The sequence below is a fragment of the Centropristis striata genome, chromosome 9 (genome assembly GCF_030273125.1).
Source record: "Centropristis striata isolate RG_2023a ecotype Rhode Island chromosome 9, C.striata_1.0, whole genome shotgun sequence".
Lineage (NCBI taxonomy): Eukaryota > Metazoa > Chordata > Actinopteri > Perciformes > Serranidae > Centropristis > Centropristis striata.
In genome coordinates, this window is record NC_081525.1 from 13,658,452 (window position 1) to 13,802,630 (window position 144,179).

The 144,179-nt window shown below is 38.8% G+C and overlaps 6 protein-coding genes across 9 annotated transcripts; 3 read left to right on the forward strand and 3 right to left on the reverse strand.

Moving 5' to 3' along the window:
* The first annotated feature begins 2,392 nt into the window (after positions 1-2,392).
* Positions 2,393-14,015, forward strand: mep1ba (meprin A subunit beta a). The gene is made up of 15 exons (XM_059341346.1): positions 2,393-2,639; positions 2,744-2,780; positions 3,258-3,308; positions 3,411-3,448; positions 4,235-4,313; positions 4,425-4,542; positions 5,382-5,560; positions 6,901-7,119; positions 8,847-8,996; positions 10,073-10,288; positions 11,035-11,291; positions 11,977-12,187; positions 12,470-12,646; positions 13,300-13,541; positions 13,672-14,015. Exons 1-15 carry the CDS (start codon positions 2,484-2,486, stop codon positions 13,711-13,713), a joined length of 2,172 nt encoding a protein of 723 aa, XP_059197329.1. The 5' UTR covers positions 2,393-2,483; the 3' UTR covers positions 13,714-14,015.
* A 771-nt stretch (positions 14,016-14,786) lies between these two features.
* LOC131977134 (meprin A subunit beta-like) lies at positions 14,787-31,498 on the forward strand. 2 transcript variants are annotated; one of them, XM_059340325.1, is made up of 14 exons: positions 14,787-14,938; positions 15,073-15,109; positions 17,761-17,811; positions 17,914-17,954; positions 20,097-20,175; positions 20,281-20,398; positions 22,945-23,123; positions 24,187-24,405; positions 24,948-25,097; positions 28,811-29,026; positions 29,351-29,607; positions 29,806-30,016; positions 30,116-30,292; positions 30,715-31,498. In XM_059340325.1, the coding sequence occupies exons 1-14, from the start codon at positions 14,897-14,899 to the stop codon at positions 30,813-30,815; spliced, it is 1,878 nt and encodes a 625-aa protein (XP_059196308.1). In that variant the 5' UTR covers positions 14,787-14,896; the 3' UTR covers positions 30,816-31,498. The 2 variants fall into 2 exon arrangements, with proteins under 2 accessions (XP_059196308.1, XP_059196309.1); XM_059340326.1 differs by having other exon boundaries at positions 20,281-20,383.
* A 170-nt stretch (positions 31,499-31,668) lies between these two features.
* uhmk1 (U2AF homology motif (UHM) kinase 1) lies at positions 31,669-55,722 on the reverse strand. Of its 2 annotated transcripts, XM_059340328.1 has the most exons (9): positions 54,905-55,719; positions 53,128-53,257; positions 50,502-50,688; positions 50,217-50,414; positions 48,954-49,048; positions 46,750-46,826; positions 46,548-46,646; positions 45,684-45,772; positions 31,669-44,224 (listed from the first exon to the last, which is right to left on the reverse strand). In XM_059340328.1, exons 1-9 carry the CDS (start codon positions 55,209-55,211, stop codon positions 44,078-44,080), a joined length of 1,329 nt encoding a protein of 442 aa, XP_059196311.1. In that variant the 5' UTR covers positions 55,212-55,719; the 3' UTR covers positions 31,669-44,077. The 2 variants fall into 2 exon arrangements, with proteins under 2 accessions (XP_059196311.1, XP_059196310.1); XM_059340327.1 differs by lacking the exon at positions 31,669-44,224 and having other exon boundaries at positions 44,837-45,772; positions 54,905-55,722.
* Positions 55,723-57,539: 1,817 nt separating this feature from the next.
* On the forward strand, positions 57,540-70,703 carry akr1a1b (aldo-keto reductase family 1, member A1b (aldehyde reductase)). Of its 2 annotated transcripts, none has more exons than XM_059341825.1 (9): positions 57,540-57,685; positions 62,752-62,847; positions 63,237-63,356; positions 64,388-64,539; positions 66,087-66,282; positions 66,856-67,055; positions 67,674-67,746; positions 68,538-68,624; positions 70,399-70,703. In XM_059341825.1, the coding sequence occupies exons 2-9, from the start codon at positions 62,767-62,769 to the stop codon at positions 70,462-70,464; spliced, it is 975 nt and encodes a 324-aa protein (XP_059197808.1). In that variant the 5' UTR covers positions 57,540-57,685; positions 62,752-62,766; the 3' UTR covers positions 70,465-70,703. The 2 variants fall into 2 exon arrangements, with proteins under 2 accessions (XP_059197808.1, XP_059197807.1); XM_059341824.1 differs by lacking the exon at positions 57,540-57,685 and adding an exon at positions 57,746-57,836.
* Positions 70,704-73,491: 2,788 nt separating this feature from the next.
* On the reverse strand, positions 73,492-94,255 carry c9h19orf44 (chromosome 9 C19orf44 homolog). The gene is made up of 10 exons (XM_059340450.1): positions 93,817-94,255; positions 86,168-86,380; positions 84,519-84,631; positions 83,640-84,159; positions 82,277-82,616; positions 80,211-80,290; positions 77,575-78,034; positions 77,367-77,450; positions 74,526-74,692; positions 73,492-73,988 (listed from the first exon to the last, which is right to left on the reverse strand). Exons 1-10 carry the CDS (start codon positions 93,931-93,933, stop codon positions 73,893-73,895), a joined length of 2,190 nt encoding a protein of 729 aa, XP_059196433.1. The 5' UTR covers positions 93,934-94,255; the 3' UTR covers positions 73,492-73,892.
* Positions 94,256-104,863: 10,608 nt separating this feature from the next.
* Positions 104,864-131,933, reverse strand: LOC131978103 (protein shisa-like-2A). Its single transcript, XM_059341619.1, has 3 exons — positions 131,603-131,933; positions 107,829-107,965; positions 104,864-106,448 (listed from the first exon to the last, which is right to left on the reverse strand). The coding sequence occupies exons 1-3, from the start codon at positions 131,782-131,784 to the stop codon at positions 106,261-106,263; spliced, it is 507 nt and encodes a 168-aa protein (XP_059197602.1). The 5' UTR covers positions 131,785-131,933; the 3' UTR covers positions 104,864-106,260.
* Between the last annotated feature and the right edge of the window lie 12,246 nt (positions 131,934-144,179).

A 144,179-nucleotide genomic window follows, 5' to 3' on the forward strand; every position in this document is an offset into this window, starting at 1 on the left:
TCAGCTTTGTCATGGCGCTTGGCAACTGTTACCAAGGCACAAGGCACCCTTTAGCATATGTATGAGGCGCACCATGTTTTCTGTTAACTCCAATGAAAACCTATCCGCTGCAATATTAGATGCAAATAGTTACACAATATAAAGATGTGTAGGATTGGTGGGAGGGGTGGAGGATTTGTCAAACAAACCTCGAACATTGAGCTAGGAGACCGGGGTTCATGTGAAACCAAGAATGAAACAAGTGTGTGTAGGACCCAGATGCAGCACACAGCACAGCAGAAACAGTTGGCAATTACCTTTAATATGGTTCGCAGCAAACAACGGAAAGTGAAGGAAGACAGACAGTTCAGTTCTTTCTCTGGAGATCTCCAAAGGTTCAGACTTAACCCGGGGGCTTGTGCTGAGTGAGCAGAACCAAGCAGCAGGTGAGTTCATTATGGTAACAGAGAACACCAGGACACACACAGTTCCGTTCAGTTCTGTTCCACAGTACCGTGTAGGGGCAGGTGATGGTGTCAAGGAGGCAGTGGATCAGAAATGAGGTGAGTACTTGTTCTGGGCAAACACACCGACAGGGAGCAGGCAGAAGGTAAGTCAAGGGGGAAATATAACACCAAACAGCCACGGACATACAGAAACCAGAAACGCTGAGGCAGTTCTCGAGGTCAGGGCTGAGTGATTTACAGGATTCAGACAAGGCAAGTCAGGAACATGCTGGGTCGGCAACAGGCAAATGGTCAGAAGATGAGTGCTAGAAAGTCTTGCATAGGAATGGCAAAGAACAATCTGGCAGTGAGTGTGTGTGAGTCTTTATACTGGCTTGATTGGTGATCAGGGGCAGCTGAGTGCACATCTTGCAGTGAGTGTATGTGAGGCAGGCATCTTTATACTGACTTGATTGCAAGATGTGCACTCAGCTGCCCCTGATCACCGGTGAGTGTGTGTGAGGCAGGCATCATAATACTGACTTGATTGGTGATCAGGGGCAGCTGAGTGCACATCTTGCAGTGCCTGAGCGTGAGGCCGGCATCTTTATACTGATTTGATTGGTGATCAGGGGCAGCTGAAAGCACATGTGAGTAAAGTTGGCTGATCAGGTGGGAGTGGCTGAAGGCTAGGTAAGGAGGAGGCAGAATGAGTGGAAAAGGAAGAGTTGTCATTTCGAGCCAACTTGCTGTATAACATACGGTAGTGAAGTAGTTACATCCAGTAATTAAGTAGTTAATTAAGTAGTAAACCGACACACCCTCCCTGACACATTGGTATCAGGCACTGAAGGCTGTGACACCCAGGTGGAGAAGATTTAACCACTGTTGTGACGTTAGAAAGTAAGTATACTGACTATACTAAGTGCATATAAAAAAGAGAGACCCATTTTCTGCTTCACTCCACTGTAAACTCACTTACCACATATAATCATGTCTTTAATTTCCTCTTCTCATGCTCCAGCAAAAGGCCAAAGGACAGTCTGGTGGCAGCATTTCAGATTAATATTAAAGTATTCTGCATAGGTGCGATTTGGGAAATGGCCTCCTAAAAGGGAAACCAGTGAGGCACATTTTCAACTACTGAGCTTAATCAGGCTGGTGGTTACTCATAGCTTTACACATTTATACCAATGCTGCCTGTGATTAATTTTAAGTTTTCTATCCAAACATGTTTTGTTACATGAATGATTGTATCAATAAACACAATGTGCCTCTTACCTCTTAAAAATAATCTCCAGTCTCTATCTAATGATGGATTTAGTGAAATGTTATCTTCAGGGCAGCTGTATGTTGCAGGCTGTGATCCGAAGCATTCTTCTTCACCTGTTTACCAATTCATGTGCTGCTTACGATGTACACTTTAGAGTTATTACTTGTATCAAATAAATAAATGCTACAAGTTTACAGTACACTAAGTGTCTGTTGGAAGCAATGGTCGGCTCACACATCAAAGCCCCACTCACCACAGTTTTACTCTGTTGTACTATAAGCCATCTGTGACCACACTGGCAGATTTATACATGTGGTTTGTGGTTACCCTGGGTTCATTATGATGCCACGATTCTGTGCAGAAGTATACTCTGTGTGTACTATAGGGAGCCAGTCAAAGCAAATAACCAATTTAACTGATTTAAGCAAATTCAAGAGGCACCATTCGAGGGCAAGGAACATCACTGAGACCATCTGTTGAATAACACTTTTTAAAAAATTTTTACTTAAATATGACAGTAAGTGTTTGGCAACTTTTGCTGCCACATTTTTCAAATGCCATTCATGCCAAATTTAAATTTTAGAGTTCACATGTGACTCCATGTCTGTATGTGTGTGTGTGTGTGTGTGTGTGTGTGTGTGTCCTGTAGGTTTGAATTGGAAAAAAAAACCCACCAGTGTATGTTTATTAGTGCGGTTACAATACTTAGATAAGCTAATCATGACTATTAAATTAATAATTAATTGGACAAAGCTCAACCCGAGTCATAAAATCAGATCATGTGAATGTTTCGTGGACTGCAGTGTGTTTTCTTCTGTACAAAAACAAAGCAACAACACTCAGACACAGCAGCACTGAGGCAAGTTGAACACAGTGAGTGTGTGTGTGCAGCTGGAGCCATGGCACTCAGGTGGATCATTCTGCTCTTTGGCCTGGGACTGGTGAGTGAAACATTAACATCCATATTGATTCTCTAGTGCTTTAATGTTAAGTTAGTACCCAGAATCTATTGATTGAGTCATGCATTTTCTCATGTATTCTCTAGGCAGCAAACATAGACTGTAAGCTAACAGGTGATACAGGTGAGTCATGTGTGATACTTTTTATGGCAACTATGAAAAGGTAGACAAAAACAAAAGAGTGTATTACCTATGTTGAGGTTAGTTTACACTCAAGGCAAAGTGACAATTTATAAGAAGAAAAAGTCAAAATAACAAGGAAGAAGTCTAAGTCAAAAGAAAAAAGTCAAAATGAAAAAAAAAAGTTGAAATCATAAAAAAAGGTCAAATGAGAAGAAAAAAGTCAAAGTCACAAGAAAAAAGTCAAATGAGAAGAAAAAAGCCTGACATTCAGCTCAATAAAGAAAGTTGTAACTCTGAATTCCTATTTCCCAACTGAATTAACAAAAAAATGTCCCATTCAACTCTCAACAGAGAAAAAATGGTATATTCTTAATGCTGGAGGGATTATTATTTTGATGCATAGACAGGGTTCTAGATCCAAAGCCAGGTATAACAGAATGCATGATTTTCTGCATATTATTGATTGTACATCTACAGAAACTGATGTTGATGAGGGCCAGGACTGGGACATCTTTGACACCAATGAAGGTTTGTGGACACATTGTTATTAATATTATTATCATTGCTTTGTTGTATAATCTGTCTGTGTCCCTGAGGATTTTCATCAACCGATATGATTTTCCTTTGCAGCGGCTGGATTGGACCTGCTGGAGGGAGATATCGAAAAGGTTAAGATAAGTCAAAGGCAATATGCCATTTTAACTGTATCCAACCCCTGGGCATGATGATCCCAAATGATTACCTACAATAATTATGTCCCATAAAGCAATCTATAATTCCATATTTGAGCAGTTCTGTGTAAACAGGATTTAAAGCTGTACAATATGACCAGTATTGATGTGTGTTTAAATAAAACTTTAAACTTACAGATGATCTATAAAGTCTATGTAGTATATTTTATGCCACACATGGTAGGGCACACAGGGGCCTCACCCTGACCTTTGGCCAGAACAGAGTCTCCAGTCTCTTTGTGGGTTCTAAGGACAGGTGTATATCAGACAGAAGAGGCGTTGGAATGTGGACATAAATAAGGTTAAAAAGTAGATTTAGTAGTGTGATTTGCCCGGAAGATGTGCCCATTTGTTGCATATGGGGTAGAACATTTGACTTAAATACCCTCACACATAGAGAGAAATTTCATTCAGCAGCCTCGAAATTGACAAAGTTCTCCTCCGCTGTACCTAGGCAGTGTATTTTGATGGTTGATAATAAAGAAAACTAAAAGGAACTTCGACTTGGTCTTTAATCCACTTTTCTCACTCAGAGAGGTAGTAAATGTATACTACATCTATAAATAGGGTAGAATAACCTCATGGTCTTGAAAGAATTGTAATTTTCATGGCAATCAAGGAAAACTAGTAATTCAAAAACACAAAGTTACACCTGTAATACTGAAGTGTGTGCTCTGTTTCTCCTTTGTCCATCTCTAATTGTATCCCTGTCATTCTTAACAGACCTCCAGCAGAAACTCCATTATAGGAGACAGGTACCGCTGGCCCAAAACCATTCCCTACTACCTAGAGGACAATCTGGGTAAGACACATTCATAGTATGACTACCATGTTATCAGGGATATGCACCAAAATAGAATGCTTTTTCATATATATACATATATTTCTTTGTTTTACATGTTATTACATGTAGACATGAATGCAAAGGGAGTGATCCTGAAGGCGTTTGACCAGTACAGACTGAAGACCTGCATTGACTTCACACCATGGAAAGGAGAGGAGAACTACATCTCTGTGTTCAAAGGGAGCGGGTGAGCTGCTGTGTTCACTTCATATTAAACATCTGAAGTCCAAGAGATTTTGGTTCAAATTTGACAACCTCCTATGCATTCATTTCTGTCTCTGTTTAGCATCTTTCAGTCTGTCCTTACGTCACATGCATGGCTCCTTTTTCTCCACACAAACTTGGCTATCAGTCAGATTTTTCATTTTATCTTAATTACAAAGTATAAAGCTGCCAGGAACCCAAAATACAAACAAAAGACACAGGTGTCTATGGAAATGTACCTTGTTTTTAACCATTTAAACACACACAAAAAGCAGAATAATAGAACAATAGTTTTCATTGTAGAAAAATGTTTTTTTAAATGGTCTAGAAACATAAATAGCACACTGTGAAAGCTCCTATGATTACACTTTCAACTGGCTTTCTCAGCTTGTCTACATATCATATATAAATAAAGTTATTACTGTAAATAAAACATGTGTATTTTCAATAAATCGATGGACTCCAGAGGGTTAACTGTCTCTGTGATTATTACATGGCCTCAATGAAGTACAACATGTGTTGATGCAAACACTGCATCTTCAACAAATGTTTGAATTTGTACTCATTCGTACTTTTACATACACAATGGGCGAAATGACTTCATGCAATGTGAGGAGGTAGTTTGTGGTGAAGAGAATTATCACTAAACTCAACAGACAGAATATTTTAGCGTCAAAACAGAAAACATGCTATGTCCTGATTTATATTGTTGTCAAAATATGAAATCAGGATTTGGCAATCAGATCAACCAGTCCTAGTCTTGTTTCTGGAGCGTAAAAGATCATCGAGTGAAAAGTGCATTTTTACCTTCCCTCTTTGTAGATGCTTCTCCTCTGTTGGCAACCAGCGTGAGGGGAAACAGAGGCTGTCCATTGGTAAAAACTGTGATCGCCTAGGAACCGTTGAGCACGAGTTCCTGCACGCTCTGGGCTTCTGGCACGAGCAGTCCAGAGCTGACCGAGATGATTACGTCAACATCATGTGGGATCGTATTGAACCTGGTAACACTGATCAGACACCTTGAATTACAGTTTCTGATAGGGCTGGGATCACAAATACATTACATGCTGAACTGCCAATTCAATTCAATTCAACTTTCATGCACAAGGCAGACTCAATGTGCTTCACAATGGATATACATAATTACAGTTAAAAAACAAACAAAAAAACAAACAAACAAACAATTTAAAAAAAAATCAATTACAAATTAATTGAAGAGTGCAGGTAGACAAGCTATGCCATATTCACCACATACACACATACTTACTCACACATGTGCACCCACTCCCACAACCACACATGCACGCACGCACGCACACAGTTCAACCGAATGCTGTTGAAAAAAGATAGGTTTTTCATCTGTTTATCCGTGAAATATACTGCGCTCGACTTCACCACACCACAGACTGTGTTGTGGGTTGTAGCTGCTGACCCAATCATACGACACATCAAATCAAAGAACACTTAAACGGGCAGTAATGTGCTGCTCGATGTCGTATTTATGCGGGTTGATAAAAATGACAACTCTTATTTTTTAAGGGGGGGGGGGGGGTATTCGTTTCTCTAAATACCCTGCTATGTATAAACGATAATTACATGTGAGGTCTCATAGGTTTAATTGCGTGTTAAAGTGACACATTCGGTGAAGACACAACTTCTTATAAACGATATGTTGACGTTTTGCTAGCTTATGCGAAGGTCCCACAATACAGAGGATCCATCGGAACGCAGTAACTACATACAATAAATTGTAAATAAACTATTATGTCCTGTGTTACGACCCGGCTTGATTTTGAGAGCTGTAACATGTAAAAGGAATATGAGGGAACGCAACACTGGGCAGTTCTGGTTAAAATCAAGTGTTTATTTTAACCAGTAAGAGAGTGCTCTTGTACAACAAAATATAACAAAAGGAGGCTATATGGGGGCTGACAATTACGCAATACACTATACAAAGTTGAATAAATTAATTACCAAGCTCTTGGCTTAAAAGAAAAAATCTAAAGTACGAAAAGAGGTCAGCACCCATAAGCTTTCAAAAACAACAGACAAAACCAACTAAAATTTAAACAAAGGTTGTCCAACTCTTGGTTCTCTTTATCTAACGAATTTACAAACTAACAGAACTTACAAAGATTCCCAAAAACACTGTCTGAACCACTCAGGCAGGCAAGCAATACTGCTGTAACACTCAATAATACAATACAAAGCTTCTAATCAAATAAATTGATGTGCAACCTACAGTAAAGGTGTACTGCTCACTGTCTCACAGCCGTCTCTTTCTCCTTATGTGCAACTGCTGTTTGAATACATTTTCAGTATGTTTTTATGCCTTCCTCAGGCAAAGAGCACAACTTCAAAACATACGACGACACTGTGTCCAGCTCTCTGGGCGTTCCCTATGACTACGGCTCTGTGATGCACTACAGCAAGACGTCCTTCAATATCGCCTCGGATCCCACAATCGTCACCAAGATCCCCCACTTCATGGACGTGATTGGTCAGAGGATGGGGTTCAGTGCCAGTGATCTGACCAAACTCAACCGTCTCTACAACTGCAGTAAGTTGTCTCAAACGGTCATTTTGTCCATCAAACAATAAGTGAGACATAAAACCTGCACTTTAAGTGTTCGAACAATCAACAGCTTAACGCAAAATCCGTGGAATAGCCATGGAATCACTCAAATTTCCGTGAAACTGACACGGATTTCGCTACAATGCAAGTTAATGATAGTCATATCCCGTGATTATGTACATTCACTGAGTGAATATTTAGAAAATAAAACATATATTTCTCGCTAGAAATGTGATCAAAATCCATTTTTATGCAGAAACTGAGTCAAAAAATTCATTTTTTTCACAAAAAATGAATTTTTGTTCTGACCGCCAGGACCTTGAAAGTCACGTGACTTGGACCACAAATAGCCACGGGATATGACTATCATTAACTTGCATTGTAGCGAAATCCGTGTCAGTTTGACGGAAATTTCAGTTATTCCGTGGCTATTCCACGGATTTTGAGTTAAGCGAATCCGTGGCTATTTCACGGATTCCTGTGAGACCAGGTTCAAATTAAGAATGATTTTTGTCCCATAGTAACCAAGGAGATTTCTAAGAAAGGTCAGAGTTTATCTGGCATAAAATGATGCTAATATAATCTATATTTAAAAGTCCAAAGTAATACCCTAAAGATGCCGGAAATCCTTATTTATTTACCATACAACCACAGCCTCATTTATGCAGTGTTTTTAGGCTTTGGATCAGTAAAAACTTTTTTTCTTTGAACTGCTGAAAGTCGCCAGCTGTTTTCTTTTCTCTTTTTTTTTCTGGCCCCAGGTGAACTTATGTTGCGTGATGATGTAACCATATTTGTTTTGTTGTACTTTGCTCTCCACTTGCAATATCAGCCCTCAGTAATCAAGCTGATCAAGCACTGTGTCATATCAACAGCTTGTTCCTTTTATCACTCCTTTCATGGAGGGGAAATTAAAGCTGAATGTGTGATAACATCTCCTGATTCAAAACTCTTACATAAGAAGTTTCCATCAAATAAATTATAAATTATGAGAATGTACGATACAAATCTCATAGTCTGGCACCTACAGATTATGTTAGATAGCTCTGTTTAACTCGACTCCTGGTACCAGGTCCTTTGCTCTATTTCTTTTTCCACCCTGGATATTATCTGCGATATTCTCACTTAAAAGATAGTTGCAAAAGTAATAAAGTATAGTTACTTTGTTTATGTTAAAAAAACCCACCATTGTTTCCTTTGGTTTTGACATAGGACATGAACACCAGTCTCAACAGTCCAATAAGATAAATGTCTCGGCCATTCAAGATACTAGTTGTGTGGGGACTTACAGTAACTGTAGCTTCTGTAAAAACGACCGCAGACTCCTTTTCTTCGTTCAAACTTTTACTGAACAAATGTGCAGTATTACAGAGGAAAAAATTTACGGCATAACACTACTGAAAACACCGGGGGGGGTTTTCTGACTTCTTCTCCAAAACCAACACTTCTTCTTAACCTTTTACTCCAGAGTACAACGCTACTGCCACCTTGTGGTCTGTATGAGTCACTGTACACAGTATTTTAACTTGCGTAAACAGAAATGAAATTAATGACTCCTTGTAAATATTTTATCCCTTCTTAACCTTTTTAACTAAATGTATTCCACATGAATTACTCATTAATGAACTATTAAATGAATAGCTATATCAAAGAAATAAAGATACAACAGGTTGAAGTATCTTGATGAAATTATGACTGTTTCCTCTCCACAGCCAAGTCCTCCAACTTCGTGGAAAGCTGTGACTTTGAGGCGGAGAACATCTGTGGGATGATTCAGGGTCCTGGTAATGCAAAGTGGGAACAACGCAGTTCTGCGAGCGGAGGGCCTCAGACTGACTTCTCCAACATGGGACAATGCAAAGGTGACTCTAAACAATCAGAGCAATTTTGTTATGTTGCTGAACCATCAAAGTCCTGGACTTTGATTTTAAATCCTATATAGATATCTAATTACAATATACTTTTATGCCACAACAATACAAATCCCTGTATTTGTCTAGTAAGCAGTTATTAAAGAAAGCTAATCACTTCTATCACCTTATCTAGACTCCTACATAACTGCCCTTGATGTCTAGAGATATTTCAAAACAAAGTGATTTATAGCATAACCTGGACAAAGTGCAGACTGGCAGTAAAAACACCTTGATTACTGTTTCAAGATAAATACCAATTTATTAGTGAGTTATTAGAAACAATTGAGAGAGTACTACGGTAAATGGACCTGCACTTATATATCGCTTTTCTAGTCGCTTTGCAACCACTCAAAGCGCTTTACACTACAGACTGCACTCATTCACCCATTCACTCACACATTCATACTGGTGGCAGAGGCGACCCTAAATGGTGCCACCTGCCACCATTGGGAATTCATTCTCACACCGATGAACGCAGCTTCGGGAGCAATTTGATGTTCAGTATCTTGCTCAAGGATACTTTGACATGTAGGCTGCCATGGTCAGGGATCGAACCACCAACCCTCCGATCGGTGGGCAATCCGCTCTACCAACTGAGCCACAGTCGGCCATCATTATCATTTGTAGTTATAAAAAAAAAGTGAATCATACGTTTTAGTGCTTACACTAAGCTTAAAAACAGTCCACTAGTGATGGCCAAATGAAGATTTGTGAACAATGTTCTTCATTTTCTGAGTCCAAAGGCTGCCACTCTCTGTTCAACAAGGGTTGAAAGAACACTGAAAGCCATTCCTTGAACAATTTTCTTCAAACAAATAGAGCCATCCAGTGGCAAACACAACTAATGATTTAGGAAGCTTTATTTGGACATAACTTCTATCCACCTCTATTCTTAGATGATCATAGTCATGGCAGTATGACCTGGAAGAGACTTTAATCATGTTGTATTGCCAATGATGAAGTAGGATCATGAATATATAGCACCATTTATTGTATGATTACACATCATCTCCTCGTGCTCTCAGGACAAGGCTACTTCATGCACTTCAGCACAGCCTCTGCTCAACTTGGTGACCGTGCGTTCCTGGAGAGTCGTTGGGTTTACCCCAAACCTGGAGCCCAGTGTCTGCAGTTCTTCCTCCATAACAGCGGGGCAGCTGATGATGTTCTCAATATCTGGGTGCGAGAGTATGATGCGACCAACCCCAGCGGTACACTGAAGCTCTTCAAGAGTATCTCAGGTAACACATGAATTATTCCATTTTGTGTGATATACAGTATGGTTACAATTAACCCATTTAAACCGGGAAAGCATTACCATATTTCTATCATTAAAACCGGGGGCGCTGTTGCGTTATTCTACCATTTAAGCCGGGAAAGCGGATGCATCGTTTTGTAGTATTTGTAGTTTTTTCCACCTATTTTCGGTCTCTTGGCCAATGAAATGCATCAGAATACATGTGGGAGTGTCGCAATGCAACATGGGACTTTTCCAGAACTGAAATCATGGCGGAAGACGACTATAGCGGAGGGAGCTCAGATATAACAGGTATAAGCTCTCAAATACTTTTTGATTTTCATTTCTATCTGCTACAGAGGCTGAAAAATCTATTATTTAGTAGGAAGCGTTGACACTTCTGTTGAATTTCCAGAAAAACTTCAGGTTTTAGGGGATTATTTTTAAATCACCCAGAGGTTTTACAGGCATTTTTTTCAGGCGTTTTAGGCCTAAATGAGTTAAAGCCCCTGTAGTCTCACATGGGCCCCATTCATTCTTATGAAAGTTGCTCAGTCGTACATGATGCCCAGAAAGTTTGACTTCCATGTATATAAAATTACTCTATGGGCCAATAGAGCAAGCGTACCTCCCAGCTGCTCAGTCTCTTTAAATGAACAGATAAAAGAAATTAACTCTGGACTTGGCTATCCCTTGGAATAACTTTTGGGGAATCTTCTCTACTCAATATTTTTTCTATGCGTTTTACAGGAGGGGTCATGGGTTCCTGGGAACTGCATAACATCAATCTGAATGTGGCACAGAAGGCCCGTGTGGTTTTTGAGGGTGTGAGGGGAAAAGGCCCATCAAAGGGAGGTTTCTCTCTGGATGACATTAACCTGTCATCCACAACGTGCCCTCAGCACGTCTGGCGCATCCGCAACATCACCCACCTGATGGCCACCACACCAGTAGGAGTTAAAACCTACAGCCCTCGCTTTCTGTCACCATCTGGTTACTCCTTCCAGGTATATCCCCAAATATTTGACTCTCTCAATGTCAAAGCTTGACACACATGTTGTGTACACATGACACATTTGCAGAATGGCCAGTTTACTTACACTATCATCACATGGTGGAACAGATTCCTGTAATGTAAACATGAATATAATTCTACTACCTAATGTCTGTTTGCTGTACTGTCCTTTTTTCTTTATTTTATTTTAAGTAATCTTTGTATTAATGAAGGGGTCAAAACGGGTAGATGGGAGGGTAAACTGGGGGGAAGGGCGGTTGGAATACTGTAAACTACAAAAATGTCTGTATATCCATAACTGTACATCGTCCATTGTTATGATTATTATGATTATGGCTCAGTTGGTAGAGCGGGTTGCCCCCCAACCGAAGGGTTGGTGGTTCGATCCCTGACCGTCGCAGCCTACATGTCGAAGTATCCTTGAGCAAGATACTGAACCCCAAATTGCTCCCGATGCAGCGTTCATCAGTGTATGAATGAATTCCCAATGGTGGCAGGTGGCACCGTTTAGGGTAGCCTCTGCCACCAGTATGAATGTGTGTGTGAATGATCTCAGTCTGTAGTGTAAAGAGCTTTGAGTGGTCGCAAAGCGACTATGAAAAGCGCTATATAAGTGAAGGTTCATTTACCATTTATAATTTGTCGAAGGATACTTCATATTGTTCTGTGGTTTGTAGGTTGGTATCTACCTTAATGGGAGAAGCGACCGTCCAGGGTACATGGCCACCTACTTCTACCTGACGTCAGGCCCCAACGACCACAACCTCAAGTGGCCATGTGCGTGGCAGCAGGCAACTATGGCGCTGATGGATCAGCAGTCTGACATCAGACAGCAAATGAACATGCACCGTATGATCACCACTGACCCTGACAAGATGTCCTCTGATGGTAAGACAAGAGTGGAGAACTGGAGTGTAGATAGCCACTCTGCTCTTGTTACTGTTCTTTATTCAGCACTGATTTCTAAAATGTTGGGACACTGTAAAATGTAAAAAAAAAAACAACAACCCCAGAATGCATCAAATTGTTATAACATTAAATATGTTTTTGTAAAGTGTTCAATTAAATATGTCAAAAGCAATTGGCAATTGACTGCATTCTGTTTAATGAACATTTTAACCCAACTTGTTTTGTTCATCAAACAGAGATTTAACAGCCTTTTTCTCCCAGGTACTGAGTTCTATTGGGACGATCCCAGGAAGGTGGGCTCTAAAGTGACTGCGTCTGATGGCACCTTTTACTATCGAGGCCCAGGCACCGGAACTAGTGTCTTCATGACCCACAGCAGACTAAAGAGCAGAAAATTCATCAAAGGAGACGATGCCTTCTTCTTCTTCAGTTTGGAAGGTGTGGAGTCAGATGGAACCATAGACCATAGTATAATAATAATAATAATAATAATACATTTTATTTGTAAAGCACTTTTCATAAAGAAATCTGAAACCTGAAATCTGAAAAGTGCTCCAGAAGCCAGAAATAAAATAAAAAAAAGACTAAGAGAAAAATCAGACACGTTAAAATCAGGTATTATGGGGTGTTGCTGTAGAAGAATGGGGGTGATGTGGTCGTATTTGCGGGTTTTCATCAGAGTTCGGGCAGCACAGTTCTGAATGAATTGAATTTTCTGGAGAAGTGGACATAGCCTCCAGGTCTGAAAAGTGAATCCAATGCAGAAGTACATTAAAACTGCATTCTATCTAATGGCCAGCAGGGGGCAACTCATATGATTGCAGAAAGAAGTCAAATTGTAAGAAGTCTATGAGAAAATACTCTCACTTAAATATGTTCACTTCTGGCTCCAAAAAAACAACATGGCGACAGCCATAATGTCAAATTAAGGGCCTTTAAAACAGTCATCCAAAATCCAATGGATGACATCACAGCAGTAACATCCACTTCTTTTATACAGTCTATGGATGGGATGGAAATATCAGACACAACTACATATCTGAGGTCATTCTGTCTCTGAAACAACACGGTTGTTGTCTCCCTGTCTTCAGATATATCTGATCTGCTGGTATCTCAGCCTCTTCCCCGCTCCAGTCGGATGAACGCTGCAGACCAAGGTGCTCCGCAGGGAGGTTCTCATAACTCTACACTGGTCACAGCTGTGGCAGTGTTTGTGGCAGCCACCATGTTGGTGGTTACCACACTGGTCTTAGGGATGAGGATGAGGAGGAGGATGACACAGAAGGAGAGCGACGAGGTGGTGATCATACAGGACATGCCTGGATTCATGGAAGTGAGTGTGATATAAGCAATGCTATTTCCCATCAAAGCAAAATTTACTGGGCCTAAATTGTGTTTATGCATCTAAAGAGGACGGTCATCTTCTTTCTTTGTTTGAAATATGTTTCTCTAAATCATTACAGGAGCACCCAACCAAAGATTTACCATCTTTCACCACGCCATGATGGTCTGATCAAAGGAAATAACCAGAGGAGAGACAACATTACAGAATGATTTCAGTCACCTGACTTCTTTTCATATGTAATTTGAATTTGTCTGTAAGAAATAAAATCTCTGACAGCATGTATGCCGCCCATTGATTAGATGTGAGACTCCAGTTCCTTTCACTGATGTTTATTAACACCACATAAACACCGTAGAACTAAATGTTCAAGTAGACAAAATAAAAGACAACATTAGTTATAGTAAACATTACAGAAATAGCCTTCCTTAGCATTGTAGCTAGTACCGCTAAATAATACTGACCTCTTTAGCCTGCTTCTCAACCAGGCAATCTTCATAGTCAAAAATACAATTCTTCAACTTACAGTTCTCATAATATCACATTCACACAGTTGCTGCAAACACCATGAAGCATGGAGTAATAAAAAAAGAAAAACAAACTGAAGCTAATGGAGCTAACCAGCACTACTTCCTGTTTACTCGTTTCAAAATAAAAGCACGTATTTCAAAATAAATTTAAAAAACTGTCAGTAACTGAGTCAGTAATGATGTGCCAATGAAGTCTCATGAAGAATTTTATAAATTTTCCGAGGCCACTAGATGGTGCTCTCACTTTTAATTGATTCTTTTAAGTTTTCTTCCTCATTCTGATGCTTGCTTTGAACTTCAGCAGCTCGTCTTCACCATGTCTATATGCCTAAATGCATTGAGTTGCTGCCATATGATTTTCTGATTGCATTAATGAGTAGTTGTACATAATAAAATGGCTGGTGAGGCTGCCAGGCTGACAACCTCTGACCCTTGTTTCTGGTGAAACATTCATTTGTCATGATAACCCGCTAAATTTTAGAGTTCACATTCATTTAAATAACATCCGTCAAATGTGAATATAAAAATGTGACTCCATGTCTGTATGTGTGTGTGTCCTTGTGTGTCCCGTAGGTTTGAATTTGCAAACCACCAGTGTTTGTTTATTCTAGTGGTCAATACTTAGATAAGTTACTCATGACTATAAAATTAATAATTAATTTGACAACCCTCAAATGGGGCATAAAAACAGGTCTGGTGAATGTTTCGTGGACTGCAGTGTGTCTTCTTCTGTACAAAAACAAAGCAACAACACTCAGACACAGCAGCACTGAGGCAGGTTGAACACAGTGAGTGTGTGTGTGTGCAGCTGGAGCCATGGCACTCAGGTGGATCATTCTGCTCCTTGGCCTGGGACTGGTGAGTGAAACATTAACATCCATATTGATTCTCTAGTGCTTTAATGTTAAGTTAGTACCCAGAATGTCACTTCATAAATCTTGTCATCAATGTTTATATGAATTTAGTCACCTATTTTCTCATATATTCTCTAGGCAGCAAACATAGACTGCAAGCTAACAGGTGATACAGGTGAGTCAAGTATGATAACTACTGTGAAAAAGTAGGAAAAAAACAGTGTATTATTTATGTTAAGGTGAGTAAATTTCCACCCCACCCTGTATATACAAGTGATGTGCCAATGCGGCAAAGTTTACAATGGTAAAAATGTGGGTCCCTCAAGAAAAAGGTTGGGAACCACTGCTCTCGATGGTGCTATTGGTTTAAAGAAAAAGGCTCAAGCAATAGTAATTAATATTGCTTTTAGTCCTTTGTTGAACATAGAGTACCATCTAATGGGCTCACAAATAAAGAAAATGCTTCATGAGGCTTCATTGGCACATCACCAGTATAAACCATATAGTATATACACTTGTGATGTTTTGGAAGAGAACGCAGGACCCTGATGTCTTTTAACAACATCCCAACTGCAGCCCTACATTCATCTCAATAAAGAAAGTTGTAATTCTGAATTCCTATTTCCAACCTTAATGTATTTTAGTGAACTGAGGTGTCACCACATCGAAAATCGGAAATAAATCTTTGTCACTCAGAACAACTCAGAAGTCCATTTCAAATTTTGACCTTTTTGCCTCAGTTTGAACAACTGCGCTGATGTCCACATCAAAAAACTGCCAGTCGTGTTCTTAATCCACAAATATTTATTAATTTTCAGAATTTTAACCATTTAAATTGCAGTTTGTTTACAAAATGCTACTGTTGTTATAAAAAAACATTTTTGAGTATATTTATACATATACATTATACACATTTATGAACACTAAATTCTAGGGGGATTTCATTTTCTTCTCTTTACAGACTGGGATATGTCAATAATAATTTATTCATTTATTTGAATGTGTTTTTATTTTTTGTGCAAATAACTCTCACCTGTTACCTTCAAGGACAAAACAAAACAAAACCCATTCAACTATCAATAGAGAAGCTGTAATATCCGTGCGATACAAAACTGTGGTTTTATTGGGTTTCAATGGGAATGCTCTAGCCTAATTAGGGCCTCGGGGCAATCGCACCGAGCACTGGTCCCATACAGCAATAGCTGTAGGGACCAGTGCTCGGTGCGATTGCCCCGAGCACTACTGTTATACTCTGGATTTTTTCATATTCCTCTTCCGGACTTACGTTGAGATAAAATGCTCAAAATTTTGCATTGAAATGAATGGGACGGCCGACAAAAAATGAGCGAAAAGGAACAATCATTGGAGATTTTTAAATGTCTACTTCTCCGGCATAATTTCACCTAGAGACTCCATTTAAACTTTAAACAGTAGACACAAGTCTTGTGTATTGGTGTATTAATCCACGTTTCGATAGGTCATATATTTTTTTATCAATCCCTGTTCAATGACCATGATCATTTTTGGAGAAATTCTGAGATTATAATGGGTGTGTATTGCACGGAATGTTCGTGCGTTCGTGTTCGATGTCATCGCTCAGAGTGTAGAGGGAGAGGTAAAACTGTCAAAAAATACATTTGAAAACTGCGCTCCAGGCCGCAAATTCCACTCTACAGAAATAATTTATACATAGAAATGTAGGAAAATTTGTCTTCTCACTCACAATCCTCTGGTAAAGCTGTCAGAGTTATAGTTTGGGCGTACGACGCAAAGATGTGCCACCAAAACCACCAACAGCCTCATTGGGTCCCATATTAAAAACGCAGGGAGATATTTGAAAAAGGGATATGGAACAATTTTTTTAGATCGCTCTAACAAAGCTATTTTTTCATTTTTCTGAAAAAAAAACAACATATGTAGACGTTCAGGAAGAACTCAGGACGCTCAAAGTGAAGTTGAATCAATGATAGGTGTTATGGTTTTGCCAAAAATGCTTTCTGTTCGAGGCCAGAAATTCCAGTCCACCTCTGGCTGCTGTCACTCCTTCGGAACTTTAACAGGTGGTATCAGTTAATTCAGTTGATTGCTTTGATCTGATTGCCTTTGATCTTTGATGTGATTACAGTTACAGATACACACACACACACACATGCGCGTAAGTGCGCACACTCCTCACACATGCATACACCTGCTTCAAACACGCACACACAGGTAACTTTGTGATTTTAATTACACACACAGGTAACTTTATGCGATTTTCGCTACACACACACACACACACAGGTAACTTTATGTGATTTTAATTACACACACACACACACACACACACACAGGTAACTTTATGCGATTTTCGCTACACACACACACACACACACAAATGCGCGCGTATGCGAGCACACTCCTCCACATACACACACACACACACACACACACACACACACTTTGAGGTTAAAGGGCATAGTTTGAAATCTCTGAAGAATCTCATGATAGTGTACACACACCGGCAGTAGCCCCCGTGGCCCTTTCAAAATTTCCCCAGAGGAAATTTTCTAGTTGTCTGTATTACACAGATTAATTATAGTAGTTGAGGACCTTACATCAATGTATGCCATATGCTTGAACACAGCCAAAAATGATTAACAAATCCAAAATAAACAAATGCCCCTATATTGAGACAGAAGGGTTAAAAGAGTCAGATGGCAGAATTTATGAAGAATAAATAAGCTTTAATATGGCATGGCTCAATGCTTTCTGCACTAGTACACAATCATCATTAATCCTGTAATCCCATTGTTGAGCAGAATATTATTGATTGTACATCTACAGAAAGTGATGCTGGTGAGGATAAGGACTGCGACATGTCTGACCCCAATGCAGGTTTGTTGACTCATTGTTATTAATATTATTACCATTGCTTTGTTGTGTAATCTGTCTATTTCCCTGAGGATTTTCATCAACGGATATGATTTTCCATTGCAGCGGCTGAAATGGACGAGGTGCCAAAGGAAGATGACGAAAAGGTTCGTAAGTAAGTAAGTAAGTAAGTAAACTTTATTTATATAGCACCTTTCGCAGACAGAAGTCACAAAGTGCTTCACATTAACAGAGGATAAATAAGTTAAAAAGAATAAAATAAAATAAAATAAAATAACCTGAAAATAAAATAAAAATGTACATACAAGTTTTAAAAGACCAAACCAACAGCAATTAAACAACCATAGCAGTCCCAAAGCAACTAATCAAAAGTCCGAACAAATAAAATTGTCTTCAGTTGGCTTCTAAAAGTGACAGCAGAATCTACTGAGCGCAGTGAGGGAGGGAGACTGTTCCAAAGCATGGGAGCAACAGCCTGGAAAGCTCGATCACCTCTGGTTCGAAAACAGGTGCGCGGAACCATAAGCAGATTCTGATCTGCAGACCTCAGAGCCCGAGTTGGGGTGTAGGGCTGTATCAGGTCACATATGTAGGGTGGAGCCTGGCCATGTAAGGCTCTGAATGTTAAGACCAGAACTTCCAATTCCAAAAGAGACAGGGAGCCAATGTAAAGCTTTAAGTATAGGGGATATGTGAGTCCTCCTATGCGTGCGGGTCAGAATTCTCAATTGCTCTAATTGCAGACGCTCATTTTTGTTTAGTCATGAAAACAAACTATTGCAGTAGTCTAGCCGAGAAGACACAAATGCATGTATAATGAGTTCAAGAAGTCATTATGTGACACCATTTTCCTGAGCTTGGAGATTTTTCTCAGTTGAAAGAAACAATTTCTCGACAAGTGTTTACAATGTTGCACTAAGGACATATCTATGTCAAAGATGATGTCCAGGTTTCTCAGGGTAGATTTAGCTGACTGGCTTAAATCACCCAAGTACTGGTTTATTCCTGGAATTAAGTCCTCCGGGGCAATAACCAGGGTTTCAGTTTTATCTGTATTTAGCTGTAAAGAATTTTCACACAGCCATTGTTTGACTTCCACTAAGCACTGGACTAAGAAGTCAAGCTTCTGGACCTCCGTAGGATTAAAGGAACAGTAAAGCTGTATATCATCGGCAAACAGGTGGAATGAAACATTGCTAAACCTTTGGATGATCTTTCCCAAGGGGATCAAATACAGCAGAAATAACACAGGGCCCAAAACGGAACCTTGGGGGACACCACACAACAGGTCCGCTGAATCAGACCTTATTTGGGTTGCTGAGACACTAAAACTACGACCAGTTAGATAGGAGGAGAACCAATTTAGAACTAGCCGTGACAGTCCTACTAGGTCCCTCAATCTTCTCAGCAGGATGCGGTGATCAACTATGTCAAAGGTTGAGGACAGATCCAGGAGAACTAAAACAGAGCATTTACCAGAGTCAGCAGACATCATAATGTCGCTGGACACTTTCAGTAAAGCTGTTTCCGTGGAGTGGAGTTTGGGGAACCCGGACTGGAATGTCTCATGGATGTTATGATCCAGAAAAGATGACAACTGTTCGGAGACCACCTTCTCTAAGATTTTAGACAAGAACGGGAGCTCGGAAATAGGCCCAAAATTATTTATCTGTCGGATCTAAGTCTACTTTTTTGAGTAGAGACTCCACTATAGCATATTTAAAAGCACTGGGAAACACACTAGTGGAGAGAGAGAGAGATTCACCATTTTCTAGCCTGGCGAAGGTATGCCTTGACTCGGACAAACACACCGGCACATTTTCCACGCCTCCTAGCACGTTTCTTCTTAGGAGTGCATGATGATCTCCAAAGAAAGTCCGGTATAGACGCTAAAATCAATGAGCGAGAGCTGGACCTCTGGCCTCCTAAAGTGCGTTTTAGAAACAGTTCGTGAGACACGTTGATCTCAAGCAGTGACAGGCGATCGTAGATAATTGTCTGGGCTGACAGGTCAATACAATAGTAGCCGACTAGTGAACAGAAAATCACAAATTAGGCAGACAGACGGAGTGCCGAACACAGCGCTGGCGCCATTTTGTCCCTGATGTGCTAACCAAGGTAAGGTAAGTCAAACACAATATGCTATTATAACTGTATCCAAACCCTGTGTTAAGATTTCACAGAAAGACTGGACCCAAATACAGACAGTGGGTAGAAAAAGAAAAATCATTTGTCTCCAAGACAAACAGGAACATCTCTAATTGTATACCTGTCTTCATTCTTAACAGACCTCCACCATAAACTCTGTTAAGGGAGACGAGTACCGCTGGCCGACAACCATTCCCTACTACCTAGAAGACGATCTGGGTAAGAAACATTCACAGTATGCCTGCCATATATTATTAGAGATATGCACCAAAATAGAATGCCTTTTCATATTATAATGTATTTGTTACACGTTATTACATTTAGACATAAATGCAAAGGGAGTGATCCTGAAGGCATTTGACCAGTACAGACTGAAGACCTGCATTGACTTCACACCATGGAAAGGAGAGGAGAACTACATCTCTGTGTACAAAGGGAGCAGGTGAGCTGCTGTGTTCACCTCATATCAACTGTTTCAAATTTAGGATGCCTCTTTTATGAATAAATGACACCTTTGCACGGGCGTGAAATATGTAAAAAGAAGGACATTATCATAAATGCTATCCCTCCCATAAGGATATCAGATATACGGATTAACCTGAGCAACACTTGTGTGGATCTTGCTGTTTGTTAGATGGCTATCAGAATTATTAATAATTATCATAAATAGTTATTAATTATAATCAATGATATGACTTGATTTAATCTAAGGCATCTGGATTGGGGCACCACTCTGTAAAACAGGGGAAAGTATAGCCAATTCACCTAAATCAGTCTCATAAAGTTACTAAACCATCAATTTGGAACACTGATTAATAATTAACTTAATAATTATAATCAAATTACAATATTTATATTTAGTAGTGGTTGAAGGAATTCAGAATTATTTTCATAGAAGAATTTGACATACATGTTCTAGCGCTACAAGGTCCAATTTAAGATTATCTACAGTGTAGGCTAACAAAAGAGAAAAAAGTGTGTGTGTGAGTTGAAAAAGAAATGCTTTTGCATTTTAGTCCAAAAATGTTAAAGTCCAAAAATGAACCCAAGATTCACCTGTGGTACGATCACAACAAAGTGATTATTACATGGCTGCAATGAAGTAATACATATGTTGATGCAAACACGGCATCCCCAACAAATGTTTGAATTTACACTAAATAATACTTTTCTATACACAATGGGTGAAATTACTTCACATAGTTTGCAGTAGTGATGTGCCAATGAAGCCTCATGAAGCATTTTCTTCCACTAGATGGCGCTCAATGTTCAACAAAGGACTGAAAGCACAATCAATTACTATTGCTTGAGCCTTTTTCTTTAAATGAGGAGCACCATCTAGTGGGCTCAGAAAATAAAAAAAATGCTTCATGAGCCATCAATGGCACATCACTAGTTTGCAGTGATGAACCCACAGAGAATTCTCTCGGCTCCACAGACAGAACCTTTTAGCATCTTTAAGCTCATTTTGGTTTTCTCGCACAAAACAGAAAACATCCTATATTCTGATATATATTGTTATCAAAACATGAAATCAATATTTGGCCCGATCACCCAGTCATAGTTTGTGATAAACAGAAGGAAGAAGTCTTCCTTTACTTTATTCCTTTATTACTTCTTTAAGTTAAATAAACTCTTTAAAAATCCTCTTTGATCGGCAGGAAAATGCAACGTCACAAATTTTCCAACTATTTAAAGATGTGTGGTACTCACAAGACAACCACACGATAAACAAACGATGATCATATGGAATATGATACATTGCTAAAGATTAAACCACCCAACAGTATATAAAGGAGGTCAAATGAGCACAACAAAATCAAAAGTAACATTCAGACAATGGTGGGAACCAAAACAGAGCTAAAAAAAAAAATATTGGACTTTTAGTTGTCAGTTGGAAAAAAAAACTTCTTTTAAAGAATGCTAATGTTGTTAAGTGTCTTCTAGATGTAAAAAATAATTCAATCGGGGTGGTCCGTAGCGTAGTGGTTTACACAGGCGCCCCATGTATAGAGGCTACAGTCCTCGCTGCGGTGGAGCCGGGTTCGAATCCGGCCTGAGCTCCCTTTACCGCATGTCCTCCCCTCTGTCACCCCCTTTCTATCTGTCTCTCACTTTCAATAAAGCATGTAAAAATGCCAAAAAAAATAATCTTTGAAAAAATAATTCAATCAATTATAACTGCTTTAGGCCCACAGATCATTTTTAGGTATAATGTGCTATTAGTTAAGTTTATGCACCAATATCAGTCTTCTGATAAGGAGGCCGGGAGAGCTATGTGTATAAGGCCTTGTTCAGACTGCCAGCCAAAATCAGATTTTTAGCCCATCCAGATTTGAACTGGATGGCTCTTTTGAAGTCTGAACAGTCACAAATCACATGAAATCTGATTTTTGCAAACCGGATCGAAACCACCTTCGGGAGGTAGTTTCAGATCGCATTAGAACAGATGCGTCTCACTCTGAACCGCTCCAAACACTCAGATCGGTTTTGACTGTCCGTGACACTCTACGCGGCACGCGTATCGCGGGCAGCGCGGAGACGAGGTGTCCACCGGCAGCCGCGCCTGACTCATACAGGCCCGACGGGGGCGTCCATCCGCGCAGTTTCTCCCCTGGTGCGTCTGAGATGTTCTGCACCTCTACTGGACAGTGATAAGGCCAATATACTGAGGTGACCTGCCGCCCTCATTTTGTTGTTGTTGTTGTTGTCGCCGTCACAATTATATTACATCAGATGCCGTTACCACGTCAGACGCTGTGACGCCGTTACTACAGCAACCTGTCAGATCAGTCGATATTGTGGCCCAGTCTGAACAGAGCCATATCTGATTTGGACACTTACTAAACAGTGTGGACAGTCAGCCCTAAAAATCGGATTTGAGTGGGAGTCTGAACGCGGCCTTAGTCATCCTCTAAATGTTGACATTGTCTCTTGAGCTTTAAAGATCATCAAGTGAAAAATGCATCTCACCTCCCCTCTCTGTAGATGCTCCTCCTCTGTCGGCCTTCAGCGTACGGGGAAGCAGCAACTGTCCATTGGTGAAAACTGTGATAATCTAGGAACCGTTGAGCATGAGTTCCTGCACGCCCTGGGCTTCTGGCATGAGCACTCCAGAGCTGACCGAGATGATTACGTCAACATCATGTGGGATCGTATTAAAGATGGTAATACTGATCAGACACTTTCAATTACAGTTTAACACTTTTTAAATGAGAGTTAGGGATGGGATCCTCACCCTATCCAAATGCTATTTCACAAATACCTTACATGCGAAACTGCCAACTCCTAAAAATAAACTGCACTCGACACCACAAACTGTATGGGTTGTAGCTGCTGCTGCGGTAGTGACCCAACCAAACGTCACATTAAATCAAAGAACACTATCTAAATCCCTTTTTTTCTGGATCTCGGTCCAAAAAGGACCGAATGCAGATATCGTAGGACTGGTGAAATAGTCCTTGGTACTGGATCATATCATAATGGTTTTCAGTATTGATACCCAGCCATACTCATGTAGAAACTGTGCATTATTATGAATCCCACTGCATTTCCTAAAAAGATCAGACCTGCTATGCTAGTGTAAGCGACGTGGGTAGATATGAAGGAAGAAATCAGTACAACACAGTCCGGGTCTGTTTCATAACTTTTAGTCAGCCTTTTTCTAACGCACAGTACATTTCAAGCCCGTCTCAATACCACTCTCTCTTCTTCTCTCTCTCTCTCTCCACATAACCACTACTGCCCGGCTGAACAGCGCCCCCCAGGTCAATAACATTATAACAGTATTTTAACCTTACTGTAAACACCAGGAAAGAACATAATGTTTCTATCACAGTATTATTAATATATCCCATTTTCACTCTTACACTAGGATTGACTTAACATTAACATTGGTTAGCAAAACTAACGAGTAATGCCAAACGGAAACTTTAGGGATAGGGTGAGAAAATTACATGTGAGGAAGGCTCCTAATCGCATGGTTAAGTAACATATTTGGTGAAGACACAACTTCTTAAAATAATACATGGTGTTTTACCAGCTTATTGGAAGGTGACAAGAATGGTCCCACAATACAGTGGGATCCGTCGGAACGCAGCAACTACACACAATAAAATGTAAAGAAACTATTATGTCCTGTCTTTCTCCTTATGTCTGACTGCTGTTCAAATACATTTTCAGTAACAACGGGTTGAATCTTCCCTAATCATTTTTTTATGCCTTTCTCAGGTAAAGAAACAAACTTCGTAAAACACAATGGCATACCGTCCAGTGCGCTGAGCTATCCCTATGACTACGGCTCTGTGATGCACTACAGGAAGACAACCTTCAAAATCGGCTCAGATCCCACAATCGTCACCAAGATCCCCCACTTCACGGACTTGATTGGTCAGAGGATGGGGTTCAGTGCCAGTGATCTAACAAGGCTCAACCGTCTCTACAAGTGCAGTGAGTCATGAATCATTTCATCCATCAAACAATATGTGAGATATAAAACCTGCACTTTGAGTGTTTGAACAATCATTAAACTAAATCACCTCATAAATTATGAAAGATTTTTGTCCCATAGTAACCTAGCTGAGTTAAGAAAGTTCAGAGTTTATCTGACATAAAATGATGCTTATATAATGTATAAGTCCAAATTAATACCGTGAAGATGCCAGAAATACTTATTCTTTTATTTATCATACAGCCACAGCCTTATTTATGAAAAGTGGTTTATCATTGCTACGCTGTCTGTGCATACCATTCACATAAATACATTTTTTTTAAGGTTTGGGGTTTGGAACTCAGACCCTCCATGTACACATGCACAGGCTGCAATTGCATGTGTCTGTATATCATCTATGCAAACTGATATACATTTTACTAGCATTCCAGGATATGACAGGAATGGTAAAGAAAGTGGCAGTCCAACAAGATAAACGTCTCGGCCGTTCAAGTCACTGGTTGAAGAATAATGATGAAATTATGACTGTTCCTCTCCACAGCACAGTTCTCTAACTTCGTGGAAAGCTGTGACTTTGAGGCGGAGAACATCTGTGGGATGATTCAGGGTCCTGGAAATGCAAAGTGGGAAAAACACAGTTCTGTGAGCGGAGGGCCTCAGACTGACTTCTCAGACATGGGAAAATGCAAAGGTGACTCAAAAAACATTTTTTGTTATGGTGCTGGACTTTTCTTTTACATTCTATATAGATATCTAATTACTAGGGGAGTAGAGATTAAACTCAACAATATTTCTCGTGCGTTAAAAATCAGTCTTGCGAGATTTGTGAGCTATCCAAACTTCTATTTGTGGCCTGTGGGGACAGTAAAATGAAAAGAAGAAGAGGAGTATGGAAGAATTATCCTATCTTTATTCAAGAGCGTAGATTTTCAGTTTGAGAGCATAATTTGTCTTTCTCGTGCTCAGATTTGTTCTCCTCATGCTCACATTTTGCGCTCGCACTCAGATTTCTGCTGCTTTCTTTCAAAATGTGTGCGTGCACTTAAAAATCACATGCTTGTGCTCACATTTCTTCTTCTTGGACACAAACATTTCGCTCGCACTCAAAGATGTCCTGTGCACGCTCAAATCTAAAGTCTACGCGCTCAGATCTCAACTTTGCGCTCTCAAAACTTTTGTGCTCGCACCCAGAACACGCACGTCCTCTCAGGTTGAGGTGTCTGCTCAGACTGAACGATGTCCCGCCCTGCGCTTAAAATAGTGTGTTTCAACAGCCAATAGGGAGACAGCTAGATTGTGGCCCCGCTTGGGTGCGTTTCCTCGCCTTTTTGAGCGCTCCGTAGGGGTGGGTATATGGTCTGTTTGTAAAACTGCTTCTCTCTTAAAATACACCAATTTACCATATTAGCCAGCTATTTGAATAGTCACCTATTTAAGACGCAGCATATTTATGTAGAATTAATCTTAACTAATCCTAAAAAGAGTTATCGTAGTTTAGATTATTCATTCATTCATTCATTACCATTAACCGCTTATCCGCAATTGGGTCGCGGGGGCTGGAGCCGATCCCAGCTGTCATTAGCGAGAGGCGGGGTACACCCTGGACAGGACGCCAGACTATCGCAGGGCTGACACATAGAGACAGACAATCACACTCTCAGTCACACCTACGGGCAATTAAGAGTCCCCAATTAAACCTAAGTGCATGTCTTTGGACTGTGGGAGGAAGCCGGAGTACCCGGTGGGAACCCACGCTGACACGGGGAGAACATGCAAACTCCACCACCATCTGTTGTATTTTAAACCATGGGACACCGGTTCGCATCCCGTCCGCTGCACTCTTGCTGCATGTCTTATTATGATTTAAAATTTTAATTGATAAATTAATGTAACAGGAATACAATCCGTGTAACCAGCTGATTCTCTTATTGAAACATTTAACAAGAGATGATGGGTAAATAGACTTGGCTACGTGATTAAAAAGGTATAATGAAAAATACGCTATGATGATGATAATGATTTGAGGATAACATTGGTGCGTGTAATGCAGTGTATCACCGTCCTATTTACGCGGTCAAAGCCAGGGGCCGCATAATTAGGCTAATGTTGCTAATGCTTTCACAAGAAGAAGACTTTGAGCAGGATTCGGAGCGCAGCAGCGAATGAATGGGAGATGAGATGGATGGCCAAAGACCTCAAGTAAGTTCATTGCTAAATGTTGCTACAACTCAAAACCATAGACTGTATAATATCAAAACACATCGATCATATACAGTAGTTTCAATCGTATGATCGTACCAGCGGCAGGTAGGCACACATAATGATGCGTGAGCTGAAGGGAATCCCCGCTCACGTCACTTCATTCATAATGAGTTGCTGTCCCTAGTGCCGACCTATACAGTCTATGGTGCCGACAAAGGCCCGCTATATATAGGGGAGAAGGAGGGGAAGCAGCGAGCAGCCAGAATGACGTTGCAGGGGCTCGTTAAGAAGAGTAACAAATTTTCAATTCTACAATGTCATTTAGCAGATGCTTTTATCCAAAGCGACGTACAAGTAAGAGTAATACAACACAAGCAAGGATGAAGTCAAGAAACATAGCAAGAGTAAGTGCCGTGGGTTTAGTTTGAGTCCATTAGGACACAAGTGCTTTATAGGTTGCAGGAGCGGTCAGTGCGATACGTCGTAGTCGTAGCCAATCGGTGACGCAGCAAGCACTTCCTTATTCAACAAGTCTACTTAATGCCCATACGGCCACAAAACAGCATGAAACCTAGACAAACTCAAAACGAAAATACTACAAAACCTTACTGACCTGTCTCTGTCTCTGAAATACAACACAGTGCTTGTTCAGAATCGAAGTGGCACAGTCCTATTGCAGCAGTCTCTCCCAGCTGCAGAGCCGGAGTCTGCAAATTGCTAACAGGCTAACAGTTAGCTCCGTAGCAGTACAGTGTGTATGTGCTAACAGGCTAACAGTTAGCTCTGTAGCAGTACAGTGTGTATGTGCTAACAGGCTAACAGTTAGCTCTGTATCAGCACAGTGTATATGTGCTGCTGTTGCAGGAGGTGTTCACTTAGTGATCTCTGTTTGTTTACAACAAGCACTGGACACTCTGTGCACAATTAGCGATGCCGGTAAATTAAAGACCGCTATGTTTATGATAATTAGCCATGCTGCTTTGTTTTGATCAGCTGCTAATGTTGTGCTGTTAGCGACGGCTGCCACAGTTTCTTTTCCTGTGTTTAATCCGTCGTGTATGTGATCACGGATCACGTCACCTCTGGAGTCTCATTAATCCCTCTGGGGGATTTTATTTTTTTTATTTATCTTATTTTAACTTTCATAAATTTTAGTTTTAGTTTCAATTTGTGAAAGAAGAAGTTTATTAAAAGCTCATGCTAACATCATGCTTGTTAAGAGTTATAATAAAATATTTCAAAATGCATGTGCATGTAAATAAAAGTCTGTTGGTCCAGTCATATATTGTGTCATTGTAGTTTTCTTAAAATCTTGTCTCATCTTGTTCTCGTGAACCCAATATTGTGTCTCATCTCGTGAACTAAGAGTATCGTCACACCCCTACTAATTACAGTATGCTTTTCTACCCACAACAATACACATCTCTGTATTTGTCCAGTAAGCAGTTATTAAAGAAAGCTAATCACTTCTATCACCTTATCTAGTCTCCTACATAACTGCCCTTATAACTGACCTGGCAGTAAAAAAACCTAGCTTATTGTTTCAACATAAATCCCAATTTTTTAAATGATTTATTCGAAACAATCGAGAGAGTACTTCTACCATTAGTTGTTATTTAAAAAAACACAAGTTTAAGTAATTATACTAAGATAAAAAAATGTGATGCCCATATTAAGTTTTGTGAATTATTCTCTGTTCAACAAGGTCTGAAACAACACTGAATGATAGTGATGTGCCAATAAAACCTCATGAAGCATTTTCTTAAATGTCTGAGCCCACTAGATGGCGCTCTATGTTCAACAAAGGACTAAAAGCACAATTAATTACTATTACTTGAGCCTTTTTCTTTAAACTAAGAGCGCCATCTAGTGGGCTCAGAAAATAAAGAAAATGCTTCATGAGGCTTCATTGGCATATCACTACTAAATGCCATTCCTTGAGGCTTTTTCTTTAAACAAATAGGGCCTTCTAGTGGAGACAACAAATACAACTTATGGGTTAGGAAGCTTAATTTGGACATAACTTCTACCCACCTCTATGCTGGCTAATAAATTCTGAACGATTATCATGGTGGCAGTATGACCTGGAAGAGACTTTTATCATGTGTCAACAATGATGAAGTAGGATCATGAATATGTGGCACCATTTATTGTAATATGACAAACTTCCCATGATTAAACATCGTCTCCTCGTGCTCTCAGAACAAGGCCACTTCATGCACTTCAGCACAGCCTCTGCTCAGCCTGGTGAACGTGCGTTCCTGGAGAGTCGTTGGGTTAACCCCAAACCTGGAGCCCAGTGTCTGCAGTTCTTCCTCCATAACAGCGGGGCAGCTGATGATGTTCTCAATATCTGGGTGCGAGAGTATGACGCGACCAACCCCAGCGGTACACTGAAGCTCTTCAAGAGTATCTCAGGTAACACATGAATTATTCCATTTTGTGTGATATGCAGTATGGTTAAAATTAAAGCCCCTGTAGTCTCACATGGGCCCCATTCATTCCTATGAAAGTTGCTCAGTGGTACATGCCACCCAGAAAGTTTGACTTCCATGTGTAAAATTACCCGGATATTCAAGATCCATGGGCCCATAGAACAAGGGTACCCTTTTAATCGCACCTCCCAGCTGCTGGGTCGAACAAAGAAAAAGAAATTAACTCTGGACTTGGCTATCCTTTGGGATAACTTTTGGGGAATCTGAACTGGTTTATTACTCTCTAATGTATCTATTTGTTTTACAGGAGGGGTCATGGGTTCCTGGGAACTGCATAACATCAATCTGAATGTGACACAGAAGGCCCGTGTGGTTTTTGAGGGTGTGAGGGGGAACAGCACATCAAAGGGAGGTTTCTCTCTGGATGACATTAACCTGTCATCCACAACGTGCCCTCAGCACGTCTGGCGCATCCGCAACATCACCCACCTGATGGCCACCACACCAGTAGGAGTTAAAACCTACAGCCCTCCCTTTCTGTCACCATCTGGTTACTCCTTCCAGGTATATCCCCAAATATTTGACTCTCTCAATGTCAAAGCTTGACACACATGTTGTGAAAAGTGGCAGTTGCAGAATGGCCAATTCACTTACACTATCATCACATGCTGGCACAGATTCCTGCAGTAGCAATATTTTTGAGTTATGTAAACATTAATTTATTTTGTCGAAGGATACTTCATATTGTTCTGTGGTTTGTAGGTTGGTATCTACCTAAATGGGAGAAGCGACCATCCAGGATACATGGCCATCTACTTCCACCTGACTTCAGGCCCCAACGACCACAACCTTGAGTGGCCATGTGTGTGGAAGCAGGCAACTATGGCGCTGATGGATCAGCAGTCTGACATCAGACAGCAAATGAACATGCACCACATGGTCACCACTGACCCTGACAAGACATGCTCTGATGGTAAGACAAGAGTGGAGAACTGGAGTGTAGATAGCCACTCTGCTCTTGTTACTGTTCTTCATACAAAGAGAGCTTTAACAGCAAACCTTTTTCTCCCAGGTATTGAGCTCTACTGGGATGATCCCAGGGAGGTGGGCTCTAAAATTACTGCATCTGATGGCACCTATTACTATCGAGGCCCAGGAAACGGAAAAAAAAAATTCATCAGCCACAGCGGACTAAAGAGCAGAAAATTCATCAAAGGAGACGATGCCTTCTTCTTCTTAAGTTTGGAAGGTGTGGAGTCAGATGTAACCATAGACCATAGTATCAAAGAAGTGGACATAGCCTCCAGGTCTTAAAAGTGAAGCCAATGCGGAAGTACATTTAACCTGCATTCTATCTAACGGCCAGCAGGGGGCGACTCATATGGTTGAAAAAAAAAAAAGGCAAATTGTAAGAAGTCTATGAGAAAATGAGCCTAGTTCTAACCTGATTTATTACCTACACCTCTGGCTCCAAAATAACAACATGGCGACAGCCATTATGTCAAACTAAAGGCTTCAAAACAGTTGTCCAAAAACCAATGGATGACATCACAGCAGCAACATCCACTTCTTTTATACAGTCTATAGATGGGATGGATATATCAGACACAACTACATATCTAAGGTCATTCTGTTTTTAAAACAACACGGTTGTTGTCTCCTTCTCTTCAGATATATCTGATCTGCTGGAATCTCAGCCTCTTCCCAGTCCCAGTTCGAAGAACGCTGCAGACCAAGGTGCTCCGCAGGGAGGTTCTAATATCTCGCTGTAGACATGGATTCAGAATGATTTTAGTTTTTAAAAACTATAGATTAGGTAGCTCCCAGCACAGTCACACTGGAGACCGATGGTGGCCAGTTTGTACATGGGGAACACAGTGTGCCGATGGTTTCCTTGCCTGACATCCTGGGGCTAAGTCTGTAATATGACTGCTGCCCGCCTAACTCAGCAAATGGCGGCAAAACTTACAAAACTGTTAGCAACAAGTAGATAGTGGTTACTTTAGCAACAGGTGAAGCTAAATCCTGTCAGTACTGTCTTCCCTGTCATGTGATTGGGGTCATCAGCGACTTAATGCTGGATAAGTGCTTAATACTGTCCAATAATGATTGCGATAATATCAACTTTGCATTAAAGCTGTCATAATTTACCAAAAGAAACTTAATTGCAGTCCTTCAAAACGTCATGAAGACTCTTACATGTTCATGGCATGTCAATCTTATGCACACCCCTCCAAAGGAAGTGTTCCCAACTGATTTAAAACAATGTGACAGTTCTGTCAGCTCTGCACATTGAATGTTTGGGGTTTCTTCTGGTCCTCTAAATTGCATTACATTCTACATTGTTTAAAAGGTTCAACTTAACATTTTGTAAATCAAAAACAAACGTCTGATGTTGGAGATTTAAAATGAATAGAAGAACTGCTTCTGAGAATAAAACCTTAAACCACAAGAACACGTTTTCTCTTTCTTTTATCTATTTGAGTGAATTTGTGAAATTAAACTGTCTAGACATCTCAAATATACGTCTTTAATGGCCTAAAAAAGAACATATCTACTCTCCTGTCCATCATTACCATCATCAGATAGTCACTTATTAAGTCAAAAACAGCAGACAAACATCAGTTCAAGTCAATCATCATTTTTTATTATGAGATACTCAAAGACAACAGCACGAATGCCATGATTCACTCTCACCTGGAAGGCTGTAAATCATGGACGAACTGTCACAGTTTCATACATGTTATATGTGTCTTTCATACAGTGAATCTTCTCACATTGTGCTTCCTTTAAGCAGACATTTTGAAACAGAAAGTAATGATACGTTGCTTTCACTCCAGTTTGACCTGTGGGACATTGACTCACTGAGGATGGATTCTCTGGGAATAGAAATGAACATCAACACTTTATATTTTAATGTTTCATTCATAAAAAGTGTATAATTTATTTGGCCAAATCAAAGATCCCACTGTTCTCTGAAACATCATAAAGTGTCAAAATCCTTTTGACTTTCAGCTTTCTCTCAACCAAAACAGGAAACAGGAAACAAATGTCATGAGGAGTGTCATTCGAAATTTAAAAAAAGAGATATTAGACCAATGACTTGACCGTTTTGAGGTGTTCAGACACAACTTCTTTCTCCTAATCAACTCATTATCTCACTATGGTTTTGGTTGTCTGACAGTTCTGTCAGGATTTGGTATGTGGACACCCTCACAACTTGTGCAGCTCAACATTTATACCCAAACCCGATTAGACATTTGGGTTTAAATCATTGTTCCTATATGTTAAGGTCAAGGCTCATGGGACCGGCTTTTATATGAAAAGGCTGATACTCAGACGTGACAAGGACTTTTAAAGCTTCACACATAAAAAATGAGACAATAAAAATGTATCAAAGAACAATGTGTAATATGAGACAAGTCATCGTAAAGTGAAACCCACAGAGATTTTTCACCAAACCCTTTTTAAAAAAAAAAAAGACAACTATTTTTCACACAAAATCACAGTTCTTTTCAACAAATCCGCCAACCCATACGACCACATAGGTTGTTTGTTCGTACTCTCTATATGACCCACAGGAGTGTTTCCTAAGTGAGGAGCAACATGGCTTATAGATTGGTTGTGGAATAAGATGCAGTTTGGTTATGTTTAGGCACCAAAACTTTCATAATTTGGGTTAAAATAAGTCCATTTGTAACTGTTTAATATCTTAACTTACTTAAGGTAACCTACATTACATTTTAAAATTACTTAACGCTGACTTTTGCCTGGGTCAAAGTCCTGTGCTTGTTCTTTGTTGTTCTTTATACTAAGTCACCAGACTTTCTTTGCTCCTGTCAGAATTACTGCAGCCACTAGAGGTCACTGTCTGACAATAATTAATATGGGTTGCAATAAGGTGCTTGTACAAACAACCTATGTGGTCTTTTTTTTTTTTTTTTTTTAAAAAGGAAGACAGTATCATCCTTTTCTACCACCAGTAAACACTTTGTCAATATATAATCACTATTGTAGTGTGATTGTTCCTCAGCTGATAAAGTATACTTTGTGACTTGAAAGCCCTCTTAATAAAGCCTTTGTGTTTCGTGAAAGTGTTGTGTCAGGCTCTGTTGAGCCGAATAAAGCAGTTGAATAAATATATTTGTATTTCTCTCTAAACACCACTGCACTACATATTAGGGATGTCACGATCACAGATTTTCTTGGTACGATTATTGTCAGAGAAATAATCACTATATTACGATTGTCACGATTATTTTTGCATTGATTAATTTCACACTGCTATGAATAAGTTAAATCACATGAACACTCCTTATAGGTCTTTTTTTTATTTTTTTATGTATTTCCCTCTCTGGATGCTCTCATAACAAAATAATATAGCAACAATGTAAAGTAACCAAAAAGTACAAGAAAAATTGTAATAATCCGAGGGGGAATGTCATATATACTAAATGTTTGTCTCAATACAGAAATAAAAGGAGGTAATGATTAATGTTCACTCACTGAGGACCTTTAGAAGATTACATTACTTTTTCTTATACAGGCCATCGCACAGTGACACAAACTGTTTGACGAGGTTATCCCGCAGGTGTTGAAACATGTTTGATGTGTTACTTTTTTTGTGGCATGTTTTACACCTGGGCAGACCGTCTTCAACAATGACACCTTGGTAATTTTTTGGGTAGCCAAAACATTCCCACATGGATGATTTCACACGTTTTTTCGGAGGGAATAGCTCTTCCCCTTCCATGCTTTACCTCCTGTCACCTCTGTCTGCAACTGCACGGACCGAAAACAAAGCAACATAAGTGGTGACACGCGGTTGCTGTGTAATTTTATTTTCGTTCCAGGCGAGTTGCGCTGATGTGCAACCATGGTTCCAGCATAATCTTTTCCGGAAATTGCCGGTATTTAGGAAATGTTAACTAATCATAACTAGGGCCGGGACTTTAACGCGTTAATTAAGGTTAATTAATTACACCAAAATTAACACGTTAAAAAATTGTACGCATTTTAATCGCACTTATTTTTGCACCGCGTAACGTTTCTCACTGGATGAGTTTCAGGCGGACCGATTATACTGGAGCACCAACTAGCGTTCATGAGTTCAGACAACAACAAACCACAGTGAACATGAAGGAAGAAGCTGATGAGACGCTTTGGTTGGCCCCGTGGATGATGGGACATTTTGTTACTAAAAACCAACGGATGGAAGCGTCGATAAGAGCATGGTTGTGTTGCTATGCAACAAGGAATTCACATATCACCGCAGCACATCCAGCCTCAAGTATCACCTCAATGCTAAACATATAGCAGCTAGCGGCTAGTGTGGTAGCTAGCGTGGATTGTGTTTTACTTAAAAAACCAAAGTATTCTAGTTTACAGAAGGTCTACCTACCTATAGGCTACCTGAATTTCTGAAATGTACTATATTTCTAAATATGCTATTGCTACACTTAATGGCAAAAATTGCACTGGTCTGTTGGACTTGAACAAAAATAAACAATATTTTTGTTGCTTAAGCTTATGTATTCAGTCATTATTCAATGGTATACTAAAAATTCATGTGAAAAAAATTACTTCTCACTGTTCTCAGGTCAAATATTTATGCGATTAAAATGTGATTAATTTTGATTAATTAATTACAAAGCCTCTAATTAATTAGATTAATTCTTTTAATCGAGTCCCGGCCCTAATCATAATGTTTAATACCACGATTAATCGTGAAAACGGGTAATAACGATTAATCGTGAAAACGGGTAATCGTGACATCCCTACTACATATTTTATCTCCTGTGCCTTAAATAATGTGTGCTTTGTTAATAGGAATGGATACTAAAGACATCACAGTATAAATGGCTGGCTGCACGCTTCAGTTCAAAACTGACGTTTACTCACATTGTCCTTATGATTTAAAATCATATAAAAGATTGCAAGCAAACGTGCATACAGCACTTTAGCTATAACACTACAAAAACACACACAAACGCACACAATAATGGAAGAAAAAAGTCTGACAAAAAACAATGTAACCAGGCACACAGCTCTAACTTATAAACAATAAAATTATGCAAACATTTTACTGCTGCTTCATCCTCTACACACACACACACACACAAACTGCCCAAGTTATCTAGACACACTAGACAAAACCGGCGCCATGAAATAAATGCACAACCCTGATTCTCTGTCAGTGCACACAGGAGCCACGCCGAGCAACAAAGACAAAAAGAAGAAAGAAAAATGTCTTCACAGATGACAGGAAATGGAAGATAATTGACTGAAAGCTGCACTTTAGCAGTGAGAAGTGTTTGAAATGTTAAGACTTTACCACCAAGAAAACCAACGTCAACGAAAAACAACAACTATACTTGACTGTATTTGCAGAAGCCCGTTTAGATTCTGCTGTTATGTTCTGTGAGCACAGATTTCCTTTTTGTGTCCACACACAAAACCAGAATTTAATTCAAACTGATAGTCTATTCGTAATTTCTTGAACCCAGAAATGTTGAGTACCCTAAAGTTTTATTGCAGAAATTTCATCTATAGGCCTAATGGATGGAATTTAACTCAGTTGCTAATAGTTGCACTTTGGACAATTTGCATAATTAGCATAATAAGCCAATAAAGTCAAGACACCACAGGTGAATAGGGTAAAAAAATTAAATAATAGATATCACCATGAAACTTTCTCAGTTGATTACTTATGTTAAGATGAGTAAAAAATGTACTGCATGTTTTTTGTATTTCCATGTTTACATATGCAAATGAGGCCTTATCTCATCAAATATGCGCTCATTTGCATACACACAACATTTCTGGGTTTACTATTGGGTCTATGGGAATTACGACTAGACTATGATGGGAAGACAGGTTTAAAAGTACAGCTTTACAAGCCTGAAGAGGAAGTAGTGACGACGCCTGTTTGAGTCTGAGCCACAGAGACCGACATTGAGACAGGCAGGAAGAAAATGGAGCCAAGCATGTAGGTAGAAACGTCATGCATACACACTAAATCCTGACAGGACAGAGACCCCTGTCTGTCCTGTGTTAGTCTTGAAGCCAGTGCAGGTGAAGGAAAGGCAGCTTCAACCCATTCTCAACTCTACAGTATGAAGTAATACCTGGAAGGAAATCAATCTCAGCTCAGGATCACCCAACAAGTGTGATGGAGCTCTTAAAGACATCTGATATTGTTCTTTCTGCCCCATCTCTGTCCCTGCTGACAACACGTTAGTGCTGCGGTCTACCAATACTCACACCAAAAGTACTACCACACTTTTGGGTGACTAATGTCAGTACACAGAATCCACGGGCCACTTTGCAAACAGAAACTGGCATTTGTAAAAACAATAATGTGCCTCGCCTCACTACAAACACCTGTGAGGTCACTCAAAGCAACCATGCCCTTTATTATGCATAACTTAAGCCTTAATATAAATTAAATGGATGAGCTATATATATATATATATATATATATAAATATAAAACATACCACAGAGAATATGGAGTCCAGAAATTTGAGCACTTTCTGCATTTATAGACTTACCGTATTTCCTCAATTTAAAGCCGGGCCCCTATTAATGACCGGCCTCATTTAGTAACCGGGTGTAAAAACTATTTTTAGTAAATAAAAGCCGGCCTCTTTTATAAGCCGGGTGTCTTACCGGTGTTATGTCAAAGTCTGTTCCCCTGTCGATATGTGTCCCCCTTACCTTAACCTGCACCAACCTGACCCCTGACCCCAACCAGTCCTCCTTTAAGTTGTTAACATGACCCCAAGTTTACCTTAACCCCAAACAGTTCTCTCTACAAGGCCTAACCTTAAACTTAAATCCTAACTCCAACCGTGGAGGTGATGCTACGGAGAACTCCATTCAGGAAACATCATTTGACGGGTAACAGATTTCAACACAACACCTGTATTTTTAAGTTTGGCCACACGAGTTAGTACTGTAGGTAAATATGGTTGTTTCTCCCGCTGTCCTAGTCATTCTCTGTAAAGTCGAGCCGTTTACGCACGTTCTTCTGGGCTTTTTAGTAGTTTAGACATTTTAAATCCTGCTTAAAATTAACATTCAGCTGTTCATTGTTTGTTTACATCCGAGTACTTCCAATATGGCCGACATCCGGGTAACTGGCTACAATGCGCTGTGTAAAACACTCTAAAAAGTGCCGGTCAGAGCTGCTCTGATTTTCTTTTTTTAATAAAAGCCTCCTTCAAATAATAGCCTGCCCCTGTTATTAGCCGGGTCCCAAACTGATTTTTCATTAGTAGAAGCCCCGGCTACTATTTGAGGAAATATGGTAACTTAAGCCTTTATATAAATTAAATGGATGAGCTATATATAAAAAAAATCATACCACAGAGAATATAGAGTCCTGAAATTTGAGCTCTTTCTGCATTTATAGACTTATTATGAATCAGCTGGGGTGAGATAAACAGTTTAACATCAATAAGGGAGTCTGAACAACAACTAATCTGAAGCCAAACTGTATTTAGCTAAAATAAAAAAAATGTATAGATGCAGCACTGTGCTGTTGTTCTTTTTTCCCATATTTATCTAAATTGATAATGGTGAGCAAGTAAAAAAGTATGCATTAGTTTTGCAGCAATTTGTCCATTATGGATGTATAGACAACTATCACTAGATTACTTTGATGCACAAGATAATTTAAAAATGTGACGTGTTAGGCAAGTTCTCCATTAATAAGGACCATCTCTTTCCTGATCTCTCAGCAGATTTATGGAGATGTATGTGTTATAGCAAACAGAAATAATTTTATCGTTGGGAAGTGTAAGTTACACTGAATTTAGAAAATTAAAAATAATAAATAAATTATGATTAAATATTGAATTTATTACATTAATTGTCAGTTTCAGCCTTAGTTTGCATATAGTCACCAATGGACCAATGGGTTCAAAATGTATCTGATAATATCATGATGCTGCTTGATTTAAATATTCAAATCAGATCAAGCTGGATTTTGCTCATATAATAATAGTTAACATGAACCACGTGTACACAGCATCACCATGATGACGGAGATAAAATCGACTATTTCATTTAAATCACATTAGTAGGGTGGACAGTGTGAAATAAAGTGTGTAACATGTTCTTACGTCTCTCTCACCTACACAGCACACGTTCTATTTGGGACAAAAACAAAACATCCTCTACAGCGTGTAAAAACCAACGTAATAGTGATATAATAATAATAATTTTAAAAAAAGAATATTTCTACAACCCTAATATCAATTAAAGTGATAATCATTGTGTAAACAAACACAAGAAAACAGCTGATTTTGCATATCCTGGAAATCCAACCAGCTCAAGATGCTTTCAGGATTCAACTAGAACAGGGATGGGAAACTTAAATGCTGGAGGGGGCCACATTTTTTAATCAACACTATCACAGGGACAAATATAGGAGCGTGCACTTAACCAGATATGATGAAACTGCAATTTTAAATATGTTTACAGTGCAGTAACTTAACATATTTAATGCTCAAATGCATGTATAACAGTATAAATAGGAATACAAATGGTTAGCAAATAAAAAATAACCATTTACTGTGATTTCTTTTTTTTTCAGTGCAAGAACAGCAGACCAACATTAATTGCAAGAAGTAATTTTGTGCATTTTTACACTGCACTTTTAAGATTTCATGCTCAAATGCATGTAGTTGTACTGAGGGACACTTCAAGTGAGGGTGGGAGCCGTATGCGGCCACCGGGCCTCCAGTTGCCCATCCCTGAACTAGGAATGATCTTCTACCCCAAACAGGATCAGCATGCAGCAAACAACTTCATAGTTGATCATTCAGGTCAACAGCAGCCACAGTAAATATTTGAATCTAATAAAAGATATCACTGCAGATGCTCACAGCTTTGTGGCAGCAGCTTATTTCTTAAACTACTATTATTGTCAAACGCTGTCAGTCAATTAGCCTTTTAATTCATCCATAAAAGTAGGACAGTCACATTGTAATTGCAGCTGTCAATATTAAAAAATTCTGCAATCCTTACGTAAACTACAGTAGAAACTGTATCTCCATCCACATCCATTAACCTCATGTTAACATTAATGCACACCACAACAGATTCAATCTCCAGTATGTGAAACAAGATGATGCACAAACCAGTGAATGAACCCGTGGGGCTTTAAATCGTAGATTCATCATGTGGATGGTCATATATAAATAAAGTCTGAAGCATCAGATACAAAAGTCATATGCTGTCTTCTTGTCATCCCTCACCTTGCCTCTGTGCTTAGCTAGGTCAGTGGTTTAAAAAACATAAATCCACAAAATCCACTGCAGCCTTTTTTACAACCACGAACAGTACGTGTATGCATAATGACGTGTGTGTTATTATTAGATCGAGGTGATGTACCCCGAGCCGCGATACGTGATAGGTACATACGCGTCGTAATGGTTGGTACCGACACAAACTCTTCTGTCGTGTATCAAGCAAGAATGGGGAAGAATTTCACTTGTCCTCAGTTTCTCAACGCTTACGGAGTGTTGTTAAAGGAAAAGATGTAACAAAGTGGTAAACATGCCCCTATCCCAATGTGTTTCCGGATATGTTGCAGGCTTCAAATTCACAATGAATGTATGTATGAACAATAAAGTTGATCGGTTTGAATAGAAAATATTTTGCCATTAAAATTTTTAACTGAATACATGTCAAAATTGAGTTAGTGAAGGGTCGCACTCTACACTTTGTTGAAATTAGGGTTTTTTTTAGCTGTTGTGGCCAATTAGTCACATCTCCAAACAGGATTCATGACGACTATGAGCCAATATTAATGAGTAACGGCTACTTTAATCCTGAGGGGACGAGGCAGGACTGAGCTCTGGAAGTTAAGATACATTTTTGATACACTAACACACATCCTCCAATTATTCCAAGTCTACACTCACACAATCCCTTAATATCATATGAAGAGCAAAACTTACACACACTAATTTTTCATGCATCATCGAACACAAACAAGCAAGTTCCCATAATGTCCAAATTCTCCTTTAGCTCTTTATATCCCGCAGAATTTAAGGCCTGTACTCATTATTTGATAGTGTACAGTAAATCTGTGGTGACTGTATTCTTGCAGGGACCCAATCAGTAAACTGCAGACACTCATATGTTTTCCAGCTGAATCATACAAAGAGAAGATAGTTATGGAGCGAGGACAACATCAAATCTCAAATATCGTAAAGAAAAATGATGACATTATCAAAGATTAATCTTCTGTACCAGGTTTGTGACAAACTATGGGACAAATGATGAAAAATGTGGAAGAAAATGTATTCTTTAGTTAGTAGTATTGTTATTTGAGGAGTGCTGGTTAAACGTAACTGACAACACTGACCATCTCGCTTCTGCACCACAGAGTGCAAGTCCAAAAGTGCTCTTTAGTTAAGTGGTTTGGAGATCCAAATCGAGATTTTTAGTTCAGTGATGCTCTCGAGTGGAAACTTTGGAATTCACATTTCAGGCACAAACAATTAGAGTTGGTAGAAAAATATGTTGTTTTTTTTTTTGTAGTACTGTAGTAGACAGTACCCCCCCCCAACTCCACGTTTTTAATTTTTTGGTTGCAGAATTTAAATATATTCCTTTAAAAGGGGAAGGAACAACACATTATTTAATGAAAATAGGTCTCAGGTAGAGGAAGATTCTTGTGCCCATAAGCTTAGAATATTTCCTTAAAGTTTCTCTCACATACTCAGATCACATGACCCATTCAGACGGAGCAGGGCTTTATATTTGTGCTCTACAACCTGAACCAGTTGCAGCTTCTCACACACCAGACTGTAAAGCAAAAGTCCAAAACTTTTAGAGAGGAAACAAGTCTTGCTTCCTTAATAAAACTCGCAAGAAGTAAAACAGACCCCTGCTCACTTTAGTACACTAGGGCTTGCTGCTACAGCCTTGCTTTGTGGTGTTAGCTAATACTAGCAGACTCAAAAGCATTACTTAGCATTTTTGTATGCAGCATTTAGTTAACACCACCAGTTTAGCATTTACTCTTGCAGTACTATATGGATGTATAATAAGGACTGGACACAGCGCCGCCACTCAGTCTTGCTTCCAATTTTTCCAATGACCCCTTTCTATTTCTATAATGAATTAATCCATAGAGGTTTTATATTTGTAAAACTGTCCTTGAGCCGAGAGAAGTTGATGACATCATGACAACGTATGTTACGTGAGGAAGTAAACCTAGAAGCTAGAAAAATTCTAGCGTATGTGCCATAGACTATAAAAATAACGGACATAGTCACTTTGACATTGCCGAATGGTTTGTGGACTCAAGTCATGAGTTAGACATTTTGGATCCGGAGCCCTAATAATGCTACATATACGCTAAAGCTAGTGATGCTTGATTAGCATGGGGCAAGAAGATTTAAAACAATCGATTGAGACCATAAACTCATTATGACAATGTTTACAAAGGAAATAAACCAGTAAGAAGTAGGGTCATATTCCTATTGACTTTCATACAAACTGACTTCTTTCTACTACCAGAGGAGTCGCCCCCTGCTGGCCGTTAGATAGAATGCAGGTATAAGGCGTTCCTGCATTGGTTTCACTTTTCAGACCCGGAGGTTGTTGCTTTGTATGTGGCAGGTGAGAAGTTCACATTGGACTGAATATGCGCCATCATAGGCTCTGTTATCCAGATCTTATAATACATCCATAATAATAAAAACAGGATAAGCATATTACCATCATTTTAATTTGTTGATGCAGTTGCCAGTTTTGAAAATTAGGCAATGGCTAGCTTTGTCAAGATATTTAACTTGATGACTGCTCTATTATGTCTCTAACCCAGTAACAAAATTTGGCTTTGTTACTGGGTTACTGAGACGATATGTGCTGGAAGGGAATCATTTTCTAAGGCATCTGCAATGGCTTGGGCTACTCAAGGAATCGACACATGCAGTTGTAGCACAACCTGTTGTTATAGCACCATTTTTTGGTTAGTTAGCTACTCGTTAGCTTGAATGTCACAGGGCACTTGTGTAAAAAAAAAAAAATGTTTCAGCGTGACAGAGTAGACTTGATGGGAACTACATATCCACTATTATTACTAATAAAAAGCAAAACAATTTCTGGTTCAACGAAAAGCACATTCCACTGCTCAGATACCAAATCTGCTGAATATCTGTCTACTATCCAACTTAATCAAGCTTCTTCCTGTTAGTAAAGCGATCTAACTGCCCTGATGGAACCAGCATAACAAAATCAAGTTATTTTGTTAGTTACGAAAAAAACTTTTATCTCAAAACTTCACATTTTATGACACTTCTGTCACATTACTGATTCATAAAACTCTATACATTGTCATGCAACTAGCAACTGACTAAAGTATAAAACTATGCAATGTCCTGCATTTTGGGTACTCCAAAAACAGATGCCTTGGTAAAACGTATTCCCACGGGACTTGTAGTCTATCCATCAACCCACTGCACAAACTAACTCAAAGATTAAAAGGTCATTAAAGTGTCAGTTGAAGATTGTAACATTAAACTTTATCAGTCTACGTAGTACAATAACCTTTGCTCTTCACATTGCATATGCATAGTACTCCAAATTATTTAAAGACACTGTGTAGGATTTGAAAACGTCCAACTTTGGTGAAAGGAACACATAAACTGCACCAATCTCCACCAGGAATTTCTAAAAACAACATTTGCATTATTCAAATAGTGCTATAAATGTTACACACAGTGGCTTTAAACTCCTCATTACATTAACACTGCATACTTTATTTCAGTATTTTCTACCGTCTCAATAAGACTCTGAACAGCAATATGCTGCTCCACACTTTGGTTCTAGACTATAGCTCCAACTACATCATCACTACAATGTCAAAAAAGGAAGAATACTAGCCTTTAATAAGTTAGAAGACTTTTTTCTACAGTTGTTGGAACTTGTGCTTTTTTTCCATGCACTCATTTTCCAACTGGAAAAAGTTTTGGACAATTCAGATTGTATTCACACAAGTCACCTTCTAACTACCTAAACTTATTCTCTCTCAATCATTTGCAGCATGCATTCAAAAATATGTACTTGTTCATGTGCCCTTTCAGTGCTGCAGTCAAAACACAGAACTGTGAAGTCTGCATAATATGAGGATGATAAAAAATATTCTCTGAGAATGTAGACTTTTCTAAATAAAAAGCTACAAAGCATAAGGCTACAGGACGGGGCACTAGGGGCCCTTAGCTAGCTCAGATATTAGCATTTAGTTCAAACATTTCTCCTTGATAACTGCCTGAGGAGCCAGAAGAGGACACCTGTTTATCCCCTTGTACCACACCATTTACTCCCATTAAATGTTCAACGTAACAAAAACTAATACAACTATTATTATTATTATTCACTTGACAGGATTTCTTTGACAGGCATAAAACCATTCATACTACTGGGAAATTATCCTGCTACATGTTTCTAATCACATCCCTGATGATAGAGTGTTTCACTACTGCTTTTTCTACACAGGTTTTTCCTCTTTAGATGTAATGTAGAGCACATATTTTCAAACTATACTCAATTTGATAAAGGCTTTTGCTCTGTCCATCTACATAACATATTCTTTCAGTGTTATTTCTATGAATGAATGAGAATGAAGGAACATGGACTGCTGTACCCAGACCATAGACCTCCTAGAGTCATTCAATGGTACAGGTCACTTTGAAGCACTAAATGATTTGCACCGATAAGAGCAGTGCAGACTGGAGGCAGCAGTGTTGTGTTGCTGTACTCTCCTCACAGCTAAGTTCAGTTTATGCTCTGCACGAAACACATATTTACTGTAGAAAACCACATGAACAACATGCAGAACTTTTCACTACACTCATTATAACTGATTAATTTGAACTCAAGCTGCAGGGAATCCACTCATCAATTTGTGTAGGTTCTTTTCAAATGGAGAAGAGCAATTCTCCCTTGTGGTATTCTATGCAGTTGTGTTTTTCATGCGGACAGTGCAGAGGTGAAAACTGAGCTTTAGGACTTTACTGCACAGTCTGGTACAAGTAACCTCTTTTATAAGCGCTGAGAGGGTAGAAGGTGGCCACGACAAACTTCCCGTCGAAGGTGCGGCCCGTCAGCAGCCTCTGAGCCTCTTTGGAGTCACTGGAGTTGGCGTACTCCACAAACACCTGATGGCCACACACAGGACATGTTGAGAAGTTAGTAGGAGAATGACAGAGTGTTGGTGTAACCCCGAATGTCCACTGGATGCAGCTGTATAACGCTCCGGGCCCTGTGTTACAAAGCAAATTCAACGTACCCAGGGTGTCTATTTGTGGGGCTGCACAATTAATCGAATGTTAATCGTGATCACGATTTTGTCCGCCCGATTAAATCAACCTGATCAACGGCGATATTTCCATTTTAAAATGCGGCTCTCCTGCATATTTAATCAAGCACTTTCTACACCAGTAGTCCACCAACCACCAGGGGGCGAACGCATAGTTTAGGTTTCATGTAGCTGCCTAAATAAATAACGAGCGAGCGCTAAGCAGGATGTGGCGTAGTACTTAACGCCACAAAAACACGCGCCGTTTGTAAAAGCCAACGAAGCAGTGTTGCCAACTTAGCAACTTTGTTGCTATATTTAGCTACTTTTCAGACCCCCTTAGCGACTTTTTTTTTTCTTTTCTTTTTTTTTTTTTAAATCGACTGGCGACAAATTCAGCGACTTTTTCTGGTGTTATTGGAGACTTTTGGAGACTCGTATCCTGATGAACAGGACTCCTTCAACACAGTCGTCAAGCCCGTTTTCTGGCATGGGCGCTCGTGACCGCGGAACGACAGTCCTTGTGTGATGCCATCTACAAAAGACTAGAGGAAACGTTTGCTCGCCAATTTTTTTTTATGTGCCGAGGGACATTTGGCAGTCTCTTAGGCTGTCGTCCAACCGATTTGAGTGGTCAGAGCATCCCAATCTGATTTGATTGCATTTCGTGTGTTTTTTTGTTTTTTTTGCTGTTCAGACTTCCTAAAATCAATCTGGATCCGAGTGTAGTGCCATGCAGCTGCAGCGAGTGGACATTGGGGGTAAGTGAGTAAAGGAGAGACAACTGCATCAGTCCAGTCTGAAATCATCTGTCGCTCTGTACTCTACTTAAACTAAAAAGAAAGTATATTTTCCTAATTTTTACACCATTTAAACCATGGGCCTCAAACTCGCGGCCCTCGTGACGATATTTTGTGGCCCCCACCTTGACATGAAAGTTTAATGTGAGTTTTATATGAATGGCACTTTACCGTGTTGTGTGTGGAAGGTCCCTTTAATTACTTTTTTTGGTCATTTTGTGTCTTTTTTGGTCATTTTGTGTCTTTTTTAGGTCATTTTGATACTGCCTCCAGCGGCCCCCAGGTAATTTGAGTTTGAGACCCCTGATTTGACTATTTCACTACATAAAAACGTGCAAGAGCTTTCATAATGTTTGGTCCTAAAGAAGTCTGCACATCTGAAACACAGTGGAGGTTCTCTGTGATTAAGATTGCTTTGAAATAAATGTAATTTCTTGCTCTTATAATTCCCAAATAACTCCTTATGTTTTTGGTTGAACTGTTTTTAAATACTGCTGGTTTACAGAACAACAGTCTCACCTGTCCTTTCCCTGGGTTCTCCTTGGGGATGAGCAGGGACACGACTGAGCCATACTTCTGGCACTCTTCTTTCATGTCCTCCAGGATGTCTGGAAGAAAAAAATACACTTTTTTCCCCCACTTTCTTTTACCTCTAAACCAGGGATGGGCAACTTAAATTCTGCAGGGGACAATTTTTCATGGACACTAGCACAAGGCCACATATTGGACCTTGCACTTAACCAGATATGATGAAACTGCAATTTTAAATATGTTTACAGTGCAGTAACTTAACATATTTCATGCTCAAATGCATGTTTAACAGTATAAATTGGAATACAAAAGGTTTGAAGCAAATAAAAAATAACCACTTACTGTGATTTCTTTTCTTTTCAGTGCAAGAACAGCAGACCAACATTAATTGCAAGAAGTAATTTTGTGCATTTTTACACTGCACTTTTAAGATTTCATGCTCAAATGCACGTAGTTTTAGTGAGGGCCACTTCAAGTGAGGGTGCGGGCATATGTGGCCCCCGGGCCTCCAGTTGCCCATCCCTGCTCTATACACTTAGAGAAACAGGAAATGAACTCAGAAATTCAAACCTTAAAGACAGAAAAATATTTACAGTTGTTACGACCCGGCTCGATTTTGAGAGCTGTAACATGTAAAAGGGAATAGAAATGAGGTGGAACGCAACACTGGGCAGTTCTGGTTAAAATCAGGTGTTTATTTAACCAGTAAGAGAGTGCTATTGTGCAACAAAATTTAACAAAAAGAGTCTGTATGGGGGCTGACAATTAAGCAATACAATATACAATGTTGAATAAAATAATTACCAAGCTCTTGGCTGAAAAAAACCTCTAAAGTACAAAAAGAGGTCATACCTTCGTACTCTTCTTCATTGTGCAGATGGCTGTCATCGATCAGGTTGAGAAGACGCAGAACAGGAGTGGGCAGCAGAACCAGGTCCTCAATGTGAGGAGCTGACACACACACACACACACACACACACACACACACATGGGTAAATATTGTGTACTCAGATATGTGTTAATCTTGGAGTCTGTCTCAAATATTGACACATACCAAAGGGAATACTGAAGAATGGGCTCAGCAGGGCAGCTTCAGCACTGCATCTTTGCTTTGGGTCGTTGAGAAGCATGCTGCAAACATAAAGTAACAAGAACAAAAAAAATGACTACAGATTAGGGATGGGAATAATGTATTGATGACCGATTAATGATCGTTAAGAATTTGGTCAATTACGTGGAATTTTTAATCGATCTATGTATTTTCTTAATTTTAAATTTGATCTCTGACTGCTTATCAGTACTCACTGAACTGAAACACGGCCGAGCGTTCAGTTATGCGGTGTTACGTGAATAAACTAACCAGCTGAGAATTAAGTTGTATAAAGCTACAGTTTGCAAACTGAAAGTTGCAATAACAATTATAAAACACACAGAAATACAATATTAATTTGAGCAAAACTAGCTTACTGGATCAAACCTTGCTAGCATGAATTACTGAGTTTCATTTGATCCAAAACTTATTTAACCCATTTAAGGCGGGAAAGCATTATCGCATTTCTACCATTAAAACCGGGGGAGCTGTTGTGTTATTCTACCATTAAAGCCAGGAAAGCAGATATGTTGTTTTGTCGTATTTGCAGTTTTTTCCACCCATTTTCGGTCTCTTGGCCAATGAAATGCATCAGAATACATGTGGGAGTGTCGCAATGCAACATGGGACTTTTCCAGAACTTTGAAATAATGGCGGAAGACGACTATAGTGAAGGGAGCTCAGATATAACAGCTATAAGCTCTCAAATACTTTTTGAATTTTATTTCTATCTGCTACAGAGGCTGAAAACTCTTTTATTTAGGAGGAAGCGTTGACACTTCTGTTGAATTTCCAGAAAAACTTAATGTTTTAGGGGGTTAATTCAAAATCGCCCAGAGGTTTTACAGGCATTTTTTCCAGCCGTTTTAGACCTAAAACTAAGACACAAAACACACTTAAATATGCAAAATTACTGTGAAAACTGACCTCATGCCTCTTCGGGGGCTAAAACATAAAACATTGATCTCCTTGACGTTATCTTTACAATATCATCTCACTGAGTTACTGAGTTACTCCTGTTTTTTCCTATGTCTGAGTTTGGTTTATAGCAGCCACTGATGCATATGCTTCATGGAAATGATCAGCATGTTAGAACTGCATCGTTACCCAAACATATTCATGGCTGGAAGCATCTTTTTATGTATAAAATATATAAATAGGTTCACCCCGAATTAGACATCCATAATTTAAAAACTGTGACATGCTGATTTTTTTTCCCACATTTGAATTAAACTTCAAATTAGGGAAACTTTTGAGGTTATTATCAATCTTAAGACCTTTTCATTCAATCAGAATCTTTAGAAAACCAATCGTGTGTGAGCAGTAATACCCCTTTTGACCTTTTTTTGATTTTATCAGGTGGGATATCTCAGGAACTGTTGATTAATATTTGATGTTACCTGGGGTTGCATCTCAGCACTGCATTCCACTATTTTCATAATTACACTGATTAGCCAGAGGGAGATGCTACACTTACTGTAGGTCAAAATTAAAATTTTAATAAACAGACAGTCCCAAAAGGTCCACTCCACCTTTAGTTTAACTTCCTGTGCCCTAAAGTAAACAACTAAAAAGTGACTTAACTACTCCTGATTGGCGAGGAGAGGACTGCATCTTTCATACTGCTGCATTGTTTCAAATATGCAGTGGTGCAAAGTAACTAAGTACATTTACTCAAGTACTGTACTTAAGTATAATTTGGAGGTATTTGTACTTTACTTGAGTATTTCTATTTTATGTTCCCACTACATTTTGAGGTAAATATTGTACTTTTTACTCCACTACATTTAGCAGACAGCTTTAGTTACTTTTCAGGTCGGGATTTAACATAAAATATGAAACATTTAAAGTTATTAGAAATTTTTTTTATTTAACCTCATAACAGTACATTAAGTACTTTAAATGAGCCCTACCTTGAGAAGATTCAAACACTGCTGAAATAAATGTTTCAAGGACAGGACCTTGAAAGTCACGTGACTCGGAACAAACCAATAAGAAAAAATATCCATGGGATAGCCACGGGTAAAATGCTACCTCAGCAAGAGCGACTTCTGTCTACCATTACACCCCGAGCTCACACAAGTAAGCATGTCAGTACACAGTATAGTAACTGGGATGGTTTTCATATCCAAGCAACTGTGAAATAACAGCTGTATGTGAGAATGTACCTTTTGATAAGGTCTCTGAGGTGATAGACAGGGATGGCAGGGCACACCACACTGTTGCTGGCAAAAAGATGGTCAACAATGGCAGCACTGTTGTCCTGAAGAACAGAAAAACGTATTATTATTAACAGATTTTTCATTTGATATCAGCTGATTTTGAACTTTAAAAAAAACCCCTGTAGATAAACATCCTTTGTTCTTAAATGAAGTCTTATGATGTCTATTTATTCAGGATTTATAAATATAGATATCTTTACTCTTTTACTCTTCTTTGATTACCTTTTTAAGATTTTAAATATACACCCAAACATCACAAAAAAATAATATTGTCTAATGACAGAAATTACAAGTCCATGAACTGTTGAATGAATGATTCAATTATATATTTATATATATATATATATATATATATATATATATATATATATATATATATATATATATATATATATATATATATATATATATATATATATAATTGAATCATTCATTCAACAGTTCATGGACTTGTAATTTAGTAATAAAAGATATGACAAGATATATATATATATATATATATATATATATATATATATATATATCTTGTCATATCTCATTTATTTAACCAGGTAAAAGTCTCATTGAGATTAAAAGAGAGACAAGAGAGACCTGGCCAAGAAAGCAGCATAAAATGTGACAAGTTACAACATTTAAACAAAGTTAACATAAACAATTATATACAATTAAATACAAATACAGCCATCATAAAAACAATGAAGGAGCCTCAGTAGAGAGTTATACAGAGCAGTCACACTGACTAAGGGAAATTATTTCTTTATCCTTTAGAATCAATTTAAATTCACCAATTGTCATATGAGTTTTGAGCATTTCTAAAAAAGACACGTCACAGCCATCAGCTGACACCTCTGAAGAAGACTGAAGTTGTCAGTCGAAACATGTCTGGTAAAAACATCTCCTACTTACCTTGTCTGAACAAAAGAAACTAAGAAATAATATTTAGAAGCAGACAAAATGAAATTGCTGGAAATATTTCTAAACATAATGCATTAACACATTTTGAGATCTGATTCCATTTTTTAAGTTTTGTCTTGGTTGTTTGTTTGTATTTTCATTTTAAAGCTTTATTCTATTTAATTTATATTATTCTATTTTTATTACCTGAACCTGTTTGTACTCTGTACTGTACTTTACCTGAATTACCCCCATGAGGGATCAATAAAGGCATATCTTACCTTATAAACAAATCAAATCAGAGTTTTGTCCTACCTTCCACTCCTTTGAGCGGACGGTGTCTTTGAGTTTCATTCCTGAGAACATCTCCAACAGGATGATGCCCAGGCTCCACAGATCAACAGCTGCTGTGCAGCCTGAGTCCCCCTCCACCTCCACCCCGGCCTGGGCCAGGCTGTTCTGAAGCTCGGCCTCTGGAGCTCGGTACCCGTCTGTCTGGATGTACTTGACATCCTGGAGGAGGTGAGGAAAGGAGAGAGAGTAAGAAACACAGTGCTCAGTTATCCCAGCTGACTCTTCACTTCCCCCAGGCACACCCACCTGGTGTCCCTCTTTGAAGCTGAGGCCGAAGTCGATGAGCTTGAAGCACTCGTCATCAGCGCTCCAGAGGATGTTGCGTGGCTTGAGGTCAGCGTGGACGTAGCCTTCCCTGTGGAGGAAGGCCAAAGCCTCCAGGATGTCTCTGGCACAGTGCTGGACGAGCCACATGGAGTGGCCCTGCTGGGGTCTGACAAATATGTCACATTATGAAGTTAAACAGAACACTTACATCTGGATGTTGACATGTCTTTGGTATTTACAGTCATGAAAAAAATATATATCGAGACATTTCCCACGGTTTTCTTGTTAAGGATCTGGTTATTATCAAGAAACCCATGTTAAATGTCTAGATATCAGCTCCTATGAGCTATTATTGTTGTTATCATTATATCTGTCCAAACAAATGTACCTTTAGTTGTACCAGGGATTAAAATGAACAAGAAATTGAAGAAAACAAGGGTGGTCTAATAGTATAATATTTTTCCATGACTGTATGTGTGTGCGTGTGTGTGTGTGTGTGTGTGTGTGTATAGTCATTAGAACTACACATTTCCTCAAGTGAAAACACAAAATACCTTTTTGGCATACTGAGTGTAGCTGCTAAAAAAGCTATAACAAGGAAATGGCTTAAGCCAGACAGCCCATCCATAGACGAGTGGTATGACATCATCTATGAAATTTTTCTAATTGAAAGAATCAGTTTCTCTGTGAGGCTCCAGAAAGCCAAATTTGAGAAAAGCTGGTACAAGTGAAGCTTGTTAATTGCCCTGAAATGCCCTTCTTCTGTTTAATATTGTGTAACTTTCATTTTTGTATAACTTTTAATCTGTTTAACTACTTGCTGTAGACGTAAAAAAAAAAATTATGACTAGATAAAAATCTGAAAATATGGATCACAATGCCAATTATCATAATGGTGATGACTGCTGTATGTGTGCTATTGAAATGTGATTCCAAATAAAGACACAATGTAAAAAAAAAAAAAAGATATATTCTTTTGTGAAAATGATTTTTCTGTAGTCACTCATTAAATAACAACTGCAACTACAGTGGCAAGAAAAACACATTGTGCTTAACCTTATACCACACAAACAATTATAATATTTACAGATCTGATCATATCCAAAGCTCATGTCCAAATTTGATAAATGAGGGCCATTTTGTTTTAATTTACTTGGGACTTAGATGCAGATCACATCACATTTTATGACAAATGAATGCAGAAAACTAGGCCATTTCAAAGGGTTCACATAATATATGTGAACCATGTTGCACTTGTGACATTCAGGTGCAGGTTATTTGCAGCACATTTGTTTCACCAGTAGGTGGCCACATGCTCTGTTTTGATAAGGTCTTTGAAGAATTAATCTATTCTGCTGTCTATGCTTCATTTCACCATCAGCATTGACCCAGTTCATGCTTTTTAGAAGCACAGTTTCGTTCCACTCTATTGTACTGGGGAGGTGACATATCACAAAACTGAAAACAGAAACACAAATGGACATTAATCCTCTGGGGTCTATGATCACGCTGGCGTGATCAGATAACAGGCTTTTTTCAAAGCGCTGTAACAAAAAAACGAGGTCACGTGAAGCGCTGCTGTCGACTTCACTCCAGATTACAGACTTAAAAATTTCTCCAGTTTTTGTTTGACGTTCAGAGGTCATGTAAAACCAAAGATATGATCGTTTTAATTTGATGGTACAAAAATATTTATTCAAGTGTAAAAGTAGGATGGGACGAGGAAGTCAAAATGGAACTCTGTTCCTATAAATAAACATGTTTTTATGTTAATTTTTTGTGTATAGTTATTTTATATTTGAATTTTACCTTTATATGTTCTTTTTTGCAACCTATGTTTACATTTTTCAGGTCCAAAACAGTTCATTGAGCATATTTGTGTTTTTTATTGTCAAAAATAGTATACATTTATTTCAGATTTTATGATTTTTCTGTATTTTTGGGCTCAATGTGTTAATAAAGTGGGTGAAAAAGTGAAAAAATAATAGTCAGATTAGGGTTGTCAAAAGTATCGACACTCAAAAAAGTATCGATACTAAAACGTTGTATCCGGATAAGATACTCATTTTCAAAAGTATCGATACCCCCCCTTAATAATATTGTTATAATTGTTATTGTATTTATTTATTTTTTGCACTACCTCAGACCTGAAGCTTTCTATCATAGTTGCAGTTTCTTTTTTTTATTATACATATTTAACCTGTTGTTCTGTTAATTTTTACATGTTGCATTTTTCTTGTTAATAAAAATATTTCTGTTAAATTTTGGGGTCTTTGTTTTTTGTTTTTTTTGGTATCCAGTATCGAATATTTACCTGAGTATCGGTATCGAGTTAAAAATTGTAGTATCGTGACAACCCTAAGTCAGATCATGTTGAAGTTGTGCTGAGAAAATACCAAATACAAAACATGAGTATAGTAAATATTATGTGGTATAAAAGGCAAATAGGCTCAGACCCCAGAGGATTAAAGAGGTGAAGTAACTCAAAATCAATACATATGAGCGTTCGAGTGAAACACATTTAGCACTCGAATCAGGTGGAGCCACTCTAATGAACCGTATCCACCTCACACACTCTAATAAGCAGGGACATCACTTCACTTACCTGCCACTCTGGGTACCAGTGGTGCCTCTCACCAACAGATCAGACACGCTGACATCCAGAAGCTCCAGCAGAAGACAGCGGGTGGCAACACCCATGCAGCTGTGGTTGGTGAACACCCCGTAGAGTGTCACTGCGAGGAGCACAAATGATGTAAGTACAAATGACAGCTCGGCTTCTTGTGTTGCATTTGTATCACGCTTAAGAAGAAGTAAATACAACCCTACAACAAAACACCACCATTTTCTAACTACAGGATAATGACAGTGACAGTTAAGTGTTTTCATAACAGGTAAATAGAGCTAGCAACCACAATTATTTTGCAGAACAAGGCTGTGGCAAATTAAAAAAAAGCCTTGTATTTCACTGAAATGGCATCCTGTTAGACAGGAAAACAGATCATGAATATTTGTAAATAGTTTTATGGCTTATGGACTTAAGGCTTGCTGAATCAGTGAATTCTTTTAAGTCACTTCTCAAAACACATTTTTACTGACTTGCGTTCATGTGATGTTGGTCTTTCTAACTTGTGTGGTATGTGTGTATGCATATATATATACATACATACATACACACACACAAATATATATATATATATATATATATATATATATATATATATATATTATTATTTTTTTTTTTTTTTCTTCTTCATTTTTGGTTTCTTATTTTTGCAGGAGTTTCATCCATGCTTGTTCTGTCAAAGCACTTTGTGAATGCTGTTTTCAAAAGGTGCGATATAAATAAAGATATTATTATTATTATTATTATTATTATTATTATGGAGTATTCTACCACAGATAACAAGCAAGTTTCTAAAAATCGATATATCGATCTATTTTTTAATGGAATTTTCTCTACATCAACCAATAAGGGTTAGGAAACAGGAGCCATTATTACACTATGAGGTTAAATCTTCTTATCTGTAGCTTATAGTAAGTAATGATATTTAACCCTCTGGAGTCCACAAAAGCAGCGAAGCATCATTTCTCCATTATGTCACAACTAAAAAACAAAGCAGTGTCGTTTCCTGACTTCAACTTCCCTTGAAAGTCCTAGCTTGAAACTACATGTCAGTTTTTGTTTGATGATAATAAGTATAACCAGAGATAATGTCAAACCTATTTAGTATAAAATATAGAACTAGATATTATCCTATTTTTATCTGTTATATGTTATATTTGCAACCTGTGTTCACATTTGCAACATTAAAAATTCTTAATAGAGCATGATTATGTTTTGAAAGTTAAAAAAAACAAAAATTTTAGATATCCAATTTTATGTTTTTTTTTTCTTTTGGGTTCAAAATGTTGATCAAGTAAATTTAAGTAAAAAAATAACAGTTATCAGGTCATATAGGTGAGGTTGTGCTAAAAAAAAAAAAAAAACCCAACATGGCATAGTAAACATTAGTAAAGTGGCACAATATTTTTCATTCTGCCACTTAACTAATGTTTACCATGCCATGTTGGTTTTTTTTTTTTTGACTGACTGAACAGCCCAAGTCTCCGTAGGGTTAAATCCCATGTCAGCATACTGTTGGCTGACTTTGTGCTACCGGAGGCATTATTATACATTAGTAGGATAATCCAGTCCAATCCACTTTATTTGTATAGCACATTTAAACAACAAAAACGTCTCCAAAGTGCTGTAGAATCAACAATAAAACAAACATTTCCATATAACAATCAGCAATAAATAATAAGTATACAAATCTAAAATGATGCTATAAATGAAACAATAAAATTAAATAAAAAATTTAAAAAAAGGATAATGTTACCAATGTTTTTATGTCCCTGGATGTCTTCCAGCACGGACCTCTCCTTGTGATAGCCGTAATCTCCTCCCTGAGTGTCGGCCTGGAACTCCTTGACCGCGGCGGTGGTGCTGGCTCTGCCCGAGCTCACCCGGTACACCGAGGCCGAGACTCCCTGGCCGAGCCGGGACTGGACGGTCCATATCTCTCCGAAGATCTCGAACAGCACCGGCTTCATGCTCTGGTCCACGCTGCCCTGAGGCGGCTTGGTGCTGTCGCTACGCGGCGCCGGGAGCTTTGCGCTCGGCTCGGAGGAGCCGCAGTGAGCCATGGAGACAGGAGGAGAGGAGAGGAGCAGCTAGTTGACAGGTGCAAGCAGCTGCAGGAGCATTGCAAGCAACATAAAAACTACCAGGAGGTGTCAACGACAGCTAGCAGACAGTCCCGCTACACCTGCAACCTTGTTGAAACTAAGCACCGAGCGACACCTGAGCATAGTAGACTAGTGTTTGCTTACAGGAGCGGACAAAAAAAAGTAATTCACGCTAGTCAGCTGACAGAAAGTGAGCCAACGTAGCTGCTCTAACTTGCTAAACTAGCCACTGAGTTTAAGCACAAAAACAAACCACTTCCCCGGCACGCAGGAAAATGCTTCCCCCATAATACGGTATTTGTATCGATAATAATAACTTAAAAAGTGTATCCGTTTAGCTGCAGTAAAGTTTTGCCTAAGTTGCAACTCAGGTTGTTGATATCAATCTTACTTCCGTTTCTACTTTACTCCCGACAGGTTTGAGGTGCAGCTCCTCCTGCAGGCGGCCCCCTGCCGGTAAGGCGTGGTATGACACTTTGTCTTTCCAGGCGTAGACGTGTGTCTATGTTTCCAGGGGCTGTCAAGGTCGTTTTAGTTCATGGACGTCTTTTTTTTTTTTTTTTGGGGGGGGTTTCAAAAGGCCGTTTTTGTCCCCTGCAGTTTTTACCGTCCAAAAGAGAAGCATCAGGTACTAGGACCAAGTGGAAAACAGCCGCTCAAGCTGAAGCCTGTTTCCCTTAGATCAGGGGTCTCAAACTTAAATTAACTGAAGGCCACTGGAGGCAGTATCAAAATAACCCAAAAAAAGGACACAAAATTACAACAACAAAAAAAAGACACAAAATGACCAAAAAAGACAAAAATTACAAAAAAAGACACAAAGTGACAGAGAAAACACAAATTTACCAAAAAAAAGACACAGAATTACCAAAAAAGACACAAAATTATTAAAAAAGACAAAATTACCAAAAAAGACACAAAATTACTAAAAGAGACAAAAAAATTACTAAAAAAGACACAAAATTACCAAAAAAGACACAGAATTACCAAAAAAGACACAAAATGATTTTTTTTTAAAAGACACAAAATGATTAAAAATGACAAACCATTATTAAAAAAAGACACACAATTACCAAAAAAAGACACAAAATTACCAAAAAAGTAATTAAAGGGACCTTCCACACACAACACGGTTAAGTGCCATTCATATAAATCTCACATTAAACTTTCATATCAAGGTGGGAGCCACAAAATATCGTCACGAGGGCCGCAATTGACCCGCGGGCCTCGAGTTTGAGACCCATGCCTTAGATTAATTATAGTTTAGTAATAGTAATAGTAATAGTTTTCCTCTATAAGCGTATCATCAAAATTGATGATCGTTAGGTCAAACCAAAGAAGGGAACAGTAAACTTAACAATAAACAATAGAAAACTAGAAGAACTACTAGAAAACACAGTGAACTGAAAAAGTTTGAGTTTTATTAAAGATACTTGTGTCCCCTTAACCTCTGAAATCAAAATTTCGTCCATGCATACAGCCCTGATCTCGGATGGGCCGGACCAGTAAAACCATTATATTATAACCTGTACATTTATTTTAGTGAGAAGAAGAACACATAAACATGATTTTCACAAGGTACGGGGATGCAGAGGGGCTTTGAATTAAAAAAAAAAAGACACAAAATGACCACAAAAAAAAAACACAGAAGACACAAAATGACTAAAAAAGACACAACAAAAGACACAAAATGACTCAAAAAACCACAGAAGAAGACACAAAATGACTAAAAATGACACAAAATGACCAAAAAAAGACACAAAATAACTAAAAAAGACACAACAAAAGACACAAAATGACCAAAATAAAAGACACAAAAAGACACAAATGACGACACAAAATGACTAAGAAATACACAAAATGACCAAAATTGTTACGCTAAACAAACAAGACACAAATAAAATAGAGTCCCACTAGAAAAAAAAACAGAGTTGGATGACAGGATCACACACAATCACAAGATCACATTTATGTTGATTTTTCTGTGTTTCTTTTTGGTTCAAAATTTTGATCCAGTAAGTCAGAATAAAAAATAAATTATTATCAGGTCATATAGGTGAAGTTGTGCTGAAAAAAAAAATACCAACATTGCATTTAAACATTTTTTAAGTGGCGTATACAGGCAGGATGGAAAGGACTCAATAGAGTTAATATGCCATGACATGACAAAAAAAAAAAAAAAAATCTCCAGATTGAGTTAAAAAGCTTTTTGTGATATCTGTCATCTCCTCATAAGGTCTGGCAAGTGTCTTTCCCCGGATATGGAAGAGTCATCATCCCGGAAAAGGAAATGTCAACAAAATGAGGTGGTGTTTTTGAACGTTTGGCAGAAAAAAACCCGCATACACACTCTCTTGTCTACTTGTCCTGCAGAGGAGAACTACAGGAAGAGATCCTTGTTGGAAGTCGCAGGTTTTAACCTCTTAAAAACAGTAAGTTTTGGGCTTAAATGGAGGATGGAGCGGCTGCTGACCGTCTCATGTTATGTAATATTATAAGTGAGCTGAAGCGAACATGCAGGCGTTTAAATGTCAGCTCCTAAAGCTGCTGCTGCGTCCTTTATGTTGTGACTCTGGCAGGCGGGTGAGTAAGACGACAACTATAAATATAAATAAAACTATAAATAACTACCACTGAAGGCCGAATAGAGAAGCAGCCAAGGCAAGAGAGAGTCTATTTCAGGAGAAGCTAAAGCTAGCTAAGGCTTTTTAACGGGCAGTTTTTGTTTTGTAGCTCAATAAAAAAAACCCTCTCAGTAACTACACCTTATTCACTTTGTCTCGATACATTGTAGCATCCAATTTCTCCATATTGCATCACCCTTTGTTCGCTTACGTTTGTTACATATTAATTATTCCATCGTTACTGTCCTACAAAAAAATGCTAATGTGTTTAACGTTTTGTGGAGTCAGCTCGCTGAGGTGCGGCTGACTGTCGCACATGACTTTTTTTTCCCAGGAAATCAGCTGACAAACCTGGATTTTGGGAAAATCTGGGAAATTACCCGTTATATAAGATGTATTAGTATCCTACGGAAGAGGGTTAGGGCCAGGTAGGAGGGAAAAAATAAAGGAGGAGGTTTTTTTAGCTAAAAAAGTTACCAGAATAAAGTCACCTTATGTGGAAACCCTTTGATGCACGACATATCTTTGAATATCTTTTTTTTATTACAACAGATCATTATATCCATTTTTCCTTTCATATTTTAGGATGAAAAATATTTTTTGAATTATTACATCAAGTTTACACACATGGGTCAAAAATGACCTTATGCATTAGAAACGTAGTGATACATAAAGGGGTTTTATTCAAAAAGTAAGAAAACAAAACAAAAAATTTGGATGTATGATGAACAAAAACAAGTTAATTGAGGAAAGCCTGGGCTATGAATGGGATGAATGATGAAATTAATTTATTGCAAAGATATATAATATAAAATCTTAGTCGGGCCACTTTAGACCCATGTTGTGCATCAAATAGTTAAGGGGTAAAGATATTTACCAATCCATCCAATAAGTCATCATAGGAACATTGTTTTCTATTTGAACAGTTACTGCAGCTACAACCTGATTTTCATCAGTCATAAAATGAGCAATAACCCCCCATGACACATACAGTCATGGAAAACATTAGACCACCCTTGTTTTCTTCAATTTCTTGTTCATTTTAATGCCCGGTACAACTAAAGGTACATTTGTTTGGACAAATATAATGAAAACCAAAATAGCTCATAAGAGTTTAATTCAAGAGCTGATATCTAGACATTTTCCATGGTTTTCTTGATAATGGTTTTGGTTATTATCAGGTTATTATATGATTTTGTTTAGACATATTTTCGTCATATTGACAATAATGAGGTTGTTGCTTTAAGTCTACTTTACCAACTCAAAAAGTTACTTTATTTTCCACATTTCGACATTTTTCTCGAAGTGAAGAATTATTTTTTTCTCCCTCTCTCATTATTTTTTTCTCCTACCTGGCCCTAATCCTCTCCCGTAGAATCCAATCCACAACTAGAGGTTTCACATTAGTACCTTAGGTTAAATGCCATACAAATATACAAGCCCTCTCATGTAACTACTAGGGATGGGCATTTGAATAGATCTTTTCGATCGATAATCACAAACATTAACGATAAATTATCGATTTAAGCCCTAATATTTCATATTAAAAATGTCCATGACTGAAAATACCTGCTGGAGAGATTACGCGATGCATGTATAGAGAAATTCTGTCATTTATGGCTAATTGAAGAGTGTGTGCAAAGCAGGCAACGGAAAATTCATTACATTGCTCAGAGACACCCACACAACATGAACTCTGTTTTAAAACACCTCGAATCGATAAAACAGTTACGTGATCGACAAAATTATAAACGATACATTTACGATAATCGATTAACCTTGCCCATCCCTAGTAACTATTAGGGTTGTCAAAAGTATTGATACTCAAAAAAGTATCGATACTAAAACGTTGTATCCGGATACAATACTCATTTTCAGAAGTATAGATACCCCCCCACATGCACAGCATACAACCTCAAAATATTGTTCTAATTGTTATTGTTTATTGTATTTATTTATTTTTTGCACTACCTCAGACGTGAAGCTTGTTATTATAGTTGCAGTTTCTTTTTGCACAACTGTTTTTTATTATAAATATTTAACACTGTGGTTCTGTTAATTTTACATGTTGCATTTTTCTTGTTGTTAAAAATATTTCTGTTAAATTTTGGGGTCTTTGTTTTTATCCTGGTGGTATTAAAAATGGTATCGAGTATCGAATATTTACCTGAGTATCGGTATCGAGTTAAAAATCTTAGTACCGTGACAACCCTAGTAACTATACCTTATTTGTTTTGTCTCAAAAAATTGTAGCATCTAATTTCGCTTTGTATGCTTACGTTTGTTACAAACGTCTGTCTGTCTCCTTTTCAGAGCATTACAAAGTGAGTGGTTATGTTACAGAGTTCAGTCTGGTGACAAATGCGTGTCAGCACTTCCTCTTCCTTGGACAGTCAGTCCTGTTTTGTCTCATAGTTCTACAGAATGACTCCTTTCACTCCAGTGTAAACCAGAATGGAGTGTGACTACTAGAGCTAATGTTATAACATTCAATACTTTAATTTAAATAAATTCTCGTGAATGGTGATTAGGTTACACGGTGGTGTAGTGGTTGGCACTTTTGCCTCACAGCAAGAGGATCATGGGTGTGAATCCAGCTTGCGGCTCTTCTGTGGAGAGTTTGCATGTTCTCTCCGGGTTATCGGGCTTCCTCCCACAGTCACATGCAGTTTAGGTTCAATTGGGACTAAGTTGCTCGTAGGAAATACCTACAGTTGTTCGAGAAAGTATGTGAACCCTTTGAAGATCTAGCTTTCTGCATTACTTTTTCTATCAGCATTATGAATGTTTGTTTATATATTCAATAAACAATAACAATTAGAACAATATTTTGAGGTTGTATGGTTTAGCTGCTTAATAAGTTGTTGGATCGATACTTTTGAAAATGAGTATCGTATCCGGATACAACATTTTAGTATCAATACTTTTTTGAGTATCGATACTTTTGACAACCCTAGCGTGGTAAGCATGTTGTGTTTTTCTATACTTGGGACTAGAGTTGTCACGATAGTAAAATTTTCAACCGATACCGATACTCAGGTAAATATTCGATACTCGATACCATTTTTACATGTTGCATTTTTCTTGTTAATAACAATATTTCTGTAAAATTTTGGGGTCCTTGTTTTTATCCTGGTGGTATCGAGTATCGAATATTTTCCTGAGTATCGGTATCGAGTTGAAAGTTTAGTATCGTGACAACCCTTATTATTGGTATCAAACGCCTAATTACTGTGACATCCCTTGTTGCATGTTGTCGTTCTCATGCAGCTCTCTCCAGAAATACATTTTAGATATTTGTTCATCAGGGAATTGAGACCTGGTGTCTTTATGCCTTATCATTGCTTTAGGAATGGACACTTTCCTAATAAGGGGAGTCGGCTGAGTTGGCTTTATATCTTGGCTGCTGATGCTGTGTTGTTTGATTAGCTTGATGAGCCGGTCTTCAGATGGTACGGCCTCTTGAGGTTTGCCTGGTGTTGCTTCGGGGAAATGTTACCTGTGTGTATTGCGCTGCCTCTGAAGAATCCTGTTTAGTTGCAGGTTGATTCGGGGAGTAGTGTTTGCTGACTGGGTGATTCTCATAAACATGGTGCAGAATACGTATTTTCTTTGACCCTTTTATAACATATACGATCTATATTTACTTTTATAAAGGTTATTAAATATTTATTGTGTATAAGTGTGGGGAAACCATGACATTTTTATCTGGACGCATTACGGTAATGAATTTGTGAATCAAAAATATGTTTGAAAATCTAGAAAATATTATTTTAACACAAAACAATGAATTGTGCCTCATTATGACTATATTGTTCATTCATATAAAAGTGAAATATATTTAGTTTAATAAAGTATGTCCTTATAATCTTCACAGACATAACTTAGACTGGCTTCAGGAGAATCACCCAACTGCTTGTGTGAAACTTTCTCTTCCTTCTTTACTTTACAGCCAGACAGATACTCCCTTAACCACAGACACTCCCTTATTTGTACATGCCTCTGTTTTGAAGTGAAAACATCTCTAGCATCGCAGTCCAAATGGATAAACGAGGCTTGTAGAACCTGATAATGTAATAAATTCCCGATAATGTAATAACCCCGATATTGTAATAAAAATCTGCACTTGAGTCCATTGAAAATGTAATAAAACCTGATAATGTAATAACTTCCCGATAATGTAATAAAGTGCCTTTGCCAATAATGTAATACATTTTTTTTTACCAATAATGTAATGAAGTATAACATTAATGGAAGGTTTTTGATCAAATCAAAGATGGCGGAAAATCCAATATGGCCGAAAAACCCCATTGAGCTCGGATTGGCCCAAGGGTTCCGGTGATACATCCTTTGTGAAAAATGGATGAATGGTTCAAAAGTTAATAAACATTCAACTTTGACCTGTTGGTGGCGCTAGAGCTCTTGAGCTAGAGTTGCCTACACAGTATCACCACTTGAACCCAAGTAATGGGTGGTCTGCTGTTAAATTATTACAATATTGGGGAATTATTACATTATCAGGACTTGCGAAACGAAGGCTAACCTGATAATGTAATAACCTCCAATTAATGTGATACTTTATGACATTATTGGTAAAAAGTGTATTACATTATTGGGAAATGCACTTTACTACGTTATCGGGAAGTTATTACATTATCAGGTTTTATTACATTTTCAATGGACTCAAGTGCAGATTTTTATTACATTATCTGGGTGATTACATTATCAGGAATTTATTACATTATCGGGTTCTACAAGGCTAATAAAATGGGCATATTCTGACATTAAATTCTTGTTACTGCAGCTTTAAACATCTGAGTAAAGCAAGCAGCTCCCCTCACTGCCTGAATCATGCTCTTCTTGTCCTTTTCAAGGTGCTTCTGAGAGGCATGAATGACTTTGCAGTTCTCAACACGGGGCGGAAGATGCCCCTCCTTGGACTGGGGACGTGGCTGAGCGAGCCAGGAAAGGTAGAGGCTGCACTTACATCCTCTTAAAACCCTGTTTCTTAATATGATTACTCTTTTACTGGTGAATGTTATAAAGCAGCTGCTCTCTGTCTCTGCATATTTGAATTCCATTTCCCCTCATCCTCTACCCAAATGCAGAAATATATATGTGATTTCATGCACCAGCGCTGCAATAAATAATATTTTAATGTTAACAACAGACTTTGCAGCTCCTGTCAGCTCCACAGAGAATTTTATCCTCTTTTAACTTACTGTTTCGATTATGAGGAACACGACTTACTGTCACTGTGTAGTATCACTGATACCGTCAACCTTTATTCTAGCAGCTGCAGGAATGGATGTGAAAAGAACATCAAGCATTGTACACTACCTGCTTTCCTCTGTCACAGGTGAAACAAGCTGTTATTTCGGCCTTAGAGACCGGGTATCGCCATATTGATTGCGCAGCCATCTACGGCAATGAGGTTGAGATTGGAGACGCCCTGGAGGAGACGCTGGGCCCCGGCAAGGTAAAACGGCTTTGCATTAGAAGCTCAAAGCATATCAGTCTAGGGCTGCACGATTATGGCCAAAATGATAATTACAATTACTTTGATCAATATTGTCATCACAATTATTAATCACGATTATTCATCATGTGAGGGAAAATATTTTTATTGTACTACTTTTAAACAAACAATAGGAACAGTTTTTAGTGTCCGGTGCTTGTTGTAAACAAACAGACATCGCTAGGTGAACACCTCCTGCAGCAGCAGCACATACACACTGTACTGCTACAGAGCTAACTGTTAGCCTGTTAGCACATACCCACTGTACTGCTACAGAGCTAACTGTTAGCCTGTTAGCACATACACACTGTACTGCTGCATAGTTAACTGTTAGCCTGTTAGCACATACACACTGTACTGCTACAGAGCTAACTGTTAGCCTGTTAGCAATTTGCCGACTGGACGCTAAGGGGTTAACATCCCCTCCAGCTCTGCAGCTGGGAGAGACTGCTGCAGGAGGACTGTGCCGCTTTGACTTCTTCTTACTCTTTTTTAATTTTATTCTATTTTATTTTTTATTGTGCAATAATACAAAACAGTGACATAGACAGACAGGGAGTGAATATTAAACAACGACAATAATGGTACCCGTGTGTGTGTGTGTGTGTGTGTGTGTGTGTGTGTGTGTGTGTGTAATTTTAAAAAACATATATATTTATATATATATATATATATATATATATATAATTTTTTTTACAAATGGCGCGTGTTGTTGTGGCGTCAAGTACTACGTCACATCCTGCTTAGCGCTCGCTGGTTATTTATTTAGGAGCTACATGAAACCTAAACTATGCGTTCGCCCCCTGGTGGTTGGTGGACTACTGGTGTAGAAAGTGTTGATTAGATATGCAGGAGAGCCGCATTTTAAATGGAAATATCGCTGACAATCAGGTTAATTTAATCAAGGCGGCCAAAATCGTGATCACGATTAAAATTGGATTAATTGTGCAGCCCTACATCAGACTATATCTGACATGTTGCTTGTGCACCAGGCGCTGAGAAGAGAGGACGTGTTCATCACATCCAAGCTGTGGAACAACCGACATCACCCAGAGGATGTGGAGCCGGCCCTCCTCAAGACCTTGAAGGACCTGAAGCTGGAGTACCTGGACCTCTACCTCATCCACTGGCCCTATGCCTTCCAGTGAGCTCAACCTCCACCAAGGTCTAATAATGACATGTTTGACTCGTTATCCTGGGAAAACAAACACAGGTTTTCTTGACATAACGAGCTAAAATAACAAGACTGCTAATTAGTTTTTTTAATGTGATTGTAGGCTATTTTTTAAGGCTAGTGGAAAGAAAACATCCAAATTCCACATTTGTGTTTCTTTTACTCCACTTTTATTACTCCACCTGTCTATTTGCATCTTTAGATTTCTCCCCAATTCACCAAAAGCTATCAATCATCAGCTAAGATAATAAGTGTGTCTTTCTCAAATATATACTCATTAATGAATGGACACTAGATGGCACTCTTTATTTAACAAAGGTCTGAAAACTAGTGATGTGCCAATGAAGCCTCATGAAGCATTTTCTCTATTTTCTAGGCCCACTAGATGATGCTCTTAGTTTAAAGAAAAAGGCTCAAGCAATAGTGTTTGATTGTGCTTTTAGTCCTTTGTTGAACATTGAGCGCCATCTAGTGCGCTCAGGTAATAAAGAAAATGCTTCATGAGACTTCATTGGCACATTATTACTGAAAACTAGGGTTGTCACGATACTAAAATTTTCCAACTCGATACTGATACTCAGGTAAATATTCGATACTCAATACCATTTTCGATACCACCAGGATAAAAACAAAGACCCCAAAATTTAACAGAAACACTTTTATTAACAAGAAAATGCAACATGTTAAAATGAACAGAACCACAGGTTAAATATTTATGATAAAAAAAAGTTGTGCAAAAAGAAACTGCAACTATAATAACCATCTTCAGGTCTGAGGTAGTGCAAAAAATAAATAAATACAATAAACGATAACGATTACAACAATATTTTGAGGTTGTATGCTGTGCACAATATTAGGAAAGCTTGATAAAAAAATAACAAGTGAACTTAAGTGTTCATTCTTTGGCTAGGTATCGATACTTTTGAAAATGAGTTAGTATCGATACTTTTATGAGTTTCGGTACTTTTGAAAAACTGAAAACACGCTCAATTACCATTGCTAGAGCCTTTTTTTAAAGCCAAGACCGCCATCTAGTGGGTCAAAAAAAAAAAAGGCAAATGATTCACGAAGCTTCGTTGTCCCTTCATGACTATCCCATCATCCATCATCCAATAACAACAAACTTTTGCCTGTGACTTCTGAACTGTAAGACTCAGTAACAAAACAATTCCTGGATTCTGTGGGTCAAGATGAAGCCATGCCCTGAGTCTAAATCTTCATCCATACAGTTTTTCTACTTCTGACTCAAAAGCTGTGTTCAGGGTTTGTATTGCAACAAACGTCATTTCTCCTGAACACTTGTTATTGTGCTATTGCAACCACATTTGGTGGACATGTGTGGACCCGATATTTGAGTGAGCACGAAAGCTTTGGTGCCATTTGACCAATAGATAACAAAGTGTGTTGATTGTGAAGTGTAGAGTGTTGGGTGTAAAATGGATTGAATGACAGATCTGGAGAATGCTGTATATTGTAGTTTCTTTCCTTAAATGTAGCTTCTACTCTGTATCTCTTAGACGAGGAGACGTTGCTTTTCCCAAAAATGATGAAGGAAAACTGCTGTATGACGACATAGACTACAAGTTGACCTGGGCAGCCATGGAGAAGCTGGTGGAGAAGGGCCTGGTCAGATCCATCGGCCTGTCCAACTTCAACAGTCGGCAGATAGACGACATCCTGGCAGTCGCCAGCATCAAACCCACCGTCCTACAGGTACCATGATGATGGGGAGGTTTATTTTCATTAAACACCTCTATCCTGAAAACACACTGCAAAAAGGTCAAAGTCCTAAGAAAACAAGGAAAACACTCCAGAAGAGAATTATCAATGACAAGGTAGCCACGCCCTAAATCATACCTATAGCTTTATCGACTATTTTACTCTGAATGGGACCATAATTTACAACAAGAAGAAGACTTTAACTAGCAACTGAGACCAGAGCTTTTTTTAGGAAAATCTTTGCTGAGTAAACATAATAAATAATATTTAATAAATTATGTGAAAAGTGGTCTGATTTCCTGATAGCAATTATACTGCCCTACAAAGCCTAACTGCAGTAACTACATTTTTGGTCGTAATTAAGTTATAACTAAAAATTCACTTATGTGTGTTTTATCTTGTGACAAAGTTTTAGATTTCAATTTTGCTTAATTTCAGAGAAATAATGATATAAAAACCCACCGTCCTACAGGTACAGGCGGTTCGTGAGGATGAGGATGGGGAAAGTTTATTTTCATTAAACACCTCTCTCTGTGACATGAGTATCTTTGTGTTTTGGTTGTGCAGGTAGAGAGCCATCCCTACCTGGCTCAGGTAGAGCTGCTGGCCCACTGTCGGGACCGAGGCCTGGTGATGACGGCCTACAGCCCCCTGGGCTCTCCGGCCCGGGCCTGGAAACATCCAGATGAGCCTGTTCTGCTTCAGGAGCCTGTCTTGGCCACACTTGCAGAGAAATATAAAAAGACTATTGCTCAGATCCTCCTCAGGTGATTTTACTCAACACTTAACTAATTAGTTTGTATCCCAGAGTATAATTGTATCTACTTTTAAGCAGTGGTAGAAAGTAACTAAGTACATTTGCCCAAGCACTGTACTTAAGTACAATTTCAAGGTACTTTTACTTTACTTGAGAATTTCCTTGACAGCTTTAGTTACTTTTTAGTTATAACCAGATATGTCCTCCAACAAAAAATGTATTAACCATTTATCTCATAGATCATTACTTATGTATTGATTTCATTTATCTTCTATAAACATGTAATACTCCAATAATAACTTCTACTTCTATTTAACATAAAATGTATGATCAATTTTTTTAATTAAATCTTATAACAGTATATTTAGTAATTAAATGAGACCTGTATTTACGATATTAAAACACTGCTTACATAAAATCATTAATACATACATAATGTAAATATATATTTAGAATGTATAAGACAGTCTGAGTGGGTTCATTCTGCATAACGAGTACTTTTACTTTTGATACTTTAAGTACATTTTGTTGCTGATACTTTTGTACTTTTACTTCTGTTAGTTTTAATTGTCGAACTTTTACTTGCAGTGGAGGAATGTGCACAGGAACTCTCTGCTTATATTTACAGGTGGCAGACTCAACGAGGAGTGGTAACAATCCCCAAGAGTGTGACGGAGTCCCGCATCAAAGAGAACTTTCAGGTGGAGTAAAGATTCAGTCGATAGCTTCTTAATGAGATTTTCTAATTTTTAGAACATATCATTAAGTTATTTTTTTTAACCCTCTGAGGTCTGATATACCGTACAATATTTACTGTACTCATATTTGGTATTTTCTTAGCACAACTTCAGCATGATCTGACAATTATTTATTTCACTTTAACCCACTTTATTAACCCTTTGGAGTTTGGGGCTATTTTGATGGGTTTTGACTATTTTTCATTCTGCCTCTATAAACCACTTAAAAAATGTTGGTTTAATTTTTTTTAACACAACCTCACCTGATTATTATTTTGTCATTTTGACTTACTGGATCAACATTTTGAACACACAAAAACACACAAAAAAAACCATAAAATTACAAAAAAACACATATAAAAAAACACAAAAAATGACAATAAACAGTAAAACGCCCCCCCCCAAAAATACAGTAAAAAACACATGTAAAAACACAAAAAAATTGCAAAAAACACCCAAAAAAACCTTTTACCTTTGCTGAAAAAGAATTGATGTGCCTAATTGGACATGGAAACTTGTGGAAAAGCCAACATTTTTGAGAAAAGCTGACAGCAGGGCTCCATGCTGCTTCGTTTTTATGTTGTAAATTCATGAGGTGTCATGCTGCTGCGCTTTCATGCTTTCGACTCCAGAGGGTTAAAAGACAATTATGCTAAAAAAGCTCTGTATTTTATGTTGTGATATAACTCTAGTCTACAATAGAAAAAGTCAATGTGTGGGTTGTGAGATACTGATGTCATTTGGTCTGTTGTCAGGTGTTTGACTTTACTCTTGAAGCCGAGGAAATGAAAAGTGTTACAGCCCTGCACAAGGGCTGGCGCTACATTGTACCAATGATCCAAGTAAGTCGACTTTATGTACTTAATGTCTCTCATTGCTGTTATTTATACTTTTGAATTTATTTTGTCCAGTGTACTGAAAACGCAACGTTATCAGCCTAGATCATTAGCTAGGTTCTTCCATAATTCAGATGAACTGTGATATAAATAAAAGGAAAAAATGAACAGCTGAATGTTAAACAAAACATTTTAGGTCAGGAAAATGTTACAATTAACTATCATGAACCGAAAACACACTGCAAATAGGTCAAAGTCCTAAGAAAACAAGGAAAACACTCCAGAAGCAAATTATTATTTACTATTTTACTCTGAATAGGACCATAATTTACAACAAGAAGAAGAATTTAACTAGCGACTGACACCAGAGCTTTTTTAGGAAAATCTTTGCTGAGTAAACATAATAAATAATATTTAATAAATCATGTGAAAAGTGGTCTGATTTCCTGATAGACCTCTATAGAGTCAGACTTTTTTTTTTTTTTACAGTCAGTGGAGTCACCACCTGCTGGCCATTAGAAATAATGCAGTATTGAGGCAATTATACTGCCCTACAAAGTAACTGCAGTAACTCCATTTTTGGTCGAAATTGAGTTATAACTAAAAATGAACTCCTTGATGTCTGTTTTATCTTGTGACAAAGTTTTAGATTTCAATTCTGCTTTATTTCAGAGAAGTAATGATATAAAAACCACAAAATCCAACTCAAAACCAAGCAGTAATTGCACTTACCATGGTCTGCCTCGGATATATATACTAATTTAAACATAAAAATAATAGAAATTATAAGTGTAATTGAAAGGGAAATTATTTTCTAGATAGTGATGGAGTAAAAAAAGTTCCATAAAATTATAATAAGACTAAAATACACAAATATTTGAATAGAGTTGTTAAACACTTTTAAATACACAAAACAAAATAAAAAAAGCTGAAAGAAGACAACATTGCACTCTGTTTTTGCATTCCTATTACAACCTTTTACAGCAATGCAGTAACTACGTTTTCTGGGTCAAAGGTCAAATAAATCATGGTTTTTGAGCATAAAAATTACATGATCAATACATGTAGAAATAAGTGTCATATCACTTATCTACCTATAACCTATTTGGTTGGCCAGTTAAAACACGTTAAAAAACTTTAAACTTTAAAGTAGTTTTTCTCAGTTTTACCTTGTGCGTAGTTAGTGCAGTTAATCTTTGTAGGGCTGAATATCCTAGGCATTAAAATTTAATAGCTTAGATCAGGGATGGGCAACTGGAGGGCCGGGGGCCACATACGGGCCTCCAGTTGCAGTTCCAGTTGCACCCTCACTTGAAGTGGCCCTCAGTACAACTACATGCATTTGAGCATGAAATCTTCAAAGTGCAGTGTAAAAATGCACAAAATTACTTCTTGCAATTAATGTTGGTCTGCTGTTCTTGCACTGAAAATAAATCACAGTAAGTGGTTATTTTTATTTGCTTCAAACCTTTTGTATTCCTATTTATACTGTTATACATGCATTTGAGCATGAAATATGTTACTGAAAGTTACTGCACTGTAAACATGTTTAAAATTGCAGTTTCATCATATCTGGTTAAGTGCACGGTCCTATATGTGGCCCTGTGGTAGTGTCCATGAAAAATTGTGGCCCCCTCCAGCATTTAAGTTGCCCATCCCTGGCTTAGATTATAAAGTATTGGTAACAGCACTGAGAGTCATTCTCAAGCAGTTTGGTAAAAACAGTAACACATGACTGAATAGCGTGACAAACATATTAACTTTGGTTTGGATGGTGCAGGTGGGAGAAGAGCGTGTTCCCAGGGATGCAGGACATCCTCACTACCCTTTCAACGAGCCCTACTGACGACTCTCCCTCCAGCCTGAATTTGTGCCTTTAACCACCCGACAACACCACATCACCCTCCCGCTGATCACTGATAACTGTTCCTAGATCCTGGCATTGAAGTTTGTCTTTAGATTATGTCAAATCCTGCTCTAATCATTAGAACATTTCAAGTTACTGTTGGTGATGAAGAGTGAAAAATCTGGTATGACTGTATACATACTACATGTTATTTTTTAAATAAACATTTTGTTACTTCACATGCAAGCGTCTTTATTTACACAGCTGAATGAACTCTTGTGCTTTTTTATGGTGAATATATTTTACTCTATAAATCTGGATTTGAGGTATCTTATCATTCTACAGTGCCAAATATACATCTTAACCCTCTGGAGTCCATCTATTTATTGAAAATACACGTTTAATTTACAGTAATGACTGTAATTTATATATGATATGTAGACAAGCTGAGAAAGCCAGTTGAAAGTGCAATAATAGGAGCTTAATTAATGCATAGGAAGTTGATACATTTGAACCAAAATCTCCTGGACTTCAGAGGTTTAAATCACTCTTTTTTGCCTCTGTTAAGTGAAAAAAAATATCCCACAATGGAGAAAGATCTTGACATGAAAAGCAATAATCCAGTTTTTCTTTTCCGTTTAGATTTGGACATATTTGAATGTTAGTTTTTTTCCTGAGTCAGTATGATTTACTGTTTTTGTTTTTCCTAGTTGCTGGTGCTGTAGGTCCTTTGGATGCAAACAGAATATATTTTGGACACTGTTCATGACAATAACCAAATATTGTAGGTACCTCAACACTACAAGGAGTATTTCACTGGTTATGGAACAGTCTGCTGTGTGTTTCTGTGCTCTATCTTTTGATATCAACTTATTTTATGATTGAATATTACAAGTATTCTTTAAATATCTTGTTTTTGAAAACAACAGATCATTATTTCCATTTTGCCTCTCTTACTTTACTTTTTTTACAGCCAAAACAATTTTTATTTTTATTTTAGTTTTATTTTATTTTGCTGTTTTATATTGTTTATTTTTCTGTCTTCTTTTTTTTTCTTGCTATTCGTATTTTAGTTCACATCAATATCTAAGTATAGTCTGGACCTCTAAGAACTTTTAATAATTTTTTATTTAATTTTTTTATTTAACTTGCCATTTCTTAACTCCCACTGTCTTAAGTTGAATGATGTGTGATATGTGCCTCTTTTGTGTGTGTGTATGAGGACTCTATTTGTACCCAGAGGTAGATTTTGTTTGCAGTATGAAGTAAATAACATAGATAAAAAGATAAAAAAAACATGATAATGATAATGAATTTCATTGCCTTAAGTCTTATGGTCTGGACACAGTGCCAAATATTAAATTAGACTGCCACCAGAGCGCCACCTAGGGGCCGATCAATAAAACCTTCAAGTGTTATCCTCAGGAGGGAATTGACAATAAGTATACCAAGTTTGGTGCTAATCTGACCAACCAATTTGGAGATATAAAATACTTCAATTTAAAGAGCGCCACCTAGTGGTCATCGGCCAAAATTTTGCACAGAGCCTCAGGGGCTCATGGGGAAGTAGGATCTTGAGTTTCATGTCATTCAGACACACCAATGTGGAGATATGCAACACTTTGTGTTTTGTGTTTAAAATAGCGCCACCTCCAGGAAGTTGTTATTTAATAACTTGAGTATTCTTTGGGTTATCAAAATTATTTTAATAAGTTTTTGTTATGAGGGTCCATAGATGCTATGTGCAAAGTTTGGGGCAAAACGATGAAATTGCCTAGGAGTTCGAAAAAGTATGTTTACGACAAAAAAAAAACTCTATGCGAAAAAGGGCGTGGCCTATATCACGAGATTCAGCACAACTCAGTGAACTAGTGGATATAAGGTTTTTGAATGTGCGATAAAGTATGTGGGAGTTATTAGCCAAAACGCACTTTCCTTTATTATAGCGCCACCTAGTGGTGGAAATTCAGGATGACAATAGATTATAACATTTTTCGCCAGGTGTGACTTATATGTAGCCTGGGTATACCCAGACTGCCTTGCGCGCTCGAATTTGATTTCGAACCTCCAGGCAGTCTGGCAACTAGGCGATTTCGCTAGCCCTGTTTTAGGGATCCAATCACAGAGCGGGGAGGGACGGTGAGACGAGGATCGTAAACCACACCTCCTCTACGGAGAAATGCATTGAAGGTGTCCAGACCTAATCTCCAATGAGATTTGGTCTGGTGTTAGCCAGGCTAACTTATATGTAAAGTTTCATGAGTTTTGGGGTATGTTCAGGCAGTGAAAAATGCGATCATTTCGGAAGAAGAAAAAAAAAAAAAATTCAAAATACAATAGGGACCTCGCAGGTTGTTGCCTGCTCGGGCCCTAATAAAAACTGTCAGGTCACTTTAGACCCATGTTGTGCATCAAAGGGTTAATACTGACGCCTTTATATGACATGCATCTACATACGCTAACAAAACCTCCAGCAGCAAGATTGGCCATTTTTATAATGGTTATTCTTAATTCCTGTCCCATGTCCCCACTCTCTGCATATAAGACAAAATGATTAATGGCATGTAAACTGTAAGAGCCTAGGTTTCATATTTTCATATTTACATGCTTTTCCTAGCCAATGTTTGGCAGAAATTGAAAGAAAACAGGATGAAAGATTGAGATAATCACTTGATCATCTCAAGAAAACGTCTCACTTGATCAGGAATTGTCCCTTTCCCACCTTGACAGGTATGTCATCTGTTTAATTTATGAAATACTTTATCACAATATATGGAATTCTGTTAGTGGCAAAAAAAAGTTTACTTGGTTTTCCCATCATATAAGTTATTCATCTTACCCAACCACAAATAAGATACATCACTTTATCCCTACGCATCCTGCAAATTTTAAAAAGGCAATACAGTATTAAAAACAAGCTGGGTCTTTCTTTCAGTACCCTCTGAAACAAGTGCATGTCAAGGCTGCCAAAATCAGTTTCTTATATTTGCCCTAAGTGTAAAAAAGAAAAATGTATGTCTTGCCACATTTTAAAAGTGAATTTCTTTGGTGATTTATTTGAATTAGTTCAGACTGACAGTCATGAAGGTGAATACATTATTTCTTCTGAATGTGAGAGCATTGATGCTTTACATTATAGCACCAGCAAGGGTGGTATCATCATCAAATCACGCAATAATAAAAAAAAAATCCATTTCATGCACAGATGCTACACTTTACATGAGTTTAACTTCGACACAAATATCTAACAGATTGTTTCCAACATGATTTACAAAAGTACTCAAATCTTAATGGCATGTAGTAACTCATATACAAAACATACTGTAATTATTCCCATAGTAAAATATCATTTATGTATGTATAAAAAACTTATTTTAATAAAATGACTTGGCAAATATCAGTTGTTGAGTAGTCCAGGACATTGAGTATCAGTGGTCAGACATGATGGAGCCTCTCATCTCCTGCAGCACCTCGTCTAAGGCTTCCTCCATCCTCAGTTTAGCAGTTCTGCGCTTACGAATGTACTGTGGAAAGAAGATAATAAGATAATGTAGACAATCTTAACCCTCTGGAGTCCATCTATTTATTGAAAATACAAGTTTTATTTACAGTAATAACTTTATTTATATATGATATGTAGACAAGCTGAGTAAGCCAGTTGAAAGTGCAATCATAGAAGTTTTCACAGTGTGTCATTTATGTTTCTAGACCATTTTATGTGAATTTTCTTTCTACAATGAAAACTATTACTATTTTTAATTTATATGCAAATAGACTGTTTTGCATTTTTATTATTTATTATTTTTTCTGTTGTTTTTGTGTGTATAAATGGTAAAAACAAAAAACAGATACATTTCCATAGACACCTGTGTCCTTTGGGTTCCTGGCAGCTTTATACTTTGTTAATTAAAATAAAATGAAAAATCTGACTGATGGGCAAGTTTGTGTGGAGAAAAAGGAGCCATGCATGTGATGTAAGGACAGACTGAAAGATGCTGAACAGAGACAGAATGAATAGGAACAAATTGACAGATTTGAACCAAAATCTCCTGGACTTGTACCTCTTTGGTGTCCTCCAGTGTGGTGTATCTGTAGTCTGGGGGTCCCAGGCTCTGCAGCAGGCTGGAGTGAAGCTGTCGGCTGCTTTCGATGAACCGCCTCGTCACGGCCAGTTGCTGTTTCAGCATTTGATTGAGTGCAAATACAGCTGGGTTGGAAGTGCTGAGAGCTGAGACGCATGCACACATACACACACACACACACACACACACACAACAAAAGGCTTTAGCATTCGAAAGCAAAAACCACATAACCTGTGTTTAAAGGTAAAATAGGTTAAAAAAAAATTCCACTTGACATCTGTTATACACTCATCAGCCCCTTTATTATGTACACCTGTTGAACTGCTCGTTAACGCAAATATCAGCCAATCACATGGCAGCAACTCAATGCATTTAGGCATGTAGACATTGTGAAGACATGTTCAAGTTTAATGCTACCTATACATCGAAAGACTTTGAAAAGATTTGGAAAAGACTCCCGGAAAACTATCTGTTCACACCTGCTCACATCTAAAGACAAGTGTTTAGAGTTTTTAGTCTCAAACTGATATTTTAGACAGACTGTGAATCTTGCAGGGTCACTATTTACAAGACTACAACTAGCTTCTTTTAGCATTTTTTCACATCATGCAATTTTTTTCCCATCATGCTCTTAGTAAAAACTGTACACTTAGTACAAGCTAAATGGAGGAGAAGCAGCTTTTGGCTCCAGCTGCTCTAGTGTGTGCAGTGGTTTGTGTTGAAAAAAACAACAACAACAAAAAGAGGAGAAGACGCCACAAAATGCCCCTCACAAAGCTGAAAAAGGGTTTCTGTTTTTCTGACATGAAAAGTTGACTATTTTACAGTAAAAATAATAAATAAAGTAAATAAAATAAAGGAAAGGAAAATTTAGAAATGAATTCATGATATACATTTATGTCCTATTTAATTATAATGTGTTTAATTGAATAATTATATTTATCAGCTCTATCAACTCTCATTTAGTTAATCATACATTAATTATCGATTATTTATTACCGTACTTATTTATGTATAGGCCTTCATTTATTTATACATTTTAACTAGGTCTCCTTACTGAGAAACAGCGCCCCAAAATCCCGCTTGTAGCTGTAAATATATGACATCAATATATTTTTATTTAGGACTGAACTTACTTAGCCTGGCTAACACCAGACCAAATCTCAAATGAGATTTGGTCTGGACACCAACAATGCATTTCTCTGTAGAGGAGGTGTGGTTTACGATCTTCCAGAGCTGTTTATTGGGCGCTTAGAATGTCTATCAAAAGCGTCTGTAGGTAGCTCTTAGCCAATCAGATCAGTTATACCAGATGACGTAGTAGAGCGACAGAAATGGATGTTTGTTGTGTGTGTGTCTGTGAGAGAGTGTTGCTTGCTGCTTTGCTTCTCCAGTTCTCGCTTTCTGCAAGATTATTTATTTTCACGCTTTATTCCCCCTCATGTCATTCTGCCACACACATCCACTGATTTTATGGGCAATAAACAAGCTGCTGCGGGTCTCTTGGTGGCTCCGCTGTCCCCCGGCTCGTAGCCAGATCACCGGCGGTGACCAGCGGTCTCGCCGGCTCGGCGCTACGAGCCGGCGCTACCGGTGATCTCGCTACGAGCCGGGGGACAGCGGAGCCGCCGAGAGACATTTTGCCTTTCAACTTTCGCTCTAAACTATTTAAAACACCATCTACAGCTAAAGAGAGTTTCGCGTCTGCAGCAGCCATGTTGGATCCGTAAGAAAACTACAAGCTTCCAAGTGCCGAGTAGTACGCGTCATCGTCTTGCCGTCCCTCCCTGCTCTGTGATTGGATCCCTAAAACAGGGCTAAGAAAGCTCTCTGGTTGCCAGACTGGATGGAGGTTCGAAATTAAATTCGAGCGCGCAAGGCAGTATGGGTATACCCAGGCTAGAACTTACTAGCATTATTGTGATGTTCCTTTTTCCTGTTGGAAAACCGGGGACCTTTCCCCCGCTCATTTATTGGTTGCTGATTGCGACTTGCGATAATATCAAACACGTTTGATATTATCCAAACCCAAGACTAGGAAAAGACTGATATGAAACAGAGCAGATTACTACCTTAAACATAACGATGGAGATGACGGGAGCGCCGTGACTCCAGTAAAACTCCTAGATTTACAAAAGACTTTCAGTTTTTAGTCTGGGACTGTGAAAATCGTTTGGTGTAAGCCCAAGTAATCCTGCAAAATCCAACAGCATTTCACCAGTAGATGGTGCAACAGCATCAACTTTAACCCTCTGGAGTCCATGAAAGCGCCGGAGCCTCATGACGTTGCAACATAAAAACGAAGCAGCATGGAGCCCTGCTGTCAGCTTTTCTCTAAAGTTTTGGCTTTTCCAGAAGTTTCCATGTCCATGTTTGTAATTTTATGGGTTTTATGTTTTTTTTTGTGTATTTTTGTGTGTTCAAAATGTTGATCCAGTAAGTCAAAATGACAAAATAATAATTTTTTAAGTGGTTTATACAGGCAGAATGAAAAATAGTCAAAACCCATCAAAATAGCCCCAAACTCCAAAGGTTTAATAAAGTGGGTTAAAGTGAAATAAATAATTGTCAAATCATGCTGAAGTTGTGCTAAGAAAATACCAAACATGAGTATAGTAAATATTATGTGGTATATCAGACCCCAGAGGGTTAAATGGGGCTACCACAGCGGTCATAATCACTTAAAAAGGCACAAATCACTTCTGCATCGTCCTGGTACAAACACACACAAAATATTCTCTATCTAAGTAACCTTCGGAGTGCTTTCTAGTGTTCGGTGTATATTTATATTGTATTTTGTTCGGTTTAATAGGGTCTTACCTTCCACCATTTCTGGACTGAGAGTATGGGCAACTACTGGGGTGGGATTCATGTAAGTCAGGTCCACTGCTGGCCCCAACGTACCTGCAGAGAGAGGAGATACCGACATATCATTAATAACTTCATGACTACTGTGAATAGTGATTATTAGTGGTCCTGTTACATCAGGGGTCTCAAACTTGCGGCCCGCGGGCCAATTGCGACTAACCAGAGGGCCTTGTGTAAGCCAGTGGATCAGGCTGAGTCTGTACTCCTGCCTCTTTTAAAACCCGTCTTGCAGCACGCCTCCTCGACTGGGGAGACGAAGTCCTGCTGTCATGTGACACGGATGACCTGGAGGACCTGCTGGGTGTCTGACTGTGATCTGAGGTGTGACTTGTGTCTGAGAAATTGCTCGAGTAATCATCGTGTGTCCTGCCACGGCTCATGTCTGAATCAGAATCCTCCTCTCTGACCTCTGACACCACCTCCTCGTCTTCTCCTTGCAGGTGCTCTGAAACCTGGCTGACACTGTCATCTGTCCTGCTCTCGCTCTCAAAGTCACTTTGATAGTCCACCGTGTCCTCCTGCTGCCGCTGCTCCTCTTTTTTCTCCTTCTCCTTTAATTGTGGCTGCGATTGATGTTGGTCTGGGGATCCAGAGAGAGGGGCCCTGGGCTTGACTTCTCTCTGTAAAGGCAGCAGGAAGAAAGCAAACACTTTAGCCCAGGGATTCCCAAAGTGTGGTGCGTGGACCCCCTGGGGGTGCACGAGATGAAAAATGTAATGGCGGTCTGATAATAACACAATTGAATTTTTTTCACCCACACAATAAAGACGTGTAAATAAACATTTCCTTTGAAAAATGTAAAATCAAAAACTGCAATATTAATTAATTAAAAAATGCAGGCTATTCAAAATGCACTTCATCTAAAATGAAGCGTAGAAGAAGTTATCTTCTTCCATTTTTCCAACCTGTGTTATGATGACGGGGTTGTTTAGCTCCACGCTCATTTAAACTTGCTGCAAATATAATAACATTTCACAACTTATGTGCTTTCTGCCTTTTGCATTTTTTTTTTTTTTTTTTAAGGTTTGGGGGATTGGGGGTGTGTCAACCCGGTCGGGACATAGATGGAGGTGCACGGCTTTAAAAGTTTGGGAACTGCTGCTTTAGCCTAATGAGCCCTTCAGAAGATTCCCCAAGATCCCCAGTAAAAAGAGAAAAATCTACATTTTACTATAATTGATTAGACATCTTCCTAACCACTGGATATAGAACAATGGCTATTATAATTGTAATACTACAACCGGTGTACGGTGTAGCATGTACGAGCAGTCCTCTCTGCATCAGAACTAGGTGGTTAGGAGGTGAAGTCTCATGGCCCCTGACCCGTATGCTGACAATCCCAGGCCAGACTCTGAGGGGCCAATTAACAAAGAATGGATTGTGGTCGCTGATAACTGTGCATCACTTGCAACCGATATCTGCCCCGTCATGAGGTCAGCTTCTCAAAAGATATTGCGGGTATAATGCCAGAAAGTTTTGAAGTTGAGGGCAATTTGCCTACTTTTTACACATGATTGCATTTATCAGAGTATACATGTGCTAGAGGTTAGTGTGGGATGTGAGGCGTGAAGGCCTGAAAAAAATTGGGCTTGAACTGTTCTTAAATTATTTTTTATTTAACCGCAAAGATACAGTGTGTCACTGTGTCTTCAGAGATAAGAGAGACACAGTGAGTAGTTACACACAAGGCACAACAGCTAGCTGACTAAACAAAGTCACAAAAAGACACAAAATGACTAAAAGAAGACACAAAATGACTAAAAGAAGACACAAAATGACCAAAAAAAGACACAAAATGACAAAAAAAGACACAAAATGACAAAATAAACACACATAAGGACACACACACACACACACACACACACACACCTAACACAGTGAACGTATGTGAGCACATCAGCTGTGGACAACACGCGAGTCAGACTGAGCCAGAAATCTTTCGTTTATTACCTTATTTTTCATTAATTTCTCACATATTTTCATAAATGAGCTGAGAGCAGCATCCTGCCACTGAATCCCAAAATAAAAGAGATTAAGTTGACATCTCATAAATGGCTTCATTTACCACCAGCTCTCTGAAGACACTAATAATTTCACTCTAACTAAGTGTGGCTATAAGCGCTGGTGTTTGTGAATTGGACTTATTTTGCAATGAGGCTCATTTGCATAGAAAGGGTCAGATTTTGCACCAAATATATGCATATTACCTAGTGATGTGCCAATGAAGCCTCATGAAGCATTTTCTTTATTTTCTGAGCCCACTAGATGGTGCTCTATGTTCAACAAAGGACTGAAAGCACAATTAATTACTATTTCTTGAGCCTTTTTCTTTAAACTAAGAGCACCATGAGGCTTCATTGGCACATCACTAGTTTTACCCCTTTTTCGACCAAAACAAACCTAGTTCATTTGCTGGGCTGGAGATAGTGCCTTCTCTGAAGTTGAGAGACGATTCTTTGGCTGTAGAAAAGCTCCGAACTGGTTCAAGATTAGGCACCGGCACTGAACCGGACGTGGAGCTGCCTTGGTGGAATTAGAGGTGCAATTCAGCCTTTGTGTGTGCTTTGAGAATTACACAGCTTGTTTTTGCCTTATTTGTGCATGTTTCATGGCTGCAAAAGCCTTACAATCCTTTTGGAATTTGCCCCTGAATGTTTTATACACCAACTTTAAATTTTCCTTGAAGCTGTATTAGCTTATGCAATAAAGTACATATTCATTTCTCACATTACATATTACACACAACTAAATTATAACTTTACTTTACCTACTCAGTTAACTCCTGTCATTACTCACCTCCTTTGCTGATGATTCCTCAGTTAATCCAAGAGCAGCAGGAACAAGGTCGTCTAACGTCATCACATTTATCTTGAAGTCTGCAATAACACAAGATCATAAAATAATTATAATACAATAATGAATGTCATAGACACATTGTTTAGTGTGCTGTCGCTAATCATGCACTTCATATTTATATTAACCCTCTGGAGTCTCCAAAAGCTCCAAAGCATGACTTCTTCCTGACATCCAGACTAGAAAACAAAGGAGCTTGGAGATCTACTGTAAATTAACCTCTAAAGTTCTGGCTGTAAACTCCATGAGGCCAGTTTCAGTTTGATGATGATATACCAAGTAAAACTGGACACAAGGTCAAATATACTTTGAAATTTTCAAAAATGACAAAATAGACACAAAATGACCAGAAAAGACAAAATGAGAAGACAGAATGACTTAAAAAAAAACCCACAGGAGACACAAAATGACTAAACAAAGACACAAATAGACACAAAATGACCAAAAAAAAGACATAAAATGGGAAAAAAAAGACACTAAATGACCAAAAAAGACAAAAATGAGAAGACAGAATGACCAAAAAAAAACCCCCACGGAAGACACAAAATGACCAAAAAAGACACAAATGACCAGTAAAGACACAAAATGACTTACAAAGACACAAAAAGACATGAAAAGGATTCAAAAATGGACAAAATAGCCCAAGACTCCATAGAGTTAGAAGCCTGGCAAGCAAATTCTAGAAGATGAATATTATCCTAAGATGCTGTTTTATTATATAATTACAGTTTTATGTTAACAAGTGATGTGTATGTCATATTAGAATTGCTGCATAATCCCCCCAATGGGAGCTTAAGAGTGGTGCATATGTATTCAAAAGAAAGCTTTTCATGAATTGGTGATGCCCTGCACAACTCATACTTGTTCTGTTGTCTATTAATTCTGACTCTATGGAGGGATGATTTATGTACCTTGAGGTCCATCTAGGATGCATGAGAAGGGTTGAAGAATAAAATATTATTAATGAAGAAAAACAACATCTTACCAAAATGACAGACTGAGCATTTTGACATTAATGCATCATGAAAACAAGGCTCAGTTAGAATTCCATTGGTAAACTAAGTATTTTCCAAAAATAAGATTCTCATCCTTATGTTGAAACAATAGACTGTAATACTCTGTACTATTAATTCTTTATTTTCTCCGTTATCATTTATAGGCTAACAATGTAATACATTGTATGTATAATGTATAATAGTGTATAAGAATGTTAAATATTGTTTTATACTGTCTAAAACTTGAAGATTAAGAGATTAAAGACAGAAAAGAACACTGTGGGTTTTAAGTCCTATTGACTCATGTTCTTATAGCCAGGCAGCTTGGGACCAGATTTAAGAATAAAGGGGACACGTCGGACAAGAGCACCACATTTTTTCCACACTATCGCTATAGGTTTCAATTTTTGGTAGGAGCCACTTCATCAAGATTGTGGATCGGAGATGGCAGCCATATAAAGTCTATGACAACCAATACATCTTCCAAGCCACTTCGAAGGCCAATCTTGGTGTCAAAATATACATTTTCTGTTGGGAAAATGTATATACAAGATCTGACATGAGATTAAAGCGTTCGATTGATTTTATTAAGCAGTGTACATGGCAGCTAATCCGCACTCTCCCGTGAACATAGATTCCAGACATTTTCAACTCAGGATTCCCTGCTGCAGCACTTGAAGCGAGTTGCCTACCAGTCTTGGTGAAAATGAACATATCTATTTATCAAATAATCATCTAGTGATATTCTTAATAGCTTTAAATGATTCCTTGACCCAGAAAATGTAGATTTTGACACCAAGATTGACCTTCTGAGTGGCTTGGAAGATGTATTGGTTCTCATAGACTTTATATAGCTGCCATCTCTGATCCACAATCTTGATGAAGTAGCTCCTACCAAAATTAGAGAGCATGTGGAAAAAAATTGGTGCTTTTGTACAGCGTGTCCCCTTTATTTAGCTAGGCCGTCTTTAGTGATCACAACACTGTCTGATGTGTTTGGTTAACTTCTCTCACCTTCAGAGGAAACTGCACTCATCTCACTGTGGGGATCTTCAGTGCAGGGCCCAACAGAGAAGAGCTCCTCCAGAGAGAGCACCTCACCACAGCCTGACATGGAGGAGAAGGAGCGCTGTGGGCTCCCCACCCTCTGCGGGGAGCCTCGGGGAGGAGATGGGGATGGGGAGAGCACAGAGGGGCTGAAGTGGGCCTGAGCCTGACCGGTGTATCGAAAAGGAGAAGTACGGCGCGGAGGAGAGACGGGGGCACGGGGAGGTGCTGTGTTGAAGGATAATGGAGGAGGTACAGCAGTGGGAGGAGGTGAGGGGTGCAGCTTCTGACTGCTTTTGCTCAGCATCTGGAAGAGAGGACAGCATAGTAATGTTTTGAACTGTTTTTGTGTGAACTCTTTGCTTCTGTTTGTGAGGCGTGCCAACTTAATTTCACTGCTTTATGAAAGATAGAAAAGTTTTTCTGACCTTCTTGGGAAGAGGTCAGAAAAACAAATAGGTAAAATATCTTTTTGACAGCCTGCCGACAGGTCCGTCTGACACTTTTCTTTTCTGAGGCTGTACTGGGCTCAATTTTAACTTTACTAATCTACTCTGTGTAAATACAAGACCTGAGGAATCCACTGGTACCAACCACATCATGATATCTGATATATAACACTCCAATGTTTGGCTAAATTTTAGCAAGGGAAAAACTGACATGGCCATGTCAAAGGTGTCCCTTGACCTCTGACCTGAAGATATCTGAATGAAAATGGGTTCTGTCTGCAGAAATCTGTTTTTCTCGTGCAGTACAATGTGTTTTTTTTTATGCTAATAGTATTTCAACATTTCTGCATGCTGGAGTCCGAGGTCAATCTCGGAATTGCATGAATTAAATATCACTGGAAAGCTGAGACTCACAACGAGCCCAATTATATTCATGTGTGATGCATTTTATCCCATTTAATTGTGGTGATAGCATTTTTTTAAACTTGACTCACTGTATAAAATGAGCTGCCTCAAACATGAGACCTAGTGCATTATGGGGATTTGTGGCTTGGTGTTCTGAAGGATTTTAAACCATTTTTTATCAAATCTTGAGGAGTAAAAAATGGTAAAATCACATAAGTGAGCATGACTATTATATACCCCAATCATAATGTTCTAATAATGCTTCAGATAATGTAGATGTTATATACTAATTTAACATAAAGATTAAGTAAACAAATGTTCAATTGATTCTGAAATAAACTCATGTCTGGGAGATGGTGACAGAAACATTGCAATGAAGAATTAAGAAAAAACATATCATATAATATACATATCTAAGATGTGTAGTGACTGCACCATAATGCAAAAACAACCCAAGGTTCAAAGTTGAAAGGTACCTTGTTTGCTGTTCTTCTTGAAGAGGGCCTTGCAGGTAAGAACCTGTTGTCCATTGAATCCAAAGAGTCTCCAAGCAGTTTCCTCATGTCCTCCTCATCACTCTCCAGACTCACACCATTCATTGCTCTCCCTGAGTTCATCTCCAAACCAGCCGAAGGAACAAAAGCATCAGCAGCTCTAGATCTGGACCTGGCATCACCGTTTGAACTTTTTGGAGACCCTGCAGCAGCAGCAGTACTACTATTATTATTGACAGCTACAGCTGGCTTGTTCTTGAGGAAACGTTTCCCATTCAGGCTCTGGTCGCTGCTAGACTGTGCTGAGAGCTGCACAGGGGCCTCCAGGGACCAGGCAGCTGGTGGTGATGAGATTCCCACATCTGAGGTTAGATTCTCGGTGTGTTCTGGTCCCTGTCTGGCCTGTTCCTGAACCTGTTTGCGGCTGCGGATGCGGCTCTCAATTTGAGCCAGTCTACTCAGAGCAGCAGTCTGCGAGCCTCGCTGGGAAGAGGACACACTCCTGACCACGAGGTGAGACGAATGAATGAAGAGAATAACACAAGGGTTTTAGTTCAGAGGTAACCATTAGAACTGGACATATTTTGAGTAGAATCTGTTGATCAGGTGGTAAAAAACAGATTGCTTGTGCTCAATATATAATTTATATTTTTGTTTCTTATGTATTCAGTCATTATTCAATGGTATACTAAAAATCCATGTGAAAAAAATGACTTCTCACTGTTCTCAGGTCAAATATTTATATGCGATTAAAATGCGATTAATTTCGATTAATTAATTACAAAGCCTCTAATTAATTAGATTATTTTTTTTAATCAAGTCCCGGCCCTAATAATTTATCTTACACACACAGAACCATACCTATGCTCAGGCACCTTTCTGATAGGTGACTGGCTGCTGTTGGGTGCTGGTGGTGGAGCCTTCTTCAAGAATCTGCTCCCCCCTCCACCCAGAGAGCTCTGAGGTCTGACATCCTGGCAAAAGAAAGCAAAAGTGAAGGTTCAAACCAAGGTTATAATAGTTAACGAAAACTAACGAAATAACAAAATCTAGAATTGAAAAAACGTTCATTAACTGAAATAAAAATAAAAATGAGAGTTTTTAACCCTCTGTTGTCTGAGCCTACTTTGGCGGTTTTTGAACACTTTTGATTTTGCCCTTCATGTACCACTTAAAAAATGTTTACTGTACCCATATTTGGTATCAATTTTCCTTCTCCTATATGATCTGACAATTATTTTTTCGATTTAAGCTACTTTATTAACATATTGAGCCCAAAAATACACAAAAATCATGAAATCCGAGTTGAAAAAATATACTATTTACTACTGTTTTGGAACATAGGATACAAATATGAACATATAAAAAGGTAAAATTTAAATATAATAAAACTATATACAAAAATGTCCCTTAAAAACATGTATATTTATAGGCATTTTTTTATTGTTAGCTGCAACTCTTCAAAACAAACTATGTACAAAATTACATATTATCATTATTATCTTATCTTATTATCATATCTTTGGTTTTACATGACCTGGGAATGTCAATGTTGAATGTTTGTTTTGTTAAACTTCACGTGATCTGATCAGGACGGCACGGTCATAGAGCCCAAAGGGTTAAAAAAAAGAAGATAACTAACTGAAACACAATAACTAAAATTATTGTGAAAATGTCCTTCGTTTCCGTCTTTGTCAACTTTTTTCATATGTAAACCTTTTTGGTTGATATGAAACCTATTTCATCTATCTGGTTTTATGACTTAGTAAACTTATTGGGGCTGAGTTTGTTAAGGCAAAGGAAAAAAAGGCAACATTTATTTTGACCTTATTGAATCTCGCAACCAACAAATACCCCATTACAAAAAAAATAAAACTAACACTAAAACTAATACAAACTAAACTAAAACTAGGCATTTTCCAAAAAATAAAAATGAATTCAAACTTGCAAACTCACTCAAACAACAAACAACAAAAACTGACAACGAAATTAAAACCAAAACTAATGAAAAATCCAAAACTATTATAACCTTGGCTCAAACGTCTAACATTGGAAGTTTATAAAGTCTTGTATTATGGTATGTTAGATCTTGAGCAATAGGTTGTTTTTTTTAGGTTTTATTTTTATTTGCACAGTTAGAATTACATAAAATGACAAAGATAACATATAATCATATAAATGTATCGTGCAGGGAGAGGCAGAAAACCCAGATGGGCTTATTTAAAGCCTACACCTAAAATTTCATAGTTATTAGAAAGTAATAAACTGATAATAGAAAAAACAAATGTATAACATCAACAAATTATAATGACAATAACAAAACAATTAAAAACAAAAATGAACATGTTAAAAAAGTGTATTTGTGTGTGAATTAGAATTTTAAAACAGCAGTTAAATGAGCTTTTAGACATCTTTTGAAGCATTTTACAAAGACAGAGTCCTTTGCCAGATGGGAAAAGGTATTCCATAATTTGGTCCCCCAGCATTAATATCTTGTACAGTGGACATACCTTGGTAGAAGACCCCTCTCTCCCCTGGCTCTTCCCAGCAGCAGCAGCAGCAGCAGCAGCAGCAGCAGCAGCAGCAGCAACAGCAGCAGAGTGGATGGTGTCAGCTCCATGTTCAGGACCTGAGCTGACTAAGGAAAGGTCACTCAGATCTGACAATAAACCATGTGTATTTGGGGAAGAAGGTCTGGTTTTCACAGAGCCACCCACAGCACCCTAAAGAGAAGAGAATTTCTGGTATTACACGCAACATCACCAAGGTGCAGAAGCGGATTCGAGCCAGGTAGGAGAAAAAAATAATAAATTATTAAGTTTGATAAAAAAAGTTTGAAATGATGAGAATAAAGTCTAAATACAATGTCAAGAAAAAAGTCAAAATACAATGTTGAGAAAATATGAATATAATATTTAATGTAATTTACCACTCTTGTTTTCTTCAACTTCTTGTTCATTTTAATGCCTGGTACAACTAAAGGTATATTTGTTTGGAAAGATAAAATGATAACAACAAAAATAGCTCATAAGAGTTTAATTTAAGAGCTGATATCTAGACATTTTCCATGGTTTTCTTGATAATAACCAAAACAAGGGTGGTCTAATTTTTTTTCATGACTGTATGTCTAAAATAAATCACATAAATTACATAAAAGCAGATTTCCCCCAAAACAATAGTTATGGTAGTCTACTACCAAGAATAACTAATTTATGTATAAGGGGATTTTAGTACTACTATACCTTTAAATATTGGATGGATGGATGGATGGATGGATGGATGGATGGATGGATGGATGGATGGATGGATGGATGGATGGATGGATGGATGGATGGATGGATGGATGGATGGATGGATGGATGGATGGATGGATGGATGGATGGATGGATGGATGGATGGATGGATGGATGGATAGATAGATAGATAGATAGATAGATAGATAGATAGATAGATAGATAGATAGATAGATAGATAGATAGATAGATAGATAGATAGATAGATAGATAGATAGATAGATAGATAGATAGATAGATTGATTGATTGATTGATTGATTGATTGATTGATTGATTGATTGATTGATTGATTGATTGATTGATTGATTGATTGATTGATTGATTGATTGATTGATAGATAGGTTACTTTATTCATCCCCGAAGGGAAATTCGGTTGTCACAGCAGTCCGGTATTCAAGTACAATAAAATACAATAGAATAAAAATACTGAGGTAGCATAAATGAAAACAACAATAGAAAAAAACACAGAATAGAACAATGACACTTAAGAAGTGAAAAAGTAGATAAGTTGGTAGGTAAGGTGGCAAGATGATATGATGGTAATAATGTTATTGTGATAACATTATGTACTAATGTATATAATAATAATAATAAAAATAATAATAATAATAATAGTAGTAGTAGTAGTAGTAGTAGTAGTAGTAGTAGTAGTAGTAGTAGGTTGCAGTATTGGACTGGAGTGTTGTACAGGTGCATATTGCAAAAAGTGACAGTAGATTTCGTGCAGAATTATTGTAGTTTTTGATCATTTTATGACATTTATGAAAATCAGGTTGTAAGGAGACTGAGCATGCGCGACGAGAGAGGTCGGAGAGGTTAAATGCTCCTGGTTGCGTAGGGCTTTTTTGATTTAAAAAACGTTACCTTATGTTCCAAATATACAAATCTAAAGCCATGAACTGAATAGCAGAGTGAATCGTGAACCCTACCAACTAAACAACGGGGGATAAGACAGAGCTGGATCAGTAAAGTGCAACAAACAAAAGACGCCAGGTGCGCATGCATACAAGATCCCAAACTGCAGAAATGCCGACAAACGCAGCAAGACTCGACGAGATGGATAGTAAACTTGATAAACTCCTGGCACTGCAAACGGCGACAAAAACTCTTGTGTCTTCTTTATCGAATAGAGTGGACTCAATCGATAACAAACTTAGGGCGCTTCATGGAGAAATGCATACCCACGCCACCCAAATACAAATTCTGAAAGCCGTCAATGCAAGCAAAGCAAACCAGGCTAATCTAACCGAGGACATCGAGCCAAAGGCCAATAAGTACAGAATAATTTCTGACATTTCTGTACAACTAAGTAAGAAACGTGATGCATTCTGGCCTCTGAGGGAAAAATTACATGAGCTAAATATTAACACTAAGATGAGACATCCAGCAGTTCTGCTAGTCGCGATTGGAAAAGAAGAACTAAGATTCCCCTCTGTATGTGAAGCAAAACGTGAGCTATGCAAAAGGTATCCAACGATTAAAATGGGAGATGGGGCAGAGCAATCAAGGGATGAAGGGGCAGCGGACTGAGTGAAGAGAAGGACTTGAACTGAACTTTTTTTTTTCTTTTCTCCCTTTCATCTCATACTCTTCCTTTCAATTTGTGAATACTACGGGAGAACATACAACAAACTTTCTTTCATGGACAAAATACGTATGGCGGCAGGCCTAATTTTTTTTCTTTTTTCTTTTTTTCATATGGGGGTTCCCCCTGAGACATTTTTCGTCCCTGATATTTACACTAAAGTAGAAAAAAAGGACAACTATAGGTTTACGGACACAATGTTTTCTCGTCTGTTTTCTTTGTTGTCCTCCCATCTACTGTAGCTTGCGGTATTGGAACTTATTTATTTATCTCTCTCTCTCTCTCTCTCTCTCTCATAAGCTAGTGTGCTTGTGTGTGTGAGCACAAGGGTGTGGGTGAGGGAAAGTGGGAGGGGGTGCGTAAGAGAGTTTGGAATGTGTGTGTGTCTGCGCGCGCGCGCACGTGTGTGTGTGTGTGTGTGTGTGGATGCATGGGTGGGAAACATGTTTATTGAGGGGCGGGAGATGGTGCGAGGGACGGATGGTGAGGGATAGGGGGCAAAAGTTTTGTTTTGCATTAACCCAAATGAGATGTTGTATAAGGTACCAGGAACATTTAAGTTGATATACCAGAATTATGTACATCCTTTGAATAGGCCAGGGAATGCTGTATGTTTTTTGTTGTTGTTGTTTTTTGTTATGGTCTCAAGAAAACAAGACTAAATTTGATTCACCAGAATTATTATGTACATTAATTTTGATTATAGAATATGAAAATCATGGCCCTACGCAAAGGAGGGGGTAATTAAACCTTGGCAAAGCATGCTCCTTAAGGATGGAGCCTTAGGAGGGTGTAGGGTTAAGGGCTGTAAGGGGATAGGGGAGGGCAGAGAAATAAATGAATGTGTTTGAGTATGAATGGTTGTTTAAGTGTGGGTTTGTCTTAGTTTTTTGTCCTACCATTTTATGTTGGGTTCTATTGACTGTAGCTGGAGGAGCATTACCAAGAACATCAATTAGATTATTACTGTATGGCTCATAAAAGCATTGCTTAAACCCTCTCGAATACAATACAAATTGCGACTTGGAATGTAAACGGGTTACAGGAGGGTGCTAAAAAAACATAAGGTCCTATACCATTTAGGGAAATTATCCTCTGACATTGTCTTTCTTCAGGAGCTTCATTTCAAAACAGGCCAGATAGAGTACCTCAAGAGACAATGGGTTGGGGAAGCCTTTGAAGCTACACTTACATCGAGGAGTAGAGGGGTGGGCATTTTAATAAATAAAAGGCTACCTTTTAAATTAATGTCACAACATCCAGATATATATGGCAGGTACTTAGTTGTTAGATGTGAATTGTTTGGAGAGACGTACACTCTTGTCAATATCTATAAACCTCCTACATCTGATGTCCTTTCTAAACAAGATACAGACAGTTTTAGACACCGCGCCAACCGGGGTCATTGTATTCGGGGGAGACTTAAATAATATCTTTAGTTCAAAGGTCAGCTCAACAACAACCAGAAAGGTAAACCCACCAAATAAACTCCTAAATTTCTTATCTATTAACAACCTGCAGGATGTGTGGAGGACCTTACACCCTAATACAACGGATTACACCTACTTCTCACATGCGCAAAATAGCTACAGTCGAATTGATTATCTGTTTATTTCGGGGTTTGAACTAGAGAGAGTAGTAACAAGTCAAATCAATGACATTGTAATATCTGATCATGCTATTGTGACATGCAAGTTGTTTCCAAAAGAAAACAAACAGACCCACAGGATCTGGAGACTGAATAGCAAAATTCTAATGGATACTGAATTTCTCAAATATGTCAATAACCACATAGACCTATTTATAGAAACCAATATGCGAAGTGGGGACCCACAGGATAGACCGGGAATCAACATAGTTTGGGACACTTTTAAGGCCTTCCTAAGAGGAGTTATGATTGGATATGCGTCAAGGAAGAAAATGGAATTTGAGAAGGAATTGGGAAAAGTGAGAGAAGAGATCAAAATGATACAGAGAGCACACAAGACCCAAACAAATGATAGAATTTATAAAGAACTTCAGGAAGCTAAATTAAAACTGGACAGTCTGTTAATTAAGAAAGCGGAGGATTTCAAGCATAACTCTAACAAAATAAATTATATAGCTGCAAACAAATCAGGCAGACATCTGACTTCCTTAATAAAGAAAGTTTTAAAAAGGCAACCTATAGTTCTAAGAGATGAGATATCAAACAGATCCAATACAAATAACCAGGCCATAAATGATAAATTTAGATCCTTCTATGAAAAACTATATACATCAGAATTAAAAGACCAGGACCCTCTCCCTTTCTTAAATTCAATCAACCTTAAGTGCCTTTCTCCTGAACAAATTGAAGATCTTAGCAAAGACATAAGCAACTTAGAAACACTTTCTGCTATAAAGAACTTTCCCCTCAAAAAAGCTCCGGGAATGGACGGCTTTCCCATAGAATTTTATACCACTTTCTGGCCCAAAATTGATTTCTTCTTCACAGAAGTGGTTAATTCAGTGCAAAAAATTAAGAATCTCCCTGAAACAATGTACCAAGCAACTATATCTGCTATACCAAAATCAGGTAAGACCTGTGAAAAACCTTCTGATTATAGGCCAATAAGCTTAATAAACTGTGATAGGAAGATCATATTGAAAATTCTGAATAATTGACTGGTACAGATTTTGCCAAGCTTAGTTCATTATGACCAAGCTGGTTTATACAACATAGGGATTTAAGAACTAATATCAGAACATGCTTCTCTCTTACCCAATATGCAAAGAGACAAAAAATAGACTTAACATTAATGGCAGTAGATGCGGAGAAGGCGTTCAATAGAATAGAATGGTCCTATTTGTTTAAGGTACTAGAGGTATACAACTTTCCAGTTAGCTTTATAAATATGATTAGAAACCTGTATAGGGCTCCTAAAGCATATGCATACACAAACGGAATTCTGTCGAAACCTTTCTCATTAACTAGAGGTACTGCCCAAGGTTGTCCTCTTTCACCATCATTGTTTGTATTGGCAATCGAACCCTTGGCTCAAAAAATTAGAGAGACAAAAGAAATAACGGGTATTGAGATAAATAAACAGTTTAATATAAGCTTATTTGCGGATGATCTATTACTTTATTTAAGCAATGCAATCACCTCAGTCCCACACGTAATGAAAATAATCTCAATTTTTTCAGAGATCTCAGGCTTTAAAATTAACAGGGCAAAAACAGAGCTGTTGGCCATAGGCCCCTGCAAAAAGGACTTGGAGAAGTTTGCACAATTTCAGATACAAAAAAAATATATAAAATATCTTGGAACTTATATTAGCCACAATAAGATCCAGTTGTATAAAGACAACTTTCTTCCACTTGTGAAAGACTTTAAAAATGATGTTAAGAAGTGGTGAAACTTGAAGGTTAACTTAATAGGAAGAATAAATCTGTTTAAGATGATGTGGCTACCAAAATTCTTATTTAAATTCCAAACTATCCCTATAACACCTCCTAAAACATTCTTTGAAGAGGTAAATTCAATCATTTCTTCCTTCATTTGGTCAAATAAAGCAAGTAGATTGAAAAGAAAACTTTTGTATTATCCAAGAGCAGAAGGGGGTCTAAATCTTCCTAATCTTGAGTTATATCAGGTAGTAGCCCAGTCATTTTATATTGATCGTATAATAAATAAAACAAACGAGGACCCATGGATAGATATAGAAAACAATCAATTACAGAGCAACAGCTTACGTTAGCACTTTTTTCCAAGGACAACGTGAAATCAACAAATTTTGTCATTAATAGTACATTAAAAGCCTGGAATAGAATTTAAAAAAATCTCCATCAAGAAATAGGGCTTCCCAGACACATAGTGATATGGAACAATCCATCAATTTCCATACAGAACACACAGCTATACTGGGAAACATGGATAAAAGGAGGAATTCAGAAATTGTCAGAGGTTACAAATCACGACACCGTGGTACCTTTCAGCCAACTAAAAAGTAAATATAACCTAAAAGGTACAGAATTGTTTAGGTATATGCAAATGAAAAGCTGGATTACTCGCAATTTTGATTTGGGAAAGGAAATCAGTCCTGAAATATCCAATATCTTAAGTAAAAGCGTCAAAAAGAGGACACTGATTGGTTCTATGTACAATTTGCTGATAAACGCGGAAAATAGCAATACATTATTAGAGAATATATACAATAAGTGGACTGAAGACTTGATGTTAAAGAAAAATGGAAAGAATGCTTGTCATTAACATACAAATTAACCACTAATGAAAATCTGCGCCTAATACAGTTTAAGTTAATGACAAGGTACTACTATACTAGGGATAAAATAAACAAGTTTGATAACACATTGTCAGATAAATGTTTAAAGTGCAACCTATGTGGTGACTCCCTCATGCACGCCTTTTGGTATTGCGAAAGTATTAAGAAGATTTGGGAAAGCATACAGAGTTGGTTATGTAAAAATACTAACAGGAAAATTATATTCTCTCCAAGAAAATGTATTTTTCATGATATAGAGGGGATGAGATATCCTGTTAGTTGGCTTTTTTCCTCTCTTATCCTTAAAAAACAAATATTGAAAAACTGGAAGAATAAGGAAGCGCCGTCAATAGAGAAGTGGAAGGCTTTGATGAAGTATTACTTGTGTATTGAAAGTTCAATGTCAGAAGACAAAAATAAAAAGAAATTTTGTAAATTTTGAAATTTTTTATTTATTTAAATTTTATGTATGTGTATATACGTTTGTGTATGTGTATGCATGTGTATGTATGTGTATCTATATGTGTAGCTTAGTGTATGCAGCACTGAGATAGAGAAGTCTTGTGTACTAGGTGTTGTCAGCTCTGTCTTATAATCTGTCATTATAAGATAGACAGATAAATTCTGAAGTAACTTTGATTTTGATGAAATACTATGAAACTGATATTGTTGAAATTCAGAAACTGCTATTTGTTTTATTTATTTATTTATTTTTGTTCTTATGTCCTTCCTGGTACCTAATATGATGACCCACAGAAATTAATAAAATAAAATTAAAAAAAAAAAAAAAAAGAAAATCAGGTTGTAGCTTGTAGTCTACCTAACTATTCGGATAGAAAACAATGTTCCTCTGATGACTTACTTAACTTTACCGGAAAACAAAAAGTTTACTTTATTCTCGTTATTTCCACTTTTTTTCGAACTATAATGGAGTAAAAAAAAAATCCCCCTCTTATTATTTGTTCTCCTACCTGATCCCAGTCCTCTTCGTACCAGAGTAACACCAGTTCATTGAAACATGTCTCAAACTCACCGTATGAGCTGCGGTCCCCGGTACAGACTCCTCCCCGTCTCCTCTGCTGCTCCTCCGGGCGGACAGCAGTGCTTGAGCCCGGTCCAGAGCGGAGCTTCGACCGCCTCGTTTCCACATCTTTAAACCGACGTTAGCTCCAATGCTGCGCGGCAAACTATCACCTAACACACCTCGACATAAAATGTTACATGTTTACACGTTATTGTAACGGTAGCTCACCCACTATGGGGCAGTTTCATCTTCGTGTTAGCGAGCTAAGCTGAATAAATATCCTTCACTTTGGAACAAAGAGTGTTCCACAGATTCGTGTCGAAAATTTCCATAGTCAGCTACAATTTTACAACAGTTGGGTGACATGAAACGGCTGATATTGTTCCCAACTGCTGCCTACTTTGTGCATAGAGACGACTTTGGCATCGCTTGTTACCAAGGAACTGCTTCCGCTCTTCTTCTTCTTCTTCTATTTCATTAAATTCAAAGGCAAAACAGCTCCTCATCTATGATTAGCGCCACCAACTGTTCATTACGTGACCGTTTTAACAATAGATATGTATATCAAAATTAAGCAGCTGGTAGAGCAATAGCTACAGGCCTACACACACAAGGTAGTTATATTAAATCATTTATGTATAAAACATTTCCATGTATGTTTAGCAATTTAGCACATCAACTTTTCAGCAAAGGTAAAAGCCACCTTGACCAAGTGCAACACAATATTACAGAAGCTTTTGCAGAGATTTTATTGCATTTTGCAGTATTTTTTGTGTATTTTATATATATATATATATATATATATATATATATATATATATATACATACACAAGAACACACAATATGTATATATATATATATATATACATATATATATATATATATATAAATATTGTGTGTTCTTGTGTATTTTTTGTGCTTTTTATATATATTTTTTTGTAATTTTTGGGTGTGTTTTATGTTTTTTTGTGTGTGGTTTTTGTATTTTTTTGTGTGTGGTTTTTGTATTTTTTTGTGTGTAATTTTTTGTGTTCAAAATGTTGATCCAGCTAAGTCAAAATGACAAAATAATAATCACGTGAGGTTGTGCTGAAAAAAATGATACTATCAATATATATATATATATATATATATATATATATATATATATATATATATATATATATATATATATATATATATATTATTATTATTATTATTATTTTTTTTTTTTTCAAACTTTGAAATGGGTCAGTTTGACCTGCAACATAACAGGAGGGTTAAGGACAAAAATGTGCTGTTTTATTTTTATAGCTCAGATAGCCAATGTGTTTTGCTCCACTGTAGCTTTCCTCTTTCCAACAGGCCTGAGAGAGGACAGTTTGTGTTCTCACAGAAGTAAGATGTGACTACAACCTGTATTTTATCATGTTTAGGCTTTATAACTTCTAGATCTGGCCTGTAGCAACAACACACACATTGTGTATAACAAAAATCATTCAGCAAGAACAGCCGTTGTCATTGGTAACTGGCCAATAGAACTCGTTTGCGTGTAAGTCCAGTTTCTGTACATTACGGGCCTAGGAAGAATTAAATGTAAATTATTACAGAAATTCTGACTGGGATCCTGCGAGAGCTTTGTCAGTCTGAGTCCAGTGCTGCATAACTTTACCTGTAAGTGACCTAAATAAAGATCTGCTGCATTGCGACATTTTTTCTCGGTTGTGTTTACTATTGGGCTTCCAATCAACAAACCTGAAACCTTCACAGTCCTATGAAAACCCCTTAAATCCCCACGGCCATTACAGCATTAAATCATACATTTTGTGTATCAGGCTATCGATTTAGAGGCCTTGCAACTTCCACATGTTTGCATTCAGGGGCAAATACATTCAGTTTCCCTGGTTTCTACAAGGGCTATTGCATGCCGTATATTTCTGATTTTCTCTCTTTTTTTATTGGTCAGATTCTTATTCGGGGTGTTTTTAATCCTGAGATCGCTTTGAATCACTGGTATAAGTGACAGGCAAACATAATGTTTTTGGTCAAAGATTTGTGTAGTAATTTCTGCTTATTTTGCACCAAATGACACCTCATGACAAGGACTCGCCTATTCTGTGATAATTCAGTTTTATTAGTTATTTTAAAGTGCTGTAATAAGGAATTTTAAAAATTATGCAGGTAAACATCAAGAGTTCTCAGGTAGCTCGATCAAGCATAAAATCCAGATAATGGGTAACAGTGTAAAAGCAGGTGAACAAAAATGTTCATTGATTGTGCAAATAAATAAAAATGTACAAAATCGTGATCGATCTGACAATAAAACAACTTTAACACTCTAATAGGTTCATATTCTTCCTCAGGTCCACAAAACACCACAATTGTGTTTTCATTCTCCAACTGTGCTGTAGCATTAAAGCCTGACATTTTCCCTGTGGGAGATTCTCAGAACCAGCTAATGCTGTTTGCATCCTGCAAAGCTGTCTGAGTGCTCTGTCTCTGCACCTATGTGTGTTGTAGATGACCTTGTTCAAGCTGTACTTTGCCATCAACTAGAGGAAGGAGAATGTCCCTGCTGTTTGCGGTTCTCTCGTGTAGCTTGTATCAGTATCTTGTGAACATATTTTCATCACCCTCGCCTTAGGATTGTTCCTATTTTATTAGATATATGTTTATCTTCCCTCCTCTTGTGCCTGAACACCTCCACATGTACATTGTCTTCATTACACAGTATGTGCCTGGGCTACACTCCATTCCCACCTGTCCTGGTATCAGACTTCCGCCTCCACATTGACCAGCCTGGACTGTAATTTGTGCATGCTTGCAGCTCTGAGACGTTACTAATGCACATTATAGCACAGTGGACTAGGCATGCTTACAGTGACAGTGCTAACATATTGATATTTTGCAGACACTGTGTCATGTTGTAGTACCATGGGCACTATCTGAGTTGACTTTAAGCCTACTGAAGTCCAGGAGATTTTGGTTGAAATTTGTACAAAGTATAAAGCTGCCAGGAACCAAAAATACAAACCATTTATACACACAAAAACAGCAGAAATAATAATAAATACTAAAACTACAAAACTGTCTATTTGCATGTAAATTAAAAATAGTAATACTTTTCATTGTAGAAAGAAAATTCACATTTTAAAAATGGTCTAGAAACACAAATGGCACACCGTGAAAGCTCCTATGATTACACTTTCAACTGGCTTTCTCAGCTTGTCTACATATCATATATAAATAAAGTTATTGCTGTAAATAAAACATGTGTATTTTCAATAAATAGATGGACTCCAGAGGGTTAAGCCTGCTCATGTATGCTAGTTAGCACTAAACACAAAACACAGCAGAGGCTGATTGCAATATTGTTGATTTCTCTCGTCATAAACTGAAAAAAATAAAGTTTGACTTAACGATAAGGCAAGTAAAGTGTTTGTAATTAATTGTAAGTGGAGCTTAAATGTCAGACAGACTGTAAAGAGAGACAACAGTCAGCTCCCCAAAAGTGAAGCCAAAACACCTTGATCACCCCCTGGTGGCTGGCTGCAATAGAGGTAAGAAGTCCAGCTAGATGGATGGATGGATGGATGGATGGATGGATAGATAGATAGATAGATAGATAGATACCCCCGCAGCAGTCTCTCCCAGCTGCAGTCAGAGCAGGAGATGTTAAACCCCTCAGCATACAGTCTGCAGATTAATCACGCATGCGCATAATAGCCGCCTCAACTCTATCCAATCAGCGTTGACTAGTTAGTAGCGGCTCAGAATGTACTTACCCGAGGCAGGTACTTTCTGAGCCGCTACCAGAGCCGCTAACCGGTGAAGTTAGGCGGATCTTGGGCGGATCCTCTCTCCCAAGCCACACCCATAGTGGCTCTGTTGTATCTTTATTTCATTGATATAGTTATTAATTTAATAGTTCATTAATGAGTAATTCATGTGTAATACAGTTAGTTAAAAAGGTTAAAAAGGGATAAAATATTTACAAGGAGTCATTCATTTCATTTCTGTTTACGCAAGTTAAAATACTGTGTACAGTGACTCATACAGATCACAAGGTGGCAGTAGCGTTGTACTCTGGAGTAAAAGGTTAAGAAGAAGTGTTGGTAAAAAAACAAAAAACGATGTCTTCAGTAGTGTTATACCGTTCATTGTTTTCCTCTGTAATACTGCACATTTGTTCAGTAAAAGTTTGAACGAAGAAAAGGAGTCTCCGGACGTTTTTACAGAAGCTAAGTCCCCACAGGCTCACGAGAGGGAAAAGTTACTAATGGAAACTTGCCTATTGGTTCTATGTTAAAATGCTACAGCCTGGTACAACAACAGCTTTGGTCTATCCAACTAATTTCCTCCTTCAGGACAACTGTAACTTGCATTGTTATATAACTTTCCCGTTTGAATTATATTAAGGCTTAGATTTATACATAAGGTGCTTTCAGTGACAGGCGGCTGCCCTGCTGCTGCATTCAGCCTGTCTCAGCTCTCCCCTGATCCACCTCTTTGTTACTTTTTAGGATAAGCCAGAAGAGACTTTGTGCTTTATTTCGCCTCTTCAGAAACGTATGGTTGGAGTCACAGAGTTTGTCTCCTAAATGCCTCCTAACTATGGCATAAATATTTACAGAATTCTGTACTTTTTACTCCTGGAAGTCAAGGGTGTTTGAAACATCATTTAGACCATTATAATGGAAACTGTTATTTTTAGTGAGTCTAATTAACCAGCTGAATACATAAAATCTAAAAAAATGTATTTAAAAAAAGTTTTTTAGAGGGGGTGGATTTTTTGGGACTTTTATAACGATCTCAACATTTTCACATTCTTGGCTGCAGCCCAGCAATAATTATCTTCTAACCTCTGCGCCTTTCATATCAGATGTTTCTGCATTCAGAGAGCAAAAAAAGACACAAATTACATGACAAAAGACCATTTGAATAGAGATGCACTTACTTGAGGTTATTTTTCTCAGTATTATTTCTTAGTTGACATGACTCCTTGGTCCTACCAATGTGTCCACTTTGTACTTTAACTTTGCAGTTAAATTTGAATTATTCCAAAGCAAGGTCTCTCATTGTCCACAGCTATTACCCTCATGACACTTGCAACACTGCTGGATTTAAATATGAATTATATAAATAATAATGTCCATGACATTACTACTGTTGAGAAATGCATTCAGGAAACCTTTAAAATCAAAGTATCTGACTCCAACACAATATCAGCACCTATTTCTCTGTGCACATCGTTTGATGGTGAATGATGAGCAGGAGACGTCTGAGTTCTCAGTTTAACTTCATTTTATTACAATACTTCAAGAAATGTGCAGTTTACAGAGTCTCTGGGTTCAAACTACACGTCCCTGACATCACATTAGGCTGGTCAGTTCATGGAGGTTGGACCAAGTGTACTTTCCCTAAAACCCAGTTTTATATGGAAGTAAATCTGTGTCATCGGAGTTTGAAATAAAAAAAAGACGTTGAATTTCTAGCACTGAATATTTATGCACTGAAATGATTTTGCAGTTGAATTTTTTGCAGTTTAATTTTTGGAGGTTTCATTTTTTGCGGTTACATTTTTTGCGTTTTAATTTTTTGCAGTTACATTTTTTGAGGTTGAATTTTTTGCGGTTGAATTTTTGGAGGTTACATTTTTTTTTTTTTTTTTTAAAGATTATTTTTTTGGCATTTTACATGCTTTATTGAAAGCGAGAGACAGATAGAAAGGGGGTGACAGAGGGGAGGACATGCGGCAAAGGGAGCTCAGGCCGGATTCGAACCCGGCTCCACCGCAGCGAGGACTGTAGCCTCTATACATGGGCCGCCTGTGTAACCCACTACGCCACGGACCACCCCCGAGGTCACATTTTTTGAGGTTGAATTTTATGCAGTTGAATTTTTTGCAGTTGAATTTTTTGCGGTTTAATTTTTTTGCAGTTGAATTTTGACGCTGAAAAACATTCAGATACATAATCTCAATGTATAAATATTCAGTGCTAGAAATTCAACGTCTTTATTATTTCAAACTCCGATTAAACAGATTAACTTCCATAGTTTTATAGCCTAACAATGTTTACTAAGAATGTAGGTAGATTTCTTTCAGAAGGTGCCGCCTCTCGATGCGTTGATTTGTCAGTTTATTGCATATGTGGACACGTCATGTCACCAAGCAGAGAAGACAGTTATCTTTTTTGCTCAGCACACCATGTCCTTGACCTGACCTGTTAACAAAACTGTCAAACAAACTCCTGCCTTGATAGGACTTGCAGAGATATTATTGGAGACACAGCTTTTTGCAACAAATTATACAATCATAGAATCCTACTCTAAATAGGGCAGAGGAAAAGCAGATGCAGTAAATTTATTTAGTCATAGTTTTAAAACAATATTAGCACATGATCATTGTATCAAAGCATATTTCATGCACAGAGAGGGCACAAACACACATATAGTGAATTATGCAAGCATAGATAGTGATGTTTGTCACGCAGAGACAGACAACAGAGACAGAATCACTGATTATTCTAACACTACCCTGCATAGATCAGCAGTGGGTTGCATGTTAGTTCAAATGTAGCCTAGATTGAATATAGTCTCTCGCTCACATAGAGTTTATTGACAACTAACTACTGCATCATTTTGAAAGTTGGAGTATGAGAAGCAGAGTATTTTAGCTGTTACCTGTAGAGATGTGTGGGAGCATTATTTAATAGGGGACATTGATCTGTCAAAATATGCTACCGGCTGAAATCTTCAAAAATATGATAGAGTATCATAATATGCTTCCCATCTTCTTGCAGAACACCCATCCTTGTATGTATTCCAATAACATACATAAAGAAAATACTGAGAGAAAGACAAAACTGGAAATGTAAACACATAATAGCATTTCTTTTTTGACAAAGCAGCATAACTTGTCAGAACACTGGTGTTCTGTATATGTGTCTCCTCTTGAATAGAAATCATAAGTCAATATAAAGGAGCAAGGGGTCTTTATTATACAGTTGTGTAATCTGTCACAGAGAATATATGCCAACACAAACAGCATACGCTCCTCTTCATCCCTCATATTGTGAGGGTTCAGTCTCATGCTGGGCTTACACCAAACGATTTTCCCAGTCCCAGACTAAAAACTGAAAGTCTTTAGTAAATCTAGGAGTTTTACTGGATTCACGGCGCTCCCGTCATCCCGATCGTTAAGTGTAAAGTAGAGATCTGCTCTGTTTCATATCAGTCTTTTCCTAGTCTTGGGTTTGGATCATATCAAACGTGTTTGATATTATCTCAAGTCTCAGTGACGGAACACAATCACCAACCAATAGATGAGCAGGGAAAGGTCCCCGGTTCCAGACCGGCAGTAAAACCACTTCCACAGGAAAAAGGAACATCACAATAATGTTAGTAAGCTCAAGCCTAAATACAAATATAGAGATGTAATAACTTTACAGCCACAAGCAGAATTTTGGGGGCACTGTTTCTTAGTAAGGAGACCCAGTTAAAATGTATAAATAAATGTATACATAAATAAGTAATAAATAATTGATGATTAATGTGTGATTAACTAAATGAAAGTTGATAGAGCTGATGAGAATAATTATTCTTATTAAACAAATTATAATTAAATAGGACATAAATGTATATCATGAATTATTTTCTGAATTTTCCTTTCCTTTATTCTTCCTTATATCTATTTTTACTGTAAAATAGTCAACTTTTCATGTCAGATAAAAAAGAAACCCCTTTTCAGCTTTGTGAGGGGCATTTTGTGGCGTCTTCTCTTCTTTTCTTTTTTTTTCCCAACACAAACCACTGCACCCACAAACATTGCATGGTAGGTAAAAAATGCTAAAGAAAATCTAGTTGTAGTCTTGTAAATAGTGACCCTGCAAGATCCACAGTCTTTGTAGAATCTCAGTCTGAGACTAAAAACTCTCAATACTAGTCTTTAGACGTGAGCAGGTGTGAGCTGATAGTCGTCTAGGAGTCTTTCCAAATCTTTTCAAAGTCTTCTGGTGTATAGGTAGCATTAGGTTGTGTTTTTTGTTTTTGCTGCTGCTACTTCCCCCTCCCTTCTGTTTTATCTGCTACTCCAGCAGTGTATGTGTGTGGCCAGCCTTCTCCTGTGGCAGGCAGGAAAAAATAGGCATCACACCTGATGTCAATCAACTCATTTCCCTGACTTAATAAGCCTATTGAGTGCACATTAGGGCCAGATAACTCTTTGTCCATTTTAACTGTGTCATCTGGTAGAGTGCTGCGTTCTACTCCCCAGTGTTTTCTCTTAGTGATTTGTGGTTGTGGTTGTGGTTGTGGTTTTGTGTGCAGAGCTTTTAGGATGCTGTAGATTCCCTTCATGCCAGCCTGCCTCCTGCCCCACTGCTTTCTCAGTACATTCAGTTTTTTTGTGGTTGAATAAACCTTTTTTGTACAAACTCTTCATTGTTCTGTCTCTGCTCTGGGGTCCAAACAGAACCACTACCAGCACGCGTAACATATATCACCTTTCAAAATGATGCGGACCACAACTGACAGCCACTTTTGCAGTGGACTGTCACTTACTAGGAGTAAGATTTAGATTGTAACAAACTATGTCAGCTGGGCAATATCACACATCAGATATAACAATATCTGGAAAAACAACAACATCAGCTTTAAGATCAAGTGCAAGCTCTAGAAGTCTCGATATTCCTTTACGGGTGCAAGACATGGACCTTGCTCTCTGAGAGCGAGAAGAAAATCCAGGCGTTTGAGAACAAATGCCATCGAAAGCTGCTAGGCATCATGTGGGGAGAACAAAAAACCAACAAGTTTGTTCGGAGAGAGGATGCAAGCGCTAGTAGGCAGGCATGAACCACTCTTAGCCACGGCGAAGATGAGGAAACTGCAATATGGACATATTACCCACCACAACACCCATGCCAAGACCATCATGCAAGGGACCCTGGAGGGTAGCAGACAAGGCCCAAGAAGAACTGGAGCAGCAACATCCTGCAGTGGACCTGCAGAGACATGAACAAACTACTCCGATTAACTCAAAACCGAGAAGAGTGGAATTAAAGTTGTTGCTGAAGAGTCCCCCCAGTCCCCCCTACGACCATCAGGTCATGGGACTGAATGAATGAATGAATTTCAGCTGGTGGTGGAGCAGGCCCCTAGTTGCCCAATCTTATGGGATTGATATCCCAAAATAACGCCCCATTCAGTTGTGTGACAACATTAAAAATGGGTGCACTTGCTCTGGTTCCATATGTATCTGGTTTATGACCCTGTTGTTTGAATTCCTTTATCAAGGTCTGAGGAGGCAACATTATCAAGAAGAAGAAGAAACTAAGATTAGTCTGGTTCCACAACTCTGAATTACTGCCCACGTCAGATTGTTTGCACTTCTATTAGGTCTGTTCTTTCAGCAGTGAGGATGTCATCTTCCTACATATAGCTAAAGCTAACCTATATTCATGAAAAATGGTGAAGGGACAAAATGACAAATGCTTCAATTGACCGTTCGCAAAATTCCTCCCCCGAAGGCACCTCGTCCAATCATACCTTAGAAACCGTTACTAAGAGAAGAAGGTCCGTCAAGCTTTGAGCTCTGAGCAACAAGGTGAAACGGTGAGCATACCGGATTAGTAAATTTGACACCATGGTACCCTCAGAGTTTAGCAGGAGGAGTTTTTTACCCTTTTCTGGCTGCTGACGGTCCTGGAAGCTTGACGGGCATAGCAACATTAACTAAGGGTGGAGGAATTTTTGCGAACAGTCAATTGTTTATCTCTCCGACCCACAACTTTACTGCTTTGGTTCAGTTTCACTGCACACATGGTTAAGTTACCAGCCAATAATGTATTAAATTTAACTTTTTAAGTTAACTTTAACTATATTGCCCACTTCTGACAGTGTTGAACCTTAATCAAATTAGTCATCTACAGTCTGACAGTCTACAGATCAAAGCGCATCCACGTGAGCTTCTGCACTCTGCTGAAGAAACAGAATAAATAAGGAACACCAGGTTGCATTTTTAAATATATTATGCTCACACATCTCCTACAACTTGAAATGTGTTATTTCATTTTAAAATTTAAGTAAGTAGTTGTAGGATGTTTATATGATAGGTGGGAGATCATCAGATAAGTAGTTCTGTTGCTTGGATTCATAAAAAATGCATTACCTAAAGTAAGAGGCAAGGTAGTGCCTGCGGTGAACAAGATCAAAGTTAAGCATCAAAGGAAGAGACAGCACTCAAACATGCATGGGTTTAGCTTTAATCATAACTTTGGAAAATACACATTTATCAGTAAGAGGCACTTGAGCTGCCAAACATTTCAATACAAGGACAGGAAAAGGAGCTGCGCTGATGAGGTCGTTAATGAATCATCATTGACATGACATAAAACATTCTTTAAATCAACAGTTGCACAGTATGAGACTCTGCAGCTACAACATAAAGCTCGGCCTTCTGCCGCAGTAAAGCTAAAGACAAACTGAGCATTAGACTGACAGCTGTGTATGACACGTTGATTGCATCCCTTCAGCGGCTTTTACATTAAATGAAGCACACAACCAATGAGTGCATATGTTACAAGGTTGTAAAAAGTTTTTTTTGTTGCTAGAGGAATCTTATAGTTGCTGAGATATTTCAGTCTGGACCAAAGCAAACCAACCAACCGACATACAGATATTGAGAGCTGGGACTTGCTAATAATACTATACAATGTTCTCAATGCGACTGCTGTTTAACAGGTTGCCTGAGGATGTTCCACTTCGGAACGGCTTCCAATGGACATTTGAACACAGAGGTGTGTAGCAACCAGAATGGGATGGGTCTGGGATTAGTCCTGACCTTTGGTATGGGTGAAGCATATAGGCTGTATAAATGAAACTGACGAGTAGCATCACCCATCAGTTTTTGTTTTTTGGAATCATAAGTGACCATATTTGGGCAAGAGTGAGTTAGCAGCTTTGTGGGGACAGGAACGGGAGCGTGTCTATGTTCCCCGGGTCCTATGTTCCCCTCTTTGTATAAGACTGGGGAACATAGGACCCTTTTTCCCCGCTTATCCCAAAAAGGGTCCTGTTACTTTTTCCACCATTACTGCCAAATTCCATGGCAAATAGGCCTATGTAGGCCTATGGGCTTGTTTGACAGGTCTCGAGCTAACCTAACCCTAACCCTGCAACAGTGTAGCGCTTTGTATTTATACAGGGGAACAAAAAACAGAATGTTTTAGGCCACTTTAGCAACCAAAATGTTACAATTTACTTTAATGACCTGAAAACAAATCTTGAATGAGTCAAAGCTCTGAGACGAAAACACAGAAAACACAAGTTCCACAAAACAAGTTCACAGCTATAAACATACACAGTGCCATGGATTTCCTTGCTACAACTCTACCCTGATTGGGTACCCTTCCCCAAAGGATACCCTGCATTATCGTCTATTTTAATCTAAATGGGACCATCATTTACAAAATGAACATTGTGCTGTATTGAAAAAGACTTAAAACTAGTGAGCTAATTTGGAAAATGTGTACTCAGGTAAAAAACAAAGCGAGAAGTAGGGTAATTTTCTCATTGATTTCAATTCTTTCAATTCTCAAATCCTTGTGGAGTCGCCCCCTGCTGGTCATTAGAAAGAATGCAGGTTTAATTCACTTGTGCATTGGCTTCACTTTCCAGACCCAGAAGTTACAGAAGCCATTTTATATACAATCTTTGGTCAAGCTCCAAAAACACTGGAGCCTGTAATTCCCATCATGTGTTTTGTCGGACCGTCTTTGACACTCCATGTCCCCTCTTCGTAACAGACTTTCAGTTAGTAATCTGAAACCTCATACCAAATCTTAGAAAATCTTTGAGAAAGTTCATCAGGATATCCAATATATCATGATGAATAAACAGACCTTTATGAGTTAAATCAGTGGAGTGGGCTTGCAATGTTGGAGAAGTTTCATATTTTTTGTCTGTTCTTTGTTGTATTAACATACTGTAACTTTAAACAAGAAGAAAGCAGAACAAATTAATTCAACGCACAACACAGTTTAGGCACAGCAAGACAGTACACAAGGTTTTTTTTTCTGCAAAGTCACTCTTTCTTGTTTGTTGAGGTTCAACAAAAACAAGTCCATGATGTCGAGTTGTTGTTGTTTGTCATAATTGAGAGAACATTTGGAGGTTATGTCTCAGATCTAATTTTGAAAACAAGTGATGAGTTCTGCATGTGGTTCTCAGAAACGTCAAATGCATGAAGAACAGATTCTAATAACCTCAGGACTTCAGGGACAGCTCTCTGGAATTGCCTCTGATAAATGTATTATAACTCAGCTCAGCTCATCTCATCTATCCGAAGCCATTATAGCCATGCATCTTAAATGATCTGCATTCAATTCTTGTCACTTCATTGTCAGCAACTGCTGATTTACCACCATGAAAACATTCTTTTATCCACACAGTCAAAAAATGAGTCCACCACCAGTCTACACAGGACCCTCAACGTTGATAGAAGTCACAGTAGCCATGAAACAACGCTGGAAAAGGCGGTCCGGATCCGGGGGCTGGTTATCACAATCCAGTTTCCCCCTCGGGAAGTGTTTCCTGAGGCCTTGAGGACCAGCGGGGGCGCTGCTAAGGCTCGGCCCTGGTCCTTGTGGACTTGATGTAGAGCCTTCAAGACAGAAAATTATATTAGAAATTTGCGCCTGAAGAGGCTGGCAGACACTATCAAAGGGAATGCATCGGTACAGATAATACTCTGGTACAGATACTAGGTTTGAGCAGTGTTGCCAACTTAGTGACTTTGTCACTAGATTTAGCCCAAAGCACTCACAAGCGGCACAGTCCTCCTGCAGCAGTCTCTCCCAGCTGCAGATGTTAACCCTCTCGAGTGAAAGCACCTGCATATCACTTCTTCATGACGTGAAGACATAAAAATGAAGCAACATTGGGTCTTGCCATCAGTTTCCCTCTAAAGTTCTATCTTGAAACTCCATACCAGATTTTTTGGCGAAAGATAATGTCAAATATATTTAGTATAAAAATGTAGAACTAGATATTATCCTTATTTTACCTGTTATATGTTATATTTGCAACCTGTATTCATATTTGCAACATGTACATTTCTGTGTGTGAATCATCATTTTCAAGATCAGATTTTATGTTTTCCTTTGTTTCTTTTGGGTTAAAAATTTTGATCAAAGTTAAAAATGTATTATCAGGACATAGGTGAGGTTGCGTTGAAAAAACTGATACCAACATGGCATGGTAAAAAAAATATGTAACAGATTTTTTTTTAACGCACAAGATTTCAGAGGGTTAACCCCTTGGCGTCCAGTCTGCAAATCACACATGCACAAAGTTGCCGCTGGCTGCTTTACAGAGTGTCTCTTTTGTGTCACTTTTGCCAGTCCCGAGGTCAGATAAAGCAGGAGGGTTGGAATTATGACAGAAGACAGCGCAATTGCAGTTCTAAACATATTTCGGGTGTTTTTACTCACTTTTTGTCTTTCCCACAATATATTCCTCTCTCCTACAGCGTCCATTACAAGTACATGCACATGGTAAATTATGCAAATTGACGTCATTTAGCAACTTCTAGCGACTTTTAGGACAGCCAACAGCTACTCTCCTTACTAAGGAGTTGGCAACACTGGGTTTGAGCTGTTCAGCCTTGACAACTGTAGCTGTTTTGTGCATACAACTGGCTTCGTTTGTTGTGCTAACTTACATTATTGCCCTAAATGTCAATAATTTATATTTCCAAGTTTTACCAACTTAAATCACTGTTTTAGGCCAAAAAATACAAGTTGGCTTTTTTGCAGTGTAGTAATTTATTGCTTCAATTGACACTGACTCCCTTCAAGCAAGACTGTTTAATGTATCAGCAGTTCATTTTAAAACAAGAAAAATAACAAGCTTGCAAAAGTCTTCTTTCAGAACCTTCAGCTCAGCTATTCATAAATGTCAGGAGGCTGCATCTACATAATTAAGTATGTTTCATCGACATGAGTGAGTGTCTCCTGCAGAGAGAATGGTTTGCAGTCAGTACCTGGTGCTCGGAGTGGCAGCCCATTATCCAGACCTCGAGGTTTTGTGGTGATGAAAAGGTAGCAGAGGACACACAGAGTGACGATGAAGGCGAGAAGAACCACAGCTGCTACAGAGAGACCCACAAGAGCTCCCAGACTATAAAACAGAGAAGAGAACATTTTATATCTAGCATGTTCTCATATACAGTCTGTTGCACAACACACTTAGATACAGTTAAAATGTGGACACTGATTAGCAGTAGAAAATATCTCTCACGATATGGACCAAAAGTCATATCCCGATATATTTAGGCTGAGTATCGATATACGATATTTGATATTTTTATTGCAAATTGAGAACAAATGTTCATTCAAAGTCAAAGCCAAATATGACATGTCACAAGTAGTTTTATTTAAGTGAACATAAATACTGTATAACAGGAGTACCTTTTTTTTTTTTAATTAAAGCTCCATAAAGTGAACATTTAAATAAAAAAAAAATCTTAAATAATAATAGCCTATGAAATAAAATAGGCCAGTCTTTTTCTAAAATAAATATATTTATATGGGAAAAGAATAATGAACTAAAGAACTAAATATGACAAACCCTAGTAAGGGCAGCATTTATATATAAAGAAAGAAAAAAAATGGAACTATATCAATATACTGTATGCAATATGGTCTAATTCCATATCACATTTAAGTCAAGTCAAAGTGTATTTTTAGAGCACATTTAAAAACAACCTCAGTTGACCAAAGTGCTGGACAGTTATTAAAATACAATAAAAATCATATACAAATACTTATAAATAAAAACAATGAAGACAATAAAATACTAAAAACAGTAAAACAATAATAGTAATAAAAACTCAATCCAAAAACAGAGTTAGAAATAAAAAAAAGAAAAACAAAAGGGTAAAAAAGTAAAAAAGCCAAGGATTTAAAAATATATCAATATATTTTTTATCAGCATATATCGCCCGGCCCTAAATATCACTAAGGCGTTTATTTTCTAGAAAACCTCTTGTGCAGTAATTTGGATGTTTTTGTCATATTTTGGTAAAAAATTGTCCTGATTTTTCACCTCTGCAGATATATGGGGAAAGTCGTGTGCCTTGGTACTGCCTTGGTCAGAGGTCATTGGACAACAATGAATAGTAAATGTAGTACCCTCCTGATCAGTAAACATAATATGAAACTCATCAGGATGAGGCAATATGTCAACAATAAGTCAAGAAACAGCTGGGTTGCCAGCCAAATAGTAGCAAAGCAGGTGTGTCAGAGGCAGGCAGGGTCGGTAACAGTAAAAGTGCTAGAAAGTCTTGCATGAAGGCAAAGAACAATCTGACAGTGAGTGACTGAGCTGAAAAAAAGCTGAAGTACTGGCTTGATTGGAGATAGAAATCAGCTGCATGCACAGGTGAGTGGAGTTGCCTGATGAACTGTCCGCTATGTTTTTTGTTCTGACCGCCGGAACTTTGAAAGTCACGTGACTTGGACACAAACCAATAGGAAAAAATATTCATGGAATAGCCACAGGATATGACTCATTCATTAACTTGCATTGTAGCGAAATCCGTGTCAGTTTCACGGAAATTTGAGTGATTCCGTGGCTATTCCACGGATTTTGAGTTAAGCAAATCCGTGGCTATTTCACGGATTCCTGTGAGACCAGGTTGGCGAAATGTTTATTACAGATTGGATAGTTATCCAGTTCACCTCCTCTCTGGGGAAACACACACTAAGAAGAAATGCAAAGACAGTTTATTGATTAGTTTCCATTCGTCTGGGAACTTTTGTTATAGCTTTGTTGGACCGAAGTATGATTTTTTTGTATTTATGTGATTTAAAAAGTTTTGTCTTTTTCTGTGTTTGTTTGCCAATGTAGAGTAGCCTAAAATATATGTAAGGGAGTATAATAAAATGTCCCTGTTACATGGCAAGTAAAGCCAGAGGGCTGGCTGTGGCTGTATCCCAATGTCAAGGATCCTTCCTTGGTAGGATCCTTCCTTCGGAGCCGGGTCCTCCAGAGGCATCGCTGTTTTTTCGCTCGCCATTTCTAAATCTCCCGGTAGACGCAAGGTTTTATGGGTATGCGTGGCACACGGAGGATACACACATGCATCCTTGGAGTTTGGGAAAAAGAAGGACTCTGTCCTCCAGAGGATCCTGGACATTGGGACAGTCCTCCAACGGATATCAATGATGTAGTATCCTTCAAATTCAGCCGTTTGAGGATCTTCCGTTGACATTGGGAAGTGCCTGTGTGTGTTTCTGCCTCTCCTCCCCCTCCTTTCTGTTTCCTTCCCAGGTGCTAAGGACCTGGTTGGCGATCCACCTGGGAAGCTGAGTTCCACCTGTGGAACTGGCCAATCAGAGGTGCTGTGTTCCAGTTTAAAGAGCCCATTGTCAGGATCCCCGCTCTCTGCCATCTGTGTACACTGCAAAAAGCCAGCTCTTAAAAACAAGGAAAAAAAGTACAAAAATTAGGTGTATTATGCTTGAAAATAGCAAAATTATCTGCCAATGCAACAAGAAAATTTGGCTTGTCAAGACTTTCCAAAACAAGTTAAAATATCTAATCTCAATGAACCACAAATACCTTAGAATTAGTGTATTCTAACTAATAACAAGTGCATTTTTCTTGATTCTAATGAAATACACGTGAAAAATATTCTTGAATTAATAATAAGTAAATGCTAGAGCCATCGTCTTGACATAATGATATGCATAGGCATTATATTTCTTGAAACCAGCAAAGTCAGACTAAAAACTAGTGAACTTTTCTTGATAGAGCTACAAAGATTTTTTTTAACTGTATGTAAAATATTTTTCTTAAAATTCTTGAAATAAGGCAAAAGCCATGGAATCTTTATATCAAACAAGTGAAACAGTGTAAATTAAAAACTGCTGACTAAGAAGAACTATCTTTTTAGACAAAAAATAAGCATATATCCCCTTGATCTAAGATGTTTCATCTTACTTAGATTTCCGTTTTTGCAGTGTGCTTAACAATCTAACAAGATTTCTTATTGTATTTCTGTGGTGGTGAGTTTGTGGACAATAGGGATGTTAGGGTACCCTACACTTTGCATCACTTAGGTAATTTCTTTTGTTAGACACACTAGAATTTTTGGTTGGTTCCACATGTGTATTTATGTCTAAAAACTTTTTGTACAGAAGTAAGTTAGGTCTTTGTTCTGTGATTATGTTTTGTTGTATAATAGGAGTTAGTCAGACCTTTTTTTGTTCTCTTAATTTCAATTCTTTGGCAACACCACCTCGCCCCAACCCTCCCAACCTTTGTTTCTTTGAAGCACAATTTAAAAAAAAGAATTTAATTTACCCTTCACTCTGAATCCTGCATCTCTTTTTTTTTTTTGTTTTGCTCTCCTCCTTATTCTTTTAAAGAGGGGATGTGACAGCCCCCTGTCACTAAGTCTTGTTGTTTGAACTGAGTGCTGTCCTTGGTGCTGATATTCCAACTGTCTGCCTCAAACTGTTTACTGACTGACTGAATTGTAAGGTTTAGAACTTTGGCCTTCTTATAATTAACTGACTGCACTAACAACAATTAAGTGTTATTCATTCATATCAACTGAATTGATTTTTTCAAAGTGCCATCAAAGGTTATAATAGTTTTGGATACTTCATTAGTTTTAGTTTTAATTTCGTTGTGAATTTTTGTTTTCAAACCCAAACGTCTAGTAAGGGACTGGGAACGTCTAGCGGAGGCCCCTGTCTGCAGGGTCTTCAACTCACACCTCCGTAAGAATTTTTCCAGCATCCCGGGTGAGGCTGGGGACATGGAGTCCGAATGGGCCATGTTCAAAGCATCAATTGTTGACGCGGCTGGTAGGAGCTGTGTCCACCAGCGGTGAGGGAGGCCGTCAAGCTGAAGAAGGAGGCCTTCCGGTCTTGGCTGGCTGTCTCCGGAAGCAGCGGGCAGGTACCATTTGGCCAGAAGGGCTGCAGCTGCGGCTGTCGCTGAAGCAAAAACTCGGGTATGGGAGGAATTCGGGGAGGCCATGGAGGAGGACTTTTGGTCGGCCTCAAAGAGGTTCTGGAATACCGTCGGGTGACTCAGGAAGGGGAGGCAGGGCTTGGCCCAAGCTGTGTTCAGCGGGGGAGGAGACCTGCTGACCCGACCTGAGGATGTCCTTAGACGGTGGAAAGAACACTTTGAGGAACTCCCCGGGAAAGTCTACTCCAGGGTGCTGGAAAGGAGGCTCGGGCAGATTGTCGAACCTCAGATTCAGGAGGAACAATGCGGCTTCCGTCCTGGCCGTGGAACAACGGACCAGCTCTTTACCCTTTCGAGACTCCTGGAGGGGTCATGGGAGTTTGCCCATCATCATTGCTACATGTGTTTTGTGGATTTGGAGAAGGCTTATGACCGTGTCCCTCTGGGAGTATTGTGGGGGGTACTGCGGGAGTATGGGGTTCCGGGCTTGTTGCTACGAGCGATCCGGTCCCTATAAAACCAAAGTGAGAGCTGTGTCCGCATACTCGGCACAAAATCAAACATGTTCCCGGTGGGTGTTGGCCTCCGCCAGGGTTGCCGCTTGTCTCCAATTCTGTTCGTGGTCTTCATGGACAGGATCTCAAGGCGCAGCCGGGGGGAGGAAGGGGTCCGGTTTGGTGATCTTAGAATTACATCTCTGCTTTTTGCAGATGATGTGGTTCTTTTGGCTTCATCAAGCCGGGACCTCCAGCACTCACTGGGGCGGTTTGCAGCCGAGTGCGAAGCGGTTGGGATGAGAGTTAGCACCTCCAAGTCTGAGGCCATGGTTCTCTGCCGGAAAACGGTGGACTGCCCCCTCTGGGTGGGGAGAGAGGTACTGCCTCAAGCGAGGGAGTTCAAGTATCTTGGGGTCTTGTTCACGAGTGAGGGTAGAATGGAGCGAGAGATGGACAGGCGGTTTGGTGCGTTGTCGGCAGTGATGCGGGCGTTGTACCGGACCGTCGTGGTGAAGAAGGAGCTGAGCCGGAAGGCAAAGCTCTCGATTTACCGGTCCATCTATATTCCAACCCTCACCTATGGTCATGAGCTTTGGGTAGTGACCGAAAGAACGAGATCGCGGATACAAGCGGCCGAAATGAGCTTCCTCCGTAGGGTGGCTGGGCTCAGCATTAGAGATAGGGTGAGGAGCTCAGACATCCGGAGGGAGTTCGGAGTAGAGCCGCTGCTTCTTCGCGTCGAAAGGAGCCAGTTGAGGTGGTTTGGGCATCTGGTAAGGATGCCTCTTGGGCGCCTCCCGTTAGAGGTGTTCCGGGCATGTCCAACTGGTAGGAGGCCCCGGGGAAGACCCAGAACACGGTGGAGGGATTATATCTCTCGCCTGGCCTGGGAACGCCTCGGGGTCCCCCAGGAGGAGCTGGACGTTGTGGCTGGGGAGAGGGGTGCCTGGAATGCCCTGCTTAGCCTGCTGCCCCCTCAACCCGGCCCCGGATAAGCGGACGAGAATGGATGGATGGATGGATGGATTTTTGATATCAAATTCAGTTCGTTTTAATTCGTTTTTAGAGTGTGTTTGCTAGTTTTAGTTTATTTTTTTATTTTTTTTAAATGCTTAGTTTTAGTTTAGTTTTTATTAGTTTTACTCTTAGCTTTAGTTTATTTGGAATGGGCTTTGTGGTGCGAGATGAAAAGAGGTGTTAATATTTTTTTTTTTTTTTTTAAACTCAATTCTAGTTTTCGTTATTTCGTTAGTTTTCATTAACTATAATAACCTTGGTGCCATCATTGTCATATAGCTTGTCATATAATGGTAGTCGTTTAAACTCACATAGTGTTGAACTATTCAGTGTTTCATAAAAATAAAAAGTAGAAGTTTGAAAAGTTTTATCAGGGCCTGCACATATAAACTTCTTTTAAGGACAATTTCTGTGACAAATTCTTTATTTTTTTGTCAAAGCTAAAATGTCTCAACTTTTGGATGACATTTTGAAGAGACATTGATGGTGACAGGTGATCCCCCTGACTTTTCCTCTCACACCACTATGACATTTGTGGTTTTCAGTCAAATGTCTCAACAGTTATTGGATGGATTACCATGAAACCTGATGCAGACTTTGACATTCTGCTCAGGATGAAGTGTTCACAATTTGGTTTCTGACTAGATCCCTGCTAAATTAATGGCATTCCCATCAGCCTCTGTACTTGTGTTTAGTGCAGGCGGCAATCTCTGTGTCTGAGCATGGAGGCAAACCAGGAAGTGCCTTAAGCTGCATTCTACGGAAAATTCCAGCAGAGGGCGCTAAATTTGGCTGCAAAAAAATTCTGCCCATTCATTTTGGTGCAAAATGAGAAAACCTCAAAAAAAATTTCCAGGACAACACTATGGTCTCAATCACTAGTAAAAAATCATCTTCAAGACAATTTGATGTTAATAATTTTAATAATGGCCCCATTTAGAAGAAAATAGAAGATAAAGAATCGTATGATTTGGGGAGTGGCTACCTTTGATTGACAGGTCACTAACAAGGCGAGCCGTCATCAGGAGAGAAGCAGAACAATGCGTATCCATGGCAACGTGTCAATAAATTTATATATAACGTTATATAGATAGAAAAAAGGATGTTTACCAGTTTGGTCTCGTAACTTTACACTGTATTTTCACTTAATGACAGTTTATTTGAACGTTTTGTTCATTAAAATGTCTTGTTCAGTGTTTGGTTGGACTAACAGACACTCCAAGGAGTCGCTGCTCAGTTTTCTGAGGTCAATAACATACATTTTGTTTTTGTTTTTTGCTAGTCAAAACTAACATCCCAGTTAATGCTCCAGTTAATGCTAACATGAATTAGCAGCAGCTTCTCTCAGTCAGTTTGAGGTGTAGAGAGGCTGAACGCTGAACTCGATGATTCCAACGGGCCACAAACCAATGGGTGATGTCACGGTGACTACGTCCATTATTTATATACAGTCTATGGTTTAGGGTACTTAGCAAATCGTCACACTGTTAAGATAATCGCCAAAGTCATTTTTTTGTCAAAATTGTTTTTTTGTTGTTGTTGCCTAAATCATCTCCTCATAGCCACCTATGGTAAAATCACCTACATCCTCAGTTGATCAGATCATGTGATTTTACCCCTTTAAGATAATGGCCTATGTCAAGTGTGTGACTTAAGCGGATTTACTATGCCTAAGTCAAAACAGAACATGTTTTTGAACATGCCTTTGTGACTTAAGCAAAATATGGTAACACTTTATTTTGAAGGTGTCTACATAAGAGTGACATGAGCGTGTCATAAACATGACATGGGATGTGTCATGAACATTAATGACACTTTGAAGTAACATTAATGCTCATGATACTTGTCATGTCATGTTTCTGACAGGCTTGTGTGAAACTAAAACTAACACTAAAACTAATGAAAACCAAACTAAAATTAAAGCATTTCAAAAAGATAACTCACTCTAAAAACTAAGTAAAACTAACTGAATTTGAAAACAAAAATTCACAACGAAATTAGAACTAAAACTAATGAATCACCTTCGTTCTGAGGAGCTGTTTGATTAAGATAAAAGTGGCTCTGATTTAGGAATTACCAATACAGCAGATTGCAAAAGAGAACAAAATGAGTCAGACCTTAGGCACAAACCTATGGAAATAGATAATGAACTGCACTGGGCTGTTTATTCTGAGAAACTCTTGTCGTCTAGACTTTTAAAGATTTTACACAACCTGCTCTCAATGAGTCATGATTTTTCTCATCATTTTTTAACCCTTTCTTTAAGCTTTCTTGTTTTTATATTTCCTATCCTGGAAGCACCATTTTCCTTAAATGTACTGTATGATTCTCCCTGTTATGATATAACATGAGGTTTTATGCGGTTGTAGCTTTTTTCCAACTGCGTGGCATGGGACAGGCAACATCTGCTTATCTACACTGAAAAAAGTGATTTTGACCCTTAGTAAATGTTACATATATTTTTTAAGCATATTTTAATAGAAATTATGTGTTATTTAACTCCATTTATAAAATACATGTAATTTCAACATATATTGTCAGAATTATGACAATCTTATTTTATTTAATGAAATGTAGCTCGAAAAAATTTACTTCACCCAAATTTCAATTTTTTTTGTCAGTTTTTTGACTGTTCATTCCTCCTTATGATTCTGGTTGACAGAATCTGAGCAGTGTGTTTCTGCTTTCTTGTGTTGTTTTGTTTGTATCATATTAAAGTTGGTGGTCTACACATCTTGAGGTTCTCTGTCATGTATGATAGCTAAAAAATATTTAATTAGAATCAACTTAATAAAAAAGGTACAATTTAAACATTTGAATTGATTTGAAAGAGTACAATATATTTAAAAAAAACATACACAATTTATTTAAGTTCATTTAAAGTGGGTTTAATTGGATTTACTAAGAACATTTGAGTAAAATGAACTCAAAATAATTGAGAAAGAACTACATAATATATATTTTTTAATTTACTCAAAATGTATAAGTCCAGTCAACATAATAAAAATATCTAGATTAAGATAAAATTATTTCGTGCAACCACTTGTCATAATAAAATTATGTTCATTCAACAAAACATTGTTTTGAGTGTACCCTCCTTTGCATTGGTCAGGGTTCGTACACTTTTTCAGTGGTCCACTCTCAAGCTTTTCCTTTCAACGGTTGTAAATAACATGTTTTAGATGAGTACTTCAATACTAAAAGGGGTAATTTCAGTTAACCATACCACCAGCGATGGTATTACACTTTTAACAACTAAAAGTAGTTTGATAATCTGATTAAACAACACAGTGGCGGTTGTAGACCAGTTTTACTGTGGGGCCCAAGGAGGGGCCAGTGTTTAATCAGGGGGGCACATTAAAAAATGGTGTAAAAGATGATATTTAAGCATTAAAAAAACCTTTATTTTAGCTTATTTAAAAATCTAATTTAAGTACATTTGGAAGATACAAATACATTGATTGAAACAATGAGAGTTCAGTTATTTTTGTACGGCAATGACATTTCTAATTTTTGTGCACAATTACTTTTTATTTTATTTTGAAAGCGCGGTACAGTGAGAATGATCTTTTTATATAGATAATACAAGATTTTATTGCACAATTCAACTATTATACAATGTACACATTCTGGGTTCCTTTCGTGTACAAAGAGATATATGGTTTGAAAAAAAATAGGTCAGAATTGTTCATCGTTATAAATTGATCTTTTTATTATTAATTTGACACAGGGGCCACAGTAGGGGCCAAGGGCTTCTCCACAGGGGCAGTGGCCCCTGGAGGCCCCTGAGTAGAACTGCCACTGCACTCACATCCACTAGGAATTTGAAAAACTTTCAACTTTCCCTTCAGTAAGAAGATACAGGGTAGAGCAACAAGAAACATCTCAGAAACAAGAAGACGCAGGCAGAGCGGTCTTCATTTCAGATAGGCTATAGGCTGTTCAGTATATATATTGTTTTCCATTGAAAATGCAGTTATCTACAGTCAGATTGCAAGAGAAATACAGTAAGAATTTCAAGCATTTACAAGCACTTGATCCAAAATCCAAGCACTTTTCAAACCTTGAAATTCAACATTAAAATTCAAGCATTTTCAAGGATTTCAAGCATCCGTACGAACCCTGATTGGTGAAAATTAATATTTATATTCATATCTCAACAGGCTGTCACAGGCAGCTTGTGACACGTATATGAAACAAATTATATAAACAGTAGATCACCCTGTAAGGAAAGGGCCATGTAATTCCTGTGACTCTGAATCATCTTAACGCTCACAGAAAACATTTTCTCCTTTGCATGGTCCCAGTTTATATGTTTGTTGTGTAAGTGGCAGAAGAAAGATAACAGCCTGAATACTTCAATCAACGGAAACAAAAAGACAAATCAAGCTGGATGTGTCTATAAGATTTAGAATACCAGCCTGTTGTTACTAGTGTGCTTCACATCTGAATGTTCTGTACTGATGCCTGATCAACGCCTACTCTGTACCTTGAGAGATTTAAGCTCTCAGTAAAAGCACTGAAGTGTTTCAGTGGAATTCTTTTTACACATAATTATAGATAATGATGCACATAATGGCGGCTAATTTCACTCAACTAATACAGAGATGAGACGGTAACATGCTACAGTACGTGAGTTGCATTGAGATAAAATCACATGAGATAATTCTATCATCACATATTATAGAATACTAGTGCAGTGCCCGTAGGAAGTATGTATTAGTACATTACATGCCACACTACAACGTCTGCAACTCCATAAAACACTTACTTTTATATAAATTACACACACCATCCAGCACATACACGTTGAACCTTGATATTCACTGGAAACTATTTGAATATTATTGGAAAATCGAACCTTGCAGCACACTTTAAAACTCTGAAAGATAGGTAGGCTTAATAGACTTATATATAGGAAATCCAGAGTGAATTGTGTTACTGACCAGGTGTAGGCCTATCACACAATGGGGCCTACACCTGTATGAATGCCACTTTACTGTGTTGTGTGTGTAAGGTCCCTTTTATTACTTTTCTGTCATTTTGTGTCTTTTTTTAGTAATTTTGTGTATATTTTTTTGGTAATTTTGTGTCTTTTTTTAATAATGTTGTGTCTTTTTGGTAATTCTGTCTTTTTTGATCATTTTGTGTCTTTTTTAAGTAAATTCGTTTTTTTTCTGTAATTTTGTGTCTTTTTTTAGCCTGGCTAACACCGGACTAATCACAAATGAGATTAGTCTGGAAACCAGCCATTAATTTCTCCGTAGAGGAGGCGTGGTTTACGATCCTCCGGAGCCGTTTATTGGGCGCTTAGAATGTCTATCAAAAGCGTCTGTATGTAGCTCTTAGCCAATCGTATCAGTTATACCAGCTACAGAAATTGATGTTTGTTGTGTGTGTGTCTGTGAGAGAGTGTTGCTGCTGCTTTGCTTCTCCAGTTCTCGCTTTCTGCAAGATTATTTATTTTCACGCTTTATTCCCCCTCATGTCATTCAGCCACACACATCCACTGATTTTATGGGCAATGAACAAGCTGCTACGGTTCTCTCGCCGGCTCCACTGTCCCCCGGCTCGTAGCCAGATCACCGGCGTTACGGTAGCGGGGCCTATTAGCTAACAGCCCCACAACCGTAACGCCAGTGATCTCGCTACGAGCCGGGGGACAGCGGAGCCGCCGAGAGACATTTTGCCTTTCAACTTTCGCTCTAAACTATTTAAAACACCATCTACAGCTAAAGAGAGTTTCACGTCTGCAGCAGCCATGTTGGATCCGTAAGAAAACTACAAGCTTCCATCTGCCAAGTTTTTTTCTGTAATTTTGTGTCTTTTTTTTAGCCTGGCTAACACCAGTGTCACAACCCCCGGTTGTGACTTGTCTGTGGCATGCATTACTGCTGGGGGGCGTGGTCTCGGCAGCTCCAGCTTACACACCTGCAACGCATCTCATCAGTCCTGCACTCCGGTTTCTCATTCCACAATCAACACTCCTATAAAAGACCAGACCAGCCTTCCAGTCCCCGCCGGATCGTCGAATCAGTTTGTATGAGACTCACTAGCAACCTAGTAGTAACTCTGTTTTTTGTGCCTGTTCCTAACCTTGTTTTCTCTGCCTCGCCTCAGACCATCGTGCCTCAACCTGTACCCAGTCCAGCTCACCAGCCAGCCGAGAGCTCTGGATCCGAACCCGCTCCTGAATTCCCAGCACCACCCCTTCGACCTGTTTTTCTTTGTGAAAAATCTATATAAATCATCCATATCTCTCTGATCTCTGGTCTGCGTCTGAGTTCTGGTCACCGGTCCTGACAGAACGATCCGGCCAGTATGGACTCAGCAGACCTAGAGCCCGTCCGTCACGCCGTCTCCACTCAGGGTGTAATACTGGACCAGCACAGCGCCGCGCTCCAGGAGATAAGGGTCGGACTCCGTGACCTGTCGATCCGCATGGCGAACCTCCAGGGCGCACTACAAGACCCCTCTCCAGTACCGGCCACAGCGGCACCTACCACAGCTAACCCCGGCAGAGAGCCGTGGGTCTCCCCGCCGGAGAGGTACGACGGGAATCTGGGACAATGTAGAACATTTCTAATGCAGTGTGGTCTTGTTTTTGATCTCCAGCCCCTTACATACGCTACGGAGAAGGCTCGTATCGCTTACCTGATTGGACTGCTGCGGGGAGCGGCGCTGGAATGGGCTTCGGTTCACTGGAGGAGGCAGGATCAGTTCACCACCACCTATGCTGCTTTTACCACGGAGATGTCGAAGGTTTTTGATCACCCAGTCCAAGGTAAAGACGCTTCCATGAGGCTTTTCTCTCTCCGCCAAGGGTTTCGGAGCGTGGCCGAATATGCCATTGAGTTCCGGACCCTGGCAGCAGAGAGTGGGTGGAATGGTCCGTCTCTACAGGCTGTTTTTGTTAACGGACTATCCGAACAGTTAAAGGATGAGCTAGTGTCCCATCCTGAATCCGAGGACTTGGATGAATTAATCTCTTTATCCATCCGGATAGACAATCGTAGCCGTGAGCGACGAAGAGAGAAGCAGCGGAATCCTGGTGGTGACGTCACGTCTCGTCGGAGGGAGCATTCCCCAGCTCCAGCAAGCTCTCGCCCTGCTGCCAGCATTGTTCCGCCTCAGAGACCCGGGCCGCGAGAGGAGTATGCCGAGGGTGAACCCATGCAGCTGGGACGGAACCAGCTCAGCGCAGAGGAACGGGAACGAAGAAGAGCCAACAACACCTGTCTCTACTGCGGAGGACCTGGCCACTACCTCGCCACCTGTCCTAGCAGACCGTTAAACCGGAGGGCTCGCTAGCCAGGGGAAGCATCCTAGCGAGCCGGGCTAACGTACCTTTGTCTTCCCGACCCCGTACCCAGTTACATGCCACCATCAGCTCGAAGGACCAGACGCTAGAACTCCTAGCGCTTATTGATTCCGGAGCCGACGAGAGTTTTTTGGACACTATGTTGGTTAAACAGCTGGGGCTGCCCACAGAGCAACTGGAGGAGCCTCTGGAAGCTAACACCCTCGACGGGAGACTTCTGGCTCGAGTCACCACCCGAACCTGCCCCGTCCAGCTCCAGCTGTCAGGTAACCATTTCGAGCACATTTCTTTTTATGAAATCAACTCTCCGTTTATACCTCTGGTTTTGGGACATTCCTGGCTAACCATACATAATCCTAACATTGACTGGACCACAGCCAAGATAAGTAACTGGAGCCCAGCCTGTCTTGCCAGTTGTTTGCGATCTGCTCTGCCTTCCTCTGTATCCCACCAGAAACCCGAACCAGTTCCATTGGACCTGTCTCTAGTCCCAGCCGTGTACCATGGGATTTCTGAGGTATTTTGCAAACAACAGGCACTCTCTCTACCCCCGCACCGACCATACGACTGCGCTATCAACCTGCTACCTGGGTCCACATATCCCCGAAGCCGCCTGTATAACATCTCCAGGCCTGAACGGGCGGCTATGGAGGAGTACATTAACAGCTCGCTGGCGGCTGGGATCATCCGTCCCTCCTCTTCACCTCTGGGAGCCGGTTTTTTCTTTGTGGGCAAGAAGGATGGGACTCTCAGGCCATGCATCGATTTCAGAGGTTTGAACGACATAACAGTTAAAAACAAGTATCCACTCCCTCTCATGAACACTGCTTTCGAATCGCTCCAGGGAGCTACAGTTTTTTCCAAGCTAGACCTACGTAATGCCTATCATCTAGTCCGGATCCGTGAGGGAGATGAATGGAAGACTGCCTTTAACACTCCTCTGGGGCATTTTGAGTACCTGGTCATGCCCTTTGGTCTCACCAATGCACCTGCAGTTTTTCAATGTCTTGTCAATGATGTGCTGAGAGATATGCTAGGCAGATTTGTGTTCGTTTACCTTGATGACATTCTCATTTTCTCTCAAAACCAAGCAGAACACATCCAGCATGTCCACCAGGTCCTCCAACGGCTGCTGGAGAACCGCTTATTTGTCAAGGCTGAGAAGTGTGAGTTCCACGCCACCACTATAACCTTTCTCGGCCACATCATTGCCCAGGGCCAGGTGAGGATGGATCCTGAGAAGGTGAGAGCGGTCATGGATTGGCCAAGGCCTGAAAGTAGGAAGCAGCTTCAGAGGTTTTTGGGCTTTGCTAACTTCTATAGGAGATTCATCAGAAATTACAGCCGTATTGCTGCACCCTTAACCGCACTTACCTCCCCGGCTAGATCTTTTCTCTGGGCTTCTGAGGCTGAAGGGGCTTTTTTGGAGCTGAAGAAGAGGTTCACCTCAGCTCCTATCCTCACTCAGCCTGATTCAGCCCGGCAGTTTGTGGTTGAGGTGGATGCCTCGGACGTAGGAGTTGGTGCCGTCCTGTCCCAGCGGTCCCCAGAGGATAACAAGCTTCACCCCTGTGCCTTTTTGTCTCATCGCTTATCCCCCACAGAGAGGAACTACGATGTCGGGAACCGGGAACTGCTGGCGGTCAAATTGGCACTCGAGGAGTGGCGACACTGGCTGGAGGGGGCAGAGCAGCCGTTCGTGGTTTGGACTGACCATAAGAACCTTGAATACATCCACGCAGCGAAGCGCCTAAACCCTCGTCAAGCCAGGTGGGCCCTGTTTTTTGGTTGTTTTAATTTTGTCCTGACCTACAGGCCCGGGTCTAGAAACGTGAAGCCTGATGCACTGTCTTGAGTGTTTGAGAGGGAGGAGGCAGCTGCAGAGCCTGACACCATCGTGCCCAGGGCCTGTATTATTGGAGCAGCCACCTGGGAGATTGAGAAGGAGGTGAGGACTGCTCTGCAACACCAGCCAGACCCAGGTAATGGCCCCCCGGGCTGTCTGTTTGTACCTCTCTCCGTCAGACCATCCGTGTTACAGTGGGGCCATTCCTCCAGACTCTCGTGCCATCCAGGTGTTACCCGCACTCTGGCGTTCCTGCGCAGGCGGTTCTGGTGGCCAGACATGAGGAGTGATGTTCAGACCTTCGTTTCTGCCTGTCCCATCTGTGCCCAGAATAAGCGCTCCAACAGACCATCGCCTGGGTTCCTACAGCCGCTTCCCATACCACGTCGTCCATGGTCTCATCTGTCTCTGGATTTTGTCTCCGGACTGCCACCCTCTAGAGGTATGACTGTTGTACTCACTGTTGTGGACCGCTTCAGTAAATTTGCCCGTTACCTGCCTCTGCCTAAACTGCCCACAGCCAAGGAAACAGCTGAGCTTCTGGTGTCTGTGGTGTTCACCGTTCATGGTCTGCCCTTGGACATTGTCTCAGACAGAGGTCCACAATTCACCTCAGCCGTTTGGAAGTCTTTCTGCCGTGCCATTGGTGCCACCGTAAGCCTGACCTCAGGATTCCATCCCCAGGCTAACAGTCAAGCTGAGAGGGCTAACCAGAAGCTGGAGTCCACCCTGCGCTGTTTGGCATCCTCCAACCCCACTTCCTGGTCATCTCAACTCCCATGGGTGGAGTATGCCCACAACACCCTGCCCACATCAGCCACAGGTCTGTCACCATTTCAATGTGTTTATGGGTTTCAACCTCCACTGTTTCCCTCTCAGGAGAGGGAACTGGCAGTTCCTTCGGTCCAGGCCTACATCTGGAGGTGTCATCGGACCTGGCACCGAGCCCGAGCTGCCCTGCTGAGAACCTCAGCCCAGTATCAACGCCATGCTAACCGTCATCGCACCCCTGCCCCCACCTATTCAGTTGGGGACAAGGTATGGCTATCAACTAAAGATCTTCCATTGAAAGCTGTCAATAAGAAACTGTCACCCAGATACATTGGCCCATTTGTCATAGAGAAGATTATTACTCCTGTGACCGTCCGTCTCCAGCTGCCCCACACTCTCAGGGTCCATCCAGCCTTTCATGTTTCCCAACTCAAGCCTGTCCATATCAGTCCTCTGCTCCCTCCTCCTCCGGCCCCTCCACCCGCCCGGCTCATTGATGGCCAGCCGGCATTCACGGTGCGCCAGATTCTGGACTCCCGCCGCCGGGGTCGTGGCCTTCAGTACCTGATTGACTGGGAGGGTTATGGACCTGAGGAGCGGAGCTGGGTTCCCAAGCGGCAGATTTTGGATGCCGCTCTCGTCCAGACCTTTCACCGCGACCACCCTGAGAAGCCTGGTGGACCGCCTAGGGGCGCTCGTGGAGGAGGGGGTACTGTCACAACCCCCGGTTGTGACTTGTCTGTGGCATGCATTACTGCTGGGGGGCGTGGTCTCGGCAGCTCCAGCTTACACACCTGCAACGCATCTCATCAGTCCTGCACTCCGGTTTCTCATTCCACAATCAACACTCCTATAAACGACCAGACCAGCCTTCCAGTCCCCGCCGGATCGTCGAATCAGTTTGTATGAGACTCACCAGCAACCTAGTAGTAACTCTGTTTTTTGTGCCTGTTCCTAACCTTGTTTTCTCTGCCTCGCCTCAGACCATTGTGCCTCAACCTGTACCCAGTCCAGCTCACCAGCCAGCCGAGAGCTCTGGATCCGAACCCGCTCCTGAATTCCCAGCACCACCCCTTCGACCTGTTTTTCTTTGTGAAAAATCTATATAAATCATCCATATCTCTCTGATCTCTGGTCTGCGTCTGAGTTCTGGTCACCGGTCCTGACAACCAGACCAAATCTCATTGGAGATTAGGTCTGGAATCCAGCCGTTCATTTCTCCGTAGAGGATGTGTGGTTTACGATCCTCCGGAGCCGTTTATTGGACGCTTAGAATGTCTATCAAAAGTGTCTGTAGGTAGCTCTTAGCCAATCAGATCAGTTATACCAGATGACGTAGTAGAGCAACAGAGATGGATGTTTGTTGTGTGTGTGTCTGTGAGAGAGTGTTGCTTGCTGCGTTGCTTCTCCAGTTCTCGCTTTCTGCAAGATTATTTATTTTCACGCTTTATTCCCCCTCATGTCATTCTGCCACACACATCCACTGATTTTATGGGCAATAAACAAGCTGCTGCGGGCCTCTCGGCGGCTCCGCTGTCCGCGGTAGCTGGGCTATTAGCCGCTAGCGACGCTAATAGCTATTAGCCGCTAGCGGCGCTAATAGCCGCTAGCAACGCTAATGCTGGAGCAGTCATGTTGGATCCGGATAGCTTCCAAGTGCCGAGTAGTACGCGTCATCGTCTCACCGTCCCTCCCCGCTCTGTGATTGGATCCCTAAAACAGGGCTACGAAACTGGTTTGGTTGCCAGACCGTCTGGAGGTTCGAAATTAAATTCGAGCGCGCAAGGCAGTCTGGGTATACCCAGGCTATCTTTTTTTAGTAATTTTGCGCCTTTGTTTTGATCATTTTGATGTGTGGCCCCCAGGTAATTTGAGTTTGAGACCCCTGCCCTAGACACACACACACACACACACACACACACACACACACACACAGACGCTTCTTGCTTTATAAATAGATTCTATATTGTAAAAGAGAAAAGCCACAATTCTACAAAGTCATTCAGCAGGAGCTTTTAGCTTTTAAGCAGCATAACAAGAGTAAGTGCCATGGGTTCAGTTTGAGTCCATAAGGACGTAAGTGCTTTTAGTTTAGTGCACTTATTTAGTACTTATTGTTGTCATCTGTTATCTGTTATTAGGGCCACAGGGCAATCGCACCGAGCACTACTGTTATACTGTGGATTTTTTCTTCTTCCTCTTCCGGACGCAATTTCGTCCCGCTACTAGTCCCACAACTTGAAGAGTTGCTGGACAAATTATATATCAAAACGTGCGGTTTGATCAGGTGGGTGTGCTATTACTTTTCTCTACAGAATACGAATTTTTCGCAACATAAGTTGCATTGAAATGAATGGGACGGCCAAAAAAAAATGAGCGAAAAAGAACATTTGGAGATTTTTAAACGTCTACTTTGGCATAATTTCACCTAGAGACTCCATTTAAACTTTAAACAGTAGACACAAGTCTTGTGTATCGGTGTATTAATCCACGTTTTGATAGGTCATATACTTTTTTATCAATCCCTGTTCAATGACCATGATCATGATCAGCCAAAAATGCTTTCTGTTCGAGGCCAGAAATTCCAGTCCACCTCTGGCTGCTGTCACTCTTTCGGAACTTTAACAGGTGTCACTTAATTCAGTTGATTGCTTTGATCTGATTGCCTTTCTCATCTTTGATGTGATTACAGTTACAGATACACACACACACACACACATGCGCGTAAGTGCGCACACTCCTCACACATGCATACACCTGCTTCAAACACGCACACACAGGTAACTTTATGCGATTTTAATTACACACACACACAGGTAACTTTATGCGATTTTCGCTACACACACACAAATGCGCGCGTATGCGCGCACACTCCTCCACATACATGTTTCTCACTCACTCACACACACACACACACACACACACATTGAGGTTAAAGGGCATAGTTTGACATCTCTGAAGAATCTCATCATAGTGTACACACACCGGCAGTAGCCCCCGTGGCCCTTTCAGAATTTCCCCAGGGGAAATTTTCTAGTTTCCACTTGCTATCTGTCTCTATTTATTGTATATTGCCTGTATACAACAAATATACACCAAAATGCAAGCATAAGCATAAGCATAAGAAGTGTTCAGGGGATGAACAGAGTTTGATGCATTAGAGTTTATTCTGGTACAGAAGACATAAACCAGGACCAGGATCGACTAAAGAACCTTCGGCTGAGTTAAAATTTTTATACCAGGGGTGGGCAATTCATTTTCCCAAGGGGTCACATGAGATACTGCAAAGGTTGCAGAGGGCCAGACCAAAACTCTAAGCTAAAGCCCACACAGAGGCCCTGCTCCACTCACCCTTCCACTTCTTGCTGCCACTAGACTATAGGTGCTTCATTTAATGAGACACAACACACGGCTTCAGTTTTTCCTTCCACAGTAGTCAGGTCTTAGGGCGTTTTCACACCTGAAAGTCCGAACCAAGGTCCGACCCAAGGTCCGTGTTCTGTTACATTGTATACACTGTAACAGATTGCTGTAAGAAAACAGCTAAATTGTGACAGTAACATACTGTTTTCCATTGAAAAGTATAGCTTGGTAGCTTGCCGTTTCCCATAATATATATATATATATATATATATATATATATATATATATCCTGGCAATCCTGCCAGTTATGGCAAAGTCTTTTCCTGTACCGTAATTCGAGAGCAGAAGAAGAAAAAAAGGTAACACTTTACAATAACCAACTAAGTAAAGTTAATAGATGGTTTATAGACCAATTATTAACCATGTACAAAGTGCTATACATATTTTAACGTTAAATGTTTTAACCAATTTCTTAAAGGTAAATGAATCATTTCAAAAATCATTAAGATACTTAATATGATGTTAAAAATGTTAAAATGAGTGCAACTAAAACTATTGATAAATTATTAATTATAATTTAATTGTTTGTTAATGATAAAGTAACTATAAACTTACATTAATATACCATCTATTTGCCATTTATACATGATTTAGTTAGTTAAACATTAATAAATTATGTATTAAACATTCTAAATGCCTCTATACGGTTTATAAATGCTGATTAAATGTTAATAAACTATCTGTTTACCATTTATAAATGAGGGTTATTGTAAAGTGTTACCGAAAAAAACTTCCTGTCATTCATGCGAAGGTCCGAACAATAAAAAAAGTTGTTTTCACACTGCGAAAGGTTCGGACCTTGGCTGGTTTGGTCCGGACCGAGACCACCTCTTTTGATCGGACCAAACTTTGGTCCTTTGGTGTGGAGCGTGGTCCACGGCACCTTTCACACATGGAATTTAGGTTCGGATCAAACTGAAAAGTCCTAAAGTCTGGACCAAACGAGATAGGTGTGAAAGCGCCCTTAGGGTCCATGAACAGTCAAAGTGTGTACTTTTTTAGATTGTGCTTTCCCAATCTAGCCAAAGCGTTTGAAATCATATATTTTGAATACAATCTGCTGAGAGTCCGGGCCCGATATTCTCCGTGGAGTTGCTGTGCCAAATGGAACTTAATGCAACTTAAATGAAACCTTTGTGAGAAAAGTTTCATTTAAGTAGATGTACTTCTGGGTCAGTTTTACCAATAGAGACTGTAAACAAACACAACAATGGAGAGCATCCACCCATGGGAGAGGTTCACAAACCCGAAAAGTACATCTTTTTTGGATTCTAGACTCTTTTCCTTTCCACGTCCCTTAAGGGGCTCCATAGTAACGACAATAACCATGATATTTAAAAAAGAAGGAAACATTGATATGTTAATTCACATAGATTATACTGTGTTAATAATCCAGCATCATTTGAATAATTTAATAATAATCTTGTTCCTTTTTCAACATCCATAAAGTGTACCCATCGTATGTTATGATTGCAGACCCTCTATCCACCTCCCTACACTCAATTTTTGAGTGAAAATTTGAAAAATAGAAACAAAATGCACAATAGGGGTGGGCGATATGGCCCTAAAATATTTTCACGATATTTCAGGCGATATTTGCGAACGATATTCTTGACGATATTACAAAATACTTAAAATGATATAGAAAATATGATTTTTTAGTCTGTATAAATAAATAAAAATCTAAAATGTAGTGTGAAGTGCAAATCTCAACAATTGTCAAATACAAAAAAATGTACTCTTGAGTATGAGCAAATAATAAAAATTACCATTTAGGGGTTTCGGAGGCATATTTTAATGACATTTTGTAAAGGAGAATAAAGGTTCTTGTATGTTTTATTTAAGGCATCTTATTTTGACAGTCTTCTGTTAAATTCTGTGGTGGATTCTGTTAACATACTGTGCTCTTATTTTGAAAGCTGCATGTGTTTTGCGACAGAGAGTAAGCGGCCGTTCGATCGGCACAGATTTCCCTAATCTTGCGGGATTGGCCGATTCTTTTACGTCAAACCGATCTTATCTACCTCCGCAAAGGTCTGTTTTCTATTTATTTTAACATATGAATAGCCACAAAGCTGCTGCATTTGGGCATTTGTTCTCATTGTACTATAACGAAACCAAAAACTCAGCACACTTTATTTATGGTTGCAGTTCTTTTGTTAGTTTGTCCTGTAAATTGTTGCTATTCATTTTAAGTTCAATATTTTATTAACTACCTCAGACGTTGTGATTTCCTTTATTTGTTAAAGAAAAATACTGCTGTGCTATTGTTTTCCAATAAAATAAGATTCAAACATTGAAGGTGTATGCTGTGCACCCCTAATTGTAACATATGTGAAACTCAAAGGTTAGCTCAGGATACCTTAATGAATGCCACTTGTATTTATTTATTTATTATAGTTATTTAAAACGTCTTCCTAATTAGTCTACCTATCATATCACATCCAATTATTCTGATTGGAGCCAGACAGCGTGCAAAATCCCATCAACAGGTTGGCTTCTCAATACACACCACTGGTATAAACACTCTTTTGTGCTTATCAACCAGTGCTGGAAGAAATATTCAGATCCTTTACTTAACTACAGCTTAAGTACTTAAGTAAAAGTACAAATGTATCAGCATCAAAATGTACTTAAAGTATAAAAGCTAAAAGTACTTGGAATGCAGAATGGCCCCACTATATATATACTCAGATATATTTTTGGATTAATATTATTATTCATGCATTTATGTCAGTAAATGTTATGTGCCTTTTTTATATATAAAAATGTGTAATAATTTTAAAATTATCATGTTTTTCAATGTTAAAGCTCGACCTGAAAAGTAACTAAAGCTGTCAGTTTAATGTAATGGAGTAAAAAGAGCAATATTTACCTCAAAAGTACCTCAAAATTGTACTTAAGTACAGTGCTTGAGTAAATGTACTTAGTTACATTACAGCACTGTTATCAACCCCCACATGAATTTTGTACACATATTGTGTGCATAATTACAGAAACCTACACTGTAAATAATCACTTTGAAATCTACAGATATTTACTGTATTATTCACAGTTCATCACTGTGTTTGATTTTTACAGTATATTGCTGTATAATTTCACAATAAAAATCGGTCCTTGTGATTAAATTACAGTAGTCAAAGCATTACTGTGGAAAAAACACAGTAGACTGTAATACTGTGAAAAGTAAAGTAGACTGTATTTTTCCATTTTTATCATAATTTTGATCAGAATCAAAAAGTAAAGTTAAACTTAAGTAAGTAAGTTACACAGTATGGAAATCAATTGTAAAACAGTAAATGTATTCATATTATTTTCTTTAGTGTATAGATTATTACTAGTTAATTCTATAAAATGTAATGATGAAATTATTATCAAATTAACAGCATTGTTTACTGTGCCCTATTGCCATATACAGTACCATTAAAAGTCACAATGTTTAACTGTTTTTTTATTCTTACAGTAAACAAATCAGTACTGTAAACACAACTAAAAAAATCAGTGTTTATTTTTTTTAATTTAAGAGTAAAGAGACCAGTATTGTAAATAAAACTAAAATCACAGTGTTTAATTGTTTTTTATTTTATTTTACAGTATAATAAAGTACTGTCAATAAAAAATACAGTAGTTTTACTGTGAATAATAATTACAGTAAGTTTCTTGTTAATTGCTGCTAATAAGTTACTGTAAAAATCACAGTAAATTCTTTACAGTGTACAGCGGCAGGAGCCTGATGCACATCTCGTTATGGAGCATAAGCTTTTTATACCATATCAGAATATGTAGCTTTCTATGGTGTTCATTCAGGTCTTGGTGTCTTAAAAATGGCCAGCAATTCCTCCAAAATACCACACACTGTAAAAAAAAACCTGTTGTTTTTACGGTAAAAACGGCAGATATGGTTGCCAGAACTTTACCGTAATAAATATGGTGCAACTTTTTCTGCAATATTACGGTAAAATGACATTAACACTGTTGATTTCACTTTTAGGAATGCATTTTATTCCATATTGTAGCCTACAGTGAAAAATAAAAAGTTTTTCCATCTAAAGAAATGGTGTTCTCCCACATAATTGACAAAAAATACTTTATAAATGCTGCATAAATTAAAGATTTTACCATGAAATATGACTGTTTATTTTTGTTACAGATATGACATTTAGTACATTAAACAGTAAGAAAAGTTATTTTTACAAAATATAAATGCAAAAATGGCAGTGATGGCTTATATTACAGTATATTTTTGTTGGAGATAATTTTCCTTACAGGTGCACTTATGATCCACCATACATTTCTGACACGAATAAAAAAAAAAAATCCATGCATTGATGTGCTCTTACCTCAGCTTGTGTACAATGTAGTATGCATGTTGTGGCTGGTTCTTTGCATTACATTTACACTGTGCCATCTCAATAGAGCATAAGCTTTTTATATCAGAATATGTAGCTTTTTATAGTGTTCATTCAGGTCTTGGTGTCTTAAAAATGGCCAGCAATTCCTCCAAAATACCACATACTGTAAAAAAATAATAAAAAATGTTGTTTTTACGGTAAAAACAACGGCAGATATGGTTGGCAGAACTTTACCGTAATAAATGCGGTGCAACTTTTTCTAATATTACGGTAAATTTATATTAGCACTGTTGATTTCACTTTTAAGATTGCATTTTATTCCATATTGTAGCCTACAGTGAAAAATAAAAAAGTTTTTCCATAAAAAGAAACGTTGTTCTCCCATATAATTGACTAAAAAATACTTTATAAATGCAATGATGATGTTTAGTACATTAAACAGTAAGAAAAGTCATTTTTACAAAATAAAAATGCAAAAATGACAGTGATGGCTTATATTACAGTATATTTTGTTGGATATAATTTGCTTACAGGTGCACTTATAATCCACCATACATTTCTGACACGAATAAAAAAAAAATCCATGCATTGATGTGCTCTTACCTCAGCCACCACATGTATCCATACTCGTAGGGGAAAAAGCTGTTGGGGTCATCGCAACAGTACTTCAAGTCACTGAAGCCGCAGCAGAACAGTGCCGTGGTGTCACCGTCCGCTTTCGGACACGTGAAGCCATCCACGAACACGTTTTCTTTACTGTGGTAACTTTCGCAGGCTGAGCTCATATCAGAAACAGGTCGTCCGCACGCGGTGTGGCGCACAGTGAAAGGAACAGTCGCCTGACGCCCATCTCCCACTGCTGCAAGTCCACATCCACGTCAAAGTGTCTGATCCTGGAGCTGCACGCTCCAAGATGGGTGGAGGTGCAGACTCTCTCTCTCTCTCTCTCTCTCTCTCTATTCAATTCAATTCAATTGGCTTTATTGGCATGACGTAACACTGTACATATTGCCAAAGCAAGCGTCAGAAAGATGTGTGTGTGAGTATATTTATTTATTTATTTTTTCTGTCTAATCTGCTAATCATGTCATGTTGAGTCCTTTATTATTGGAAAATAAAGGTGTTTTAAAAATCAAAAATCTCTTTATCTGTCTGTCTCTCTCTCTAATTCTGTCTGTCTGTCTCTCTGTCTCTCTCTCTCTCTCTGTCTGTCTTGTCACAACTTTTGTTGTGATGTCATTTTTCAAATAAAAAATTAATTAAAAAAACCACTTGTTTTTACAGTAAAAAAACGGCAGCTGCAGCGGTTGCCAGAGCTTTACTATAATAAATAGTGGTCGACCGATACGGTTTTTTTTAATGCCGATAGCGATTATATTGACATCAGTCTTAACCGATCCAAGATATGTGCTGCGGATTTTTGGGGGCTGATTCTTGAAGCTTTCTCTCTACATTTACATAATAAAAATGACACAATGATATCAAATGTTACACAAGTCTCAATTGAAACAAAAAAAGAAACATTTATTAACAAAACAAACAAAACATATTAACAGCTGGATAGCAAACAATGTGTACTACTGTTGATTTCGTGTTTAAGATTGCCATTTATTCCATATTTTACCGTAAAAAATTAAAAAAAGATTTTCCGTCAAAAGAAACGCTGTTCTGCCATATAATTGACAAGAAAATACTTTATAAATGCTGCATAAATTAAAGATTTTACCATGTTACAGTATATTTTTGTTAGAGACATGGCGTTTAGTACATTTAAGAGTTTTAAAGTGCGCTACAAGGTACGATTTTCCAATAATATTCTAGTCATTTCCAGCAAATATCAATTTATTCAATGTGTATGTGCTGGATGGTGTGGTACCTTATGAAAAGTAAGTGTTTTATGGAGTTGCAGACGTTGTAGTGGTCTGCATGTATTGTGCAAATTCTGTTATTCGCGATTAGGGGTTCAACTCCCTGCGGTGTCCTGCTAAAAGCCACAATATATGAAACACAATAGTTATCAATCTACACATTCCAAAACACACCTAATAACCCTTACACACATTATTCACATCATTCTGTTTGTGCTGCATGTAAACTTATTCCCTCCTATATCTGTGTCTGTATATATTTCTAAGCACGTTGAATGATTAAGTTTCTTTTCCTTAAAATAACAATTTCTGTGTCTCTTTATATCTCAGTGTACAACTGAGTAAGAGCCCTGACAACTTCACAAGAAGTCACAAATGCAGTTCTACTTTTTAAACACCTATGGATTGAATCAGCTCACAGTAATCCTTCAGTGCCTGTTGCAGCTGCAGACGAAGAATCCAGCTCATGCCACTTTAAAGAGCCTCCTCCTCCACTGATGTCTCCCTTTGACAGCAGCTCTCAGCTATATCTAGGCATTTCTTCAGGCATCCAGGGGAGGCTGGGGATGAAGGGAAAGGGCTAACGTAGAGGTCATGGGTCAAAATGTTGCAACACCCAAAGGCCACTTTGTTCTAACCTGCTGTAGGCAAGAATGAAAGAAAACTGCAGATGTAGACTTTATACTCTACAGGTATCTAATATGAGGTGTAGCACCAACATTACTCTGGGGTCTGAGCCTATTTGCCCTTTATACACCACATAATATTTACTATACCCATGTTTGGTATTTGGTATTTTCTCAGCACAACTTCAACATGATCTGACTATTATTTTTTCACTTTAACCCACTTTATTAACACATTGAGCCCAAAAATACAAAAAATGTGAAATAAAATTATACTATTTATGACAATAAAAAACACAAATATGCTCAATGAACTGTTTCGGACCTGAAAAATGTAAACATAGGTTGCAAAAAAGAACATATAAAAGGTAAAATTCATATATAATAAAACTATACACAAAAATTACCAATTAAAACAGTGTATTTATAGGAACAGTGTTCGATGATTAGATCCCCTTTTTTCCATTTTTACTAAATGCCACGCTTGCCTCGTCCCATCCTACTTTTACACTTGAATAAATATTTTTGTACTTTCAAATTAAAACGATCATATCTTTGGTTTTACATAACCTCGGAACCTCAAACAAGTCTGTAATCTGGAGTGAAGTCGACAGCAGCGCTCCATGTGACCTCGTTTTTTGTTGCGGCACAAGATTTCTTGAATTAAGATTGTTAAATCTAAAAATTAGCATGTTGAACACTTAAAATTAGAAATTAACGCTTAAAACAAGATAAATTAAAGCTGCACCTGAGTGACCTGACAATGATTTGTTTCTTACCAAGATAAAAAACTTTAGATTTAGAAGTGTTAGATAATTGATCTTGTTTTAAGAGTTAATTTCTCATTTTAAGCGTTCAACATGCTTATTTCTAGATTTAATAATCTAAATTTATGAAATCTTGTCAAGTGAAATTATCTGTCCATGCAGCAAGATAATTTACCTCAGATTTAGTGATTTTATCTTGTTTTTAGACACCCTTTTTTGCAGTGTGTGCATGAGTTTGAATGAATCCTTTACTTTGTAGAAATACAGAAAATACAAGAACATCAACAAACGTGGCTGCATACGTCTGTTTTCACCTTTCAGTTTTACTCTTTAACATGCATGCAGTACAACTTATCTGCTTACAATATGCTTCTCCAAATACAGCTGCACTGATAATATCTTGCACACTCAAACAACAGATATTTCAGTAGGCTACAGGTGGTTACATTACGGTTTTCCCTTCATGGTGAATTACGAGACAGACGCAATTTAAGTAAATTAACTTGTAGACTCCGTGTCAAACTAACCAACAGTCCATTACTCTTTCACACACAATATGTATGCTGCTGGGCTACCAAACGATTTCCACAGTCCCAGAGTAAAAACTGAAAGTCTTTAGTAAATCTAGGAGTTTTACTGGAGTCACGGCGCTCATCTCCATTGTTAAGTTTAAGGTAGTAATCTGCTGTTTCATATCAGTCTTTTCCTACACTCAAATAAAAGATTTGTTGGATTTACTTAAAAATGTTGTTTCAAGTGGTTCCATATAATTTAAGTAGATGTAGAGCACAACTTCTTCATGACCTCAAAATAAGACACAAAAATGACAAAAAAAAAAGACACAAAATGACAAAAAAAGACACATCAACTGACACAAAGTGACCAAAAAAGACACAAAATGACAAAAAAGACACAAAATAACAACAAAAAAAGACACAACAAAGAACAAAAGAGACACGAAAAGACCAGTTTTCATACCATTTACTCAATATATTGTATTATACTATACAACAGTGATTTAAGCGACTTCAACTTCATTGGGTTACTTCATTTTTATGTATGAAGTCTAAATTAAACGTATGTGATATGGTTAAGTTCAGCAATAGACTGGATATACATTACTGCAATACATGGTTTATTGAGTCAGAGTAACTTGATGTGGTAAGTTAGTCTTAATTGAGTTTAGTTTGTCCAATTAAAATTATTAAAAAAAATAGAAAAAAGCTGTTAAAAGAGGGGGAAAAAATCACAACTTTTCTCCAAACAGTACTTTTGTTAACCACTCAAAGCAGAACACTTTTACAACACTTAATAAAAAAAACATAAAAATGCTTGTACTTGCACATGTATGAACATGACATGTTTAGAAAACTAAACACCCTGAGGACCTACACAACTACCAATCTCTTCTTGCTGCCTTCTCAATTTTAATCTCAGCTGAAAAAAGCTCTTTCTATCAGACCAAAATCCAATCCTCATTCTCCAACCCCAAGAAGCTCTACTCCATCTTTACAAACCTCCTGGTCCCTCCAACTCCCCCTCCTACCTCCTCCCTCCTACCAACCCACTTTGTCAACCATTTCCTGAAAAAGATTGAGGACATACACTCGTCATTTACCCATCCAGTCTCACAACCTGCCTCTCCTCCCTCCCCAACAGTGTCTCCCTCCCTCTCAGAATTCACTCCACTGTCTCCTCCTCAAGTGCTCAGCCTTGTAACCTCTGCCCGTCCTACCACTTGTCAGCTGGATCCTATTCCCTCCCACCTGTTTCAGTCTATTGCTCCGGATCTCCTCCCATTCCTCTCCCATCTTGTCAACACTTCCTTGACTACTGGCTGCTTTCCTAACTCTCTGAAGGAAGCAAGGGTGAATCCTCTCCTAAAGAGATCCACCCTCGACCCATCCTTAGTGGACAATTACAGACCCGTCTCTCTCCTGCCGTTCCTCTCCAAAACTCTGGAACGGGCTATCTTCAATCAGCTGTCCTCCTATCTGCATGGGAACAACCTCCTTGACCCTCACCAGTCTGGTTTCAAGAAGGGCCACTCAACAGAGACTGCCCTTCTCGCTGTGACTGAACAGCTTCACAAGGCGAAGGCGGCCTCTCTCTCATCTGTTGTGGTTCTACTGGACCTTTCTGCAGCTTTTGACACTGTGGATCACCAGATCCTCATCTCCACCCTTCACCACCTTGGAGTATCTGGCTCTGCCCTCTCTCTGCTCAAATCCTATCTCAAGGACCGCACCTTCCGTGTAACTTGGAGGGGTTCTGTTTCAGAACCCTGTCTACTCACCACCGGGGTCCCTCAAGGCTCGGTCCTTGGTCCGCTCCTCTTCTCGATTTACACCAACTCCCTTGGCTCCCTCATCCACTCGCATGGCTTCTCCTATCATAGCTATGCCGACGACACCCAGCTAATCTTCTCATTTCCCCAGTCTGAAACACGTGCAGCAGCACGTATCTCTGCATGTCTGGCCGACATCTCCCAGTGGATGTCCTCGCACCACCTCAAACTCAACCTGGGAAAGACTGAGCTACTTTACCTCCCAGGGAAGGGCTCTCCCACCACTGACTTCCACATCACTGTCCAGGACACAGTGGTTGCCTCCACAGAAACCGCCAAAAACCTTGGCGTAACTCTTGACGACCAACTGTCCCTCTCAACAAACATCACCGCCACTACCAGATCTTGCAGATTCTTGCTGCATAACATCAGGAGAATCCGCCCGTTTCTCACCCAGAAGGCAGCTCAGGTCCTGGTCCAGGCACTGGTCATCTCACGCCTGGACTACTGCAACTCCCTCATGGCAGGTCTGCCTGCCAAAGCCATCCGACCTCTACAACTCATCCAGAATGCAGCTGCTCGATTGGTCTTCAATCTTCCCAAATTTTCACACACAACACCCCTCCTCCGCTCCCTCCACTGGCTACCAGTGGCTGCGCGGATACGCTTCAAGACTCTAGCTCTGGCGTACTCTGCTGCTAACGGTTCAGGTCCTACTTACATCCAGGACCTTGTCAAACTCTACACTCCTGCCCGTCCTCTCCGCTCTGCATCAGCCAAACAGCTGGCGACTCCCACCTTGCGTGGGTCAACTCGCCTCAAAACCTCTTCCAGACTTTTCTCTGTCTTGGCTCCCAAATGGTGGAACGAGCTCCCCACCGACATCAGGACCTCAGACAGCCTGTACATCTTCCGCCGCAGGCTGAAGACCTATCTCTTCCAACAATACCTCGGTTAAGTCATGGTGACCTAACAGATATATATATTTAAAAAAAAAAAAAAAAAAATCTTATTCTTTTCTCTTCTTTTCTTCTTTAACATATAGCACTCCTTAGCAATGACAGTTAGCTCTTAAAGTTATGTACTTACTCGATTCCTATGGTCTATGTCTAGTACCATCAGGTTGAATGCACTTATTGTAAGTCGCTTTGGACAAAAGTGTCTGCTAAATGACATGTAATGTAATGTAATGTTTACCAATTAGTTTAATGTATTGTTATGAGCTGAGATTTAAAGAGCACCATATCTAAACACGGTCATATCAACCATGTTTGATATATTTTCTATATAAGTCTCAGTGATGCTTGTAAGCTCAGTCCTAAATAAAACTATAGTGATGTCATATATTTCGATTTTTGGGTTGTTTCTTAGTCAAGAGAACAGTAAGGAGACCCAGTTAAAATGTATAAATAAATGTATACATAAATAAGTAATAAATAATCGATGATTTACTAAATGAAAGTTGATAGAGCTGATAAATATATTCAATTAAACAAATTATAATTAAATCGGACATAAATGTATATCATGAATTATTTTCTAAATGTTTCTTTCCTTTATTCTTCTGTTAGAAAAATTGCATGAGGAAACCTTGAAAATTGAATTTACAGAGCTCTGGGTCCAAAACTACATGTCCCTGATACACACAGACGGGTTTCAGTTTGTGAAGTCTGAACCCCGTCTATTTCCCTCAGACCCAATATTTATCCTAACAATTGTTTACTAAACATGAAGGTAGATTTCTTCCAGGAAGTTCCGCCTTCTTCATCCGTTGATTCGTCAGTTTTAATCAATACAGGGAAACATCATGTCACCGGGCAACAATCTTCTGATGCCGGGCACATCAAGTCCTGACCTGGCCTCTTCTCCAGAACATTCAACAAAACCTCCTGCCTTGTTATGTCTTACAGATATAATTTGGAGCCACTTATTCTTTCAATGTCTAAATGTATTCTAAAGTCTAAAAAATATGAAACATAAAATATATTCTTTGTGATTATAGAATCTTAATCAGTGTTTTCAAATGGAATATATGTAAATCAAAGTAATCACAGTTTCTAAACCAACATTAACACACAAATATAATCATTGTATCAAAATCATATTGCCTGATTAATATAAATGCATAGAGATAGATATTACCAAGGCTGACCTTTGATAGTGACCTGCGTCATGCACAGAGACAGAACAGAGTCACACAACAGAGAAGCAGAAATCAAGCAATCAAATCATTTTAACAATAGAGAATAATCAATTTATTTTAACACTTCCTTATATCTATTTTTACCGTAAAATAGTCAAGATTTCATGAAAAACAAAAACCCTTTTTCAGCTTTGTGAGGGGCATTTTGTGGGCGTCTTCTCCTCTTCTTTTTGTTGGATTTTTTTCCCCCAACACAACCACTGCACACACTAGAGCAGCTGGAGCCAAAAGCTGCTTCTCCATTTTGTAAGTTTTTATAGTGACCCTGGAAGATTTACAGTCTGTCTAGTCTGTCAGGATCTGTGCCTGGCAGCTCATCTTTCCCTTTCTGTTTGTTGTTGTCTTTCCCTGTTTGTCTCTCTGTTCTGTTCTGTGTGTGTGTGTGTGTGTGTGTGTGTGTGTGTGTGTGTGTGTGTGTGTGTGAGTATGTGAGTGCATGGGTTGGCTTTCTTCTTCTCTTCACTCGTTGCCAGATCGTTTCAACACCCACTGGGTAGTTGCTCGTACCTTGGCCTCGTTAGTGTGTTTGATATCTCCTGGTGTTTATTAGCTTAAGTGCTAATTATTTCTGTGTTTTGCATTGCTTAAGATCATTGTGCCTCATGCTCCATTGCCTGCCTGCCTGTTGCTTGCTACCATGTGCTCCTCCAGTTGTGTGAGTTAATCTGCAAGATCCACTAACAACAATCACAATCACTAACAAGGCGAGCCGTCATCAGGAGAGAAGCAGAACAATGCGTATCCACGGTAACGTGTCAGTGAAGTTATATGTAACGTTAAATAGATATAAAAAAGGACGTTTAGCGGTTTGGTCTCATAACTTTGACCCTTTCACTGTATTTTCACCAGGAGGCAACCTCCGTGTGTGAGCATGGAGGCCAACCAGGAAGTGCCTTAAGCCTGCAATCTACCGAAAATTCCAGCAGGGGGTGCTGAGTTTGGCTGCAAAAAAAATCTGCCCATTCATTTCAGTACAAAATTTGAAAACTTCTCACTTGATTTATTACCTCAGAAATTTTTTTCAGGACAACACTATGGTCTCAATCGCTAGTAAAAAATCGTCTTCAAGACAATTTGATGTCAATAGTTCTAATAATGGCCTCATTCAGAAGAAAATAGAAGATAAAGAATCGTACGATTTGGGGCGTGGCTACCTCTGATTGACAGGTCACTAACAAGGAGAGCTGTCATCAGGAGAGAAGCAGAGCAATGCATATCCACAGCAACGTCAATAAAATTATATATAACGTTATAAAGATAGAAAAGAGGACGTTTAGCGATTTGGTCTCATAACTTTGACCCTTTCACTGCATTTTCTATTTGAACGTTTTGTTCAGTAAAAATGTCTTGTTCAGCGTTTGGTTGGACTAACAGACACTCCAAGGAGTCGCTGTTGATTTTTCTGAGGTCAGTAACAAACATTTTGTTTTTTGCTAGCCAAAACTAACATCCCAGTTAATGCTCCAGTTTATGCAAACATGAATTAGCAGCAGCTTCTCTCAGTCAGGTTGAGGTGTAGAGAGGCTGTAGTCAGTGATCAGATCCCTCTCCTCCTCCACAGTCCAAATATGGTCTGCTCCCCGTATCGGAAACAAGATGGAGAAACAAGATGGCGACGAGTGTAACGCTGAACTCGATGCTTCCAACGGGCCACAAACCAACGGGTGACATCATGGTGGCTACGTCCATTATTCATATACAGTATATGCAGTCTGTGCCACAAGTGTGATATCCGCCATTTAAACTCCACATCGCCGTCGGTCATCACTGCTACGTCCACAAGATGGTGGAGGAAGACAGTCCAAAATGCAAATATAATCCTATTTTGCTGCCTGTACCAACGCCTTATATTGACGTTTTCAGGGGAGACCAGCCTCATAAATATATGCCATTATGTCCTGACCTCATTGATGCTTTTCTGTGTAAAAACTTGGTTTGTGACTTCAGCTGTCAAATAAATGTTAACTATAGGCTGTATAACTATTTGCCTTTCAATTGTAATGGACTATAATATAAAGTAAGTACTGGGACTTACCCAGTGGTGGAATGCAACTAAGTACATTTACTCAAGTGCTGTACTTAAGAACAATTTTGAGGTACATGTACTTTACTTGAGTGTTTCCTTTCCTGTAACTTTATACTTCTACTTCACTACAAATATTGTATTTTTTACTCCACTACAAATCTAGCAGCCAGCTTTAGTTACTTTTCAGGACGAGATTTAACATAAAAGACAATAAAATATAACATGTTACGTGAAAAAACGTGAGCACAAACCGTGAGCCACAGAAGTTAGGCAAAAAGTTGTTTACTTTTGTTTTCACACGGGACACAAACCCTGTACACCTTAATCCTGTGGGGTCTATGATTACGCTGGCGTGGCTTTTTTCAAAGCGGCGTAACAAAAAACGAGGTCACGTGGAGCGCTGCTGTCGACTCCAGATTACAGACTTTTGTTTGACGTTCCGAGGTCGTGTAAAACCAAAGATATGATCGTTTTAATTTGACAGTACATAAATATATATTAAGTATAAAAGTAGGACGGGACGAGGCAGGCGTGGCATTTTGTAAAAATGAAAAAAAAGGAGTCCAATAATCTAACACTGTTCCTGTGAATTAACATTTTTTATGGTATTTTTTTGTGTATAGTCTTATTATATTTGAATTTTACCTTCATATGTTAATTTTTGCAACCTATTTTTACATTTTTCAGGTCTTAAAAAGTTCATTGAGCATATTTGTCATAAATAATCTAATTTTATTTCAGATTTTATGATTTTTCTGTATTTTTGGGCTCAATGTGATAATAAACTGGGTTAAAGTGAAAAAAATAAATAGTCAGATCATGTTGAAGTTGTGCTGAGAAAATACCAAATACCAAACATGGGTATAGTAAATATTATGTGGTATACAAAGGGCAAATAGGAAACCAAATCTCTAAATTAAGTTATGTTTCAGTGCTGATCACGTTTAAATTTTTTGCATGTCATTTAAAGCCACATTAAAAACATATTTGACTTGACCTGACCTGCCCAAGACAAAATTACTCGGGACTATTTGGTACTTGAACCAAAATACTTGGGACTAACTTGAGACTTGGACAAAATGAGAGGAGCCAGCTAAAGAGCTATTTTGGTGAAAATAAACTACCAAATAAATTACTAAGATATTTTTTCCAAGTTTTTTTCCTTTTCCCTGCTGCATGTTTAATCTCAACTGTTTGTGAACCATCTAAAAAACATTAATAAAACCATTAGTTACCACTTAAGACATGGCTGCACATACATTTGGTAGTTAAAGGAACAACACAGCATCCTTGTTTCTTTCTAAAAATGGACACAAAGGACAAAGAATCCACGCTGGGCTTGTTTTTGTACTGAATAAAATCATTTTGCTTCAAAAATAAAATAAATATTCAAGAGACATGCGCTTCAAGCTGAACAATCTTTAAAGGACCTGAGCGAGTAGCCATAACTTTTGTCATTTAAATGGGTCCAAACCCCAGCTGAGAAACTCTGCCCTTGTGAATATAAATGAACTGAATTTATATATGTCAAATGCTCCGATAAATAATAATAATAATAATAATAATAATAATCCATTTTATTTATAAGCGCCTTTCAGAACACCCAAGGTCACTTTACAAGAAAACATAAAATCATTTAAAAACAGTGGCAACAAAATAAAACATCGAACATTATTGACATGGTGAGTGGGTGACTAGGTGGTATATGCTTGTCTGAACAGATGAGTTTTGAGTCTGGATTGGAAAAGTGGCAAGGAGTCAATGGTGCGAAGGTCAGGAGGGAGAGTGTTCCAGAGCCGGGGAACAGAGCGGCTGAAGGCTCTGCTGCCCATGGTGATGAGGCTGGCAGGAGGGACAGAGAGCTGGAGGGTGGAGGAGGAGCGGAGTGAGCGGGCAGGAGTGGAGATGTGGAGGAGGTCCAAGATGTACGGTGGAGCCAGGTTGTGAAGCGCTTTGAAAGTGATGAGGAGTATTTTGAAGTTGATCCGGTGTTTTATTGGAAGCCAGTGGAGTTCTTGCAGGATGGGGGTGATGTGGTGAACAGTGGGAGTCCGGGTTATGATGCGTGCCGCAGAGTTCTGGAGGAGCTGCAGTTTCTGGAGGGATTTGTTAGGGACACCAAAGAGCAGGGAGTTGCTGTAGTCAATCCGGGAGGTGACGAGACTGTGGACGAGGATGGCAGTGGTGTGTGGAGTGAGAGAGGGACGGAGACGAGAGATGTTGCGTAGGTGGAAGTATGCAGACCGGGTTAAGTTATTGATGTGTGAGTGAAAAGAGAGAGTACTGTCGAGGATGACACCCAGACTCTTTACCTGAGGGGAGGGAGGGACAATGGAGTTGTTGATGGAGATGGAGAAACTGTCAGATTTGGAGAGAGTGGAAGAGGTGCCTACCAGGAGGACTTCAGTTTTAGAGCTATTAAGTTTGAGGAAGTTGGAAGAGAACCAAGAATGAATTTCTTACAGACAGAGGGTAAGGGAGGTAGGTGGAAGTGATGAGGAGGGTTTGGTAGAGAGGTAGAGCTGGGTGTCATCCGCGTAGCAGTGGAAATGTTTGCGGAAAATCTGACCGAGAGGGAGTAGGTAGATAATGATGAGGAGGGGCCCCAGGACAGATCCCTGGGGCACACCGGCAGGAACAGGGAAAGTGTGGGACTCGTGGGATTTCCGTTGGATGAATTGTGTGCGACAGGAAAGGTAAGAAGTGAACCAGGCCAGGGGTGTGTGTGTAATGCCTATGGATGAGAGTCTGTCCAGGAGGATGTTGTGTGAGATGGTGTCAAAAGCGGCTGTGAGATCGAGAAGGATGAGTATGGAGAGTAAACCAGAATGAGAGGCTATGAGAAGGTAATTTGTGATTTTGAGGAGTGCTGTTTCGGTGCTGTGGAGGGGACGGAAACCGGATTGAAACTGCTAGTAGATATTGTTGGTGGTATGGCGGTTGTGTAGCTGAGAGGCAACAGATTTTTCGAGGATTTTTGATATGAATGGTAGATTGGAAATGGGATGCAGATTATTACAATTTGTGCGATCCAGGCCAGGTTTTTTCAGAATGTAAGTCTTTTTCTATTATTATGTGAGCTAAATAAAAACAGTAACACATGGGGGATAATCTGTTGTTCTCTTTGGTGCAGCAACCAGGAGACAGGCAGACTATTTACAGAGGAGGGAAGCAGGAACAACATGTGAATGGCATGATAATGACACATTCAGTCTTGTATATGTATCACCTCCTCTGCAGTGAGCTGATGCAGGAACAACTTCAACATGGCACATCCAGTGTTTTTCATTCTGCCCCCTTTTATTGGGAATTTGGGGTTGTGGGCAGTGGATGTTTAGGGGGAGATAGCAGGTCAACAATAAATGCCACATAAAAGTGGTGTGCACCATCTGAAAGCTGTGAA

Excerpts from the sequence above, each read along its gene's own strand:
- mep1ba (XM_059341346.1), top strand. The coding sequence starts at position 2,484 with ATGTTTCGTGGACTGCAGTGTGTTTTCTTCTGTACAAAAACAAAGCAA. Across the intron at positions 3,449-4,234 it reads TGGAGGGAGATATCGAAAAG|ACCTCCAGCAGAAACTCCAT; the intron begins GTTAAGATAAGT and ends CATTCTTAACAG. Across the intron at positions 10,289-11,034 it reads GCTCTTCAAGAGTATCTCAG|GAGGGGTCATGGGTTCCTGG; the intron begins GTAACACATGAA and ends TGCGTTTTACAG.
- LOC131977134 (XM_059340325.1), top strand. The coding sequence starts at position 14,897 with ATGGCACTCAGGTGGATCATTCTGCTCCTTGGCCTGGGACTG. Across the intron at positions 17,812-17,913 it reads CATGTCTGACCCCAATGCAG|CGGCTGAAATGGACGAGGTG; the intron begins GTTTGTTGACTC and ends TTTCCATTGCAG. Across the intron at positions 20,399-22,944 it reads TCTGTGTACAAAGGGAGCAG|ATGCTCCTCCTCTGTCGGCC; the intron begins GTGAGCTGCTGT and ends CCCTCTCTGTAG.
- uhmk1 (XM_059340327.1), bottom strand. The coding sequence starts at position 55,211 with ATGGCTCACTGCGGCTCCTCCGAGCCGAGCGCAAAGCTCCCGGCGCCG. Across the intron at positions 46,827-48,953 it reads CTCAGAGACCTTATCAAAAG|CATGCTTCTCAACGACCCAA; the intron begins GTACATTCTCAC and ends TTATGTTTGCAG. Across the intron at positions 46,647-46,749 it reads ATTCTTCAGTATTCCCTTTG|CTCCTCACATTGAGGACCTG; the intron begins GTATGTGTCAAT and ends TGTGTGTGTCAG.
- akr1a1b (XM_059341824.1), top strand. The coding sequence starts at position 57,768 with ATGCAGGCGTTTAAATGTCAGCTCCTAAAGCTGCTGCTGCGTCCTTTA. Across the intron at positions 57,837-62,751 it reads GTTGTGACTCTGGCAGGCGG|GTGCTTCTGAGAGGCATGAA; the intron begins GTGAGTAAGACG and ends GTCCTTTTCAAG. Across the intron at positions 68,625-70,398 it reads ACATTGTACCAATGATCCAA|GTGGGAGAAGAGCGTGTTCC; the intron begins GTAAGTCGACTT and ends TGGATGGTGCAG.
- c9h19orf44 (XM_059340450.1), bottom strand. The coding sequence starts at position 93,933 with ATGTGGAAACGAGGCGGTCGAAGCTCCGCTCTGGACCGGGCTCAAGCA. Across the intron at positions 84,632-86,167 it reads GAGAGGGGTCTTCTACCAAG|GATGTCAGACCTCAGAGCTC; the intron begins GTATGTCCACTG and ends TTCTTTTGCCAG. Across the intron at positions 73,989-74,525 it reads CACTGGAGGACACCAAAGAG|TACATTCGTAAGCGCAGAAC; the intron begins GTACAAGTCCAG and ends TTCTTTCCACAG.
- LOC131978103 (XM_059341619.1), bottom strand. The coding sequence starts at position 131,784 with ATGAGCTCAGCCTGCGAAAGTTACCACAGTAAAGAAAACGTGTTCGTG. Across the intron at positions 107,966-131,602 it reads GGATACATGTGGTGGCTGAG|TCTGGGAGCTCTTGTGGGTC; the intron begins GTAAGAGCACAT and ends TCTGTTTTATAG. Across the intron at positions 106,449-107,828 it reads GCTGCCACTCCGAGCACCAG|GCTCTACATCAAGTCCACAA; the intron begins GTACTGACTGCA and ends TCTGTCTTGAAG.